Consider the following 134,899-nt stretch of genomic DNA (forward strand, 5'->3'; position numbering starts at 1 on the left):
CGGGGGATGCTGCCGGAGCCTGCCCCGCCGCTGCGTGAGTAGCCCCGCCGCTGATCCGAGACGCCAACACGTGTTTGCAGCGCCTTTTCTTTTTTGTCTTTTTGGGGTTTTTTTCTTTTTTTTCTTTTTTTTTTTTTTTTTTTTTTAATTTCCTCTCCCTCCTAACCTGTTTGGTAACGCTCCAGCGCGGTGCCGGGGAACGGGGCCGCGGGGCTGCGGGACCGCCGCCGGCTGCGCCTCGGGCCTCCTCCCAACCACGGCAGCCGAGGGTGAGGGCTCCCCGGCCGCGCTCCCCGGCGGGCCGGAGCCCGGCCCTGCCCCGCCGCCCGGCCCGTACTCACCCGCCGCGCCGTGCGCTGCCGGCGGCACCGCTCGCCCACCGGGGCCGCCATCACGGTCACTGGCAAGCGGGACGCCCCGGCTGCGGGGGACCCGCGGGGGCGCTTCGGGGCGGCCGCAAGAAGCGGCTGCCTGGTTGGTGCGGGCCCGCGCGACCGCCCGCACGCCGCGCGCTGATTGGCTCGGGGCGGGTGGCGCGCGAAGCCGAGCGCCCGCCCTGGCGGCGGGTCGGGGCGAGCAGTGAGGGGAGCGCGGGCGGGACGGGCGGCAGCGCTGAGGGGGCGGCGGGCGGGGCGGTGACCCCGGGCAAGGGGCACCCTGAGGCGGCCCGGGGGAGGTCAGGGGACGGTGCTCAGGGGCAACGAAGTGACTCTGGGATGGGGACGCGGGAGGGCATGGGGAGAGAGCCCCAGAGCGGGTCGTGGCCCGAGGCTCTGTCCCCTTGGCGAGGGCGGGCCGCGGTGGGTGCCCCACGGAAGGGGGTGAGGGAGAAGGGGCATCCCTTCGGCGGGGCTGTGCCGCCGCAGGAGGAGGTGACACCCGCAAGAGGAGGGTGACACCTGCAGATCTCCCTCTGAAAAGCCACTTTTGCCGTCGAGAAGCAGCAGACTGGCGGTCTGGGGAGCCGTGAGGTGCAAGGACCGCGCCGGGTGCCAGGGGCACAGTAAACCTTGGCATGAGCGAGCACGCAAACCTACCGAGCCGATAATCTGTCATGAAATCTAAGCCTCTGCAGGACCTGGAAAGGAAGCCAGAGGCGTGAGGCAGAGATGTCCCAGTGCTGTGCCTCTGCATGCAGAGAGTTGGGGTTCTCTTCTTTGACTGGGTAAACTTAAACAGATGAGTTCCCCTCAGCTTTAACTCCTTCCCTGTTCCTGTACTTCATCGTGGAGCTTCTATTTATTATCCCAGGTTGTGATGTGACAGTTCCATGTGAGATATCTTGTTAAAAAAACTCATTAGCAGGCTAAACTACAGATGCTAAAGCCTGGTGCAATTGTCTGCAGTTTTATGGCAATCAGTTGTACAAAGAGCTTACGCTCTGTGCTGCTTTCCCTGCAGATGCAATTTAGAAGAAGAATGTAGCATTTTGGGAGTGAACTCTGCACTCCTTTAGGACAGTTTGCTTTAACAGTGTCTGGATACAGTGTAGGATTCTACAGGTGTGATTTCAGCTCTTTTAAGGGCAGTCTAAATTTTGGTGAGAATGAAGGCCATGGAATTCCTGTTTTTCCCGAGCTTGTTACCCAGAACAATTCCCTAGAATCAGTTAAAAAAAAAAACTACAACACTTGAGTGACACTGAAAGGGTTTTTGGTGTCTTAGAAGGAAATAAAATTACAGGTCTGGGAAATTTATGGTGTAGTTTAGAGACAGTGCAGGGAAAGGGAAGGAGATAAATGTGCAACTGGAATTGTAATAACATAAAATCATGAGTTTTGCTTAGTTTGCACAAGCATCTCCATAGTTCCTCTTTAGATTGTTCCACCCCACTAAAATCTACTGAGTTACTAGAAGGTTTTAAATAAAAGCTCAGAGTAAAGATACATTTGGAACAGAGCTCTGGAGTCTGGATTTTCTTGCCTCTGCCACTGACTCCCTGCGGGTCTTAAACAAGCCCCTAATAGACCCTGTTTTCACTCACAGGTGCACTGTGTATAGAATTTCTGTCAATGAAATGTGCAGTTACAGGGGCTGACGGGCTGGACCTTTAACCTGTTTGCTGGACCTTTAACAAACAGGTTAAATTTACAGATTTTAACCTGTAAATCTGACCTAACTGCTCACCTCAGTGCTTCAGGGACTTTGTGCTTGCAGGGCATTTTGGGATTAAGTGAAATGCACTATCACAGGGGTGGTTGGAGGGGCAGAAACACCCTTGGATTGGACAGTGTTGCTACAGATTCAGAAATAAGACAGGTACCCAGAGAGCATTTCCCCCGTGTATTCTAATACTGGATGGCAAAGGGCAAACTCAAAAAGGCAGATGAAGTACTCAAGAGGCACTAAACTTCTAGGATTTTTGGATCTGAGAGCTTTGCTGTAAAGACCTGTTCCATAAAACTCTGTCTTATGTTAAGTCATCATCCTCTCTATTTTTTAATATTACAGAACTGTGAATGAATGGTCTAAAGGTAAACGAGGCGATGTTAATTTGCAGCCGCTGCAGAGCTGAGCGGACGGTCTGACAGAGCTCCCTTTCCTGCTCCCCAGGACTCAGCGCAGGGACCCGCCGGCTCCTCCTGGGGCCACGACAGATGGGCAGGGACGGGCTGGCTTCGCCGTGAGCTTCCGCCTCGGAGCGCCCCGACGGATCCAGCGGAACTATTTGACCTCCCTGCATGTGCCTTTCAGTCAGCCCTTCGTCAGCGTGGCTGCTGCGGGTAGAGCAGACATGAACGTCTCAGTAGGACCGCTTTAAAGCAGGTATTGTACCCCAAAAAACCCCACCAAAATCTTTCTTTGCCTCTTTCTTTCTTTCTTTCTTTTTTTTCTTTTTTTTTTTTTTTTTTTTTTAATATTTGAGGAGTAGCATTTCTGAATAGTAGTGTAAATTAATACAATTAAATCAGTGAGAAAATCCTGTGTTGTTTAGAACAGGCAGGTGCTGTTTGTCTGATTCTCCCACCCCTTTGCACATTTTTGACAGATGCTAAGAAATTACCATATTTCTAATGTATGTAATGATAAGAGGAATTAAAAGGGGAAGACTGATATAAAAGCTGTCTGAGTCTTGAAAATTAAAAGCAGTAGCTGAGTTGACCAACACCGTTACCAAAGCTGAAGGGAAGGTAGCATTTCATTTTAGCTAAATTTTATTACTTCCCAGCTCCTGTGTATTGCTTTATAAATAATGGAGATGCATGTAATTCAAGGTCTAATTATAAGAAATGAGATATTCCTCAAAAGAGAAAGATTCTGCCTTTTAATAATAAACAGCATCTGCTTTGTTTTTCTCCAAACTGAAAGGTAATTGAACTGACAATTCCAAGCTGTCCTGAAAATGACAGAGCACTGAACTGGGAGTAGGAAGAAAGCAGAAGCCCTTTTGTACTAAAGAAAGGGCAGATGACACGCTACAGTTGGATCTGCTTCTCTTTTACAGATTTCTTTCAGAGCTTAAGCAGCTCTGGATGACTCCAGCCAACGGATTTTATTGTTTAATTTCTTAATGTCAGCAATGGCTGTTGCAGGTCCCAGGTAGAGCAGCTTCTCCTACATAGTCATTTTTTTACTAATTTTGTCTTTTCTTCTTTGTGTCCATAGAAACACATGTGGTATGGAAAGGAATCTGCTTTTATTACCGAGCTTTAGTGTAAGACTCATGGGTGGATTTGGTTTGGACCTTTGTTCTGCTGGTTTTCAGGCTAAGTTAAATTTTCTTGTCTCCTGGTCTACAAAAGCCAGAACAGCCCCTGTTTGTCACATGGTGATTAAGCTGCTTCACAAGTGCTCTTGAGATCTGCAAGGAGTAAAACTGTGAGGCTGTTTTGGCAGATCAGCTGCTCTGTCTGGGTCACAAGCACCAACACTTATTTACTGCGCTGGGGCAGATTCACAGAGACAGTTGTGATAACAGTTCAGTGTGTGTGACAAGTCAGGGCAGAGCACTGGAAGGGTTTCAGCTGCCTGATGGTTACAGCAAGGCTCAGAAGGCAAAAGCTGTTAATTCTCTTCCAGTGCTGTGTCACTAGTTATTGTATGGCTTTGGGCAAGCCCTCTGTGCCTCTGATTCCCTGTTTGCAGAACATGGATATTTGTATGTTTTATGTGTATAAATCTGTTCTCTGTTGTTACACATCTACCCCTTTGATATTGTTGCCTTTAGTGCCAACATAAAGTTGCAAATCAAAATGAAATTAAATAGCCAATATACAACAGTTACCCAATCCCTTCACAATCCTGCTCTCTGAAGAACAGACACAGAAAACACATTTGGACAGGTTTTTTTTTTCCTTAGCTTTGCTGTCTGATTCCCTAATTAGTCCTGTCACACAGCATTCCAAATACGGACATGTGGGGAAATCCTACAGATCAGAAACCTAGCTCTTGAATTAAGGTTTTAGAGGAACATCAGTAATACCAGTTAAGTCTTGTAGACTCCCTCAAAAGCCCTCTCGTGCCCATTTCAATACACAGTGACAAAGGAAGTGAATTTGTTGCCCATTCTGTAAGTGGCACGTGCAGCTCTGTTCCATGTGGTCTGACTTTAGAACACCACTGTTAGGTTTTTTTCAGGGTATTTAGCATCTTCCTAGAGCAGGTCATATTTGTTGCTCTTTGGTTGCATCAGGCATGTTTGGTGAAGCAACTTCCACTCCAAGACAGACCCAAATATCTAGTACGTGGCATACTTTGGGATTTTATGGATAATGTCCCTGCTTTGATTATTACACTGAGGCCAACATGGGTTGATCTGAGAGGAAAAAAGGCACAAAGGTAATTCTCATGCAACAAATATCAACAGCCCCATCCCCTCCTTGCTGTGCCTGCATTCCTGGCATTCCCCCCTTTGCCGAACCCACTGTATTCCCCAGCATCCCAGACAGAGGTGCAGAGCCAGGCAGTCCCCCCCACCAGCTGTCAGAACAGCCTGGTGGCTGTAAATTTTCAGCTTGGAGGAAAACTGATCAGGGCCTGTCTACACCTCTCCTACATTCCCCATGGCCGGTTGTCCGAATTGTTTTCCACGGGAGGAAGCTTTGTGTCCTGGTTCGTGTCCAGGCTGCTTAGAGACAACTTACACACAACACACACGGTGCTGTGGTATCTGAACTGGGGCAGGACGATGCACAACCACAACAGGAAAGTTTGAGCATCTTCAGAGAGGCTGAGCCAGGCAGGAGTTTGCTTTAAAAAAAAAAGGCACTGCAGTTCTTTGAGAGCAGGAAATGCGTCAGAGGAAGAAAGGTGCACATTAGCCATGGATTTTATTACAATTATTGTGCCAGATGCTGTTCAAAAAAAACCACTGCAACACAAAGTTCCTTAAATTGTCAGTAGTGTATTGTAGTTTATGATGATCACAGATCCTCATGTCTGAGGAAAAAAGGGCTTAGGAACATAGTATGAATATTCCAAGCAGCAGTTTTAAACCTTGAGTGGCTGCTCACTACATTTTAACAAATATTCCTCTGATCTATTTGATAGCAAACCCCATGCATTTATTTCCCCAGAGTGCTCTGAGAAGTTTAAAAAGGTATGCAAAAGAAATGTCAGACACCAAGATACTTCTTAGCTTCTTAAAATACTCAGAGCTAATCTCGGATTATATTTTATCACCATGAGCTGTCGTAGAAAATTCAAGCTATTCTTAGACTACAACAAGAAAAACTTTGAAATTGATCCTTTAGCAAAACAATGTCCCTGTTGCCTTTTTCACCCTTGCTCCCAGCTATGTCAGGATTTTGGCTGTTGCTGCAGTAAAGCTGCACAGGTTGTGCACGGTAAATTGTGTATTTTTCTAAAGCACTGTTTGCAAGCTGGGAGGACGATCTACATGAACTGGTTTGCAAGCCGCTCCTCGGTCAGGAATATCTTTCTGCGACACTGATCTCTGCTATCTCTGAAATTTGGTGCTTGTTGGATTTTCTAGGACTGCCCTTTTACAGCCAGGCAGCTGCAGCCCCATAAAGGAGCTGTCATTCAACTGGCAGCTGTTGGCCATAGCTGGCTTTGCAACTCCAGCTAAAAGTAGCACCTCTAACTTTTCTGTAAGTTAAATAACATCTCAGAAGGCTTACAGAGAACTTCTGAATCCCCATTTTGAGGTCATACATGAAACCAGAGATTCTGTAGGGCTGTTCTGGGAACAAGTACCGGGGACTTGAGGGATCTTGGAATCTAGCTCGGATTTCATCAGTCTTTGTGTCACCTTTCTGCATCCTCAGAAAGAATGTCTGAAATATTTGTAACATCCTCAACTCCTAAAGCTCCTTTTCTCCACCCTTTCCAATTTTTGAATGAAGTATTGGGAGAATTCACACCTTCCCCCAGTACCCAAATCTGGGAATAAGTTAAATCCCTGTAAGTCCAATGCCATGAGGATGAGAAAACGGTCTCGCTAAGCGTTTAAGCCATACATTTCATCCTAAAATAACCTCTCAGGAATCTTTCTCAAGCTGCTTAAGCATTTAGAATGGGAATGTTAGGGGGGAATGTTTGCAGAACATGGTTTGTAAGCCAAATGGCATGAGGTTGTGGTATGTTTTCTGATCTTTAGTCCCGGTGTGGATGTAATTACCTTTGGTCTCTAGAGCCACAGTAAAGCTTTTTTTATTCAGTGGCTTTATCAAGGGATTGAGGCCTGATGTTTACCTGAGACACTGCTTTACTGCACGTTGTAATTAAGAGTATTTTCAAGCCAAAAGAATGTCAGGAGGGTCATCCAGGCAAACCCTGGCATTAGTCACCTGTGCAATGTGAATTTTGCCCTCTGTGCACCTTGTAATTGCAGTGTGTGATCACAGTGTTTATTCCTGCAGCACGGGCGCTGTAATCATCGCTCGTGAGGGGTGACAGGTGGCAAATAATGGCTCTACGGGGTGTGTTCTTTGCTCTGAGCTCGGGGAGCAGCTCCACACCCTTCAGTGCCAGCTGGACAAGCTCGGCTGTACTGTTGGAATGGAGTATTCCCAGGTAGTTCCAGGAGCTTCTAAGCTGGTTTGTCCTTGCTGGCTCCGTGGTGTGGTAGGTGCCCTGTCTGACAGACAAGTGGAGATACAGAGAAACTGGGCAAATATTTTGCACAAAGGTGGAGTGGTTCCACCTCTGGAGACCCGTGCTCGTGGCCTCCTCTCTGGGCTGTTAACAGAGAATCACAGAATCAGTTAACTTGGAAAACACCTCTGAGAGCACCGCGTCCAGCCTATGATCTAACACTACCTTGTCATACAGACCACCATACACAATGCCACGTCCAGTCTGTCTTTAAACACCTCCAGGGACGGGGACTCCACCACCTCCCCGGGCAGCCCCTTCCAATGTCTAACCACCCCTTCTGTGAAGAAATTCCTCCTCGTGTCCAGCCTAACCCTCCCCAGGCGCAGCTCAAGCCCGTGTCCTCCCGTCCTGCCGCTGGGTGCCTGGGAGGAGAGCCCGGCCGCTGCCCGGCTACCACCTCTTTTCGGGGCTATTGCACGGCCCGCGTTGCTCAGATGCTACATCTCCTCGGCGCCGGCTCCGCCGGCACTCCCGCAATTCCCGGTCATTCCCGGTGCCTCCCGCAATTCCCGGTCATTCCCGGTGCCTCCCGCGGCTGGGGCGGGGCAGCGGGACACGCGCATGCGCGGGGCGGGGCGGGGGCGCTGCCAGCGCTGCTCTCGCGAGATCTCCAGCGGGGCGGGCGGCGCTGGAGCGGCGGGCGGGGGGCCGGGCCGGGCCGGGCAGGAGCGGCTGGAGCGGCGGCCGGGCCGGGCCGCGCGGGGCCGGGGCCGGGCAGGCGGCGGGAGCGCCCAGCACTGCGCGGTGAGTGCGGCGGGCCGGGCGCGCAGCCCTGCGAGCCCTCGGTGTTTGGGTGGGGAGGGGCGGCGTGGGGGGGCGCGCACACGCTGAGCCCCCGGTGCCGCGGCCTGCGCTCCGCGCTGGGAGCCGCCTCAGCGGCCCCGGGCCTCTGCTACCCCCGGGGGTGGAGTAAGGTCTGGGCTGTAGAGGCGTTGTGTGCTCGGCGGGAGCCCCAGCTCAATTACCGCTCCGGGCTGGGCACCCCCGGGCCGGGGCTCATTTTGGGGCTTTTTCCTCTGCTGTGGAGTGTGCTCTGCTCGAGGTTCTTGGGGCTTATCTTTACTATTCCCTAAAAAGCACTCCATAACTTTGCGCTGCTCCCAGAGGTTAACAAGCTGAGCACCCTGTAGGCAGGATAACACCCCTACCTTTGTGTCTCCAAACGCCTTTCGGGTCGTGCTTCAGACGTGAGTTTCTGTGATGGAGAAGGACGTGTTTCTCGGAGCCTCTTCCTTCTTTTCTGAGCTTCCTGCCTGACGTTCAGTGTTGGTTTTGTGGGGGTAAGGTTCGACTTGCCAATATAGTTTCAAATGATCTCTGAAGACAGTGATGCAGTCTTGTTAACTCCCACAACATCTGACTCAGACATCTCTTTTATAACCTAAAGAGAAAACTGTTCTGTAGCACAGCTAATAATTGCGAGAGCATTCATAGATACCGTGCTTAGGGAAGTAAATTCCTTGTTTTAAAAATTATTAAATGCCTGAGGTCAAGGGACAAAATCTGAAGGATCACAGATGGTTATCCTTCTTCAAACATGGTGCTGTTTGTAATCCACTTCTGTGCAAACTTTGGATACTGAGAATTTGTACCAAAAAAAGACCTTTCAGTTATTATCATCTCTTATGTTGATTAAGTCACTGAGTGTTTTGAGTATTTCATAAAGCCAGCCAAGCTCGTGATGCTGAAAGCTGCTTTATGCAGTTTAAAATAAGAAAAAAAAAAAAGTGCTATCAAATAAGTTTTGGCAAAGGTTAAGTTTTTTGTTACCTGATAAAATGTTTTGATCTGATAAGTATTCTCTGTGCTTTGTGCTGTAGCTTAATTTTGTAAGTGATATTTGGAGTTGTCGTGGTGTGTTCCTTAAGGAAGCTGAATGGTTTTAAGCTGGTTGATCATGAGTATCATTTGTGATGCTGAATATTCTGGGGTTTATATGTTGAGAATCGAATTTATATTTTACCTCATTCCTTTATTATGTTATACTTCCTTATTTGGCTAATTTGAATTAATGTTCTGCCCGTATAATTTCTGCTTTCTATTCTTTTGTCTGGAGCCTGACACTTCCATTTCTGCATGTCTTCCAGATGATGTATCCACACATTTTTCTCTCCGCCACCCTTAGTAATGTTTTTGTCCTAGAACAGCTGATAAAGCTTAGGATCTGATTCTTTCCAAAATCTCCCACTGATTGTATCTTCTTCCTTCCCTTGCTTTGGCTTTTCTAAACTGCCTGTTGTTCTATTCCTGCCTGTATCACTTTCCAGAAGAGCAGTAAAACACTGGAAAAGGAACAATGAGAAAGCTCTCTCTTGTTTAAAAACCACGCTGTTAGTAGGAGCAATGTAAAAAGCCCACCTTTGCCTGCATGGCTTTTGAAATATGTTGAAAAGTACATGAGAATTGTTTCCTGTTGGCCACACCACAGAGTTTTGTATTTATAATTACTTATATTCCATCCTGAACTGCAGCATTACTGCTGATGAGCATTTATTGCCTTTTCATCCTCTCCCTCCTATTTTTTTTTTTAAGAGCAAAGGAAGTGTCTTGCTTTAAGTCACAGTAAGTGAAGTAGTATTGATATTCTGAGAAATCTTAGTCAGCAAGATCACCTGATAATTTTTCTAACATGTAATCGTTGCATTCGTCTATTTATTGCCTGTTACTCATTCATACCAGTCTTATTCCATGTGCAGTCTGCTGGGGCTCACTACAGTAATGTGTCCTGCTGTCTGCATGGAGCAGGTACAGCGGTGCTCTCAGTGGGCACAGACCTACCCCAGGAAGCTCATTTTTCCCCTCCAGCAGTTGGTTTGTTCATATTTTAATAACTGTGTGCCTGACTGTGTGTAAGAACTTCTTTAATAAGATTGTGAGCAGCAAATGCTTTCTAAGTGACTTTAAGGGAATTATGTTCTGAGTTTACCTTCCCTGACATTTGCTGTGTAAGTGTCTTGGTTGAATATTTCCACAACTTTTCCCTGTTTTACGTGGAACTTTGTTGCCTAAACTTCGGCTGCGCTTTTGCCCGAAGTCAGGATGGTTAGTTTTGTTCTGGCTGCAGCTGCTGTTAACATTGTACCCTGGAAACATCACTGCTCTATATGCTGACAATATATGTGATGGTGGTGGTAATCCAATGCATGTTTAAAGAAAATTGCATGATGAATCTCTTTCATCTTGAATTGTGCTGGAAAATTTCCCGATATTGTGCTGCTGCTAAGCTCAGGGAAATGCCAGTGGAGTTCTTGGAAATGCTGCATCAGTTTCTCTAAGGTAGTTGTTTGTTAACTCCTTCAGTTAAAAAAAAAAGAGTAATTCTTAGCTGGTAATGCAGTCCTGGGTAACAATACTTGTGTACCCCAAAGAAAGGAACGTTTACCAGCTGAAGTTTCTTTCTTTAGGTGTGCCTGAACCTCTTAATTTGTGCAACTTGCTGTTACATTCTTAGATTTGGAACTTAGGGTTTTCAAGCTGAAAGGTGTTTGTGTGCCCATATAATCACACACATCTTCCCATGTGGTGCAGTGCTGTTAGAAACACGTAAAGGTTGCTGCCAGTGATATTTGTCACTTAAGGAGCAATAGAAGGAGCTGCTGCTCACCATAACAGGTACAGGACAGTGTAAGTGCAAGCGTTGAGCAAGCGTTTGCATTTTCCATTGCTTCCTACATGGTCATTCACGTTGCTCCTTGATGTTGCAATAAGGGCAGAAAATTATCAATACCATCAGTAAAAAACCCCAAGAGGCCAGGCTGGAAAGATGAGGAGATGGTGAACACAACACAATAGAGGCGGCAAAGGGAAAATACTTCTGGTGAAGGAAACTTATTGTTGCTGTTTGTAGCGGTGTGCTGGTGTGGTGTGGAAGATACATCAGAAAGGTGCCTTTTCATCACCTTTGAAATTAAACTTAACTCTTTTAGAATTACCAATGCAGTTAGGATGATACACTGTATGATTTTAATTATGTGAGCTTGGATACAATGTATTTATTTCCACCAGTCACTGCAGCACAAGCAGGTTGCTCTCTTGGGATCTTCCTGGCTCACGACAGCCTTGTCAGTCTTGCTGATGTTTCAGTATCGCTGTGTGGGAGGACCAGAGAAATCCCAGAGCTCTGTCCCCGTGGGGACTCTGCTAAGCTGGTCTTTTTTCTTTCTTTTTTTTTGATCAGGGTAAATCCTGTACATACCTCTTCTCATTTGGCCAGATTCCTGTGATAGAGTCACAGTTTGGTATTTGCCCTGAGCTTCGTTATCCTTTACGAGGAGCTCGAGGTTGGACAAACATGGGACTCGTGGAATATAAAAGCGTGTTAATTGATGAGCTGCATTTATGTAAGGCATGTTTTTCTCCGAAATGAGAAACTACTGTTGCCATCTGCTGCCTTTGCATGCAGCAGGGCTCTTTCTGGGCTGCAACCACAGAGCCTGAATTAGCAGGTGCGTGGGTTCACCAGTGTTTGTCAGATCTCTCCTGTCTTGAATTGTCACTGACAAGTACCAGCTCTCTGCTTGTTCTTCGGGAGGATATTTGTGATGGTTTTTACCTTGTAAACTGTCTTTATTTTTTTACAGATCGTTTACCTTCTCTGCTATCGAGTGTAGCTGGAGTTACATTAAATCCTTCCTATTATAACCTGAGATTTAAGCCTTTTCAGTGGTTTCAGTGTGTATATGTGCCTTGCCTGGTTTGATGTAATTTCTTCTCTGGGCCCATAAGAGACACACAAACCTTCTGTCTGTCACACTGTGCTTATGAATATTTTTTAACATGCTCTGCTGCTCAAAACCCTGGAATTTCAGGGTGGTTGTTTTTATATTCGAGTGAGCCCAAACTTTTGTCTCTGTGTAATGTTATCTGAGGACACTTTTTGATAGGCATTTCCATTCCAAGAACCCAGCGGCACTCTCTGCTTTGTCTAACTCGCTGTATGTGGTTAAATCTGCCCGAGCTGTATCAATGGAAGAAATCCATGGATCCCAAACCATGGGTGCAAGCTGCGTCTCCACACGGGTCTTTTCCAGGGCAGCATGTGGGGGGAGCCGAGCGCATCCCCACGGGTTGTGGCGGTGGGGGCGGCTCGGCCGAGCCCCGGGGCTCTGCCCCCGTTCCATCTCCGCGATCACCGGGGCGAGGAGCGGGAGGATTCCCGTGAGAGGCGGGAGCGGGGCGGACCCGCCCGGCGCGGCTCCCCCGCGGGCATCGGAGCTCCCTGAGCCCCGGGGCGCGGGTCGGGGCCGGGCGGGTTGGTCACTGGTCGCGGGCCGCGTCACTCGGGGCGGGCCCGGCCCGGGCGAGCAGCGGCGGGAGGAAGCGGCGGCCGCGCCGCGCCGGGCGGAGGGAGCGGCGCTGGGCGCGGCCCCGGCCATCGATCCGTGCCACTTCCCCTGATGGCCCGTCTCTTCCTCCTCCTCCCCCTCCCCTAGGGCGGATCGTCCCCCGGCCTCCCTGTATGTGAGAGACGGGGCCGGTGCCTCGCACGGAGCCGGGAGCCGCCGCGGGAGCAGCGGAGGCTTCGGGGAGCGCTTCCTGCCCACCGCCCGCACCGCCGGGCGCGGCAGCCCCAGCATGGAAGCCATCGCCAAGTACGACTTCAAAGCCACGGCGGATGACGAGCTGAGCTTCAAGCGGGGGGATATCCTTAAGGTAAGTGGAGGGTGAGGGCTCGGGAGCTTCCTCTTTACCCCTGGGCTCTTCGGCTGCTCTCTGAGTGTCTTCCTGTCCGTCAGACCTGACGCTCTTATGGGTCCCCGGGGAACGCCATCTCCTTTTAATAGGGAGCCTCAAGATCTCCGAAATCTCAGTCACGCCTCTCTAAGAGCAGGAGAAGCCGTTTTATTTCAGTGTTAAGCATGCATCCCAGTCTCTCAATACTCTCTTCTGAGACTGGAATATTTGAAAACTTAGTCATAAACACGACACCAAATAAGCAGAAGACAATCTCTGTGCTGAATTCCCCTTTATGAGAGGAAGACCCATAAAATAATCAAGATCAATTTGGTATTCCTCTTCTTTGCCTCCTGCCAAGGATCCTAATATCAAAGAACAGTGATTGGATTATTTCTCAGTAGATAATCTTTCAGCATCAGGCTGTCAAATATTGAAGCTGAGTTTTATCTTCAGTCCTGATGAACTCGAGTGATAAGCTTGTGGCTGAATATTTAATGGATCTGTGCAGATGTAAGTGAATGTTGGAGTGCATTAGGGGAATTTTGGTCTGTAGTTCTTTCAATATATCAAAGGCTTTTAAGGCTTCATCTTGACTATATTGCTGGAATTTGAAAAATGCTTGAATTTCTAAAATTTTAATAAAACTGGACACATAGAACAGGCCTAAAATTTTATTTTTTGGGGGGGAGGAGTAAATGTAAAAATCCCTAGTGATTTGGCCTCAGTGAAGCATAGCTCAGGGCTTTGTTGCTTCCAAGGAACAAGACCATATTGCAGAATGTTTTAATGGAGTTCATTCAGCGTCACTGTTCTCCATAAACATTGGTCTTTACCTTCTTTGTGTGATGTATTTAATATTAAAGTATTTTTAAGCTGCTTTTTTCTAAAATGCTTTGAGTCAAAGCTGTCTTGAGAGGTGCCTTTCTGCAGATGTAACTGTGTGTATGCTGACAAATCAAGTCCTGCAGACCTCAGTGGGATTACTCATCTGCTCAAATTTTTTTACCAAGGAAGGGCTTGATTTTTAACTACTATTTTAAGATAAGTTGGGAAAAAATAACCTCCATATATAAACTTAATATATGTCTCTTATAGCTGATATTTCAGTAACGTAACTTTGGCTTTGTGAGATTGTTAACTTATAAAATAATTGCATCTATAAACATGCCTGGCCCACAATTGGCCTAAAAGCTCCTCTTAGACTTGTACACCTCAATACCAGTGTGTGTGTAAATTATCAGAATATTTCCTTTGGTTGTTTTAAACATTTGAGACTGTCAGAATTTCACAAGCCTTCTGTGATAACCTTGCAATTATTTTTCTAACCTGAGCTGTATTCTTCTATTTTGGGTTACTACTAATTGCCCTCGACTTTTATAGTGTATTTAAAGTAGAGCACAGCTGAAGTCAGCTTGTAGAAAATGCTGAACAGGAAGGAAAAAATAAGTATAATGAAATAAAGTTTATTTTACAGTGTATTCTCAACTATTTTAATCTAGTTTGGCATGGAAGTTCACAGTTTTAATGTCTTATAAAAATCGCATTTGCTTAGAAATATGTTCTTATCTAAGAATTAAAGGAAATATAACTTTTGTTTAGACTTTTCAAAGTTCAGTCTGTGATAAAAGTCTTGTATCTGTGCACATTGGCTGATAGTAAGATGTTCTGGAGTCCAATCCACTTGATGTTCTTCCACAGATACAAATTTTGTCACACAGATAGACACAAGGTGGTATGTATGCTGTTACCCTGCATTTATAACTGTCTTTTTCTAGAATACAGAGGGATTTTCCTACTTTACCCAATATATAGGCCAAACACTTCTTCACAGCATCAATGAACCATTCTTTATTCTGTATTTCCTTTCCTTTCAGCTCATATTCTGAAAGTGTTTACAAATTTTACATGTTTATTTTATGTATAAACTGAGTCACGGAAATGGTAAATTCCTAAAGGTTATCCATAAAGTCAGTGCAAACTGCAGGAGTTTCAGGAATCCTTCAGCCCATAGCTGAGCTGAGTTCTGGGCAGCGTGGTAAGAGTCGCGGTGTAAAGCTGGCAGATTGCAGACAAATAAATTAAAACAAGTCAGAATTGTTACAGTTCAGTGGCATTTTGTAATTTTGAAAAGCCTCTTTCGCTTCAAATGGGTTTGAGGTTGTGGAAATTTATTTCCATCCAACATTACAGATGTGTTTGTTGGAGCTCTGCTCATGACTGAGAAGTCTCAGGGTACCCCAGTCATGTGGCCCGTGTGATCTCTCTCATTAACCAGGCCAATCCTGTCCCTGAATGAAATGGAGAGAGAAATCAGCTTGTAACCTGTTAAATGCACCTGCCCCCTTTGCTCCTGAGGTGTCCCTTGGCGTGCAGGGAAGACTTGAACTGTGAGACACCTGTCATGATGCGCCCCCAGACAACCACCTGGGGCTGATGGGATACCTGAGGATGGCCAGAGGGTGTTTTGTAGCTTTGGCCACGCTAAGGAAAGAGCAAAATCTGTAACAGTGTAATTGCCACTCCTTGCCAGTTCCCGTTTCACGCTGGGGGGAGCAAAGGCAGAGGTGCCCAGTGTGCCTGCTCTGACCTCAGCAGATAACTTGCCTATGATGTCATGTGCCATTACTGCTGCCTACCCACAGATTTGGGACCTGATTGAATAGCACTTGAACTGTAGCCATTAAGCTGGTTGTTAGTAATCTTGTGGCTGGTTTCCAGAAGTGAATGAAGATAGTTGACCTTTGCCTTGCAATTGTAAAACAGCTGAGTGAAGAGGAAAAGTGCTTGGCCTTTTTTTTCTTTCTGTGGGCACTGCGTGGTAAAAGCTGCTCCTGTGATTCCTGTGGCTCTGGCCCCACAGTGGGTCCCTCACCCTTCTGTCCATGGCTCTGTAGCAGTGTGTGGTACTGCCATTCAGGAGGTGCTCACTGACAGCTTTCTCTAAACCTTAAAGACTCTGAACACTTCTTGCTGAGCCTTTTCCACAGGAAGGTGAGATTGCTGCTTCCTTCTGTGTCTTCTGAGTGCAGCTCAGTGCTGTAGCCCTCCAGCTTTCTTCTTTTCCTGTGCTGGAGGTTGCTTCACAGGAACTTGATGACTGGCACCCTGTGGGGGGTTGTGGGGTGTGAAGGTGGCCTGTCCTGTTGTTTAAAAAGGTAAAATAAGGAAACTGAGATATTTCTACTTTAAATTTTGATTTTCGAGCAGCTGATGGTTGCCCTGATGCTTTTCCACTTCTGCTGTATCTGTTGAAGTTGGGAGTAGTTAACTTCAGTCTCCATGTTTGTTATTCAGGTTTTATGTTCCCCAAAACTATTGGCCTTTGTGTAAGTGGCAAAGATCCAGATATAAGGTGTGCTGGTGGTTTGGCAGCACCCAGAGGGGGAAAAGGAAAGAAAAATCACTGTTCTTTGTCATCTCATCGCCATTTCTTTTCTTTACTCCTCTTAAAACTAATCAGATGTGTACAGTTAATGCCATGGTGCTGTGAGAACCATTTCTTTATGATTAATACAGAATTAAATGTATTAATTAGTATCACAAATACTAGAATAGTTTTGGTTTGTTTTTAAAACTGTAAACCACTGCTCATTTCCTCTTTCTCCCTCTGTCATGGGGCTGGGACATAACTGGAAAGTGATCTTCTCAAGAACTGAATAAGTTCCTGTTCCCAGCAGCTGTCAGCATAATTAATTCAGCTTAGAAATTGTTTTTATGAGTAAAATTACTCAGGTGGTGTTTGGAGTAGAAGGCCATCATCTTGAATTTTGAGGTTTTCACTTTTGTGTGACACACAGACCAGTTTCCCTATATGCTAAAAGAAAGATTTCCTGGAGAGGATTTTGATCACTTGACAACTTTGTTCAGCAAAGTCAGAATTGTTTTTCCTACTCTGACCATACACTTGACAGTCACCACAGGTTCTGTCCACATGGGTGTTTGTCACCACACTTATTTTCTTTCTCAGCCTTTAAGAGGATTGAGTGTTTGCAAACAGTTGATGCTGAGATGGCATTTTCAGTTCCTGCATGAAAACCTTTTTTGTGTGTCAGGATAGAATGGAGCAGTTTCAGATGGAGGAGGGTGATAAATGAGGGGAGCAGTGTGTCCCTTCTGCTCCTTCTCACCCCTTCTCTGTGACCTCACCCACACTGGCTGTTCTGTTCTGTCTGTGCTAGAGGACAGAAATTCATGGCTTGCTGAAGAGTAATGAAGTTTTTCCTGTTTTGGGTGGAATTGTCTTCACTCCTTCTCTCCCTTCCTTACACACTCCTCCATCTTTCCCCATTTTTTGTGAGGGGATGGACTCAGTGTGGTCATGTTGATTTTAATAAGTGACAAACAGTTTTCTGTCTGACTCAGACACATTGCAAGCACTGTGAGCTTTGCAGTGAAATAGGTCAGATATTAGAACAGGTTGCCCAGAAAAGTTGTGGAATCCCCATCCTTGGAGATGCCCAGGCAGCTCCCTGAGCACTCTGATCTAATTAGACTTCCTTTGAGCAGGAGGGGGGATTGGGTGACTTCCAGAGGCCCTTCCAACCTCCATTATTCTGACTGAGCTGCAAGTGGCAGCTCTGCTGCATGTGATGCTTGATTTGTAAAGGTGTTCTTAGGACACATTCCCTGGCTGCCAGCCTTGAATTAGGATGATATTTGTCATCAATATGTGATCAATATTGCGGTCTAAGAAGGCAGAATTGTCAGAACATTACGAAGAATCATAAACCCAAGTACAGTTATCTTAAATGCAGCTGATTTTGCGTGCTGGCAGTAGAAGATCTGTGTGACAAAGAGATGCTGCTGTAAGAGGCTGCAAAAAAGAAAACACTCCTGTTCTGTAAGAGCTTGGACCTGCTTAGAGCAAGGTTGTGATGTTAAAGGTGTGCAGAAAACATAAATATGGAGCATTTCACACTGAAGATGTAAAGTGGTCTTTGCAAGGGAGGAGTAAACACACTCCTGCTTCAAAACAGCATGTTTGTTTTTATTTAGAGGCTTTACCTGATGATGATTATTTAACCATGTCACTGAAAGCAGAGAAAGATGAGCACTCATGAGCTACCTGAGGCTGCTGGAGTCAAACAAAGCTGATTAAAGCTGGTGGTCAGCTCAGCTGGTTTTGTTCTATTGCCTTGACATGTGTTGTGTTCTCTGATAACCAGGGAGATGGTGCTAATTTGAAGCTCTGCTGCCTTTTGCCGGTTTAATGCAAGTGCTGTTACAGCCTCTCTGCGAGGTCCAGCTTGTGATACGCTGGGTGTGACAGACTCCTGACAAGTGTCAGCACAGGCAGAGCAGCAAATCACACTTTGGCTTGATAAATTATTTATCTGCTTTGTTCAACCTGCGTGTCAAACTGTGACCAGTGTCATGTGCTCTTGTTTTTATTTACTGGCCACACAAAAATGTCACCTCCCCTCTTCGGTGCAGTGACTCTTCTCTCCTGTTAACTGTTGTGATTAGGAATTGGCTGAGGATTTCAGATCAATATAAGCTGTTATTCTGGGACATCCTCGGTGTTAATGAACCACCTTTGATTTATTTTTTTTAAAATTATGATGGTAAAAGCTTGATCACAGTTGGAGGAAGAAAAGAGGGGTTATGACTCTTAGTGACACATATAAAAGATTGGGAATAGCTTTCCAGTTCCTGTGCAGGGCCCTGCTAACTGGGGGAGGAGGAATCCTGTTTCTAGTGACACTCAGACTTTCCTGATTTCTCTCTATAATCAACAAGGATCCAGCTAAGCAAGGGAAGGTAGGAAATCCCGTTTTTCTGTGTAGAGCTCAGCCTGACATAAGCAGTGAACTATATGACCCCTTGATAAAATTCCTTGTGCTTTAAAGATGCCAGTGGTTGTACACCAGAAATCAGTAACTGAAGCCTAAACTTCAGGGGAAAACTGGACAAAACTAATTCTGTTTCTTTGAAAATTAAAGAAAATTAGCCATTAGTGCCCTCACAACACTGGAGCCAATAAATCTTATGATCTCACACTGAGCAAAAAGGGAATGTCATTTACTAAACCTGATTAATTTTACAGTAGAAATCTAAACCAGAAGAACTGCTAAAGATACATTTGGACATTTTCACAAGTGCTGTGAGACTGAATTAATGTAAGCTATTATGCCGATGATGGCAGATTTCCATACTTAACTTGCTGTTTATCCCTGAATTAAAACCTTTGCTACATTTTTAATAAATTTTATTTATGCATGGCTTGCAAGGTTTGAAAAATGAGAGCTGGTTTTAGAATAACAACCATAAACAACTTCAAAAAAATCCAACAAACACCCCTACACACACACCCCTACACTCTCAATAAAAGCACATTTTAAGCCATTCACACAGTGAACATCAGCAAAGGATTTGACAACACACATGAGCTGGCTTTTGTTTGAGCTTTCTTCTGTGTGACTGTGTTATGTGGCATCACCTTTCTTCTGGTCTGTGGGGTTGAACTGCAGAATGTGCTCTGCACAGAGGTTTGTGGGAGTGCCTGCACTGCAGAGTCAGAAGATGGGACTGGATCTTCTGTAGCTACAGCCAAGCTGACTCTCAGGTAGCTGCAGTGGTGGTAACCGCATGATGGGATTCCTGTGATGTGCAGAACTCCCAGGGGACGCTGGATGAGCATGTCTGAGTTAGTTACTGTCTGAGCAGCTACTCGGGAGGTCTTAATTAGCACGATCTGTAGCAAAGGATAAGCCTATTTCCCTTCTTCCTCCCTGCCCTCACTTGCTTCTTTTGGTGCTGGTGGGATGGGTTTTAGCCAGGGGGATGGAGCTGTGGCTTGTGAATGGAATATTTATATAGAAAAGTGTCCAAGCAAATGCATTCATTCTTTCTCTGGTGCCCAGTCTTACAGACTTAGAAGTGCAGTTATCTGTTTCACTGGGGCACTAGTGAAAAGAGGCACTAGGTCTCAGTGGTGTTTTTTTTTTTTTTGACTAGCTTTATTTATCTTTTTTTTTTTTTTTAGGAAAGCTGCCTTTGATCTCTATCATTTCCAGTTTTCTCCAATTCTGTTAAATTCAAAATGCAGATGAGTAGGTGGCTTGTATGTGTTCTGCATTTCGAGGCAGATCAGCACACTGATACTGCAGCAGTTTGATACACAAGGTCTTATCTGCAGCTTTATCCCCCAGCTGTTCTTGCTCTTTCATTTCCCTTGCTGGCCCTGCAGTGGCAGTTAATGTTATCTCCAGGCTGGGCAAACACCAGTGACTGGAAGGGACACAGGGAAGTAAATGTGTTTTTTAGATGCTTTGGCCCTTGGGAGGGAAAATAAGACAGGAGAACACTTTCTGTGATCTTTGGGGTGGGTTGTTTGGTTTGGTTTTTTTTTTTTTTTGCATTATGTACGTTTGGAAATGCTGTAGAAAGTCATTCCTGTCTCTCAAACAGCCAAACCTCTTCAGACAGACCAGCAGCATTGTCCATCTCGATCTGTCCAGCCTGGGGCTGTCCCTGTTTGTCACATTTGAGGCTCCTGCCCTGTTGCTGAGTATTTAAAGCTCTGTGTGAGTGACACATGCCTTCAACTTTGAAGACATCTTGTAACACCTCCTGAGAGTAGGTGTTCAAATGGAACAGAAACTGTTGTGAGGCAGAATGTCTGCGGTGCAGCCTGAACTTGTTCCCATGGCTTGTGTGCATGATTGGTGCCACCATCTGACAACTCAAGTGAGAATTGCTGTAACAAACTTAAGAACGTGGGGTTTTTTCATGGTGACATGTGCTAAACACATGGGGTTGTACAGCTGAGCTCTAATGGAGCAAAAAGTGAGCTGACAGTCTCCAAAACTGCTCGTGAAAATTATTTTTAGGATATTTATTATAGTCCTGAATCCCAGATGCTGTTCTACAATACTTCCTGATTAGTTATGAGATGTATCTGAAATTTGCATTTTAAATGGTTGTGTTCATAATTTTCCTCAGCCTGTATTTCTCTCTTTACAAAAAGAATAGTGTTTTTCTCTAGATACTGAATAAAAGCCCATTTTAAAAATGTCTTAAATGTCTTGAGGAGCCTAAGAGGCTTTTTATCCCCTTAAGGAATAATTGCTCACTTGAATTTCTCTACCTGCTCTTGGATCCTTTTGTCTCCGACAGTCTGAGGTTGTGAAAACAAACAGACAGTCCTGGTATTGAAGATCCACCCAATCAGGTGGTTTTTGATCCCGTGGTGGCAGGTCAGGACGGTGACTGCAACAAGGCAAAAATCAGGAGCAGCTCTTTCTGTCCAGGAAGTAGATTATCAGCCTCTGTAGAGTAATTAATTTAGAATTGTGAGGTTCAAACGTTGCTGCCCTTTATAAATAAAATATAAGAAGAGAATACTTAACAGAGTGGATTTATTCTGTTTGTACCTGCTGGGCTGAGCTGCTCTGTGTGTGTTCATGTCAGCCTGCACGCCTTGTTGGGAGCTGCCTGTTGGCTCCACTGCAGCTGGACCTCATGCAGAGAGCAGAAAGCAGGGGGGGTGTTTTTTTATTTTTCAGTTCAGCTGAACTGTAATTATACTGTTAGTCTCTAAAACCTCTTATTTAAATAATTTGTCTCTGGAATTCATGCTTTCTGCGTCGAGCCAACCTACTTCTTGCTCTAACTTGTACTAAAACTCTACAGGTTTACATGTGGAAGGGGGGGGGAAAAAAAAGTGCTGCTGTTATGCAAAATTGGTTCCCTTGGGAGGAAAGGGGGGAATTCTTCATGAGTTATGTATGAGCCAGCAGGTTCCACTAATCATAGCAGCTCTGCTAGTGCAGAAGACTTGTGGTCTAAGCTATTCAGCCCTCTGGTTTGTGAGAAATTGGCACAAAATTTTAAATTCTTGCAACTCTTGCTCAGCTTGAGTAGGTTTTTCCATTATAAGTCCTTATGTGCAGTCAAATTCTGAGTATTCTTTTGTTACCTACACTTTAGCGTAAGTATGAAAATGATATTGTAACCATTTGATCTGGCTTTTGCTTTCTGCTGTTAAAAGTAGATTATGGTCTGCTTGGGAAGAGCTGTGCTTAGATCCCTGGTCTAAGTGAATTTACTTCAGAATAAATAGGATTTTAAGCTGCAGAAGTGTGTATCTATTGTGAGTTCCTCTGGAAAATCTGCCACTTCTACTTAAGAGGTGTTTTCCTGAGCTCCTGTGCAGTTCAGGTCTTGTGCTCTGATCTCTACTACTACTGCAGGCATAACTTATCAGGGAAAACACCCCAATTCTTGGGAGGGGGGAGCCAAACAAGGGTTCAAAGTGTGTCCCTGCAGTTGCAGAAGAAGGGAAGAACCAAATGCAAGGAGAAAAGTGAGGAGGAAGTGACAGCCATGATGGAGACAAGGACTGCAAAAACCTACAGAGGTGAAATTTGGCATTTAAAATGCTGTTTTTCCCAAGCTGCCTTCAACTAATGCTTGATGTTTGGTGACATGAACATCAGCTTGACAAACATGCCTTGGCCAGGTGATATCAGAACAGCATAAATTGTTGTGCATAAATTCCCCAGCTGAATTTTTAGTGTCTGTAACAATTTTCATGCCCTCAAAGACTCCTTTACCAAGACGTGTCCTTAACCCTGGAAGTGATAAAGTGTGGGCTGCAATTCAGCTCTGCTGACCACTGCAGTGGAGGAAGCAGAAGTTGCTTTTGCTTCCTCCTTGCCTTCACTTCTGTCCTTATTTCTTAAAATACATCTTGCACCAACGCCTCTGCCCTCCCTCTCATGAAACTACAGTTTGTCCAGAACTGGGTGGATTTGTCTGCTTTGGCTGTTTGGATCAGGGTGTTTAAACTTCCAGCATCAAGCTGTTTCAACTATTCCTTATTCCCTACTAGAAAGGGATACGTTCCTCTTTTTTTTTTTTTTCCCCCCTGAAAATTGCCCATTAGGTTGAGTGTCACTTGCTCCCTGCCAGGATGGACTCGCCCTAAAATCATGGAATCGTATAGGTTGGAAAAGACCTCTAAGATTATCAAGTGCAACCTTCCTGCTTAGGAAAACTCAGAGTGAAACCACCAACTTTCTCTCCAGGGTCACAAAAAATAAAGATAACCAAAGTGATTATAGTTGATCCACATTTCCTGGCTTCCACCCCTTCCCTTCCCTTCCCAGCTTGTTATGTCTGGAAATCTTGCAAGCTGTTACCTTTGCTGTCTTTAGGTAAGGTGAAAAGGAAGAGCCTAAGTAAAAAGGAGCTTCCAATGTTTCTGTAAACTCTGTTGAGCTTTCTTTTCTTTGAAAAGTTTGTGTTTCAGTCCACCTGTCTCTGTTTGGGTTACAAACACCTGCATGATGTCGCGGTGAGATTGGAGACGCTGGGGATGCTATTTGCATGATGAGTAATAAGTTCCCCCTATAAAGCTCCTCTGTTGGGAAGAAAAATTATTTTTAACTTGCAAAAAAGGCTGAAGTCATTAAACACAGGGCAGTATTCAGATAAAAGAGCTGCTCTGCAGTCTGGTCAGCTACTGAAAACTGCCCGTGGGTGACTGATTTGAGCTGCAGGTTCACATTTGTGGAGGTGTCTGAGCTACGCCCCAGGGTATCAATCTGAACCCTTTGGGGCTCCCTGGTTTAAAATTCCCACAAAGCAAATACAGTTATACCATTTTCTTAGTTTGCTTTGGGTCTAACAGGATTTAGTTGTTCCTGGTCAGGATTGCAGTCCAGAATGAGAAGTTTGGCCATATCTAATCAAAATCTTCTAAAAGCACGTTTTTCCCTCTCAGTCCTGGTTCCCAAAATTCCTAATTTTACTAGCTGTAGTGGAGAGGGCATCATGCAAATAGGTGAAAACAAGCTCTCCTGTCCTAATGGCAGGGATCAGATAACACTGCTGGGGTGTGCTTGGTTTTGCAAGGTTTTTGAGCACCCAGACAGACTTGACTGACCTTTCACAGGGCCCTTGGACTGTGCTGCCAGTCACCTGCATTAGTCAGCTTTCTCCCACCCACTGTCCATTGCCACAGATCATATTCAGTTTATTGTGCCTCTGGAATGGATTGTGCTGTAACCTTCCTGCTTTGGAGGGTAATTCTCCCCTTCCCAGTGTTGAAATGCTGTCCTGTATCGTTCTGGGAGCAGCTCCCACCTGAAGTGAACGGTGCCATTTTCACAGTTAAAACTGATGAAGAACTCTGTACACACGAACTGTTCCTCTGGGTATCTGTACAATTTACCACTCTGGCCTGGGTTAGATGGACCCCTGCAGTGCTGGCTGTGTTGGTGAGACGTTTAGCCCTGGACATCTCTTGCTCCTTGTGTAAGGTCTGGGTTTCCTGCAGTGGAGCTGCAGTGACTCACTCAGCTGGAGGCTGGCTGGGCTATTGTGTTGCAGCAGCTCCGATGGCCACACCTTCTCTGCATCTTTCTAACCCCATTTTGAGTCCATCTGTACCTTACAGCATGAAACCCCCTAATGTAAACATGTACTGTGTGCAAGAAAGTTACTTTTTTTGAGTTCATTTTAGTATTTTTTGAGGTGGGTTGAATGCAGGTATTCAGAGTATTCAGGGGCTGACACAGAACAGATTTACAGTATCAAAATACTTGTTTTGTTTCTTAACAGAATGTTAGGTAATGTTTCTAATTTACTTTCATATTACTGCCCCCTTGATTGTTATATTTGCTGAGGAGTAATAGTTTAAAGCAACTTCATATAGTTACAGTTCTTTAGGGTTTTTGGTTGTGTTTTTCTCTCATGTTATTTTGCATATTGTATTTAATCTGGCATTTGTCCCTTGGTCTTTTAGTATTAAAAGTTTTCAGTGCAACTGGTGAATTTTAAGGTTTCTGTACACTTGTCACTGCCCTGATGAACTTTGTCACTTCAGCCCTGTGTCCCCTTCCTGGATCAGTCCTGAAGCTGCAGCCAGTCCTGGATCCTGCAGTGCTACCCCTTTGGTTTCCGTGTTAACCTCATGTCAAGCCACCAAGGGCAGGATTCTGGTGTTGTTAATGAGCACATTCGTGGGGATGAGCAGCCAAAAGCATGAGTTGTTGTTTTTTTTAACTGTGAAGCAGCCCACATAAAACTTCGAAAAGCCTTGCAACTATTCTAGTTTGTATCAATGAGTGATTCATCTGTCCTCTATATGGAGTTATATTTTTGTTCTGTCTTGCCACTGATTAAGTGGAGGTCTGAGGTGAAGATTGCTCTTTGCTTTTATAGCTCTGCCAGAAGAGCCCAGCCTCCAAACAGCTGCCTGGGAGTCAACTTAATTGGATACTCCCTGTGTTTCCAGGCAGGCTTTATGGCTGTGGACTGGCAATATTGCTGCAAACCAGCTGGGACCAACCAGCATCTGTCCTGCTGCAGGATATGCATGTTAGTATTTTTAGATAGGGCCTGATCCTGCTTGGGGAGTACATCACTTCCACATATTGAGGTCTGCCCAGAACGCCACTTTTAGGGAGGTTTGTGAATGTGTCCACACTAATGCATGGTCTGAAAATCCTATTTCGTTGTGTAGGAACGATTGACCCCTTGTCAAGGCCCTGGGGGAGTTTTTTGTTGTCAAGGCATTGATCTCCTGATTGGAATCTCCCAGCGAGGGAGGGGTTTAGTGCCTTAGCTTTTACCGAGGCTCACAATGGAGATACTGTACTACTACAATTTACTTGGGAGCTTAAAATTAGCCTGTGGTCAAAGAATATACCCTGGGGTGTCAGTGACCTGTATTGTGAGATCCCTTCCAGGTTATTGCAATGGAGCCATTACGAGTTCTATTCTTGTTTTAATTTGTTCTTGACCTGGAACAGTTCTTCTAATTTGAGACACTAATTAGGAGATGGTTTTAGTTATCTCTGATCTTTTCCGTGAAGAATCTTTTGCCTCAGCTGTCTTGACTTAAAGATTCTGGAGCAAGTTACTGCTTTTGGCATTTACTATCTGCATTTCTGCATTATTCATAGAAGGGGACTCTTTGATTTTTCCTTTTTGCCCATAAGCCAAGAGAGCAGCAATAGACATTTCTTGTAGAGATTGCTGGTGTTTCTAATGGTGCGTTACATTAAAGAAAAAGGCAGCATTTATCAGTTCCATATATCTCTGTTCCTCTCAAATATTGCAATTAGTGCCTCTTTTTAAATTAAAAAAAATCATTCCTGTATTAGGATACTGGTTTTCTTCCTGACCCTGAGTAACTATTGACTAGTGTTTCTTATCCCCATCCATGTGATAGTGATCTGCAGGTACTGTTGTAGGCTCAGTCTGTTAAAGATACAAAGTTCTACTCTTGGTATGAGTAAGTTCAATTTAAATACTTTATTTTCCTTTTATGGAGAGAATTGGACATGAACAAATACTGGTTTATTGGCTCTGAAGTGAAAGAGGAACTTCATTACACAAGGGGAATTTTTTTCAGAATCACTTTGACGTGCAGATGTTACCCCCCCTGTTTTATTCTTTTTGTGCTCCCTGTTTTCCCCTCTCTCCTTCCCTCCAGTGTGTAATTCAGAAGTTTACTGTGAGTAAGCCCCCACAGCTGTAACTTTGGACTTTTCCTGAGGTAGAATGAAAGTTAAATTTGCTTTGGAGTTCTTGGGCTCTGCACTTGCCCAGCTGAAGTCAGAGTGGGACTGGTGTTTTGGCACTGGAGTGAGCGGATGTCACGGGCCATCAGCAGCTCTCTGGCACACGTGTGGTCCTTTCTCTACAAGTGGCATCTTTGCCCCTCCTTTCTTTTCTCTTGGGAAGGGCAATTTTTCCTATTTGACCAGAAGCTGTTGGGCTTTTTATGGTTAAATTGAAGCCACTGTGATTCCAAAGTTTATTATTCCAACTTTATGAGCACAGAATTGTGGGTGTTTCATTCTGTATCCTGTTGGTTCCCCACTAATTGAAAGTTAATTTAATGATGAGTTAGGAGAAAAAAGAAAAATGGATTAGTGTTGGAATGAGTCAGCACTTTTAACTAAGGCCTGTTGTGACCCAAAAATAGCCTAAACTTAAATGTCATTAAAAAATTTCTGGGCTATAATAGTTCATTATCCCATAGCAGCCTGAAAACAATCATACATTTCTTGTGCAAGTTATCATGGATTAAAGATCAATGGGAGACACGAGTACACCACCCCCACTGTGTGTTTGTAGGGAATTTGGTGTGTTTGCCCTGTTGGGGTTTGCACATGCTAAAGGCACCAGCGCTGGGAAAGCACTGAGGGAGCTTTGTGCAGGGAGAGCTGGAATATCAACACTTGGGTGGGAGCTGGGATTGACGGGGGTAAATGTATCGCCCGAGTCTTCCTCGTAAATGGACAGGGGATACAATGTTAGGAATAGTGACACACAAGTTGTATCCCTCGTGATCAAAGAGCCGAGGAAACCTGGAAAGGAAGGATTTATAACTGAAACAAATTGTTTGGGGAACTTTGCAGATTTTGAAAGACGAATGTGCGTAACCAGTTGGTGCAGTTTCGTTTTACTGGCGTTTAAAATTGTTGAAATCACTTCTCACACCAACCTGCGAAGGAAAGTTGTGATTAAACATGTTTTCACAAATGTTATTTAGCTGCAAAAAATCCACAGAAATCCATTTTTTCTGTGTGTGGGTTTTTTTGTTTGTGATTTTTTGTTTTTATTTTTTGGTTGGTTGGATTTTTTTAAATGTAATGTCTTAATGTCTTTGTCTTGTTGACTGGTTTGTGCATTTTTTTCAAACTTGTTTGCTTCTTAGAGGCCCAGAAGTTTGGGTTAGAAGTGCACCTCATACCTTTGCAAACAAAAGTCTCTTAGTACATTTGTGATTTGAAATCTTTTCCTCTTAGCACAGCCTGGCCAGGTAGAAATGACCAGAGTTCCATCTCAGCAATTTCCAGTGATGGCTTGAACAACCTGTAAGAATGGACTGATTGAACTGTCTTTGATCTTTGGGTTGTAAGTGCTACACCAGCACAGTCCTGCTTGGGTTTTTTGGTTGTTTTTAAACCAACCAGCTTGGGGGGGTTGTTATTGGTGGTTGTTGATTTTTGGTGCTTTTTGAAGTATGACTGATGACTGTTGGAACAGGGGTGCAAAGTGCCATCTCAGGCCTTTAAAAGCAAGTCTCCCCCCAGTTTTTTTTCCATTAAAGGGCCTCTTTATTATCCTTTGTTTCCTGCCTCAGTCTCGTGTTACGTGGGCAGGAACCACTGGTGCCAGTGTAACGTTGTACAGTGGAGCTGCATCTCATTTCTTGTTTGGTTCTGTTTGAGATTGAGATGTTGTGTGAAGTGTTTGTGTGTTTAATGTTGCAGAGCCACTGCCCTCAGCGTGCCCGCTCTGCTGTCCCCTCAGAGGGGTTTGCAGGCTCTTGGGGTGCTTTGCATTATGTAAATGTGACAGGACTGAGTCAGATGATATTCGACCTTCAGATGAGAAACCATTTGCAAGTGTCTTCCTCTCGTGTGTTCGTGTCCCGCTGGTGAGGAAGTTGGAGCAGCTTTGCAGTTACTGGAAAACAAGATGAGTTCCCATTTCTCTTAAATATTCTCACTCTGGAGATCAGCCAGACTGAGCTACCTGTACGTTTCCTCTTCAAGATGTTAGATATAAATCAGTAAAAACAGATAAAATAAACTATATCAGTCAAAAATACAGTCACTCTGCAGCTGGGCAAATCTCTGATAAATACCATTGCAGCTCCTTGGTGGTAAATTAGTGGTTTATGTGCCTTAAATGGTGTTTTTTGTACTGAAAACTGAGCTCTTGTGTCACTCTGAGCCAAAAAGTTGTTAGCTGTATGCACTGAAATTGCTTTGGTTTGTACAGGGAAAGATTAGCTTCATTAATCTCTTTTTATTTTTGTCAGTGCTGCTTTATAACTGATTTTCCAATCTAGTTTGGAAACTCTTGTTTTAAGCAAGGGTTTGTTTTACATGCAGTTGGGTTAAGATGCTGGTAGCAAAAAACATCCCTGCCAGGAGGGTGAAGTTGTGCTGTTGTTGGTGCTGCTGTTCCTTTTGTGGAGATGGGATTGTTGGAGCAGAACTAATGGGATGGGGTCTCCTCTCCTGGCTGTCCTCAATGAACCATCCCAAAATGAGATGGGTGAGAAGGTGCCTTTGGCAGCTCTGGTGTCTCCCCACAAAGGAGAGTTCGATTTAACATTTTAACATCTGACAGATCAGAGGTGGGGCAGCGAGTTCTTCCTATGTACAAACAGGGCTGAGGCAACAGAAAGGGCTTTGTGTGGAGCCCAAGCAAGGCAATAATTGTGGTGTGTCTGTACAACCCAGCACAAAATCACGGGGGCTCTGAGTGCGAACAGGCTTTTTGTGGGCTGAATTAAGACATGTTGTGAAATTATTGGCCAAGAGCAGATGGATGAGAGCTGTGCTCTGAGTTATGGGAGTAATTAGTTTGAACTGACAGGTGAACCTGCTCGGTAAGAGATTGGATCTTGTGCTGCTTTTTTTTTTGGCCTTTTTTTGCCTTTCTCAGGTCCTTGTGTAACTGTCTAACAGCACTGCTAAACTTCGCATCCAGCCTCAAAGGTCTCATGTTGCAGGCTTTGATTTAGAGACACTGAGGCTTTTGCTGTTCTTCAGTGTAGGGCTTTCTTTTCTGGGAAAAAGTTAGGAGCTGCTAGCAGCTTGAAAAACAGATTTCCATTTATCTTACAGCCACCAGTCTGTTTTTAATTCCTCGGATGTTTTCTTGCTTACTTCTGTTTCCCATAACAGTGTTACTTAATCTCCAGGCATCACCTTGATCCTGTTTAGTGCTGAAATACAGCATGCTTTTTTTTTTTTTTTAATTTTATTTTCTCAAGTTTCCCCGTTGCTGAGTCTTGGCCAGGTTCCACTGAGGTAGCAGGACAGTGGCCACCATAATCACTCCCTTGTATAGCTGAGGCTGTTTCAGCGCTTCCCTCTCTCCCCTGCCAATATTCATATCCTGCAGAAAGAAGAATTAAGGGCATTCCACGCTCCATCTCTTTAATGTGCTTAAAGCAAAATTAAAACTGTCCCTTTCTGCAACTGCTTTGTGTCAAACTGATCACAAATTGCTGCTTTAAATGTTTATCCACCTTATAGTAAAAATCAATGAGAAGTCTCTGGTCATGTGCAGGTTTGAGATCTTTGTTTTTCAAGTGATTGGCTCTTTACTCACTGCATTCCCAGTTAAGGCATCTGGGAATGGTATTGGCTGGAGTCTCAATAAATTAGTCTCTTAGTCTTTAATATTCTGCCATATATTAAAGTTGCAGTGATGTATTAGTTACTGTTTATGTAGTGTGGATTTAGAGATGCCTGATTCTCCCTTCCCATATGTTACATTAGAATTGGTTAAATAGGTACAAATCTAGCAAAATATTGACTTACAGCTACGGTGAACCTTGCAGAGCTGCTGATTCTAGGAAATTGGCCTCCTGTTATCTCTGATTTCATGCTTTTTCCATCTGTCTCAAAATGAGGAGATTAGGGCTGATCCCAGCTATGTGTGTGAGGCAGATTATGGTAATCTTATTATTCTGATCTCATTACACTTAATCTCTAGATTTGAGAATGTCCTGGGTTTAACCCTTTCTTCAACAACTACAAAAAAATGTAGTGGAAAAGGTAGCTGAGATGTGTTCTGCAAACTTCAGATTAAATGTTTGTTGTCCTGAGTTAGTCAAACATTCAAAGACTTCCCTACTTAGATACTTAAGGGGCAATAGTTTGTTGCTTGTTTTTTTTTTTGGAGAGTGTTGAGGGTTTTGTTTGTTTGCTTGTTTTTGTCTAAACAGACTGTCTAAAATGATGAGGAAATCAACTCATTTGAGTTACAAAGGATGAAATTCACATAACAAAGTAGTAATGGTTTTAAAGAATTCTATTTTCAGTTTAATACTTAGGGAAATCTAAAATAAGAGCACCTTCTGGAGACCTTTAGTTCATGCTAGGTCAGAATTATTTTATTTATTAGCTTTCCTGAAAATAAATAAGAGTTTTGTCCCAATATTTGATGCACAGAAAAAATATAAAACTTAATGGAATGTTTCCTCATCTTATTACAAGAACACAGAAGTTAATACCAGATGCTGGAAAATACATGGCCATGCATTTTAAATGCAGAAGGGACAGCTGAATTAGAGCACAGAATTCCCTGGCTTTTCCAACTCTACAGCTTGATGCTCGTTACTGGGAGATCATTTAACTGATTGCAGAGGGTTAACTTTATGAAGTGTTCTGGAGAAGACTCTTCAGCACCGGGCTGAGGTTTTGCTGAGGACAGCGATGCAAGCACTGTCAGGTGGACTTTGAGAATTACAAAAGCTCTTTGTCTCAGACTTGAGGAGGAAGATCCATCCTCTCTGCTCGGTTTTGGGCATCCATTGTGAAACAAGTGGTATTGTTTCTTCAGGCCTGGAAATTAAAAGGAAGCAAAAGACAGCTGCTGATTGTGGGAGTTAAAACGCAAATGTGATTCTCTTGCCTTTGAGATTTATATTTTATTGTAACTCTTCTTGGAACAGATTCATAAGATAAATGAGATTTTATTGTACTACACTGATGGAGTTCTAAATTAGATACTTAGGGGACTCTTTTAAAAGCATCTAAATATTGCTTGGCTGTCCTGCTGGTCACCTTTGAACATGGAACATATTTGCCAGTTCCCCTCCTGAAGCTGCGTTTGGACAACAGGGAAGAAGACTGGAAAAAAGGGGGAAAGATGTGTTAGTGCCTCAGAGCTGGGATAGGAGGAAGTTCCTTCTCCTTCGGTGTTTGGTCTGTCGTTTTTATAGATCATCTAAACTGCACCTCTCTGTGTAATATTTTACACCTGGTTTTGAGGGAATGATACAGTGCAGGAACGTCACTAAAGTTACTGCCCCAACTGCCTGGAGTGTCTGACTCCTAATGAGGCTTCCCTGTTTCTGTAGCACAGGGACCACTTGAGCTTTTGAGCTGCTGATTCCTGAGCTCTGTGGATGTGGAATTCACCCGGGTGACTGAGCTCCACTGGGACTGAGCAAGTCAGCAAAGGCTGAGCCCTTGAAAATTGGGGTGTTTTTCCTTTCACTTTGTTCTGTCTTGACCAACTTCTCAAACACTTGGGCCAGCACAGCTGGGGGTGGAGAGTGAGAGGTGGGAATGAATGGCCAGAGGGAATGGTTGGGAGAAGCTGAACGAGGGCTCTGTTAGGAACTGCCCTCATGGAATCACTGCCTTGGGAACGTCTGTGTGTTGTGTGTCACTGCTGGTGTGGTGGATGTGGTGCAGACACTGGTGGAGTTGCACTGTGAGCAGAGCAGTGGACAGGGGTTTGCTGAGGGTTTTGTTGGGGTTTTTTTGTGTGCGTTTGGTGGCTTTTTTGTTTTGGTTTGGGGTTTTGGTGTTGTTGGGGGGATTATATACATATATAGATAGTATTTATTATTTTAGCTCAGGCTGTCTTTGGTTTGCTATAAGGTAGCTGTGCTGGCTGCACTGGGAGGGCACCGGCTTTGCTGGGAGCTGGATCGGTGCACCCCAAGCTGACGCTGCTCTCAGATTGCAGTCTCCATTCCTGCCCTCGGGCTGTGCATTCGGCTGAGTCTCATGATGGCAGAGCAGCCTTCTCTTGGCGATTATAGAGCAGCCCTTTCTTTTTTGTAGCTTGAATTATTTTTCTTGCCTTTCTCAAGAACTCCTGAAAAATTTGCCTTAGCAAAAATGCTGCTCCTATTGTGCGTTCCCACTGGGTGGTGATGGTTGTTTTGCTTTAAGTGCTGAGTTGCTGGCAATGCTTTAATATATTTTTAGATAACAGTGAAGTATTTGTTTTTCAAATGAGAGGTAGGAAATTGCAAAGAATAAAGAATTGCATGAGCTGGCTCAGTGATAGCGTGGCTGTTCCATTTGGGGTAGTGGAGGAGGAAGGGGGAATAGGTGGTGATGTAAGAGCTGTTGCTGTGACACTCCCCCAGTAATAATTTCTGTGAGGAGCTGTCAAGGGTGGAAGGAAAAATAAAGATGTTGAGAATTTGTTGACTTGGATGCTTGATATGAGTCACATCTCTGCTGTAAGGGGGGGATAACTCCAACGAGCACAGTGAGCCATTCCTGTGGCAAACACAAAACTTTTCTTCTTTTCTCCCCTGAACTTGGTTCTTGACAAAGCAGAGGAGAGATTACAGTCCCTCTGGGACCAGGATTGGCTCCATAAACAAGATCCATAAGAATCTTGCATTAAAATTGAGCAAACAGGGCTGTGGAAGCTCTGCATGGGTGAGGCAAAGTCTTTAATTTGCAGAGTCTGTTGGCCTGGAGGTTGGAAGATGATTTTTCATAACGTAGTAGAAGGTGCTGGGATTTTTATGTTCTATTTTCTGGACTAATTAATGCTAGTTAATCTTTTCCGTTTTGCTGGTGTGTGAAGTGTGCTTAAAAATCTGTGTCTTTCTGTCCCACAAGCACTTACATTGTTTTGCTCTCCATAAGAATACCTGGTAAATTTTATGGCCAAAGCTAAATTATGCTTTGCCAAAGGTGCAGGTGCAACTGCTGTTTCCTGTCCAAACAACAATAGGAAATATATATTTGATATAATTATATATTATGTATATTCCTTATTAATATATTGTATTGAAATATATGTATTTTATGTGTTTCTATTTCAATAGGCTTCTTTACACAGACTGACAGTACTTTGGGGAGAGATTCTCAGATCTGTCCAGGATCTGTTGGCACTCTTGCTTTGCAGCAATTGCTCATAAAAAAATTCCTGTGTGGTCCTTTTAAAAGTAATTTTCATTTTTCATCTCAAACGAAGATTTCCACACCATTTATTTCACTCTCTTCAGTAGGGTGGGGGTTGAAATGCGTGTGTGGGGAGTTCCAGGTGTATTTTGAGGTTGGGGAAAATGCCATTCAAATAGGTTGTGATAATACTATTCTTAGATCACTAAGGCTGTAAAACCTTTTTGGTGCTAAGAGGAAATGGCAACTTGAGCTTCACTGGCCACACTGATCAGCGGGGTCTGACCTGAGTGCTGATGACATTTGTGGCAGCTGCCTCAGGGTAGCGTAACTGGGCTTTTCCTTCTTCTGTACTTTCAAATGCAAATTGCAGAGGATGCTCCAGGGACTGGCAGAAAAGTCCATGTGTGTCTTAGGTGTGCAAGAAATTAGTAAATACTGATTGTTCGTAGAAATACTGCTTGTTCAGTTGCTGCAGAGAGGTTAGTGCAGTTACCACTCACTTGGCATTCTGTGTCTGAAAGGTTTGAGCTTTGTGCCCTGGTATTAACACATTTCAGACACCAAAGCTCCACTTTCTCCCGTGTTTGGCTTCACAGTGTGCAGTGGCGTGGAAGGGGTGACTTTGCTCTAGGTGTTGGTAATGTAACCTGTAAAGAATTAAACTTGTCAGGAGGACCAGCAGCTGTCACAGTTGAAGGTGTGGAGCACAAAAAGACTTGATGGGTGAGCCCACCTGTATTGAGTGTCCCTGAATCGAGAGCTGTTCCCTGCAAAGTCCAAGTTGTTTCTGTCTGTGCTGCACAAACCTCCAGGTGTCTCGTGCCAGGATCAGTGTGAAGCTTGGCTTAACCTGCCTGACCTGACCCTGCTTTCCACCCTGGCCATTGAAGGGCCCAGCTTCAATTTTTATACAGCTCGAAAAACCCACAGTCTTAACACTTGCCCAAATAAGCCTATCATCAGAAAACACAAATAACCTCAGCTGAGGCTTAGTCCCTCACTCCTGCTTCCCCATTTCCCTTCCTCCCACTTGCAGTCAGTAAGTCCTGGGTTTTTGTTGCCCCAGTGCAGGACAACCCACGTGCTGCTTCTTGACCTCTTGTCCCCCTCTTCCCATAACCTGCTGTGTTTAACTCTGCCCAGATGAAACTATGAGCAAGTGGAACTGCTCTTGCAAGTGTAAGTTTTGGGGTGGGTTGTTGCAGGAATTGTGGAGCAGGCCTTTTGTGTCCTTTGAAACTGGAATGAAGGGTGTTTCCTTCTTGGCAGTGCCGCTCAAGGAGTCCTGCCCTATTCCTTTCCTTTCCATCTGCTCTGTTGCTTCACTTCCAGAGCTGTCTCCTGCACTTGCTGTGGAGCCAACCAGTCAGGTGAGAAACACCTCCCCCTAAGCTGTTGTGCACATCAGTTCTCCAGGCTGTGAACCAGACAGGTGCCTGTTCCCACTCGGGGAGTGTGGGTGGGAGGGGGCAGCCTCTGCAGGAACCAACTCAGAGCTGCTGCAAAGCAGGAGTGCAGCCCCTGGGTTTGCAGCTGGGCAGCAATTCATGCTCAGAAGTCGGAATTACCGAGTAAGGTGGTTAATTCCGAGGTCAAGATGTGTGCAATGTCAGTATTAACAGTTTCATTGCTGACTGTTCTGAGAGGTGCCTGCAAATATCCTTTTTCCTGAAGGCAGGCTTAAATCATCTGGATTTTAGCTCTGTGTTTAGTTGAATAAGTGTTCTGCCTTTCAAGGCATGACTTAACAACTGTGGGTTTTGAGGACTTGTCAATAAGAGATGTACAAAAGTTCAGCAGTATCAGAATAACTCAAGTGTTGCATAGCTACTTCAAATATATTTTTTAATATGTCATTATCAGGTGTAATTAACCTAGGGTACTTTGTCCTACAGGTAATTAGTTGTCAATATTATTCCTGATATCTTTTTGGCAAAGAGCTGAGTAAGACTGTTTCACATTCTGTAAAATTTACAACGCTACAATATATTGAACAATCAATATTAAACTCAAGAATCTATTCTAGTAGAATCCTAAGGCTTTTAAATTTTAAAACCAGATGAAGCAAAGTTAAGGTTTTTATTGCTCTGTTAACTTGTCTGCACTGTAAAATGAATGTGCAATAAATACTATAATAAAACAGTTTAAACAAACTGTGCATTTAGAGAAAAAAAAATTGAAAGTTATCTGTATTGTAAATATATGCCAAATGTGTTGAAAGCCTTTTTTGACCTCCCCTTACTTACATTACTGCCACTAATAGCAGGAATTTACTTCTTATCTTGATCTTTGGAAGCATGTTGGACCCCTTTGCTCCTGTGTTTGCAATAGCTTTTTCACTGGAAAAACCAGATCAAGCAGCTGCAGCTCAAGTTAATTTTCTTCTTTTAGAAGCAAAAATGAAAGTCAGTATTTTGAACTCCTGAAAGTTTTCTTTAAGGCCTTTATGGGTTGTATCTTTTCTTAGTGTGATAATGTTCCTAACTGTATTTCCCACGGAAATGCAGTTGGGTTTTAGTAGTGGTTTTTGGACAACCCTGACATTTTTCCCTGCTGGCTTGTTTTGTAGCAGGCAGTCAGTGCTGGTGTCTGTCTTGCTCTTGACCAAATAGTCTGGCTGTCAGTGCAAGGCATGTACATTTTGTCTTTAAACTTTTTTTCAGGTTTTCAAAGTACATCAAGACTCCAGTTTCCCTGATGGCTTCAGACATGTGGTTAGTCACTCAAAGTCCCCAGTGTATCCTGGACTGTCAAGCCCAGGAGTCACAGAATCATAGAATACCCTGAGTTGGAAGGGACCCACCAAGGTTAAGTCCATCTCCTTGACCTCTGTCCACTGTCAGCCTGTTTTGCATTTAGGTGACACCTCCTACCACGATGGTTTGAAGAAATGTAAAAACAGGGAGATGTTCAGTGAGGATTAGTGAACAGTCATAGTCAGAAAGAATCAACTGCACCAAGACAGGATGGGGAGTAATTCAGCAGTTATCAGTTCCTCTGAAAATACCCCATATGTTTCGGTGAAAAATTGGTTGAAATAAAGGTGATGTCACATTCTTAAGACAAGCAAAGCTCATAATGAGCTGCACAGACAGTGCTGTAATACCTCCCCAGCATGCAAAGAACTCTGTGCATGTGAGATGCCAAACTGTAGCTTAAAGTCCACAGGACTGCTGTGAAACTGCCCTCTGGTCACATCCTCTAAATTTCTGTTCAAAGATGAAGTCCAGATTGTCCTACCTGTCATCTTTCCTCCCCCCCAGCTTTTCCAGCCCTGGGCTAGAGGTGCCTTACCTGGTGTGGTATTTTTGCAGGATGCTGAGTGAGCTGAGCAATGTCCAGCCCTGGTGGCTGCAGTCCCTCAGCTTCCTTGGAGGTTTGCATTGCACAGCTGTTCATAACCTGTTTGTCTCCCTAAACACGTCCTTTTGGACTTTAACCTGCAGTTATTAGTGTAACATCACAGCAGCTCTGCTGTGTACGAGCATAAATGGTTGTAACAGAGAACCTCTGTCATGGAGCAGTTTCTTGGTGTCACTCCACAAATATCTGTTCCTACCCGGTTAATAGTGACAGGTAAATTGCTGAGTTTATGTGCTAGGAAAAGCAGTAATTAAGAGTGAAAGTGCAGGAGTGGAGTGTTGGGTTTGGTGCTTTCTTGGGCAGTGAAATCTAGCAGATATAATGGTCACACATCATCCATTTGGAACAGAAAGGACAACACTAAATATCAGCATTTCTTATCTTTCACTCTGATGGAGGAGTGTTGGAGGATTTTATATCTGTAGAGGTTTGAGGTACCAAGCATGAGGTGATCCAGGGCTGGTTGTTACTGTTGCACTGTCCTGGCCTTCAGTGAAAAGCAAACCTTCCCCTGTCCCCTGGGGAATGTTTTGGTCATTGACTGCTGGGGTGAGTTTAGAGGCAGCCTGAGGGACAGTCAGCCAGCAACTCTGCCTCGTGGTATTGGCTCTGCTGTAAAATCACAGAGGAGTTGTCCTGTGTCTGGGAAAGGTGTTTCTGCTTCCTCAGAGATGGCGAGAAACATGTTCTGCAGAGGTGGATTTTGGTGAGAGATAGTAGGACAAAGTAGGGCACATGCAAATAGAAGTAGGAACTGTAAGGTATTCAAGTAAAATTGTTATGCAAAGCAGGTTACAAATGGATTGCACAAGCTGTGAATCTCTGAGTATGGACTGTCAGGGACAAGTATTTCCTCAGGGTATTTTCACTTTTACTGTATGTGACCAGCTTCATTTATATTGTAAAGCTCTAAAAGGACAAGAACATGCTGTGATTGCTTGTTGTTCATTACCTTTTGCAGTTTTTGTTTGATACACACCATCAAGTCCTGGTTTACAACAGACACAGCACAATGAGAAGAGCTTTTAAATTGAGAAATACATCATTTTGATATTCTTGCAAACTGCCACAAGGCCACTGCTGCTGTTTCTCCTGTATTTCTCTAAGCTCGAAAGCACCTCTGAAACACTTATTGACATGTTTGATAGCTTTTATTATCATTTTCTGCTAGAGTGACTTTTGACCTTCATCCCTCAAAGCTTGTGCCAAGAGCTCTTACAAAAGCCTCACAATTTCATTAAAGGCTTGAAGGGTTGGTTGTACTCGGATAAATAGTCCAGGGCATATGATAACAGATGTTTTATGCTTGGTGTCCATCTTGCTAAACTTGAAGTTACAGCTCAAAACAGCCCTTCTTGTAAGATGGCCTGGAATTTATGGCACTGGTGTTTGCAGCAGATACAGGAATAGAAACCAGGAGACCTTACTCTGACCACAGGGTAAAAGGAGTTCTTTCAAAATCTTTCTTCTCAAAATCGAGGGTTTATTTAGATGCTTAAGGCAATGTGTACTCTGTTTGTTCTGTAACACATGTGCATATGTGCATTGGGGTTATTTTGGGGTGTGGTTTTGGATTTTGAACCCTTCCCAAATAGAGCAGGTGTGTACTCAGGATTCAAGGTTTTCTTCTTTCCATAGTGAAAAAGAGGGAGGATGGCATAGAGTTCTCACAGAGCTTGACCTGTTCCTCAGTTTGTGAACTTCACCCATGGGGGTTCTTCTGGAACCCTGCTCAAGCCTAAATTAAGCAGTGCTAAATAAAACCTCAGTGAGGAAAGACACTTGCAAGCAAGTGCCCATCCCCACTGGTACCTGAGTGAACTCATCCACACTTCACAACAGAAAACCAAATGCTGGGCCCTTCAGAGCTTCCAAATCCAGTGTGGATGGGCTTGGAGATCAAGGAAGGATGTTTTGTCTTCTGTTTCCGTGATAACATCCTGAGCACTGCAGCTCCTTACCAAAGGCTGGGCCTGGGCTGTAGTCACTGTGAACTAACCCTTGGTGTGTTAGGGAAAAACAACACTCCCCTTCCTCTTTTTAAGAAACTGTTCTGGTGAATCCTTTGGCATTCTGCTGTCCACATGTGCAGGCTGAGCTGTGGAGCTTGGGCTGTGATAAACGAGCTTCTTGCTTATTTTTCAGTCCATTTTGATCAGGCACTGAAGTGAGGCTGTGCCTTCCTCGCAGCATCAAATGTTGAAGTCATCCTTACATTATGAAGTGTGTCAGAATTAGTGTTCACTTAAGCACCATAAAAGTTGCTGAACATAAAATGAATCTCACTTCTGGGAATCCCTGCTGTTTCAGAAACACTTGGGGGGCTTTTAGATGTGTGAAGCCTAATTAGAACATGAGCTGTAGCTACTTCTGGCTCTGTAAAGCTATTTTTGTTTGGGTTTTAAAATCATTAATACTGATTTTTTTGCTGCAGGCTGCCATGCTTTCTATTTGGGAAATTTTGCATCAGCCTTCTTGAAAATATGCAATTTATGATACCTACAGCTTAACCTTTACACAAGTGCTAATAGTGGGAGGACTAATTTGGGGGGAATTCTGTACTCACTGGGGCTGACATCTTGCCATCCATCACAAGCAGCCAAGGCAGGACTGCTGAATTTGTTATCATTTTGCCTCTGTGTTTGTACCAGTGCAAACCTTACACATAGAAGGAAACCTTGCTGGAGGCAAGACCTGTGGCAAAGGTTGTTGGGTTTTGTTGACCCCTCCTTTAGACATTTTGGAGCTCCCTGCAATATACCTTAAAATACCTGGGTTTTTCCTCCCATCTTTGTGCCACATGAACCAAAAAAAGGTGAGCCATAGGGAAAGAGAATTGATGTCTAGATTGTGCTTTATTTACTTCTCTTTCTCCTATTATCTTAAGCAAATAAGTCTTCACAACTGAGGACTTTTGCTGGAGGGGACCTGGTAGTCCAAGACTTGCAAGGCCTGAGAGGCAGGGTGAGTGAGTCTCTGCTGAGTTCTGTCCTTGTGGCTAGACTTGATTGTGCCTCAGCTAACTTGAAGTTGCTTCAAGTATTCTTGTGTTACCTACACACTCACAAAAAAAAAAAAAAAGTTAAAGGTGGTTTTGAAAAGGTTTGAGTCCTCATTCCTTGCTTTGTTCCGTTCTGTGGATTTTGCCTTGTCACAGTAGACCTTGCTGTGCTTGCCAGGCAGTGCTCCTGTGGATTTGAGCATGGTGAAATATTGCACGGAATTATAACGACAACTCACCTTTATTTCGTGCAGTTGAAAGTAATTAACGTCATTTCCTGTAATCTTACCCAGCTACTTCTTCCCATCAACCCTGTCTGAAGGTCAGGGGAATCCTGACTTTGTCTGTAAATGTTTATATTACCCAAACCTCCAGTGATGGGTAGCTTTGTGCAATAGACTGGGAGGACATTTTTATACAGATTTTGGAAAGAGGAGCTTAGACCCAAGAGTGGCCTGTGACTCTCATTGTTGGTGTTGCTTTGTTGTCTCTCAACTTGGTCGTGTATTTTACTTTGAACTGGTTCACAGGCCCCTTCGAGATGAATGGAAATAACTTAGACATAATTTCTTCTCAAAGAAAACTGAAGGCAGCAGTGTGTAACCCAGACACCAACCTTTATCTTTGAACAACTTCAGAATCTGCTCTCCTGCCTCCTTGCAGCTGCTGGGCTGTTGTGGGAAAGGCTCTGGGTGTGCAGAGTTTGGGGTGAAGCAGCAGTGGTCACTTCAGATAAGACTCCTCACAAAAGCCCTGCTGAGGAGTGGGGAAGAAAGGCCCCTGTACTTTGTGTTTGTCGTGGTGGGAAGACTTTCTGGAGTGATTTTCTTTCGAGTTTGTATTTTGTGCTCTTCTGTGCTTTTAAAAGAATATGGGTGGAAGAAGTATTTCCATAGTGATAATGGGAATTGGGGTGAGAGAGAATGAAAACCTGTAACCATAACACATTACTGCATTACAGTATAATCTACATCCATTATTAGGCTATTACCTTATAACACTTGATAGGTGAGTGCAATTTAAGGAATAGTCTTTCTCTGGCTCTTTTCAGTAACATTTGCTTGGCGGTTATTAAGTATTTTCACAGCTTTTATATCTACTTAGAGTGCGACTATGCACCATCTTAGAGCATGTCCCAGTGTGGTGCTTCAGGTTTTGATCTGAAAAATGTGGGTATTTTGCATTCCTTGTGTGTTGTTATGATAAACTGAATTGAAGGAAAAGCCTAAAATACTTTAGCAGTTATGTGTTTTTGAATCACCTTAATTGTCTCATGTATCTTTTCACACTGAAAGTTTGCAGTTAAAATTAACTGTGCTGTGTGTCACGAGTAAATCAAGAAAAGAAAAACTGATTTGGCATGGCCTGAATCACAGTGCCATTTTGATGTGCAGCTTCCTCCAGGTTTCCTTAAGATGCCATTCCTGCTGCACAGCCACCCTGTGATGTGACAGGCAGCCAGAGGGAGGAGGAGTCATTTGTTCAACACCAGGATCAGACAGGGAGCTGCAGGTGACCAGGCTGTGTCTTGGGCTGTCTTTGCAAAACCCTGAAGTGATGAATTTGAATATCCTGTGGTGCCATTTACAGTAAATTTGCAGGGAACAAAAATGCTCCAGAATGGACTGTGGTGACCTTGCTCTGCTGAATCCAGGCATAGCTTGCCTTGAAGCAGATTTTACTTGCTGGTTTGTGTCTAGTTTGTAACTCTTCTTAGAACAGAAAATGAGCCATTTTCTCTGAAATGAGAAGCTGTATTAAAGCACCTCTCTGAGGGTGACAACCCTCCTCCCAGGGGCCATTCCACCCCGGGACAAGGAATTCCTGGGCTTAGAAGTTCAGTTGTAGAATTGCTGCCTTTTAAACATTTATTCACTTTATCAGTTTTAATTCCTGCCCTAGTTTGGGTGTCATGAGCAGTTTCCTGAGACTTTGGGAATGTTTTTAATAAACTGCTTTATTTTCTTTGTGGCTTTGTCGGTGCAACTTTGTGGAGGAGGAAAACCACACTGGCAGCTCACAGGTGGTGCTGCAGCAGTTGGGTTACTTTCTGTTTCAGTAGGCGCAGCAAGAATCCTAAAAACTTGAAGTTCAGGAAAAAGAGGAGGTTCAGCCAACACTCAGACCCCTCTCTTAGTAAGTTTTTTGGGTTTTGTCTCTCCAAACCTCAAGAATGATTAATACTTTGGCTAAACTCACAAGCACGGAACGTTCGAGGCATTATGTTTGCATCTGGGTGTCAGCTTGAGAGCTGAGCCAGATCTGCTTGCTGTGTTCCAGTTTAATGCCTGTGTGTTCCTGGAAGTTGTTTTGAGGCTTTGAGATGCTCGGTCTGGTGTACAACAATTCCCAAGGGTGGAAAAGCTGCGCTTGGAAATATTCGCTAGGTGTGGAATTGAACGTGGCCGGGAATGTTTGTTGTGTGTGAGCTGTTCTAACTAAAACTTGGGAACTGCCTCGCTGGGTGACTCTTCCCTGCTGCCTCCTCTCCATTTCCATGGGAACAGATGGGCTTTTGTCGATAAGAGACCTGTTATCAAACTGCCCTGCAGCAGTTGAGCCCCTCTCCCTGTAAAGCAGGGGCCGACTGCAGACTGGGGACATCACATGGCAGCTTCAAATGCAGGGGCTAAAAATATCCTTCCTCCTTCCTCCTCTCAGGCACAGATGCCCCAGTGTGAAAGGAAGAGTCGCTCTGGCATGGAGTGATTAGATCTATGGCAGCCTTAGGGACTGCATGCAAAGGAATGCTTTATGTTTTGACCCATCCAAAGAGCAGCACTTTTGAATGGTTGAGACAGATGGTTTAGATGTTTCGCAGATTTTGAAGGCTGTCCGGTTTGGAGCAGTGAATCTTTAATTTTGCTACTTTAATTTTATTTATTTGTACTTGGGGAAATTTTCGAAGCAAAATTCAGTGATGCACATGGTACTTAGGTAAAATTTTGAAATCTTACTGTTGTTCAGGTCAGAATAGTTATTTTTCTTAAAGTCTGTGTTTTAAGTATCCAGATGATAAATTTTAATTTAAATTATTATCTGGAAATCACTTGGAGGCCAGTATGGGATAGATGGATTTACTGGATGGTTTTCTTAAAAGATTTTGCAGAAAAAATGGTTTAGTTACTTAATGTGAGTTCTTTCATTTTGGTGGTTTAATGACTTGAGAGAGCAATGCCAGATGTAAACATCAGAGGCAGATACACCAGTGCACAGGTTTCCTATGTGTGTTCCTGACTTACTTTTTACTTTGTGTTTCACTAATGGCATATTAGTGAATATTAGTGGCATAAGATTTTTTAAAAAACCGAAATTTTACAGGACTGTTCTTCAGTTGTCGTGATAATAACTACATAACTTCACAGCAGCCACTAGAATTCCAGCCCTGTGCACGTGACTGCAAAGTTGTCCCGAATTCGAGGCACTTCAGCACAAGTCAGTTCTGCTTGGCTAAGCATTGGGAGCAGCTCCAGCGGTGTCTGACACTGTCAGAAAAAAGGATTTTGTAGATCTGTGTTGGGGAGGTGACTCCTCTTGAAATGATACGGGAACATGGAGCTTTGGAAAGAAAACAGCCTGTCCTGTTGCCTCTGGAGGAGTCAGAACAGGGAAAAACAGGGGTGTTTCCAGGGCTGACTGTGTGTGTGTGTGGGAGCTCTCTGGTCCATAACACAGGGCACGGAGGGTTGGATGTCTGCCAGGGTGTGAATGGAGCTGTGACAGCTCGTTAAAATGATCCTAGAAAGGACAACGGGCCGTGCAGATAACGCAGTCTGGGTGTGAAGCAGGAAAAAGTCCTGGGAGCAAACAAAGGCACTGAGGGGGGAGCTGAGGAGGGTTCACCACTGCAGCACAAGTCCCCTGAACAGGTTGTACGTGTGGATGTGCAGGCACTTCACCTCACTCTGCCTTTTATCCCGCTGTTTTTTCACTCTGGTCAGAAAGCTCAGTGCATCCCTCAGCACTGCTTTGGCTTCAGGCCAGGCATTAATGAGTACCCCAAGCCCGATGTGATTTGGCTCCTCCAAATCTATTAGCATATCTTCAGAGCAAGATAAAACTCATTAAAGTCATTTACATTTGGGCATTAGAATTTCTGATAATTTTTAATACCTACTGCCAAAAGCACAAAAATGTGGTAATGCCCTTCAGATGAAACTACAATTTACCCGTTCTTTTTGGGAAAACAGGCTACCATGTGCCTTAACTGCTCTCTGATGGTAGTGGAACCAGTCTGTAGTACATGATCTTACCAAAGGTTTGATGGTGATAATGCACAGTGCTGTGTAAGATTTGGCTTATGGGAAATCACATCAAAATGTGTCATGTTTGTGTTGTATTGTAAATGACTCTGGTGAAAGCAGCTGAGGTACAGAACAGCCAAACTTGCTGGGCCTTCAAGCCATGTACCAAAATATTGACTGAATTATAAGTCTAGGCTTCAGCTTGTGCCCTCCCTGGTCTCTCTGCAATTCACTTTTTTACACACCTATTTTTGATCTCTGTCATCCCTGTTCAGTGTCCCAGAGCTCCTGCTGATGTCACCCACCTTTGTTCCATGTTGTGGAGGAATCAGGGCAGAGGGTGGGACGTTTGTTTACTGGCTCCAAGGCAGCCCAGCAAACATCAGCTGAGCCGTGTCAGCTCTCCCCGTGTGAGCTCTTACCTCAGAGCCTGTAACAGAGCCACGCTTGAACTGCTCGTGACCTGTGCTCAGCTTATCCCTCCTCAGTGACTGAACTCCGCTGTGCTCGCTGCAACAGAGCTTGTCAATAAATACAGGGAAGCCCAAAGCAGTAACTGCACCAGTGATAGCCTGAATGTTTCCATCCATGTGAAAATATGGGGGATCTTTTAAGTTTTAAAGTCTCTTCAGCTGAAAATATCCTGAAATGGGCCGTAAAGGTGCAGATCTTTGCTCACCTAAAGCTCTGTAGATGTATCGCTGCCACTGTGCTAGTTCCCCTGTGGAGGTGCTGGCACCTGGGGAAAGCACATCCTATCACCCTCTTGGGTTGGGAATTATGGAGCATCCAGGTAACTATTGCCATTGTCATTCACTGGGGAGATGCACATTTTGCTCTCTTTGTCCCTTACCACGTTTCATTTCAGTAGGTGTTGAGGGTTTTCTCTGTCATACCTATCAATCAGCAGCCAGGAAGATTCAGGGTGTTGATGTGTCACATGTTTTTGAAAGGCAGCAAGCACTGATCTTTAGAGTTTAATTTTCTGAAGCACTCCCGATGAACTGTAAGAATAAGACCTGCCCTTGCAAAATTCTTGTCTGCTTTTACTTTCTCTTTTTTTTTTAATTCCTCTCATCGTCCTTCAAATAAACAAACATAGTGACATAGCAAAAGAGTTAGTTTGGGGTTTTTCAGGATATCTTCATTATAACTGCATGTGAATGTAGTGTGGGATCTCTGGATCTGTGTTCATGTTGTCTTTCTCTTTGCATTTCCTCATCTTCCTGCACTCAGGCAATGCTAATCATGTGATACTTCTGTGACTTGAGGCTTTAAGTTTCTATTTTTTAACTCAAATCTAAGTCTTCTGTTGGCCACTGTTGCAAAGTTAAAGATCCTCCTGAGAAAGCTGAGAAGGAATGAAAGTGCTCGAGCAAAACCTTTGCTGGGGTCCTTAATTTTAAAGAGAAGGGGGCAGGTTTTCTGGGGTGTTTACCTCCAACACCAAATAAAATCAAGGAGAGGAAGTTTCAAACTATAGCAGGGCTTTATTTACAGAACATAGAACTATACTGGAAAGACTGCTTTGAGTCAGTGTACCAGCCTTGCCTATTGACAGAAATTAAAGGAAAAATAAAGCACCAAAGTACTGAGGGCAACTTTGCTTTGAGGTATCAATTTGTGCTTTTTAAAGCTACCTTTTCATGTGGCTCCTCTCTTGTGACTCGTGATCTTTTATTCATTAAAATTACACTAAGAAAAATATCTCCTAAAAAAAATAAAAAGAAGAAACTTTTTTCATCTGTATTTGCCATTTGACTGTGTTTATCTTTTTTAATGTAAAATGTGCTCAACAGACAGATCTGATTTAAGCTGGTTTTAACTTGCATTGGCGAAACCAGCTGAAACTGCCCATTGTATCCAGCTTGGGCCTCTGCTGGTGTTTGTTCCTGACAGTTCTGAACGCTCCTGAGGTGCAGTGGAACAGACACCACCACCATTTTTACAGGTTCATCTCACAGGAGCAGTTTTGAAACAAGGATGGGAAGAATAACCTGGTGCCTTCATCAGTTTTGCTGTATCTTGAACTGTGCTAAAGCTTAATCTTTCTTTGCTTGCTCCAGGTTTTGAATGAAGAATGTGATCAGAATTGGTACAAGGCAGAACTCAACGGCAAGGACGGCTTCATTCCCAAGAACTACATAGAAATGAAACCACATCCGTAAGTAGAGCTCTGGGGAGAGGCTCCCTTGGTCTGACTTGGCACATCCTCTCCAACAGAAGGAAGTTTTCTGCTAAAATGTAGCTCACAGCTCTGCCCAAATGTGTGTGCAGGTAAAGGATGGCTGGTGAGTTGTCTCTGGCTGTAGTGTTTGTGTAACTCCTTTCACAGCAGCTGCAGAGCAGGGTATTTTGGGAAGCTTTTCTGGTGTTTTCTAGTGTCAGACAGTGACCTTGGGGTTATCAGGCATAAACCAGCAGAAAACTCTTCAGTAAAAGAGAGTTGTCACCACCACTGCCCCAGAAAAAGAGTAGTTTGTGTTTTTGTCACGATTTTCTATTTTACCCACTGAGCAGCTAAGAGTAAAAATCATGGCATTCACAGCTCACCAGAAAAGTATTTAAGGATATTTGGGGCTGAACTTGTGGTATGTCTGTCACATCCTCAGTATAGAATCACAGAGTTGTTTAGGTTGGATAGGACTTCTAACAGTCATCTGATCCAGCACCTTCCTCACAAAGCAGGCCAACCTCAAAGCCTCCGTGCTGTCACACGAGTGTCCTTGCATTGATTTGCTGCTCCAGGGAGCTGCCCTTGAGTAACTGCTGGCAACATCTCTTGGATATAATGAACCCAGCACATGAAAACAGTAGCATTTCATGACTGGCTGTTTTCTTTGTGTCAGTTCATGTATTTCTGCTGTCTTCTACTGAACTCTGGTTCTGCCAACCTTTGAGATCCTGCAACATCTGAACAACAAAACAGCAAGCTCTGGGTAACACATTCAAAGGGGAGAAAAGGTTTAGGAGGGAGCAGCAAAACCTGTAATCAAGGTTTCTACAAGGAGCTGTAGCGTTTCGTTTGCTCACAAAAACTGATGATTGATTTAAGTGTTGAATGTCATTATATAATGAAGATACTGCAGTTAAATGCAATCAAGAATTATTTTTCCAAGGGCTGTTTTGAAATAGCAGAAGGAAGCTTCTGAGGGATTGTACCCCAAGAAGGGAGAAGAGATGTAATACTTTAGTGCAGCCAAGTGGGAAGTGAAGCAAGGACACACAAGAAAATTCTGAATTTGTTTAAAGCCTTGTTTTCTGCAGGAACATGCCTTGTTTACCCTGATTGTGCCACTGGGGATCACAAATTCACATTGCAATTTCTCTCCAATTGATTTGATGGTTGCATCTTCTCACAACGGTTTTGCAGGCATTTGAGCTGTACTGTGGTGTTGTCTCCTGTGATGATCAGTTTACTCTGTCATCATCCATGGTATTTTGTTTTAGAGGGATAGAGCTGTCAGTTTTTCACTTTTTTTTTTTTTTTTTTTGGTATCAAAAGGGAATGAACAATATCTGAGCCTGCAAGTGGGTGAATTTGGACGTGGGTTTTAAGCAGAGTTAATTTGATCTTATCTGAAGATGTTTAAACTGCTGATGGCATCTGGATGGAGTCAGCTCCATGTGTCAGCAGTGCTGGGAGTCTTAACTAGTGCGTTAACAACCCTGGGAAATTATGCAGAAGTTTTTATAGCATAATGTTGGCTTAGCTGTAATGCAGAGCTCTCTCTAGTCACACAGGTCATAGAAAAAGCAAACTGCAGGCAGCTGGCCAGTCACAAAGAGAATGTTCCTTTTCTCAGACTTCTGTCAAATCATTTTCAAGAGGTTTTGGGAAGAAAGCGACTGAAAATGACTTTAAAGCCTGTCCAAGGATCCAAGGCTGAAATCCTCCAACCACACAGCTGGTATTAAACGCAGTGCTTCCTCTTGCATTTTGCAAATCTCACAGCTTGCTTCGTTAACTACCAGAAAACGAAGCTGAAAGGAAAACGGGGCACCTGTGGGTCACCCCTGGGCTCTGAAGGGTTAATCTGAATTGCCACCTCAGTTAACAAAGCAAAGATTTGAGCAGAGATAGACGGGACACTGGAGAGGAGCTGCAGGAAGCGCTGGGCAGGGAGGTTCCTGTGAAGGCACAGCAGAGTTCAGTGGCAGGACACCTTTCTCTTGAGGGGGGCAGGGGAAGAATTTGCTGTGTATGAAAGCCCAGGAGTCCGATCCAGGCTATCTCAGGTGTTTGTGTTCCTAACCAGCATGGCCTGGGGATATTGCTGAGGTCTCACTTTGCAGCACTGTGATTTCTGTGGAGGAAATGGGCCAAGTGAAACGGTTGTGAGAAGTGAAGCCAAAAGAATTGCCAAACTACCGATGGAAAGGAGGCTGGGAGCAATGAGAACCTGGGTTGTACCAATCAGTGTATCTCCCTCTGGCTCTGCAGCATCAGCAGGAATGCCTGGATTTGGTTCTGCAGTGCTGACTGGCTGAGTTTCACCTCCACTGCAGAGCTCGTTGGAGGCAAGTGTTATTAGCCTTGGCCCTTCAGCAGGGAAGCTCTGGGAACATCGTGGTCACTTTGCCTAATTCTCCACGTGGGATTTTTGACATGCTGTGATTTTTATTCATTTTCCCAGACATTTTGTAGCAAAGAGTCATATGGGCACAGCACTTCTGCTGCTTTACAAGTGTGTTCTAAAGCAGACATTAGTCCTGCAAAGTAACTTCCTTTGTTTCTTTCTCCTGTGGGACTTCTTTTCATCTTTCTAGTTCTTTTTCTCTTACTCAATGGGGTAGTGAAGCCATAAAACTGCAAGGGAGCTCAAGAATTGGGAAAGATTTTTAGTCTCTCTGTTTCAAGTGCCTTAGAAGCAGCTGGCAGAAAACTTCAAGAGTTTGATATTGTCACTTTGGAAGTGTTAATTCTTTTAATCAGATAGTACAGTTCTACTTTGTAGTGATTCAGTAAAATTTAGGGGGAAAATAGGAGGTGCACTGCTGAGCCTTCAGGAAGGATTCTGTTCAGCTCTTTCAGGCTTTCCGCTTTTCCAGACATGGGTGAGGTGGTTTTCTCTTTGTGTTTTTCTAAGATGAGGCTTTCACTTTCAAGTCATATGTGACTGATTGAGAATTATTTGAGAACTAAACAGGATTAAGACATTTTGTAAACAAGAAATATGGCAAGAGATATCTAAAGTCATTATATAAAGCTTGCTTTATGTAACATTTGGCAGAGGCAAAATTCAATACTTCCTTGTCTTTGTGTCAATAGTGCCAAAAGCTCAGGAAAAAATACATTACCTTTGAATTCTGAGGGAGTTTCACATAATGGGTTCTCTTGGTTGATTTATGAAGGCAGCAGAGTGCAGCGAGGGGCAGCTCTGCTACCACTTCAGGTACCCAGAAGCAGCACTGGTGCTAAACTGGCTAGAAAGTACAAAATGCCATGTCATTCTTCATCACTGGAAATAGGATGGTTGAGGGAGAAAGATTTTCCTTTCCATTCTGTTAAAAACTACACAACAAGAGTTTCAAGCAAGTTAAATGTGTCTGTTAATCAAGAAATCAGTCCTCCTTCACCCCTAGAGATAATTTCCTCTTAGACAGAAACATCTGGTGACTTTGTGACTTCATGAAAACCTCGACTTCTCTTAAGAGCAGCTGTTGTGGGAAGGATTCTGCAACTCAGGTCTTGTTGCTGCAGCAGCAAACCCCTCACTGCAGACAGTGTGAGTAGAGCTCTTCTGAAATGCTCTCCTCTAAGGTCAGTCCTGTGTGTGGCTGTGGGCTGTGGTAAGTGCTGCCGTCCTGTGTGATGTGTTACCCAGAACTGAAAGCTCCACTTTTTAGTTGTGAAGATGGTTCTGCTTTTCTCATGCCATGTGACAAGGCCACTGAGCCCTTGTTTGGCTTTAATCTTGGTTTGGTCTGGACATGCAGATGTAGGTGTGGGTGAGGATCCTGTGACCGGGGCTGTTGGTCAGTGCTGACGATGGGGTGGCCTGAGGGAGGTTCAACCTCGGTGTCATGGTTGGCCTGTGGCTGGTGAGAGTTTTGGATGTGGCTTCCACGAGGCAGCTACTTCATGTGACCCCTTCTGTGAAAACTTCTGGATTGTCCTGCCTGTAGGAAAAAGCAAGAAAAGAGGCTTCTGAAACAAGTATCCACCAGCATCATTCCTGTAACAGAACTGCATGCCTGGCTCAGACTCCTCTGCAGTGAAGCAGAGACCTTGAAGGAATTTTCTCACTCGGTCTGTGTGTAACTGCTCTCTTGGCACCTGCCTCAGCTTTCTGATGGATGATACTTGTCTTGGACCACAGTACTCTGGTAGGACTCAGAAGGATTGGACTGAGCTGCAGGAGCAAACAGGTGCTGGATGAAGATGTTGATTCTCTCAGTTGAAGCAATTGTGTCTTATAACCTGATCTAAAAAGACTAGAAATTGATTTTGATACAAAATGCACTTTCCACTTGTGCAGGATGGGTCGGTGCATAGACATGATCTTTCTACAGCTGGGATGTTTCTGGTTCTTCCATGAAACGATTAAAGTTCTTAACTTTTCCTGTTGTTTTCCTTTCCTCCCTACACAGGTGGTTTTTTGGAAAGATTCCCCGAGCGAAGGCTGAGGAGATGTTGGGCAAACAGAGACACGATGGTGCCTTCCTCATCAGGGAGAGTGAGAGTGCTCCCGGGGACTTCTCCCTCTCAGTCAAGTAAGTCACGCCCAGAGGCAATTCTGTGCTAATCAGGGATCTGCTGCTCCCCTGGACTGGGGAGCAAAGAGCAGGTAATTGTCAATGCTGAGAAGCAGGAATAATTTTCCAGATGCCTGCCCCACAGCATTTCTCTTCTCCTAGTGATGTTTATTCCCTGTCTAATAGAACAGATGGCTGTGCTCTGGTTTGCAGTGATCCCACAGGACTGACCTGGTGGCACGTGGCTCATGTAGTCCCAGGCACTGCCTGTTGGCTTGTTTGTGGGTTCCATTCCTCTCTCTCACAGCCACAAAGTGCCCACTGTGGACATGTTTTCTCCCATCCTCCTCTGCAGTACAAGTTATTACTTTATCTTCCCTCTGTGTAGCACCTTTGTAAATATGTTTTTCTCTGCTTGGCACGTGCTTTGGAGATATTCCTGTTGTCAGGCACCAGGGCACGGAGCTGTGAGCCCAGAGGCCCCTTCAATCTCACAACTGCATTTCACATGGGTAGAGAAACTCAGTGTAGTTACAGGCAGGTGAAGAGGAGCAGTTCTTATCCTTGAATAACCTTACTACAAGTAAGAGCTGTTAACCAGCAGGAGAGTTACCTGTGGCCCACAATACACTGCTACCTGACTTACCAATCTCCTGTTGAGACAGGCTGAGAGATTTGGGGCTTTTCAACTTGGAGAAGAAAAGGCTCTGGGGTGACCTTAGAGCCCTTCCAGTGCCTAAAGAAGCTACAGAAGAGCTGGAGAGGGACTTTGGACAAGGGCCTGGAGTGACAGGACAAGGGGAATGGCCTTATGCTGAAAAAGGGGAGATTTAGATTAGATGTTAGGAAGAAATTCTTCTCTGTGAGGGTGGTGAGGCCCTGGCACTGGTTGCTCAGAGAGGCTGTGGCTGCCCCATCCCTGGAATGCCAGGTTGGAGCAACCTGGTCTAGTGGAAGATGTCCCTGCCCATGGCAGGGGGTTGAAATCAGGTGATCTTTAAGGTCCCTCCCAAGCCAAACCATTCTGTGAATTTATGATTTGAAGTCACTGAATAACAGAGGCATTAGGAACTTGAAAGGGCATGTGATGTAATTTAACGTGGGATGGGGGTGAGAGGGAGTTTGTTGACTTTGGCTTTTTTTTTTATTATTATTATTTTCTGTAATCTTTCCCTTTCCTACCATAAACAAACAAAATTTTCTTTAGAATCCTAACAACACTTTTTGTTATTCATACGCAATTCCTGGTTGGCTGTATTTTCTGTGGCTATCAGTGATCTGTCTCGACAAGCTTTGTTTGTTTTTCTGGTCATCTTTGGTCTGTAACCAAATTTTTGTTCCTCCTGCACAGCAGCACTGAGTCATGCCAACAAACTGGATTAAAACCCCTGATTTTAGAGATGTTTATATTTCTGTCTTGGTTACAGTCATCTGAGCTGGAATATTAGATATGAATGGAAGCTTCACTTCCAGAAAGTGCATTCCTTTAAGAAACAGAAAGTTACGATGGCACAGCTCTGCCTGCCTGTTCAGCTGAGTGTTGCCATCTGGTGGCAATGTCTCAGTTGTGGGGTTTTTTTTTCTGTTTGTATAATTTAGAGAAGTCCTTTTCCTAAATGGTGATCTGTGGGATTTTAAATGGTGAGAAGCTCCCAGGCTGAGGAAGGCAGAGCAGAGGCAGCTCTCACAAGTTGTTCCCTGTCACCTTTCTGGATGGATTTTGGCAGTTTTGGGCTTGTTGTTTTTTCTTTTTTAAGGACCAGAGAGATCTCTTTTTTCCCCCACAGGACAGTTCTTTGCACAAATCCACCCTGGCTGCCAAGAGAGACAATTCTCCCCTACCCATGGCAATGTTTCCCCAGGAATTTGCCTATAATGGGACTGGTGTTCATGCATTGCATTGTTGCACGTACCCAGTGGTGCTGTGGGAGGGAGGGACTGGGACTGGGACGAGCACAGGACCGTGGCAGGAGTTACACAAATTGAAACTGGCTCGAGTCAGTTGTGAAATTGCTGGGTGTGAAGAGCTGAACTGAATTGCTTGTGCTGTTTGACTTGAAAATTGTGTATTTAGGGGTGTGAAGTGGAAGGTACCAGGGTGCAACTGTGTTAATGTGACCTTGCAAAGTCCACGGCATTTGTCCTTGGGATTTTCTGCACCATCTTCAGGGACACAGGTGACTGCACACACACCATACATCAAGAATGACGTGTGCTGGATGCCAGCTGTGGGGTTGTATCTATGTTATCAACGTCACTGACAGTTTTCACTGTGCCCTGAAGGACCTTTTCTTTCCAAGCTCTGTGCTGATGACCTCAAAAGAAGAGTGCTTGGTGACTAATAATGTGCTTTTCTATGTGTTTCATTCTTTCCACACAGATTTGGAAATGATGTGCAGCACTTCAAGGTGCTTAGAGATGGGGCTGGCAAGTATTTCCTCTGGGTGGTGAAGTTCAATTCTTTGAACGAGCTGGTAGATTATCACAGATCCACATCTGTCTCCAGGAACCAGCAGATATTTCTCCGGGACATTGAACAGGTGCCACAGGTAAGAGAAGTGTCCTTGTAGAGTGTGCTGTTTGGGCTGTTACTTCCACAGTTTGATGTGGGATTGCATTTTAGTGTAAATGGATAGGGATGGAAAGAAGCTGACTGAGATCTTTCCTGTCTGTGGAAGTGTATCTTCAGATCCCGCGGTCAGAATTATACTGGTAAATAAGTTGCATTCTTGTGCAAAGCCCACCTGCACTCCCAGGTCTCCCTTGAACTCTGGCAAAGTGTTATTGTTGCTGCTTGAACATTTGGCTTGCTGTAATGTTTATGGATTCTGTTGCAGGAACATCATCTGATTCCTTTGAATTGATTTACTCTTGTTATAGGAGACAGTAAGAAAGGATAGGGAAGTGCTGGGGTAATGGTTGGACTCAGTGATCTTAAAGGTCTTCTCCAACCTAAACAATTCTGTGATTCTCTTCTGCTTTACACTGGTTCATAGCCAGAACTGCACCCCTCAACATCCAGCGAGAATTTGGTGCTGGCCTTTCCTGAAGAGGTGGTTACAGCATCTGGAACATCCCTGCTCTGGTTTGGATATAGCCATTGTTAAGGAAAACCAAAAACTACTATGAAGTGCCAGCAGAGCAGTTTGTGTATATCCAGCTCTCTGTTCTGTTTCATTTCCCGGGTCAATCAGAGGGTTATATTGCATGTAACTGCATGTTTTGTCAATTTTGGATAAATCCTTTTGCCTTCTGCGTGCAGCATTCTGGTTCTGGCTTGAAGAAAAGGGTGAGGAATTCATCTGCTCTCCAGGTGCTGTTGGCACCCTGTGCCACAGTCTGTCTGAATTAACTTGTGGCTCTACACTGCTGGGTCAGGGATAAACAGGATGAGAAAACACCTGGCTGGAAAGGATAACCATGAAGAGACCTTCATGATTTCAAGATTGCAAATGCATTTTAAATGAACTGTTAGCAAACAAATGGAAGTATTTGCTGGCAAAATCTTCTGTGACAGAAGAGAGTTTTAAGGAAAACGTGTAAAATGCCAACATCCAGATTTTAGGGGGAACTTTGTGTATCACAGCAATATTTGTGCTGCCAGGTGAAAACAGGACAAATAAGCAGCAAGAGGATTGTATTGCAATAGAGCACAGATCTCCAGTGGATCACAAAGACTGAAAAGGACTGGAGAAACATCAGAATTATTTGCTCTCTTTATTTCAGCTCTTTCCCAGAAACCTGACTTTTTCCTAAGGTTTTCTGTAGCCTGTGCTTTCCTGTTTCAGCACCTTCTTGCAGATGTTGGAAGCTGGGAAACGAAACAGCCTGAAATGTTTGTTGTTCAGCTGGGGTGGAAGTGCAGCTCCTGCCCCAGGGAGCAGCTGTCTGCAGTGCCAAGGGTGATTCTCACTCTGTGTATGTTTTTCTTTCCCCTTTCAGCAACCAACATACGTTCAGGCCCTGTTTGATTTTGATCCCCAAGAGGAAGGAGAGCTGGGCTTCCATCGTGGAGACTTTATCCAAGTCCTTGACAATTCTGACCCCAACTGGTGGAAGGGAGCCTGCCGCGGACAGACGGGCATGTTTCCACGCAACTACGTGACCCCAGTGAACCGGAACATCTAGAGATAAATATTAGAGATTATTTAAGGAAACCAGAGAAACAGTAAATACACATACAGAGCCTAACTGCAGCCAGTGACCTAAAATCACACGGCGATAAAACCAGAGTCACCTCTCACCGGGAGGTGATCTGCCTTCCCTCAGTACGGAACTTCAGGGGCAGGGGGGGAAGAGTTCAACTTACACACCAAAACTTATCTTAAAGGAAAAAAAAAAAAAGAAAAAAAAAAAAAAAAAGGAGAGAGAGAGAAAAATGAAAAATAACAAATTTCCTCAGCTGCTCCTGGGTTATCCCCTTTTATTCACTCTTGTCGCGAATGAGTGTTTTAAGGTCACTTAAGGTCGCACCACCACAACTCTTCTTGTTTCCCCCTCCTCCTCTGTCCATCAGTGCATGAAGTTTTAATGCCATATAAAGTCCTAGCCATGCAGTTAAAGGAAAAGGGAGAAACTCTGCTGGTATTTTCTCTCTCTGCAAACGGTCTTCATCTGACATGAAGGGACATGAGAGAAGAACCAAATCCACAGTCCTGCCTTTAAAAAAAAACAAAAATCATCAGTCTCTGCTTTTGCCTTCAACATTCAGCTCTTCTTGCCTGGGAAAGATGAGGTGTTAATCTAATTTTTATTGTCTCTTCTCCTTTGGCACTTTCTTCTGAAGCTCAGCAGCTTCCAAGCAGAGGAAGGGAGAAGAGTTGTGTGGCTTTTTGTTCTGTTTTTTTTCTTTTGAGTCACAGAGCTGCTTTGAGAAACTCCAATGTACAACTGAAGTCTGTTAATGCTGTGCTGACAGCTTTTTTGTTTTTTCTTAAAGGTGTACGGTTGAGCACATTCTGTAATTTTTCCATAGTGCCTTTCCCTTATTTTCTTTTTTATTATTTTTTAAGTTAAAAGGACAGTCCAGAGCTTTTCAGAGGGTTTTTTTTTCTGCCTACATGTAAATAAATACTCTGGGGAAAGGGGGTAAAAGAGGGTGGTTTTATCAATGGACACTTGAGAAAAATCTACAAACAGAGATGGAGCTTTAATCTTCAGATTTGTCTTACTGTTCAACTTCCCTTATTCCGAGGAAAATAAAATCAAGGCATTCAAGTGGCAACTTAGGCTGCTCAGAGGTGGAGAGCTGCAACCAGGAGCCTCAAAAGAAGTAAGAGAAAGGGGAAAGTTATGACCAGGGAAAATGAGGAAGAATATTTTGGGGGAGGGAGGGTTAAGGGGGGAATTTGAGGAATAATAGCCCTGACGTGTCCTATAAAATGTACATTCCTTTGATGGAAAACTTTATAACGCAGAGAAACCTCAAGAAATAGTGCTTGAAAAACCTTTCCGCTCTTAGTGAATGTCTCTACGTGATGCATGTGATCAGCCTGTCTCCTCGGCCTGGGCAGGGAACACGTGCAGTCGTGTTGCCCTTGGGAAGTGGAGTTGGCCATCCCTGTTCTGCAGTCTCTCCTCCCTCCTCAGGTCAGTGTTACTGTTGGAGTAGCTCCCGTTCACAGCAGGCTGTGTGTGACTGTGACTGTTCTCCCCACCCGCGCCCCGGGGGCGGCTCTGTTGGCCCTTTGCTCCTGCCCGGGGCGGTTTGCCGTTGAGTTGGACGGAAGGAAGGCAATCAATCCGCACCGCGCTCTGTGCCAATCTTCAGTTGCGTTCTTTTTCCTTTGGTGGCCGTTTGGCTGGATCCCTTCACCCCACCAACGAATCCAAACCCGCAGCGGAGATCTCCTCCCGCCCTGCCTGAGCACGGGCAATCTTTTGTTGGAGGGTGCCTTTTTTTGTACTAAGTGTTACAAGTGTTTTACTCCTGAGATGGACTCTGCCTTACACTTTAATTTTCCAGCAAATGAAAGAGAGAGCTATCCTGTAGAGTATTACTTTCTCCCCCTCTCCTTGCTAGCTGTCAACTCACTTTCTTCCCTCTTTGTAAAGTGATTGGAAAAGGAATCTATGGCATTCTACACCTGGACCATTTGATTGTTTCCTTATTTTGGAATTGGTGTATATCATGCAGCCTTGCAGACATATGTCTTGTGTGTGTATATATATTAAAAAAAAAAATCAGTGTTTAAATAAAAAAAGGCCTATGTACTTAATCCTTTAACTCTGCAGCAGCATTTGGTAGATAGTAATTAACTGTGAATAATAAATATACATTGAATTCTTCACTTGAGCATCTGTCTGTTATTTCAGTGAACTGACCAAAATATGACTGAGATAATTTGTATGATATTAAATTGCTGTGGGAAGGAAAAGCTGCAAGAAATTTGATCAGAAAATGCTCAGACTCTTGAGTGTTATTGTTCAGACACTTGTGGAGTGTGTGAAGGAAGGTGGGTGTATGGCTGGTGTGAGCACAGCTGGGGCTCAGGCTGTTGTGGCTTTGGCTCTGCTCCATCAGTGCCCTGCAGATTTTCGCTTCTGATGCCTAAAGAGCTGCCCCGTTGTGCTCACAGGGGTGTGCAGGCAGGCTGCGAGGTCACCTGTCAGGAGCTGCCGGTCCATGGGCTCTGCAGCTTCTCCCCAGCCTTTGCTTAAGGTCAGAAAATGCCTGTGAATAATGTGAATGTTCCAGTCAGTTGTAATACGTGTCAGGAAAAGGCCCACAGGAGAGTTTGGGTGCTTTTTTAACAGTTGCTCTTAGCTGTTATGTTCAAATGATGATGTCAGGGTGGTTACTCAGAAATGCCTGGATTTTCCTATGATTTGATCTTTATTTGTGCCAGAAGTTATTATAGAAAATTTGCAGTGTGTTTCGGAGCTCTTGGCTTTTTTTTGGTAATGCCACAAGAGAACATGTTGATTGAAGTGATGTGCTACTGTACCTGGGGTAGCTTAGAAACCCTGCTTCCCCTGGGCCCTGTAGAGCCAAGAAAGCGTTTGTAGCTGCCATGGTTGTGTAAGTTGACCTTCCCCTCTCCTGGCTCTGGCTCGTGGTACCGTGCAGGGCTGTGTTGCTCTTCTTGTGTCCAGAGAAGGGAACGGAGCTGGAGAAAGGTCTGGAGCACCAGGAAGTGGCAGGGGAGGCTCAGCCTGGAGAAAAGGAGGGTCAGGGGGGACCTTCTCACTCTGCACCTCCCTGACAGGAGGGAGGAGCCAGGGGCGGTCGGGCTCTGCTCCCAGGGAACAAGGGACAGGACAAGAAGTAATAGGCTCAAGCTGTGCCAGGGGAGGTTGGACAGGAGGAGGAATTCCTTCACAGAAAGGGTGATTAGACATTAGACATTGGAACGGGCTGTGCAGGAAGTGCTGGAATCCCCGTCCCTGGAGGTGTTTGGCACCCTGGTGGTGCCGTGGTCTGGCTGAGATGTTGATGTTCGGCCATAGGTTGGACTCGCTGATCCCAGAGGTGTTTTCCAGCCTCACCGGCCCCGCGGCTCCGCCAACGCCCCATCCCGCACACGCTGCGGGCGCCGTTCCCGGGACTACATCTCCCAGCGGCCCCTGCGCGGCGCAGGCGCAGTGCGGAGCCGGCGGCGGCGGGTGAGGCGGCACGGCGGGACCCGGCCCAGGGCCGCGACACCCCCGGTGCCAACCGCGCCGGTCCTGCCTCGGTGCGGGGCGGCTGGGGGGCGGGGGGGTGCCAGTGGGGCCGGTCTGTGCGGCCCGCGGGGTGAGGAGGGGGCTGTGGGGTGGAGGGTCCGTGTGGGGGGCGAGGCTGCGGACTCGGTGCGGGACGGAGCCGCGTGTGAGGGGAGGGCTCACAGCCCCTTCCCCCGCCCAGGACACCCGTGTGAGGGGAGGGCTCACAGCCCCTTCCCCCGCCCAGGACACCCGTGTGAGGGGAGGGCTCACAGCCCCTTCCCCCGCCCAGGACACCCGTGTGAGGGGAGGGCTCACAGCCCCTTCCCCCGCCCAGGACACCCGGCGGGCATGGTGGGCTACGACCCCGAGGCCAAGTGCGTGTCCACGGTGGAAGCGGCCGCAGCAGGGTCGGCGTCCGGCTTGGTCACTCGGGTGCTGATCAGCCCCTTGGATGTCGTCAAGATCCGCTTTCAGGTACCTGGCTCGCGGCGTGCTCGGGGGCAGCGGGTGGGGGAGCCTGTCAGGGAGCAGAGCTGGTCCTGTCCTGGGTGAACGGGTCACTTGTGCAGCCAGAAAGCACTAAAGGTGCTTGTCAGCGCTCGCCGACGGTGTGTACAGGTTACACGAGGTCACAGGGCTGTCTTGTGACCAACGGTTCTACTTACATAACTTAACTTGTGTGGGAGTGGGATCCCTTTGAATGGGATCACGTGTTTTTCATGGTTTGTTCTCTTTCTCTGCTTTTGTGATTGGTTTCCACTACCTGACTGAATTTCACCCCCATCCCTACTGCTTACCTTCGTGTTCATGCATGTTTTTACTCTTTTAGAGCCCCACATCAATAACATCCCGGTCAGATCTGGGTGTGGTTCTGTGGGATGGCAGAATGTCATATCTTAGCACTGGCTGGCTGACAGCGTTGTGGATTCCTGAATTGGGCGCTTGAACCTTCTTGAAGTGTGAAATGGAAAATATTTTCTCCCTTCTCCTCCAGCTCCAGATCGAGCAGCTCTCCTCCAGAAACCCCGCAGCCAAGTATCACGGCATCCTGCAAGCCATGCAGCGCATCTTCCGGGAGGAGGGCCTGGGAGCCTTCTGGAAGGGCCATGTTCCCGCTCAGTTCCTCTCAGTTGGCTACGGAGCTGTTCAGGTGAGGTGGCCTGACATCACCTGGGCCAAGTGTGAGCACACATGGCACTGCTCTGCTCCCTTCCCTGCGTGGGCAGTGTGGGAGGCCCAGCCTTACATTGCACTGACACAAACCAGTGCCAGTCTCGAGGATGTGTAGCTGTATAGAGCTGGTGCATAATTCCTAAGTTAATATTCCTGAGCTTGCTGAGCAGCCTGAAGCACAACAAGAGCAAACTGAGCTCTGGCTGTATCTGGTGTCACAGGCAAGCCCTGTTTACTCCTGACACTATAGTTTTTTACTTTTGTTCATGCTGTCACCATAAGGGCTTGTTAGAATAAAATCAGTGAAGCTGATGAGGGTGTTTTACACAGCATGTTTCTTGTGAATTTGTAAATATTAACAATAGGTTTTTGAGCAGTGGTTGAAAGGGTAACGGATAGTGTATCTGTAACACAGCAAATGCTCTTCAGGGTACACAGAGCATTAAAGTGAGTATTTCATGATTCTAAATGCAAGAATTAGCAGAAGTGTCAGAGACCAGAATATCCCAAGCATTCCCTGGGCTGCTTAGCGACTTCTACACGTTGCAAGTTGGGGAGGACTTTTGAAGGGCAGACGGAGAAGGTGGTTACAAGCAGGGGGGAGGAGCTCTTGGTGAAATAAGAGAGGAGTGGGAGATCCGTGCGAGTCGGGAGGATCGACTTCCTGACCTGTGTCCGTTTGTTTCTGGAAGTTCATGGCATTTGAGAGCCTGACAGAGCTGGTGCACAACGTCACCTCGTACAGCGCCCGCGGCTCCTTCGTGCACCTGGTCTGCGGGGGCCTGGCTGCCTGCACAGCCACCGTGGCAGTGCAGCCTGTGGACACCCTGCGCACCCGCTTCGCTGCTCAGGGCGAGCCCAAGGTGAGCCTGAGGGGGCAGGGTTTGGGACTGTCACCCGTAGCTCTAACGATATTCCATGTGTCTGAACAATGAGGGAGCGGGTGCTGTGATGGGCAGTGTTTGCACCGTTGCCAGGCTACCTCTGTGCTGTTGACACAGCTTTCTTAATTATGTTTTGCTGCTCCTGATTGTGTTTGACTCCTGACAGATGATCCAAAAAGGAGAAACTGTCCTTAACAGGATAACTCGGTGTTTACTTCATCTGTTGGCCATTCATAGAGCCCCTTCCTCAGGCTGTTGAACATTGTGGTTTTGAAACCTTCCACTTACACAGAGTCATGTTTAAGTAATGACAGGGATGATATTTGAAACCAGTTACCTTTCACCTGTGTTTCATGTTCTTATTTACACAAGAATTGGTTTCCATGCAAATTAGGTCTGTAATACCCACAGGTAGATAGATCTGTATCAGAACCATTTTTGGGTTTTTACTTAGCCTGCAGTAGAATCACAATATGTATGATATGGATTCTGTTACAGGAGTTAAGAGCTGATAAGAGGAAAATAAATATGTCTGTGATGCAAGTGGTCTCAGGACTCAGCTCTGTGCTTTGTTTCTTCTGAGTCACAAGGGCTTAGCAGGGAATACTGTGTGAGGGTGTGCAAAATCACCTTGCTCATCACTTTGTGCTGAAAACAGTCAGCTGTTTTTTGGGCAGTGGGAAGTTCCTACCCCCGTTCCTGGGAAATGATCTGACCTTTGGTTTGCTCTTCCTCGTCCAGATCTATCCCAACCTTCGCCATGCAGTGGTGACCATGTACCAGACGGAAGGGCCTCGGACTTTCTACAGAGGTTTGACCCCCACACTCGTTGCTATCTTCCCATATGCTGGTCTCCAGTTCTTCTTCTACAACGTCCTGCAGCAGTTCTCGGAATGGGTGGTTCCTGCTGAAGGAAAGAAAGGAGGTAAGCACTTTGGGGCAGTGATGTCTGCAGTCAGGAGAGAAGGAGGAGGAATGTTCATCTGGGTGGCTGATGTAAGCTCAGTTCTCAGTCCTTTCACCCTTTTTGATGCAACATCTGAAAAGTATCTCTGTTTCCCACCTCTCATTCTTACCCCTGCACAGATTTTTTTACCTACCTCTTATGATCTTTAATCACAACCCCTTTTTTTCCCTGCCTGCTCTCCTCTTCCCCTTCTGCTTCTCAGGCAACATTAAAAACCTTGTCTGTGGCAGCTGTGCTGGGATCATCAGCAAAACCCTCACATACCCCTTGGACGTGGTCAAAAAGCGACTGCAAGTGGGTGGCTTTGAGCACGCTCGGGCAGCCTTTGGGCAGGTGAGAAGTGTTGGAAGTGATGGATTTTCATGACTATGGAGCCAGTCCAGTGCACTGGAATTTGAATTCTTAACTGATTGCACTCGATGCTTTTTCTCTTCTTTGCAAGGTGCAGAATTTGTTCTTAGCACTGACGTGTCACAGGATGTTAAAACTGCACAGTGTGACACGATGACATGCAGACAGCTAACCTGGAAACTTTGAAGTCCTGTAGATGTGTTTTCTTTCTGTCAAAAAACTCGTAAGTTGTCCCTTCTTAAAGAGGGAAAGGGACGGAAAACAGTACCAGCACAATGTGAAATAATGACTTCACAAGCTTGTAAATTTTTGCCATAAATGTTAAAGTCATGCTGTTGTTGCCCAGAGATTTTACAGTTAGAATGATCTGCATAAGCCATTGCTGCTGCTAAATGTGTACCTTCCCTCCATCCTACTCTCTCTAAACTGCCTCTCTGAGACTTTCACTTAGTTATAATAGTACCAGAAAAGCATTTCCAGGCTGCACGCTGAGATGATGCTTCTGTGGTATAGTTTGAGGATCTCTGTGTTGCCTTCCAGTTGTCCTGGAGTTTTCTTGTTTAACCTCGTTGCCGTTTCTCTCCCAGGTACAGACGTACGGGGGTTTCCTGGACTGCATGAGGCAGATCATGCGGGAGGAGGGCTCAGGTGGATTCTTTAAGGGCCTCTCCCCCAGTCTGCTGAAGGCTGCCTTGTCCACTGGCCTCGTCTTCTTCTGGTATGAGCTGTTCTGCAGCCTCCTGTGCGCCCTGAAGAGCCCCGACAGCACTGGGAGGAAGGAAGGCTGACAGGGATGTGTGTGGCTGCCTCTTCTCCTCAGGAGGGGAGACCGATGGCTTTGCTCTGTCACGAGCGTGTTGGAAAGGCCAGAGCTCCCAGAGCTCCTCCAGCCTGTGGGGAATCACCTCCTGGGACCAAGCGGAAGGAGAAGGCGACTGCAGTTCTGCTGGAGACACTGAACTGCTTTGCTGGAGGCTGTTCAACTGAGCACTTTTTTTTCCTCTGTCTCCTCTCATAAGCACTCATTTCATGGAGAGAAGGGAACCAACAGACCACTCCCTAGCAGCACCTGTGCTCTGGAAAGGCACCCAGTAAAGTGGGTGAATTTCTGAGCTCGCCCTGGATCCCAGAGAGGGATCCTGACCCAGCCTAGTGCAGCTTAACCAACCCCACACCCCTTCCTAGCGCTGCATCCACACAGCTTTGTTCCCTTGCTCTAGGCCTGCTGTTTGCACCAAATCCTTGTCTGGGTGTTGCACAGGTCACTCTGTCCTGCTGGAGTGAAGTCAGGTAAAACCACTTGAGTGCACAGACCCTCGGTTTTCCTTTCCTTTGCTGCCACCTGATTCTGCTTGGTCACCCCTTGCTGGCTGTGCATTCTCAGCCACCTTAAACACAGAGTCTTCTCTGATAACAGACCCAGACTTGCTCTTCCTTTAACTCCAGTGAGCTTGATTGTATCCTGAGTTCCCATTTCTCTTCCTGGGTCTGTTTGGCCGTGCATCTCTTAGGGGTTTGCATTGCCTCACTCACACTTCTCACAAGCAAACTTGCAGATTAAGAGCCCTGCTCTGAGGGGATTCAACGCACAAGCCCAGTTCTTACTTCAGGGTTCTTTGCTTCAGTGCAGTGAGTAAACAAATGCTGTATGGAGTTAAGAAATATTTAGTCTAAGTTGGAATAATGAAGGGAAAGTCCTGTGGAAACTAGTAAATTTTTATTATTAATATTATTATTTATTTAATAATAATTCAAACACGTTTGAATGTTTCTAGCAAGTATTTCTGTAGTGGCCTCAAAACATTTCTGAACCTCAGTCCTACACTGGTGCTAACTGATGAAAATGTTTTGACAAGATTAGCTGAAGTGAAAGGAATGAACATCAAATGGGAATTGTTTGGCTGGGCCTGGTGGTGTTTCACAAGAGAAGGATGATTGAATTAGAGCTGGAAAAGTGTTTTTCTGGAGTTTCAAAGGTTTTAGGAGCCGTTAAAAAAGCCAACAAAACAACGAACCAACAACTCTGATTTATGTAACAGTGGAAAAGAGGAAAATTACTTTCTTCCTCCTCTTTTATTCTGTGTGTTTTCAAGCTGGGCAGGGTGTGGTTGGGCTGTGCGGAAGAGTTCCGAGGAAGAGCCCTGCCATGCAAACTTTAGTCATCTGGGAAGGGTGGGTAGGGCAGAGTGCTGGGTTATTTGGAGGATGCTTTCATGGTTCTTCTCTTAACACAGAGCTTTTCCCAGCTCTTTTGCAGTATTCAGGGTGTTAATCCCAAATGGTCTGGCCAAATTCCAGCGTGACCGATTCCATTCTGTTGACGCAACTTCTCCTGGCGATTTTGAGCATATCAGCATTGCTCACTTATCCTGAGCTATTGTGAGAGGCTGTTTTTAAAAAGCAGCTGTTTCACTGGTGGCTGAGGTATCTGGAGAGATTCCTTGCAAGTCCAGGCCAAATAACTTTGTGTCTGCTGTGGTTTGAGATCTTGGAGTGCAAAGTGGCTGTTTCACTGCAGGTGACTGAGCTGTGTAAAATAAAATCCCCTGAGCAGCGTCAGTGTCAGGCAGGAGGCCGATATGTGACCCTCAAAGAGGGGCTGTGAGCTGCATGTACTCTAAAAATGGCAGTTTTGTTCAGAGGAGAAAATGCGAAGAATGTGGAATGAAATTTCTCAAAGTGCCTCAATCCTATTGGCATCTTCCCGTGTTATTTAGGCTCCTCTGAGATTGCTCAAAATCTTAACAATGTCTTGGCTTTGTTTATTGTTCACCTGTTTTTCTTGGAAAGACATCATAAGCAGTAATGAACTCACCTCCTGACATCCTTCTGAGAGAGAGAAATGTCTCATTTCAAAGCAGACACAAACAGGTTGGGTTTGTTATTGTCTTTTGGCTGCTGGTGAGAGCAATGCTCTCATGGTTAGCAGGGACAGGCCACAGCAGAGAATGCTCAGTGCTGACCTAGGCTTCCTTAGGAAATGGGACTCATCCGTCCTGTCTGAACATTGCAAGACTTGTTTTCCATTTTATGTCAAAGACCTGCTGTTAAACTGCACAAAATGTGGGAACTGGTTGGGAACTCAGCAGTGCTCTGCTCAGATGATGTTTCTGTGGGTTGCTGTGGATGATGCAGGCATGTGCAGCTTGGCTGTCCCTCAGAGAGGGCAGCACTGGGGAGTATGGAGCAGCTTTTCCTCTTGGGATAGTTTTCTCCTCCACTCTGCATTAACTGAGCTTGCCTCCACCCAACAGATGGCCAAGTCAGAGTTTAAGTTGTGCCAGTCTGGCCCAGGCTGTGGAAGAGACACTCCCTGGTCGGAGGGCTTTGGCACAGGACCTTTTGGACTGTGAGTCACAAATGTTACAGGCCCATAAAGGCACCCGGGCTGCCAGTGAGAGAGGGAGAAAGACATGACCACCTCAACTAGACAATATTGGGAGTTGCATCCAACAGTCACTTGTCTCTGGTCAGCAGCATCTGTCCCTCATAGATTTCTCATCTGCACTTTGCTGGAGGAAACAACTGTGACAGGAGTGTTGTTTTCTCTTTGGAAATGAGGCTGAATGAACCAGTAGGAGGACAAGGTCTTATTTCTGCTGCAACACACCCTGTTAGCAGCTAAATTCCTAGAATTAGAGGAGCAGAGATCTGTAGTCACCTTGTTCTCCCATATGCTGGGACAGATTTGCTTTTGGAAGCTGCTGCTCCCGTTCAGTGGGAAGTGACTCAATGAGGCTCAGTGTAAAGTGACTCAATGCAGCGACCGTGCCCGATATTGGCCATTGGGATTTCTCTCCAAGGTAATCCTATCACTGGGGATTTGCCTGCAGTTCACCTCACAAGCTGCTCAGCAGTTGCATTTGTTTTCTTCTAGTGCCTTTTACCATCAGAACAGTCCAAAAGCTCCTCAGCAGGCAGAACATTGGAGAGGAGTTGTGCCGTGGTTGTTCCCGGCTCCATCACGACGCTGAGCCGGCCTCGGACGGGTGAACACACAAGGTCTGTGATGGACATGCTGCTTCCTGCAGTGCTGGCTGGCTCCTCGAGTTCCTAGGACAGTCCTGCTCTCGGGATGCTCATCCAGAGCTACACAGCATCATTTTTGACAGGAAATGGATGTTTTATGGTCAGGATTGGACTAGGTCATGTTTGATTCTGGTTAAAGTATCTCTTGTGATGTAGAACTGTAACTCTGTGATGTTTTGCTGTGTTGCCTGAGCGGATCTTTCGCAGCTGCTGTTTTCAGAAAGCGTCTGAGCATAACGTGTGCCTACCTTTGAGACAAGGTACATTAAATATTTTGTTATGCACGTGTCTGGCTACAGTGGGTTTATTTCTTTCTTCTTGATGCATATTTCTGGACCCCACAGGAACACTGTGGCCCAAAAGGGAAGGATAATCAGGGCACAGAGTGTGAGATGGCAGGAGCCATCTGTTTTTCCCATCGCTGGCTCCTGGGTGCTCTTTAGCAGCAGGCAGAACTGTGCCCTCTGCACTGGGAATCACAGTTGGGAACCTCACCAAAAGGGATCAGCCAAGGGGGATTTGTGCAGCCTGATCCCATAGCTGTGTCCAAGAGGGGCTGTCAGAGCCACAGCAGCCAATCCTGAGCCACCCACCCTCGGTGGGTGAGTTGAGGCTTTGTCTCCAACTAGGCCACACAGCACTGCAGAAAATGTTCCCAAAGTGCTCTTTCTGTGTTTCCTGAGCCATTCCCTGGTTTCAGCAGCCTGGCTGCTCTGCTGAAAGGCTTCACCCCCTGGGGGCTCTTCCCATGTGGAACGGTTGGGAGTTTAGAGGAAAAACGTGAAGTGTGTTATGCCATACTCAGCTCTTGTTGCAGTGCGTTGGTTTAGCACATCTCCCCTTTCCTGACGTTTTCTTTTCCCTATTGATTTTTTTATGCCACTCTGCTACAGCCTGCCCTGGCCTGGAGGGGAGAGCGGAATAAACGCCGTTTTCACGCCGGGAGAGCCCCGCGGGAGGTGAGGACAGAGGGGTAAGTGCTGCCCGCGACTCTCCAGCGGGGGTGCCCGGGGGAACGGCGAAGGCAGCCGGCCGTGCCTGCGAGGGTGGCCCGGAGTTCCGCGGGAGGCTCCCAGGGAGGCAGCTCGGCCGTGCCTGGGAAGTGCCGGGAAGTTTCCCGGGGGAGCAGCCCGGCCGTGCCTGGGAAGTGCCGGGAAGTTTCCCGGGGGAGCAGCCCGGCCGTGCCCCATCGCTCGCAGGCGGTGGCGCTGCCGCCGGCGCTCTCCCGGCCCGGCCCGGCCCGGCCCTCCCCCGGCTCGGGCGAGGAAATGACCTAAGAGGAAACCTGGGCTGTGCCGGGAGGGCGCGGGGCGCGGGAGGCGCCGGTGATGTCCCGGCGGCCGGAGAAGCCAGCGGGGGCGGCTGGCAGGTCGGTGGGGCTGTGCCCGGCTCCCCATGCCCTGCCCGGGGCAGCAGCGGGGCTGCTTTCCCTGGGATCCGCCGCTCCCTCCGTCCGGGGGCTCTCGGGCTTGTGGCAGCCGCGGGGCTGGAGCGGCGGGAGGCAGCGGCGGGTTCCGGGAGGCTGCGGTGGCGCAGGTGCCCTGGTCTCGGTGCGGGGCGTTCCCCCTGCGGCTCGGCGGGGCCGGACGGGCGTCCTGGGGGCTGGTGGTGCCCCTCGGGCAGGTTCTCAAGGGCAGCACAGGGGACTCGCTGCGCTTCTGCCTCTCTCCTTGCAGTAGCCGGGGTTTGTCCAGCCGGTCCTGCCAGGTGTGTGCCCGCAGGGTACGGCCCTGGCACCCGGGCTGGTGGGTCACCGGCAGATTGAGGGCGCTGACCCCAACCGTGTCAGTCCCAGGGACACTCGTTTAGTGGGGATCACTGGCAGAGGAGCAGTTGGTACCCACGGGCAGTGCTGTGCCCGGTGTCACCCACTGCCACCAGCCCTTCAGACAAGGTGGTCCTGGCAGCAGAGGCTCTAGAGCAGGCGAGGCCTGGCTGGTTTGGTGTTGACACGCTGTGGTTTGCTCTGGGCAGGGTTATTTGGCACGGCAGTTCAAAGCGGCCGTGCCCGTCCCGGGGAGCCATGGGGATGGATGCTCCGGGAGAGGGGCTGGGCGGCGGCGGCTGCAGAGACGCTGCCAGACGGGCTCGGGCACTTCCTGCCTCGCTGTGTGCGGTGCTGAGCTCTTGCCAGGTTCCTTCTGCGTGGTGATGCTGCTGGTGGGACACGGGGCTGTTGAAGAGCTCGGGCTGCTCCACTGGCAGTGCAGCAGGAGAGAGTGAGTGCAGGTGCAGAGGGAGAGAGACAGTGCAGAAGGAGGAGAGGTCGGCTGGGAAGGTGGTTGCCAACCAGCCATGGCACGGAGGGCACCCAGCTGCTTGTGAATCTACCTGGGAAAGACACCTGTGCAGGTCCCGGGCCAGGTGAGAGCTTTGGCTGTGGGAGCAGTGTCAGCAGGTCGTCACCCCCATGGGGCTGCTCTCTGCTCTGGGTTTCTACCTGTTGTGCCACAGCTTCCTGGCAAGTGCTGTGTCCGAGGGGTTGCCCACTGTACTGCCCGTGCCCCTAAAGGGCGATGGGTTCTGGGCTTTGATCCGGTGTTTGCAGAGAGGGTGAGTAATGGCCGAGGAATTTCGACGAGCTGGCAAAACTCATTTGGCCGATTGCCTTGTCCTGTTTGTGCTGCGGGTCTGGCAGCCCAGCAGTTCAATCCAGCAGATCATCTTGTGTGCATGTCAAAGCCCTTCCTCTCTGTGCTGTGGGTACCCTCTTGCTTTCTTTTCTTTATCATGGAGCAGAAGAAAATCAATCTAGAGACTATTTAGGTGCTCTGCTGGTGCCACAGAGCTGTGCTTGACTGCAGGGGGATGAGACAGGAGCTGTTGGTGTTGGGGATTTGGCTGTGGAGCTTGCTGTGACTCGCTGGGAGCCGAGGGAGCCTGGCTTTGGGGTAGGAGAGGTGCTCAGGTGAGTGTGTGTTGGATGCTTTCGTGCTGGCTTTGGTTCTTCCCAGGTTTGTGTGAAACCAGCTAAATTGGTTTTTCAAAGGCACAAGGGAGCGGCATGTGCTTACCTGTGATACAGCCATTGTGAAGCCTTCTGAGGCACGGTTGATATATTCTGGGTCTGCTTTGTCTGTAACATGTTTTTCATATCAGAAGAATGTAAAGGCTCTGAAGATGAAGTTCTGTCATAGGCTGGTAGGAAACAAGGCTTAAAAAGATGTAGGAGTGAGGGTATGTTTGGATCTAGGGCTGGAATTGGTGCCCTAATAACAGAGGAGTTTCCTCGGGGTGGGGAGCTGTCAGGATAACAGCTCCAGCACTAGATGGGATTTGCTGCATGGGGTGTGAAGATTTGCCTCTCTGTCCAACTAAGCTCTGTGTGCTCTTTCCCCAGGGACTGGCACTAGCCCATCTGTTGCTCTGACTCTGGCCCTTGGAGCAATCCAGTCATGGGGGAAACAGGCAAAGAAGAGTACAAAATACAGTCGTTTGACTCTGAGACTCAGAAGCTGCTGAAAACAGCCCTCAAAGGTCAGCAAGTTTCTCTGGGCTCCCCTGCCATGCTCAGCTTCGATGTGGCTGTACCAGGCCATGCACTGACCTGGGTTGCTTTCCAGACCCCACAAAGCAATCAGGGCCCAAAGAGGGCTGGGTCCTGACAGTGTTTCTCCTCTCTGCAGACCCCAGCAATGTGGACCTGGAGAAAGTGGCCAATATTATTGTGGACCAGTCCCTCAAAGACTGTGTGTTCAGCAAGGAGGCAGGGCGGATCTGCTACACCATCATCCAGGTGAGAGCTCCTGTCTGGACTGCCAAACATTTGGGATATGTTGTGTGGGTTGTCCCCCAGCTGGACCAGGAGAGGCTTTGCCCCAGCCCCATGCTCTGACCCCTTGGCCACTTTTCCTCTCCTGCTGCTTGCCCCGTGCAGTAGCAGCATCCAGAGCAGTGGGTGAGCACAGGCAGTGAGTTGCAGCATTCCTGCCTGGGAATCACAGGAGGGTATCTGCATCCCCCAGCATCCTCCTGCTCCTCCCACACCCCTGTTTCATCCCTCCATCCTGCTTTTGTGGGATTGTAGGCAGAGAGCAAACAAGTTGGCCAGAGCATCTTCCGGAGGAGCCTGTTGAACCGGCTGCAGCAGGAGTACAAGGACAGGGAGGAGCTGCGCACCCGCTCACTCCAGGCCTGGATCTGCTATGTCACCTTCATCTGCAACATCTTCGACTACCTGAGGGTGAGGAGCTGCTGCTGCCTGGGGTGCCAGAAGGGCCTGGGCATCCCAAGATACCAGGGGTGTTGGGTGGGAGCCCCAGGGCTGTGGGGGCCAGAGCTGGTTCTCAGCACGAGGATGTTGCCAGGGCTGGTGCTCCCCACAGGCCTGGAGAGGCAGAGTCTCCACAAACACGAAGTCTCAGCTTCCTCATTTTGTACCTGGTGTTTGAAATCTCCTGATTTGCCTGCTCCCAGATGTTCCAGACTGGACTGGTTTAGTTGCTGTGGGGTCCTGGGGGGACGTGCTGATGGAGTTTGTCTGCAGGCCTTTGTGCAGTGTGTGAACTCGGATTCCTGCTTTGGGTAGATGTAAAAATGATGCAAGTAGAGCTGTAAGAAGGAGAAATGCTGTTGTAACAAGCGTATTTCCCAAGATTATCTGCTTGAATTTAAAAATAGATGTTTTTTACATCATTTGTTCAGCTTCTCTGGTTCCTGGAGACTCAAATGTAAATCCCACCAATATGACATTTCGCAGCACAGCTAAATCCTACTTCCACCTCCTTTGGAGAGCAGCAAGGGAACAACTATTTGAAATAGCTGCAGACTCCTCCCTCTGTGGCCCCAAGCTGACCTGGCTCCTGCCTCCTTGCAGGTGAACAACATGCCCATGATGGCTCTGGTGAACCCCGTCTATGACTGTCTGTTCCGGCTGGCACAGCCCGACAGCCTGCAGAAGGAGGAAGAGGTGAGTGCAGGGGAGAGCTGCTGGTGTGCCCCTTGTCCTGCCAAGGACCTGCACAAAGCACAGCCCGGGGGGTGCAGAGGAGCTCTCCACTGCTTTGAGCTCAGCCGTCTGCTCTTCCTTCTGAAGGTGGACTGCTTGGTCCTGCAGCTCCACCGCATCGGCGAGCAGCTGGAGAAGATGAATTCCCAGCGGATGGATGAGCTCTTCTCCCTCCTCCGAGATGGCTTCCTCCTGCAGGAGGGGCTCAGCTCCCTGTCCCAGCTCCTGCTGCTGGAGATCATCGAGTTCCGTGCTGCCGACTGGAAGATGACGGACGCTGCCCAGAAATATTATTACAGCGAGGTGACGGATTAACCTCCCGCAGCACAGGAGGGCAGTCCCCAGCACTTTCACCAGCAAGCTTCGTACCGAGTTGGAATCTCTTTTCACCTTAATTTTCTAGCACTTCCTGTAAATAGGATTTATACTGGCTAGAGCCCCTGGGCATCTACAGTCAGGCTGCAGCTGGTGCTGGCCTGACTTCGGAGGTTTGGAGCGGGGGGAAGGGCACGTTTCTCCCAGGAAGTTCCCCCACTGATACTGTCTTAATATTGGGCTGCTGCCAGCAAAGGGCTCCTAAGGCTTCTAGCTCACACCAGCGTTTTCTATGAGTGGTAATGAAAGCACAGTTTAGGCTGAGAACATTTTGCTTCACCCCAAAGCCAGCAGAGCTGTGGGAGGCAGCAGGGAAATCTCACAGCTCAGGTTGTACCTGGATATCTGGGACAGGTCACAGAACACACTGTGGCCTCACAAATAGCTCAACCAAGTGCTTTGTTTTCCCAGACTCCTTCCAGCATGCTGGCTGCACCTGCAAGCACACAGCCTCTCCCACAGCCGGGAATACCTGCCAGGAGAGGTCCCTGAGCACATGTAGGAATAGGTTTTATAAGTTTTATACAATAACTGTCAGGTTTTTTTCAGAATTTTAGCGAGTGTCAGCCATGGGATGTTTGTTACAAGAATGGGAGAGGAAGAAAGGAAGCAAAATAGTCTATTGAAGGAATTTTTTTTCTAATAAAAGTTTTCCACTAACACGTGCCCTGCTTTTTCTCTGTGCAGCTGCTGAGCTTTGACCAATGCTTAAGGGTTGCTCCTGACTGAAGCCTTAAGGCTGTGATACTGTTCCTGCTCCAGTGTAGGGCGTCAGCCTGGCTGTCCAGAACCAGGGCAGCTGGAAAGTGCAGTGTGAGATTCAAGCAACACAGACCAAGGTTTGGAATTGAGAAACCTTCCCCATAAAACTGGTTTTATTTTTTGTTACCATTCCCATCAAATCTGTGCAGACAATGTTGCCGATGACCGGAAGCAAAAATCAAAAAGGGCCTTTTATTGCCTGTTGTTCCATTCCTGCTAAGGCTGGTTATGGTATGGAAAAAATCCAGCTCTGCTCTTAGCTGTGCAGCCAGAAATGTTGCTGATTTCAGGAGCAGAGAGACTTCCAAGTCCCCAGGAAACAGGTAAGTGAAAGATGACATTGCTCTAAGAAAAACATCTAAGGATTGTCTTCCCAGGAAAGTGATTCTGAAAGAACTGGAGCATCCCTGCTGGGGTTGGTAACTCAGATTCCCCCCTTCCCCCATCCAAACAAGCACAAAGGAAATGAGCCTCAATGGCATCGTGTGAGCTCTCCCTGGGGTTGATCAGCAGCAGTCTGGAAGGGTGTTCCACCCTTGCCTCCTCTATCCAGCCTCTCCCAGGCAGGCAGCCCTGGGGCTCTGCTCTCCAGGCTGTGGCACCGTGTCCCTGTGAGTCCCTACCACCAGCGGAAATGGGCGTAGGCCCTGTTGGCCTCTGCCATCTTGTGCAGGACGTGCTTCTTCTTGATGACGGGCCCTTCATTTTTGAAGGCCAGGAGCAGCTCCTGGGAGAGCTTCTCGGGCATCATCGTCCGGCGGTGCTTGTTCTCCCTGCACTCCGTGATCAGCCACTTCATGGCCAGGAAGCGCTTCCGATTGTCCTTCAGCGGGACGGGCACCTGGGGAAGGTTCAAAGCACAGCGGTTCCCACCTGCTCCTCTCCAGCAGCCACACAGGACCAGCTGGCACCTGCAGAGGTGAACTGTGCTGCTCTCTGCAGCCAGACCCGCTCCTGACAGCTGATCCAGGCCAATTCCCCTCCTCTGGCCATAGGAGCTGGCCACTGCTGCCAAAATAGAAATTCTGATCAGCCATGGGTACTGGCACTGGCCTCTGAATGGACTTCTGGCCTAAATGGGAGCTGGATACAGGCTGCTTTGTGCTGGCAGAGATGGGAGAGGCCACCCCATCCCTGCACTGAATACAGAGAAATCACAGAATGGTTTGAGTTAAAAGTAACCTTAAGGGTCATGTAATTCCAACCTCCATCACCCAGTTCCAAATGCCTCATCTCATCTCTCCATCAGGTCCTGAGGGTTGCAGAGCCCGTACTCAGAAAATGGTTCTGCTCGTGTTTTAAACATCACACTGGATCTAACTGACCTTTGCTGCCACCTTGACCTGCCCCAGGGCTTTGGGACCTCTCCACAAGCAACACGATGCTGAGAGGATGGGATTGGTGGTCCCAGGACTGCCAATTCTTTTGCTGCTGGTTTCTGTCTCCTTGGAAAGCACTTGCTGTGCATTTCTCCTCATACTCAGTCAGAGAACCAGAGACTGCTGCTGCTTAATGCTGGACTCTGGGAGCTTAGAGGTCTTTCCCAACCTTAGTGATCCTGACAGGGGAATTATCACGCTCACAGGTGGGAGTCCTGATCTTGGACAGAGATTTTAGGTGCTGTTTTAATCCTGATTGCCAAGTGGCTCTTTCCAAGGAGAGAAAATCTTTAGCTGAAAAGGTAGAAACCAGTTCATCTGCCTCCCTTGCTATAATTCTCTCCTCACCTGGTAGGTTTTGCCTCCTTTGGTGATGTTGCTGAGCCCAATGATGGGCTGGCAGTTCTTCAGAGCCTGGTGGAAAATGACGTAGGGGTTGCATTCAATTGTCTCCTTCTCATTTTCTGGAGCTTTGTGGTATTTCTCCAGCTGCTTCCTCTTAATGGTCTCTAAAGTCTTGGGACAAAGGCAGGAAATAAGACATGCAGAGCAGATGGATTATCCCACTCCATGAGGTTACATCGCTTTTACAGACACCCCTTTTTCACCTGAGATGGTTTTCCAGCCCCATAAGCAACAGGCCCATTGGGGTTTCTTTAACTCAAGTTTTATTCTACCCAATTCCATCTCTTCAGTCTCTTTATCAGCCATTGCAGGGGTCAAAGCTTTGTCATGCAGGTGACACATTTGTGGGACTTCATGGGCAAGTTATGCAGGAGGTAAAGCATGACAGAGAGCTGGAAAGGAGATCTTTTGAGCAAATTATGCTTTTAAGGGTATTCTCTGAGTTTATGCAGTACAGAAGGTCCCAGGGATACTGAAGAGTGCAAAGAGGAGGTTCTCCATTAGGCTGTCACCTGGTCTGTGAGCTAATGAGGCTGGGGCTGGTACATCTTATCAGAGAAATCAGGGTTTATCAGATAAATCATGGTGAGAGTAGTGTGTTTGCAGAGGGAAAGGCATCAGGACCACAGAGATGACCTGAGTTCTGGTAATTCCCAATTCCAGTGGGTTTGATGTCCCAGCCTTCCATTTTATCTTGCTTTAACATAGCAGTGAGAAGAAACATGAGTTCTCACCTGAGTCATGAGGCTTCTGGCCAGCACTTTATTTCCATCCTTCATCATCATATTGATGAATTTACTGAAAACACAGAGTCAAATGGGATCCGAGTTGAATTCTGATTTTATCACCCACAGAAATAAGCTCCCCCCCCAACCCTTTGTGTTGTTCCCGTGATTAAGTCTGGGTGCTTCTAGATCTGTAATTATCTCTAATCACTGTAGGACAATGGACTGGCTGATGGGAAAAGATTAACCTGGAATAAAGGGCCTGTGCTGTAACAGGAGGCAACGTGCAGCCAGGAGCGAAGGCTGAGGAGGGCAGCACAGCTCCCAAGGATTTTGGCTCCTGTGAGAGAGGAGGAGCTGCTGCTTTCTCTGACCTGATCATGGGGTCGCTGAACACAGAGCTGGAGAGAGTGGGAGGAGCAGCTTTGATGGGTCGAACAGCCTTGAGCTCCATTTGTTCCCTCTCCTCCTCAGTCAGCTCCTCCACAGGTTTCTCGTACAATTCCTTGCTCACTTCTGGCTCCAGGTAACTGGGGTTGTAGCGGCTCCATCTCACCTGCATCAGCCTGGAGGGACAGAAAGGGGGGCTGTCACCCCACACACACCGTGACAGGGATGTGCACAGATGTGGACAGATGTGAACACGTCTCAGAGGGACACGTTAGATGTGAGAGGCATCTCTGCCTTCCCCTCCATCGCTGCAGCAGAGCCCGAGGCACAAACCAACACCGCGAGCCCAGGAGGGAACATCATCCTCGTGAGAGGTCTAGAAAACATGGCTTGTGAGGAACGGCTGAGGGAGCTGGGGTGGTTTAATCTCAGGAAGAAAAGGCTCAAGGGTGACCTCACTGCTCTCCACAACCACCAGAAAGGTTGTAGTGAGGTAGGGGTCGGTTTCCTGCAAAGCCTGCAGTGAGAGGACCAGAGGAAATAGCCTTAAGATGAGCCAGGGGAGATTCAGATTAGATATTACAAAAATATTCACTGTTGGGGTGGTCAGGCACTGGAACGGGTTGCCCAGGCCGGTGGTGCAGTCACCATCCCTGAACGTGTTCCGGAGGCGTCTGGCGCTGGGTAATGTGGTTCAGTGGTTACAACGGACAGTTGGACTGAATAATCTTAAAGGTCTTTTCTAACCTTGATGCTTTTATAATTAATTCTGTCACTGCTCGAGCCCCGCAACCAGCAGTCGGGCGCTCCCTGTGCGGCGCACGGCCCTCCACCTCCCGCGTGCTCCTGCTGAGCCGGCACCCGGCCTCCCCCCGTGCCCCGGGTGCCGCCCAGCACCCCGAGCCCCCCCCCCACGTTCCCCGCCGGGTCCCCTCACGCTGCTCACCGGGGCACCCAGGCCCGCAGCCGCCGGCCCAGCCCCGCCGCGCTGGGCGCCGCCATCTTCCCTGCGCGCGCCGCCGCGGGAGGGGGGCGGGGCCGGCGCAGACCCCGCCTCCTCGTGCGGGTCTCGCGCAGGGTGGGCGGGGCCTGGGCTCGCGCCGGCAACATGGCGGAGGCTGAGGGGGAGAGCCTGGAGTCGTGGCTGAGTGAGTACCGAGGGGCTGAGGGCACCGCCCGGCCACCACCGGCGCCGGGGCGGCCTGCCGGGGGCCCGCCGGCCCTCCTGGCATTGGGAGACCCCACCCCGGCCCCTCCGCGCCGGCTCTTCCTATCGCCCACCCGCCCGGCGCCGCCGCCCCCTCAGCCGGGCGGGCCCCCCGGGCGGGGTGTCATTGCGCTGGGGACGGGCTGGCACAGCACCCCGGGGACGGGGGGGGTCAGCACCGCGGGGATGGGACGCGGGGCAGGGCCAGGGCCGCCCCGCCCGGGGGTGCCCGCGGTGAGGGTGAGGGGGGGCCGGTAATCGGCTCCTTGGTGGGAGATGTGAGGGACGGGCAGGTTTGTAGCTCGCCTCGCTCAGCTGGTGCTGGTTTTTGACCATAAAGGCTCGTGGTCGCTCTCTGTCACTGCTGTCCCTTCCTTTACCTGGGTTTTGGCCAGCCCAGTGTACAGCTGGAGTGCTGTCTGTGAGGGTCAGAGCTGTCTGGTTTCCCAAATAAATTGCATTCGTGTGTTACACAACCGTGGTTTTCCAGCAGGCAGATTCTGCTCTGTGCCTGGTTGCAGTTTCAGGGTAGCTGTGGACATCCATTCCATACAGGCTGGAATGAATCAAAACCCTTTGTCCACATAAGTTATGTTTTATCACACAGTCGTAAAGATTAGAGACAGGGGACAAACCCCCGTGGCCTGTTGATCCCCAGCTCCTGCTGAGTGTCTCTTATCTCTGTGTCTCTCTGTGCTGCCCGTGGCCTTTGGGCTCTGGCCGTGCAGAGTTTGGGATCCCAGCCCAGCGCCGCCGGATCAGGATGTGATTCCTGAATGAATCAGTCATAACCGTAATTGTTTTTCATACATTCATACATTCATACACTCACAGGAGCTCCTGCTGCTGTCCCTGGGTGGCCATCCTGCACATCATAGCTTGTTGCCTAGATTTTCTTCTTTTTTTAATAGTTATTTGTTTGCTTATGGCAGTGAGTGAAGCTTCAAGTAGTCAGGCACTGGGCAAACAGCAGAAGATGGTCACTACCCTAAATACTTCAGAGTGTAAAACCTGTTACCCTTGGAGTTATCCTTCCATAAGCGAGATTAGATAATTCTCCTTCTTCTTTGGTGTTTTTACATAAAACTCAAACATGTACATTCCATCATCATCTGTTATACGAGTTACTGACTAAAAGATGTTTTCAGCTCTTCCTCCTCATTTTAGCTCAGTCCCTTCTGTCCCTTCACGGGTTTTGCTCCTCCTCTGAACTCCCACAGTTTGTCAATATCTTCTATTGTAGCCAGTGAGGCACAAGGAGGAACACCCACATCCCTTCCTTTCCATCTCTCTGAGGAGAGCTGACTCACCCAGTTCAGTTTGGATGTGAAAATATCTCGAGTAGGAAGGATATTTTAGGTTGTGTAGCCTGGAAAGCTGCCTGCCTGCTTGTTTTGTGGGGATATTTCTTTTAATTGAGGAAGTTAGGACAGAGGTGATCAGTGCTTGGCTGAAGAGTCAGATATTCTGAACGTGGGCTAAAGGGAAGAGTTCCAAAGGCCTTACTCACTGTGAAAAACATGGCAGGGCCTGACTGCAGGGGGGCACACGTTTCTCAAGGCTCGAGTGCTGCTCTCTCATTTAGGAGGATGCTTTTCTGCCAGGTCACTGCTGTAGTGATTGTGCTGGTGTGGTTGAGTCGCTCCTCCCATCACAGAGCCTTCCCTGTCAGGGAATTACTGGAGAAATCTCAGGCCGGGCAGGCAGAGCTGGTGCAGCTCAGGGCTGTCACCGGGGCCTCCCGGGGGCTTTTGTCTCATCATCACAAAAGCTGTGGCTGTGCTAACCTTGAGGGTGTGCCCTGCTCTGCCCTTCCTGAAGGGAATGGCTCAGCAGCACAGCCAACTTCCCAGCCACAGGAAGATGGGAAATGCCTTGCTGCCAATGATTTTCTCCTCTGGTGCTGTGCAGCCTCCTGCTGCCCTGTCTCTGGCATCAGGTGGAGTCACAGAGCCATGAAGTAACATCATCCTCGTGTCCTCCCGCTGCAGCAGGAGCTGCGCCTCAGCCAGCCGTGAGCTGGCATCTGCGTGTCCTGCCTCCTCCAGGCAGCTGTGATGGGAGAAGGTGATCCTTGCTGACCCTCCTGGCTGGCAGGCTCTGCTCCTGCACTGAGCTGAAACAGGAGAAGGTTGGAAAATAATGTCAGTTGTGCAAACACAGCTGGAGCCTTTGACTCCAGCGCTGCCTGTTCTGCTGCATCCAGAAGGAAGCTTGTTGTATCCTACTCCTGTCAGGCTCAGGCAATGCCCAGCTATGGAATAGATACAGACGGATAAAATATAATGACTGTCTTAGTTTATTTATTCCCTTGGTTTGTCATTGGGTCAGCATTCTTTTCTGCCCAGGGATACAAACAGAATCTGACTGTCAGACTCAACATGCCTGGGCTGGGCATTCTCAGTTCATATGCTGAGCCTGACCTGGGGAAACCCTTTGTTGGGGTGGCTTTTGTCTCATTTCAGGAGATAACTGAACCCAGGAAAACATGGGCATTCATTATCAATCAGTCATTGGTCTGTGGTTCTCTGCGTTCCAGCGTCTCTAGAGGAAACCAGCACCTTTATTTCATATCCAATTATCCATCTGTATGTTGCCTCGTGAGTGTTTTGGGGCCTGGCAGAGCCCCTGAGGGCTGAGTGGCTCTGCAACGGGGTCTGAAAGCTGGGCCAGACGTGGTGGAAGGACTGGGGTGGTGCCCAGACTCCTGTCCCCACGTTGCTAATCCAGATTCACTTGGTTGCCAATGTGAAATGGGATTTTCAGGATGGGACCTGACGGACAAGTGTCTCTGAAAGCAAATAACTGGTACCAAATGGGCCTTTGGTTGGCAGTTTCATTAGAGGAGCCAAGGACTTGATATTCCAGAGCACCAAACTCTCCATCCTGGAGTGAATCCTTTCACATAAGGGTTGATTCCATTTATAAAGCAGTACAGAGGAGCTCTTTGCCCACATTTTAAGCATTCTGCATAAAAAGAAAGGATTTTAAGTTATGCCTTGGCACACATGACATGGTTTCCTGTAGGACTGTCCCAAAAAGGTGAAGGGAGGTGATTCTGCTCCACTGGGCCATGTGTGTGTCTCTGTGCTGAGGCTGGGAATCCACGTGCCCTGGTGGGTTGTGTCGTGCAAGCACATCCATCTCCAGAGCTGGGGCAGGACCTCTGATCAAGCTCATTAACTTTTATGAACCAGGACTTCACGGCGAGGTTTTATGGATGTTGGAAGCAGGGATTTTCTTCATGTGGAGCAGCACTTCCCTTCAACAGTCACTCTCTCCTTCTGAGACTTCACTGTCTGCACAAGAGCTTTTGGTGCAAAAACTTAGATGAGTCTGGACCCAATCTGATGAGAGCATGAAATAATCCAGTGTCATTGTGAGAAATCTGTGGAGATGTTCAGAACAGCTTTAAAATCAACACTTGGAGGATAGAAACGTCAGTTACATTTTCCTGTTTGTACTTTTTTGGTTATATTTTTCCTAATTTCAGGATGTGCAACCAACAGAGTCTGTTTGGTTGTGTGTCCTTAGGTGTTTGTGCCCTTCCTCTGTTTTTTTAAATAAACTTCCTTAACTCCAGCCAAGAACTGAGTGTTTTTCATCTGGGCCTGCCGAGCACCAGAGGTGCTTTGGAGCACCAAACCACCACGGCGTTGTTTGACTTGCATGAAGAGGCTTTAGACTGTTGTAAATCCGTGGTTTCGTGATATTTTCAGGGCGTTCAGCAATTGGGAATGTGTTAATAAGGTTTAGGGGCCCCGTGTTTGGAACAATTGTGTTTTAAACTGAGCCTCCTTTGAATCTTGAGTTCAAAACTAGCCTGGTAGCTCAGCGAGTTGCACAGGATGTGATCCTGCAGTTAATCCTCCCTGGCTGTGGCTTGCTCATCTAGGATCCCATGGAAGTTAGCAGTGAGCACATCCCTGTGGAACGTTTTACAGATGCAACCATGGAAAAATTTCCTTGCTTTACAAGCTCCATTCAGTGAGGAGGGAAATGAAGCAAACCTTGTAGGATGGGCGCAGTAGGACTGGGGTGTGGAGTAGATGTCTGACAGCTGGTTTTAGCTGCCTCTGGAAAGGTAAAAGGATATGTTTTAATTATGATAAAAAATGACACTTTGTAGTGCAGCACGTGTTTGGTTTGTTACTCTCCCCTCTGAGATGAAGGTACAGGGATGTGTGCTGGGTTTTTTCCTGTCCTTCACCTCCTGCTTTATGCTGTCTGACTAAGCAATATTTTATTTCCTAAACCTCTTTCCGTTGTATTGAAGTTTTGAGAAAGGCTTCTTAAATGCCAGCCCTTAGATACATAGCTACAGCTACAGCCCCTTGTTTCTTCCCTTACAAGAAAGAAAAAACATCTTGTCCAGTCAGCTTGGCTGAAAAATTAGGTTAAAGCAGGAATCTTTTCTACTGTAAAATCAGTGTTGCATCAGAGTTAAGCAGAATACATGGAGAAGGTGCATTCCTAACAAAAAAGATGCTGATAGCCTCACTATTGTGCAATCAGTACAGTCAGCAAGGTACCAGTCCCCAAGGGAGGATCCTTCAGGAGCCTGGAATAGCCCCGGCAGAAGAGCATCGATCTCTGGGCCTCAGCATGTAGGATTTGAGTTCCTGATCAGGTACAGGCTGTGGTGTTTATTACTTGCAAGAAGAACCCAATTTATAGTAATAAATTTCGCTTCATAATTCCCAGGAGAAATGCTGAGGCATCTATCAAATCAGCTGGCACTCCAAAAACAAGTGTTAATGCTAAATGACTTATATTAGACATCTGATGTTCCAGCTCTTGCTTCTGCAAAGCTCCCAGGGAATACAGAAATAATTTCCCATGTAGAAAATGTGAGGGTTTAACCTTTAAGGAGTTTAATGTTACAGCCAAATAGAAGGAGACAGCGTTTCAGGCAGAGGAAACGGTGAGCTGAAATATTTTATCCTGTGCTCTCATTTAGAGTATGGGAGGAGCCTGTTTCTAAGTACTTGAGATTTGGCACCTGCTTTCTTTGGAAAGCAGCGATTCTTGCTGGATATTTGGATGGCTCAGCTTGGACACACCCTTTTCCCTGAACAGAAATACCGTATGTGAACTTCTTTCTCCTTTTGTGTAGTTGGCAAAGGACGTCAAATGGTTTTCTCTAGGAAATGTGTGACTTTTTATACTGTTTCTGTTGTTGATTGGTAACGTGTTCTCTTTCCCTTGCCAAAGATAAAGCCACCAACCCATCTAACAGGCAAGAAGACTGGGAATACATCATTGGATTCTGTGACCAGATCAACAAAGAACTTGAAGGGTGGGTGTCCCAAACTGCTCTAGACTTCATAAATTAACACTCACAGTTTAAAATGTGTCATTTCATCATCAAGCATTCACTTTTCCTTTATATATACTGATGTCACAAGGGAGATCTGGCTACAGCAGAGACAAGATGCTGTGAAGTGTTTCTGTTCTGTGAAAGGCAGAGTGGCTCAGTCAGCACTGGGAAACTGGGAATTCTGAACCTGCCTCTAATTTCAGCTTCTGTGGCTCCAGGGTTCTCCTCTGGCCAAAACTACTCTGTTTGCCAGCCTGCAAATGGGGTTGTCACTGACAGTGCTGGTGGGGCTTCACATCTTTAAAATCTTCACTGGGCTTAGCTGAGGAAACCCCCTGGCTCTCAGCATTCCTGAGAGCTAAGGAAGAAGTGTTTTGTTCTGGAAAAAGGAAACAAATGCAAGAGAAATGAAGTGATTTCCTGGGCTGGGAACTGTACTGGTAGTTGTTTGGCCCCTCCCAAGGAGGAATCTGGAATTGCTGGCCCAATTACCAGCCCTCACTCCCTTGCATGTGAAGACACTCAGGCTTACAAAGATGCCCTGAGACTTTCTTGTTAGCCTTTGTGGTAGAAAGATAAAAAGTACTTAGTGGCATTTCCTTTTAATTATGTGGAAGACGTTTCATTTAAAAAGCGGGATGTGTGGAAGTCTGAAAATCCTCCATCGTGTTTGCCTGCTTGGTGTGTAACAGAGCTCTGCTCTGTTCCAGGCCACAGATTGCTGTGAGACTCCTGGCTCATAAAATCCAATCTCCACAGGAATGGGAGGCAGTCCAAGCCTTGACAGTAGGTAGTCCTTACCCCTCCTCTTAAACCCAGTCATGTATCCTATTGCATCATCTTAGGGGAGCACAGGGAGTGTCCGTGGGGTCAGCTGGGGGCTGAGCACCCTGATTCTCATCCCTGGGAGGGAGCACAGTTCCATCCCTGAAGTGTCCAGCCTGCCCACCAGCCACAGAGCAGCCAGAGATAACTCTGGGTTAGTTTGAGCTGCTTTTGTTTGTTATCTTCAGCAAGGTTTGTGTTCATTGTTGGGAGACCTAATGGTGATAAAACAGACCCAGAGACTCTTGGGTGAGGGTGGGACACCAGGTCCTGATATGTCACTGCTGAAGATGGGAGATCGATGCCTGTATGGAGCAGGAATACGTGTCCCACTGACATGGGCCCTTCACCTTCCCTATAAACAGAACACACACTGTTATTGTAGGGTTTTGGTGCTCATTTCAGCCCCTGGTTTTGTTCCTTGAATGCAGGTGCTGGAAGCTTGCATGAAGAACTGTGGGAGAAGATTTCATAATGAAGTTGGGAAGTTCCGCTTTTTAAACGAGTTAATAAAAGTTGTGTCTCCAAAGGTCAGTCCCCGAGTCTGTGGCTGTAGATACTTTTTGTTTGACATCCATAAGCTACAGGCAACATCCAAAATGTTTGCAGTGTTCTGTCTGGCTCATTGCATTTATTAGCCTATACTCAAGAGCATTTGTTAACTAAATTTTTGTTGTCTGGGGGTTTTTATGCTCTGCTTAGTATTTTCCTCATTAGGATGTACTTATTAACCATCGGTATATCGTCTCTGTGCTGTTCTCATCCTTCCTGTGACTCAAGGGCTTCTAAAACTCGGGCTGTGTTGTTTTAAAAAACAAAACTCCAGTGGTAGTGGAAGAGAAATGTGATGCAGAGGTTAAAACAGGAGACTTGGCAACACACCATGGACTTCTAGTCCTCACTCTGCTGCTGACTTGCTGTGTAAAGAGTGCCTGGCTACGTCCCTGGACATTCATGATCAGTTTAACATGGTGAAAATCATCCCCATGGCATGATTGATGCAGCAAAGTATTCCCAGACTCTCTCCCATAAGGCAGGGGAGGGGGTGGTTATCTGACTGCTGTAATTTTAAATAGCAAAATCCTGAAGCCAACAGAACAGCTGCTTTTTCTTTTTTTCTGAAGATAATCACAAAGCTGCTCTTCACTGTTATTTCAAATCTATTAGAGGAGCATTTTTTCCTCTTAATAAGGTCTATCTTAGATCATCTTGGAACTTGGTTCATACACCTTTTAATGTATATCACTGAGCTTCTGGCTTTGAGCTCTGTTTTTAAAGAGAAATTAAGAACAGGGGGAATTTATGTCTTTTTTTCCACTCTCAGTACCTGGGAGACCGAGTCTCAGAGAAGGTGAAGTCCAAAGTAATTGAATTGCTGTACAGCTGGACAGTGGCACTGCCAGAGGAATCCAAAATCAAGGATGCCTATTACATGCTGAAGAGACAAGGTAGGAAGTCAGCTGCTCGTTCATGCATTTTCTGGAGCTGTGCTTTAAGCAGGAGTGTCACAAAATATAGAGCTTCTAATTAAATGGGGTCAAGGCAAGCTCTGAGGGGAGATGGAACAAGGGAGAAATTCTCTGAAAAGCTTTTTATTATGTTTAAGTGCCTTGGGCTGGATTAGGTTGGGCTTTTTAGCTGAATTAGTTAAATATCTTGCAAATACTTTAGTTTTGGTTTGGAGGACCTTTTTTAAGTTGTTTGTTTTGTTTTGTTTTTTTTGTGGTGGAACTAGTTATTAAATGATTTGAACAAATCTAATTTAAAGTGAAACAAAAGCCTCCAAGTAGCCTTTTGTGTTCTTCTACCAAGATGGCTTTGGAGCTGTACCTTTGGTTCAGCTGATGCACATTTCTTGTGCAGGCACAGTGAAAAAAGCTCAGAAGCTTCAACACAGGAGACAATTCTTGTCTGGAAACCATCCTGTCCTGTTAGGACACACAGATTACAGGTCATAACTGTCCCCTGTAGCACTGGGGATGGATAAATTAGAGGCTGAACGGGGCAGAAAATGGTTCCTCCCCTTCAGAGGAAGAGTTTTAGCTCTTGTTGAGGGTCTGGGGGAACATGAAGGTAAAAATCAGCTGGTGTGCTCAGGGATTGGGATCTATGTTGTTCACTGGGACAGCAGGGCAGTGGCAGTGGCCAAGGTGTGTGCTGGCTCTGGCAGCAGCCTGGGAATAGCTGGGAGCACTGCCTGGTGTGAGTGTGCCAACCCACAGGGGTTCCCTTTCTGCTTCCAGGGATTGTCATGTTTGATCCCGTGATTCCTGCAGACAGAACCCTGATTCCTTCTCCACCACCTCGTCCCAAAAACCCTGTGTTTGATGATGAGGAGAAATCCAAGGTACAGTGAAGATTTGTATCATAATCCCTAATGAAAAGTGATTAATCACTGCATATTTAGAGTAAGGAAGCAAAGGACAATAATGTGGCTTTTATTTTGGGGGAGTGGTGTGTACTTTTGCAAAATTCACTGCTTTTCCCACCTAATTAACCCAAAGTTCCCATTAAGGCCTTGTCTGTGTTACCATTACGGGGTTATTCCTGGTGCAAGTGCCATCCTGCTGTAACCCTACAAGGCAGAGAATGTTTCACACACAGGCCCCAGAATGATCCCTGGGAGGAATAACTGTCTAGTGCCAGAAGTCTCTGAGATTTCACAGTCCTGTGTAGAAGCAGGAATGCAGCAACTCATATAAGATAATAAACCATAAATGATTCCTGCTGAAGTCCTTGTATCTGTGAAAGATGTGTAAGCTTTGTAATAATATCCCTTTTCCCCTGAATTGTTCACTTAGATTCCTTTTCCTTTGCCAAAGGGTCTTTATTTGTTTCCTGAATATCCTCTTCTTGTCTTACAGCTTCTAGCCAAACTGTTGAAAAGCAAAAACCCAGATGATTTACAAGAGGCCAACAAGCTTATAAAATCCATGGTAAAAGAGGTAAGAAATTCCTGTAGGATTGGTCCAGGTCAGCAATCTGCCTTCCAGGTTTTAAGCAATTTGACTTCAAGATGGTGGAGCGCTTAGGATTTGTGCTCCCAACACCTGGGGGACGTTTGTGTCATAGAAATGTCCACAGTTGGTGTCTCTGGTGGAGGACAGGGCAAGAATTGAGTGTCCCTCGTTGTAATTAAGTACATTCTGATCACTCAAAGTGGTATTTCATGGCATGATTTGGGGGGAGCACCGAGGTACCACCCCTGGGTAGTGAGGGCTGAGTCATTGCACGGGGTCTGCTCACAAACAGGGTTCGTGGAGTCACCCTCCTGCTTGTAGAGCTGTGATGCATCCACCCAGGGCAGGCATTCCAAACTCTGGAGTCCAGGAAATGACTCACTGGGATTCTGGAAAAAAAAAAAAAAGGATAGCTTCTAGACTGGGAAGGATGTATAGGTTGTTGAAATGTTTCCATTCAAGCTCCTCTTGTCCCCAGGGCAGACTCTCCTTCATCTTTCGTTGGAATCTTAAATCAGAGATGGGTGAACATTTTCCTCCAGGGAGTGCTACTTGCTCCTAGTAAATGTGTTACTTCAAACACATCTATTTTGTTAAAAAGCATAAAGTGAACAAAAAAACCCCCCAAAACCAAAACAAATAAAAAATATCTGAAAAGGAACTTCCCAAAAGAACTTCTGGGAACTTTTCTATTTTTAAGTGATATAATCATACATTCAAGTCTTTTTCATGAGACTTTTTGGAAGTGTAGGGTAAATAGACATTACCTGACATGTTCACAGATAATACCTGTGGCTGTGACACCTGGCCCTTGACAGGGAAACTCACCTTCTCTGTGTGTGCTTTACACCCTGAAGGACGAGGCTCGGATTCAGAAGGTGACGAAGCGCATGCACACCCTGGAGGAGGTGAACAACAACGTGAAGCTGCTGAATGAGATGTTGGTTCATTACAGCAAAGAGGACTCGTCAGAGGCCGACAGGGAGCTCATGAAGGTGGGTCTGAGCTGCTCCTTCTTCCCAGAAATCCTTTCTTCTTGCAGACTTGAATTTTGCAGAGGAAAAACTCCGAGGGAGTTTTCCTCTGGAGGGAGGACTGAGAGATGGTGTGTTGGGAATGCAGGTTGTGTTTAGATCCCCGAGCTCAGCTCTGAACAGGGCAGGGAGGGGGGGCCTGGCTGTCCTGCCACGCTAGCACAGTCAGCACAGCAGGAATGGGCTCTGTTCTGGGCTCCCAGTGCACAGCTGGGGGAGTCCTTCTGTGCTGACTGGTGCTGCTGGCAGTGGCTTCTGGCTGATGAAACCCTTTGTCCCAATCTGTCTTCCAGGAGCTCTACGAAAGGTGTGAAACCAAAAGGCGGACGCTGTTCAAGCTGGCCAGTGAGACAGAGGACAATGACAGCAGTTTGGGTAAGCTGAGCTACACTTGTCTTCTTTTAATTGCTTTTGTGACCTGTGCCTGTGCAAGGGACCAGCTGTAAAGACACCTCAGCACTGTTCCTTTGAGCAAGCAGGTAAAGGACAATCCTTGCCTCTTTATCATCTCAGTTCAAGCAAGGACTGGGCAGTACAGCTGGTGGTTCAGGAGGCTGGGGGCAATGATGGGGGACAACTGCTTTGGGAGGGAAGGGGATTTGCTGCAGGGAACAGCCTTGAACTCATTTTTTCCTTGTCACTGCAATTTGCTTGGAGCTAGAAGGGTCAGGATATTGCTTAGAGAAGTGTGGCACAGACAGGATAATGGAGCTCATAGCCAAATATTTATGGGTTTTCTTGGATTATTCAGTTGATAACTGAGCACTCTTGGCATTAGTGGGAACAAAGTGACTGAAACCTTGGAGGTCATTTTTGTCTCTCTTGCATTTAGGGGATATTCTGCAGGCCAGTGACAATTTATCCCGTGTGATAAATTCCTATAAAAAAATAATAGAGGGGCAAGTGATCAATGGTGAAGTGGATCTGCCTGGGATGTCTGCAGTGGAAGGTGAGTTCTTGGGAAGCCAGCTGTGTGACTTTTGAATCCTGCAATTGTAGGTCTTTTGAACAGTGTTTCCTGTTAATTGTGGTGAAGGGGCTTTTGATGGTTCTTTGTGGCCAACAGCTGGTGAATCAGAGGGGGACAAAATGCCTCCTAAGTGGTTGCAGAAGGTTTTCATATAGGAATTTTTGAGGTATCTGTGTTGGTTTACGTGGCCTGAGGACAGCAAATACCTGTTCTCTGTTACAAAGAGCCATAAGCCACGATCAGAGGAGGATCTGTGATATCTAAACCACTCTGTTAGTTTCTTCTGTGCACGGGGTTTGCTCTGAGCCTTTTGCCTTCTTTCCTAGTAGTGCTCTTCTCCTGTCCGCTGCAGGGAGTAACTCCACAAACAATCTCAACACCCTCATCGACCTCGCTGGACTGGACGTCAGCAGCACCCCGGCACCTCCAATGCCTCCCAGCACCCTGAGTGCAGCCCCCAGCACAGCCCCAGCCCCGGCTGAAATCCCCATCCTCCCCCCTCCTCCCCAGACGCTGGCACCGCTGCGGAGCAGCTCCTCCAGCCACGTGGAAGCAGCGCCCGCTCAGCAGGGCAGCACAGCCAACTCCCTCTCCTTGCTGGATGAGGAGCTCCTGTGCTTGGGTAAGACACTGAGAGGCCTGGAAAAGGCCTGTTCTATCCATCCTGGCAAAGGCTGCTTCTGTGCAGGTTGGCTGTGCTGTGTCAGCTTTGAAAGGAGTGTGAGATGCCTTTGGAGTCCAGAGAACACTCCCTGGCATCTTCCTGAATATTAGACCTGGTCAGTGAGTCGGTATCAAAAACTCTTCCCAGAGTCGGCTGCAAGGAAATAACTACTGAGTGCAATTGCAGTCTGATCTCTGGAGGGGCTTGGACATGCTGGATGTGCAGGCTGCACAGATTCAGCCCTGTGCAGATTTTTGTCACAGATTCAGCCCTGATTTTGGGGCTGTGCTAAAGAGAAGGTGCCTCAGAGGGGCTGTGCATAGGAGCCTGCAGGATGCCTGCCTGTGGAGCCCAGATGTGAACAGCAGGAGGCAGTGCAAGTCAGGAAGGGTTAGAAGGGCTGAAGGATTCAGCTGCAGCATTAGAAGGGCTGTGTGCAGGGGGTGACTGTCAGCTGCTGGTGCTGTCAGTCTCTGTTTCTCATCACAGACTCGCAGCCCATCTCAGCGTTTCATCGGAGCTGAATCAAATAGTTTGATGGTACTGAAACAGCAGCCAAGGGAACTCTTTCTCCTCCAGTCCCCCTCCAGTCACCTGCTTTCTATTTTCCCTTCCAGGCCTGAATGACCCAGCCCCTGCAGCAGGGAAGGACACCTTGGAAAACAACCAGTGGAGTATGTTTGAGGTACAAAGGAGGGTCTCAGGGGAAGGGAGGGGTGATCATTGTGGGAGGTGTCAGGACACACTGTCACCTTGGAGAAGCACGTGATCATACATACAGGCTGAGGGGCACTCTGGCTTAGCCCTAAAATCTGGGATAGCTGTTTTTAAACATAGTAGATGCCCCTGAACCTGGCTTTCTCAGTTTCCCAGCTGTCCCCGTGATGTTGGCCCTTCCTTTGCTTAAATTACAGATCAGATGTAGCCCTGACATAGGCCACAGACTTTGCTGTTTGCCACCCAGCACCTGTGTTTATGGTAAACCTCTTTCCCTCTGTAACAGAACTGTGCCATCTCTGCATCAGGGGGAGCAGCCATTTAGAGCATCTGCTTGTCCTCTCTTTCAGAATGACCAGCTGGACCTGGATTTCTTCAATCCGAAGGCGGTGACTGTTGCTTGCAACCCTGCAGGGAACCCCCTTCTCCACCACACACCACAGACCACGTGTGGGACATCAGCCACGCTGCCTTCTGCTTTCCCAGCCTCCCAGCCTGCTCCCAGCATCCCAGCACCCAACTCAGCACCATTTGTGTTCTCTGCTGGACCAGCTGCCCCTGCCGGGCCTCCCAAGACTATTCCAGCTGCTCCTGGGTACTTCAGCTCCTCTGTGGGCAGCAGTATGTCACACAAGATGGATGCACTGGGACAACTCCTTGATGAAGCCAAAGGGTAACCAAAAGTCCTGGACTTTGCTTTGGCTCTGCGTTCGGAAAGCCCAGTTTGCTGCAGCACCAGGTTCTCAGGGTGGCTTGCAACTCTCTAGTTCGGCAGAAATGTGGGATTGGGATTTTTCTTGTCAGAGATTTCAGTTTAGAAATGAGTATGAAGGTCCCACCCCCAGGAGGGAAAGGCAGGCAGAGCACACAGCTGTACTGTTGCCTGGGAAGTGGAACAGGCTGTAAAGGTACAGACACCTTTGCCCACCCTTGCCAAGGTGGGGCTGTGCGTTTCCTTCCTGACTTACAGAAGTGACCCCAACCCTACCACCACCACCACTACTGTCCCTGTAGCTCTCCTCACGTGAGACCCTATGGAGTCACAGATTCCAGGCTGTCTCCAAGCTGCTGCTTTGTCCTCATGATCTGCTGTTCTCTCTGGGTGTTGGTGAAACAGCTGCTTCACTTCCAGCTCCATTCCCCGTGTCTTTTCTGTCTCTCTTGCAGGACTGCCACCCAAGGCATGGCGACACCTTCAGTGTTCCCAGGGGTTACTTTGCCAACCACTGTCACCTCTGCCCCGTTAGCAGCACCGGCAGGGCTGCCAGCCACTGCCCCTGGAGCCCCTCCAGCTCCCTTTCCAAGCAGCTGCACTGCTGGATCAGGAAGTCCTCTCTTCCAGCCGGCATCGTTCCAGCAGCAAGGCAGTCCCATGAAAGCGCCTGAAATTTCTTTGGCCAATGTCCACGTTCCCTTGGAATCCATTAAACCCAGTAAGTATCTCAGGCTTTTCACCTTGCTCTGCATATCTTTTAAAGGCAAGGTAGAAGCAGGGAGAGGGGATGAGCAGCCCCAGCTGCCCATGTGTGCCCCAACACACCCGGATGTGTTCGGCCCAGCTGAGCACCCCGATCTCCTGACGCTGCCTCAGATCCTCTGCTGCTCCCTGAACGCGGATCCTCTCCCCTCCCTCAGGCAGTGCCCTGCCGGTGACAGCCTACGACAAGAACGGGTTCCGGATCCTCCTGCACTTTGCCAGGGAGTGCCCCCCGGGCCGGTCGGACGTGCTGGTGGTGGTGGTGTCGATGCTGAACACGGCCCCACTCCCCGTCAAGAACATCGTGCTGCAGGCAGCTGTGCCCAAGGTGGGGACAGGGGGTGTGAGAGGCTGGGGGTGTGAGACTGCATTTGGGAAGGCCTGGGCATGGACTGGGGGACCTGGGGCAGCCTGGGCCTACCTTTCCACAGGCTGTGCCCTGCCTGTTCCAGAACACAAAGGTTCCTGTCAGAGGCAGGAAACACTGAACAGGGTAAGACAAGAACTGCAGGTGTTCTGTTTTTCTTGCTATCCAAGATCAACCCAGCTGTGTCCTTTGCACAGGTGGAGGTACCCTTGAGGTCTTCAGAACCAGCATGTCTAACAGACATCCTAAATCTGACCACTCTAGTCTCACTGCACCTAGATAATTTTGGATGTGTTTGTGTTTTGAACATGGCCCAGTCTCAGCTGTGATCTGTCTGTGTCATGAAGGTTTTCACATCAAAACATCTGACAGGAGCATTCAGATAGGGAAGTCCTAGTGGTGTTCATTGACCAGTTTCTGCTCTGGGCTGCCTGCTCCTGTCCTTGCTGCACAAGCTGGGCTGGCTCTGTTCCCTCATCCTCACTTGTAGATTGATCCTCCTCCATTTGGATGGGTGCTGTTGTCCCCCCAGCCTGTACATGCATCTTTCACTGTTCCCCACAGTAAGAGAGAATCCCTGAGGTTCTGCTTTCTTTTTCTGCAGTCCATGAAAGTGAAGCTACAGCCACCCTCTGGCACTGAGCTGTCTCCATTCAATCCCATCCAGCCACCTGCTGCCATCACCCAGGTCATGCTTCTGGCAAATCCTGCAAAGGTGAGAGGGACAATGGGATTTATCCTGACATTGTCAGACACATTTGATCCCAGCTGAACTCTGTGGAGGGGTGGGACCAACTGCTGGCCATGTCTATGCTGACTGGTTAGAGGTTATTAATGTTTGTCTCCTCCTGCTCCACATTAAGCAGTAGAACTTTTGTAGAATAACAAATGAATAAGGTTTGTAAAGAGCTGAACTCCTCCACGAATTTACCCTGGTCCCTCCTCGCCCTGCGCTGTACAACAGAAGTAGTGTGCTTTCTGTAGAGCTGTAACAGTGAAGTGTTTCGTTTGTGGCTGTTGAGCTGGCTCTGTTCTCATGTTGCTTTTGGGCTTTGTCTTTCCTGCAGGAGAAGGTGAGGCTGAGGTACAGACTGACCTTCACCCTGGGGGACCAGCCCAGCACAGAAGTGGGCGAAGTGGATCAGTTTCCCCCGGTAGAGCAGTGGGGGAATCTATGACCTCAGGACACTGCCAGAGACTGTGACAGGACCAGGGCAGGATCCCACAGGACTGGAACGGATGTGCCGTGGGGAGGGACACACATGCTATCCACTGGTGATGTTCAGCTTTGTTTACATGTCCTGACCACTCTGCTTGTAGCTTTAGTCCAGAATGTCGTGCCCCACCTTGAAGGGGCCCTGGAACATTTATGCCAAGCATGAACTGAGCGGCAGCTGGCGACGGGCAGTGCTGGCTGCTTTTATCATGACCTCTGGGTGAATCTGGTTCTATCTTCCACTCTATTAAACTTGAAGTTATCGTAATTTGAGGGGAGACCTGTCAGCAGAAGGGGATTTAGTTGGCTTGTTCCTGCACTGCTGTCAGAGATCCTGACGGGCCGGTGGGGCGATGATGCCGCCGTGAGCTCAGTGCAGAGCCCTGACACGAGCCCTCCCTCGGACTGTGACCAGCCCCGTGAGCATGCTAAGCAATAATGCTGCTCCGTGAGGGAATGCTTCTTTTTTTACACTGAAATGGCACTTGGCTCCCTCCCCCCACACTCCTGCTGCATTCCCAGGGGCCTGTGTAAGTGTGTGCCACACTGCTGTACCTTTATTGTTCTATTTATTTTATACTGCTGGCTGCCGCCCCGCTGCCTCCCTTTCGGGCAGCTGGGGCTGAGTTTTGTCTGCAAATGGTTACACTGGTTATTTTTCTGCCTCCATTTTATTCCATAGTGTGGGGAAAAGAGGAAATGTGTAGTGAGAAGGTAGGAGGGCTGGAAAGTATCAGTCAGTATTAGTGAGGGACAGCACCTGGAGCGCAGAACTGTCTTTACAATCACCACTCAAGGGCAGTGACTGAATCCAGGGATAAGCAGAGATGCCTCTTGTGTCCCCTCATGCAGGAAGTATTATTAGTGTAGTTGAATACTGTGTTTTATTGAGCTGAGTACAATGACCTACAAGATGTAAATAGAAGAGCTGTAGGGTATCAAAACAGAACAAGCAGGCAAAGAAAGGAAGAGGCTCCCCAGGGCTGTGACAGGGCATGTGCTGGGTTAATGCCCTGTTTTCTTTGTTCCCTGTATTAAGTGGCAAAGTGCAATTGTTCCCACAAAGGGGAAAGCAGTTTTGCTGGATATCAGTGTTCTGTGCTATCAGGGCAGGAGAACTGACCCCTTAGCTACAATCTCCCAGAAACCAGGTTTAAATCTCCAAAACCTGGTTCCTCTGGCCCCTTCCTTCTCCCTCCCTGTTTCCAATCTCAAGCAGTGCCTCAACGAGCTCTGAGACAGACTGTTGTAAATGGATGGGAGGTTTTAACATCCATTAACACAAGCAACAGGCAGGTGCTTGGACAGTCCTTGGACACCCAGCTCTGCACTTCCAGCAGCGCTGTCAAGCAACAGCTCTTCTCAAACTGGGAACAGGAGCAGCATGGGGAAAAGTAGTAAACAAGGAGGAGACTCCTGCCTCTGGTAGGAAAACTCAAGAGTAGAAGATGCTGCTGGAATGAACGGTGGCTGTAAAAACCCATTGCTGCAAACACAGTTTGGAGTTATTTGTAGTTATTTTTACTGTGCTGCAGAGTGAAAATCCCTAGAGGTGACAAGGCCTGAGGCCTCATCAGAGTAGAAGCCCCTGAAGGTGGAATCCAAGCTCATGGAGAGCTCAGCCTTGTCAGCTCCCTGACATAGAAGGCAGGTGAGAGGGATGGGTGTGTTGTTTGGATCCTAAAGAAAGCAGTTTTAAATTCATGGACTGGGATAAAGGACAAGGAGGGAATTCTCTCTGTCTCAGGCACGTTCTTGCCAGCACTTTAGACAGAGCAGTTCCACTGCTTTCACTGCCTGCAGGTGGATCTCACTGTGACCTGGAGGGAGGCAGGAGAGCTCAGGTGCTTCCTGCAGAACGGCTCCATTCCCAGTGTTAGTGTTCCCAGCACAGCCAGACAGGAACACCGTGGTGCTGCTGCCTGGAATGCACTGTGGAAAGCTTTGGAAATTACACCATGAATGTTCCTTGTGTGTAGGGGGAGGTTTCTGCTTCATCCCCAACAGCCCTACCTGTACAGACCTCTCCCCTGCGTTTGTGCTGCTGCATGTTGAATAAATCATTTTCCCTACCTGGCTCTGGGCTGGCCCTTTCTCATCACGGCTCTTGGAGGGCGCTGCTGGTTCTGGAAAGCCTCAAACCCAACCCGTGGACTCAAGGCCATCCAAACTAAACAAAAATGGCAAAGTTGCTGTTTCTAAAACCCCAGTGGTGTAAGAGGTGGCCTTCATTTCAGTGCTGGGTGTTGAGAGGTAAAGAAACCAAGAAATGCAAGGAAAAGCTGCACTGAGGCTCATTTCACCAGGGGAGGGCTGCCAGGCCAAGCTGGAACAAGCAACTGTTAACATTTTGATGCAGCTCCTTCCTAAAAGTTAAAAATCATATCCATGTAAGGTCTGTTTATGGAAGACAAGAACAAATGATCAAGCAATCTGCAAAACAAGACATTTATTCTTTAGAAAAGTCAGTTTATGTACAGTGAGCCCCAGAGGAAGAGGAAGATCACATCCTGCCATCCTCAGGACCCTTCCACGGTGCCTTCTTTGACAATGACTCGTGCAAGATTCCGTGCCAGAGCAAGTCTCAGCATTTCCACTTTGGTGGTCTCGACATCATCCTCCTGGAAGGGAGCAGAGCTTGGGTGAGAGGACTGCACACAGTAATGAGCTGGAACAGAGTCTCTCTCTGGGTTTGGAAAGTAAGGATGCAGGTCATTAAGAGGGAGAGTCCCTGTGTATTTACCTGTTACAGGGACTCCCAAAACCAGCAAGAGCTACATTTCCTACTTTACAGCTCAACCCAGGACAGCAGTGCCAAGCCTTTTCATTCCCTGGCAGCTGCAGGGGTTTGCATGTGCAGCAAATGGCTCCCTGTTCCCTGCCTGGAACGCACAGAGCTGGAGCTGCTGGATGGCAGCACCTCAGCTTTTCACTGCCTGTGGAATTTGCAATTATTTATCTTGGAAAAGCATCACAGTCTAATCCAAACCGACAGAACAGAGGAGTGGGAGCTCTCCTGCACTGGGTTTGAGAATACTTCTGGCCTGATGTCTTGATGATGCCTCATTTGGCTGCCCTTGAACACCCTGTGCCAGCCTGTCCCTCTCTTCTGCCCTCATGTAGGAATAGAAACGCAGAGCTTTCCTGACACTCCCCACAGCCCCCCACTTCATTATCCAGTTGTCCTCAAAACAAAATTCCTACCTGGAATTTCTGCTTATCCGGATTTCCTGCAGTCAGGTCTTCCAGGCATCGCATCAACTCGTAAGTCTGTTCTGCTGAAAATATGATCTGTGGAAATGAAAGTATTTACTGAGAATGATCAAGCTGAAGGACATCACGCAGTCTGAGAAAATGCATTTTGAGCAAGAGAATGCTTTCACACTCCCACAGATCCATTCTGACCCTTTCAGTCACAGGATCAAAGGATAATTTGGGCCGGATGTGACTTTGGGAGGTCTCTAGTGCCATCTCCTGCACCAAGCAGGGTCAGCTACAAGGTCAGAGTGGCTGCTCTGGGCCTGTAATTGCTGAATGGTCCTTTTCTTGATGGATCTTAAAGTAAAAATTGGATTAGAAGAGGAAAGCACACTAGAACAATCTTCAAGCCAAATACCCAATGGAGCTGGATGCAGCGTGTGCTAAAATTACCAGCACAGATCAATCCCACTGCTGTTCTAAAAGCGGGGAACAGAGGTAAGAATTGATTATCCCATCCCTGTGTCCCGTGGTGGGACACATGGAGCTGCCACGGACAGTTCCTGCACTGGAAATGCAAGTCCTGGGGCAGGAAAGGGGTCACCACTTTGAGATCCCTTTCCAGGAGGAAAGAAGGGATGGCAGGGGGCTCTGGTGTGTGCTCACGTCCTTCTGCTCCAGCAGCGGCAGCGCGTCGGTGAGCAGGGTCATCCAGAAGGAGCAGGGTGCGATGTGAGCCGTCATCAGCGTCAGCAGCAGCCGCGCCGCCTCCGAGAACCGCTTCTCGCCGTACAGCCGGTGGAACTCCCGGTACTTCCCTGCACAACACGTCGGGGGGGGGTGAGGGGACAGAGGGGCAGGGACTGATGGGCCTTTGCAGAACCACCCCCAACTGAGATATCTGAGCCCAAGGCAGCCGGATCTGGGGGAATGGGGATGTGGTGTGTGGAGAAGGGTGACAGCAGGGCCTGCCTGAAAGGGCACCAGAACCTGCTGCTGTGCTGGGTGAGGTTCAGGGTTTGCACCAGCCTGTTCAGTGGCTGCTGCTGCCTCGTGCTGAGTGCCTGCAGGGGAGCAATGCTCCAATGGCTTAGAGAGCACAGGGAATGTTCTTTTGGATACTGCAGAATATCAGGTCTGAAAGGCTGCGCTGTCCTCCTGGGTGCTTAACTGGCAAGGGGCATCTTTGCTAATAGGGAAAGCTCTGCTTTTGCTAAGAATTAGTGGGATCAATATCCAGCACGTGAGAGGTGGCTGAGGATGAAAGTGGGGTTCATTCTGCAGCTTTGTTTGTAGACACTAAACTGTCAAGCTCCTGGAAGTTCATGATTGCTGTTCAGATTCACCTCTGACTAAAGCTTGAGCTCAAGGCAGAGACATGGGAAAGCTGTCAAGCAAAGGTACACCTAATGCTTCTAAAATTCCAAAGGGAAAACAGGCAAAAGTATTTTCAGTTCTTTCAGGATTGTTTATAAAGAGCAGAAAGGGAAATCGTTTCTCTGGGGCTGACATGAGGGTCACGGGCTGACGTTGGGCATGCAGAGATGAGGGATTACCAGTTTGCTAAGTCATGTTTACCTTGTAGGCCTAATTTAGGATAAGGTTTAAATGAAGAAAATTCAGTTCCAGTCTTGCAAGCTGGGACCAAGTGGGAACAGACCAAACTCAGGATCACCCTCCCTGTAATGCTGGCATCAGGCAGAGGGGAGTCAATCCAATGCCAACAGCTATTCCGAATTCCTATTAAATTCTGGCCCCAGTAACTGGGCTTGTTAACTGCCACAGCACCAGAGAAGGGGGCGTTTTAGCTCAGTTTCCTGTTCTGGCCCATGAATCAGAGGCCACAGAGCAGCTGCAGGCAGAGGGGCAGGTCAGCACACTGCACTGTGCCAGGCAGAGGAGGAAGCTGCGGGATGGGAGGGAACCGAGCTGGGGCTCCTCACTGTCACTGGGCACAGCAGCTGCAGTGGGAGCGCAGGGAGGGCTCTTGTTCCAGGGAGCTTGAGACTGGCACAGGGAACTCACATTGTGGAGGTTCGGGAGAACTTAGTAAAATTCTCCCATTGTCAATGTAACTGAAAGCAGTGGTTTACTCTCCCAAGGAACACTCTAGGGTATCCCAGGTATTTCAGAGCCTCCCTCAGTAGTGATAAAGCCTGGAAAATGACTAAGGAAGGGAAGTTAGGAGTGTCAGGATTTGGGGCTGTCCTGCTGGGAGGACAGTGGTCAAGATGCATCCCAAATCACATTCCCCATTTGCCTGCCCCTCATTACTAAACCAGGATACAGCCAGATGGAGGAAAGGATAAATCCAAATAATTCCATGGAGTTCACTATGTTCTAAATAACAGACCAGTATGAAAACTGTAGGCAGGTCTCACCAAGGAATGTCAGCCTGTCACTGAGCAGCATGGACGGTCCCAAATTGTCAATGAGGTCCAAATCGGAGAAACACCCCCTTTCACAATAGTCCTTAAGGAATCTGGGGAGAAAGTGGAACACAGTGAAAGCTTAGAGGGGAGAACATCATCCACATCCATTCTATATCTCCTAATCCCTTCCCAGAAAACCTGATTGTACTTGACTGAGTTCCACCTTAACCAACCTCCTGTGAGGGTTTCTGAAGTCATCAAAGACTCCCTGGAAGCAGCCAATGAACTGGTGTAACGTGCATTTAACAGACACCCCATTTATTCTGCATTTTTGTGGTAGCTGAGATCTGTTCTTTAAAAAGAGCAACTGAAGGAAGGCACTCAGGAAGCTGAGGCTGGTGGATGCATAAATAACACTCCCAGATCATAACAAAAGCTCTATTTTTCTGCTGTGTGAAAAAGTTGATAAGCAGCAGGAACAAAAACAATGCTAAAAGCTTTTCATCTGTTTTGTCACAGCCTTCATTATGCTGCTTTTTGCAGAGCTGCTTCCTGTGACCGTTTTTTTTTCTCTCCTTCTGTTGAAGGAAATGTAACGATTCCCACTCCCTCAAAGGACAAATGGAAAAAAAAAAGCCCAAACCAAAGCTCAGAGCAGCAATCTCTTACCACTCCCTTTTCCACTGCTGAAGACACAGTGTTGCCTGGCCACCTACCCAGGGTGTCATTTCAAAATTATGCTCTATCAGTGAAGAGATTCGTACCTGCCTATTTCCAATCAGGAAAACCCACATGACATGGGTTGCTGGAGATTAAAAAGCATTAACAGAGTTGCCAGAGCTTTTGTTGAGGCCTGAGTTAAGTGTCAGCCTCCTCCTTGCTTTCACAAACCCCTTCCCAGCCTGGCAAGGTCAGGAATTGTGACAAGCTCATGCAGAACCAGGGAAACAATAAAACTTGCCTCCTTGCTACAAATTTGTAATTGTGGGGTGAGATTTTTAGCAGAAATGGTATTTTAAGTGACTCCCAACTGCCTTGTTTGGAGGTTGTGTGGTGAACTTGACAGGTTACAAATAATCTGCTCAATAAAGCACAGATGGGGATTATCCTCCACCCAAATCAGTCCCCTGGGTCACTGTCCAGCCCATCAAACAGCTCTATCAGAGCAAGTGAAGGGCAGTACAGAAGACAGAAATCACTGAAAGGAATGACTATCAAAGCAAGGTCTAAGAGGGTTGAATTCTTGGTTTATAAATGAAGATTGCTGCTCTGTCTCCAGCTGCCAGGAAGGAAAACAGCGTAGAGGACAGGCTGGGTACAGCAGAGGAGAGCTCTGAGGATGTGTTCCAGTCCACACACAGGTGCCTGCCCTGAGGGAGAGCTCAGCCCCACCTGCCAGCAGCAGCTTTCCTGGCCCTGGCAGAGCGGCTGCCTGCCCCGTCCCCCACCCTATTGTGGCAGCACCCTGGGGGTGCTGTCCCAGCTCACCGGTCCGAGATGAGCGTGGCAAATGCCGCGTCCTTGGCCCGGATGCTCCAGGACAGGGCCGAGCCCAGGCGGTTGTTCCGCAGAGCCTTCATGGCCATGATCTTGCAGATGCTGCGGACTGGGGAGGAGATGCGGGACGGGAGGGGGAGGATTAATTTTCAGTAGTTTCACTCGTATCCCTGCGAACAGCGAGACTGAAAAGCCCCCACCTTGCTCGTGCATCTGCCTCTGCTCACAGATCCGCAGCACCTTGAGGGCCTTCTGCTCCGTGTTGAGGGGGATGCGCTCGATGTGCAGCTCCAGGTACACCCGCCCGAACTCCGGGCAGTGGTCGAAGTAATCGACTCCCAACTGCCACAGGCTGGGAGAGGGGGGAAATGAACCACCATTCCAATCACATAAACCTTCAGTGAGCACGACAGTGAAGGAGTATCCCAGTCTGCATTAATAACTGGTAGCTCTGATTAACCTGGTGTTCAGACCTGAAATGGCTTTTCCTTTCTGCCAAGTGCCAGCTGCCTGTAATTTAACTTTGGAATACCACAGCTTTGGAAGGCCTGCAGCTCTTAAGTGTTTCAGTGCAAGTCACTCTGCACAGTGCAGGAGTGACTCTGCCCTGGTCATTACGTGTGATGGGCTCCCACAGACAGCTTTTGTCTTTCATTCAGGAAAGGAAATGTGCCGGTTTTGCATGATCCCTTAGGGATACCTCTGCTGAAATTCTAACAGTGACTTCTCCTTGCCTTTTTTACTTCATGAACACGCAGTTATCTGGTTTGGCTGCCCTGGTGTTAGTCTGTCCTATGAGTAATAAAACAGGAGCTGGTACCTGTGATGGGAGAAGAGTCCCGAGGCGTATTCCAGCAGGAGGAACTCACGCATGTTTGAACCAAAACTGGGGGAAAGAGAGAAAATAAACAGACATTGTTATTTGCATCTCATTGGGAAAACCTGCTGACATTACTTCACAAGTACTTTTAATTTCTGCAGCATGTTTTCTCGGGGGCTGCCTTAACCAGCTTAATCCAAATCATCAGTGCAAAGAAATACTTACTAGAGATTGTGAGACTGCAGGAGTTTGCAGTGGTCCAGCAGGTCAGTCAGGTGAGCCACGAACCACCAGTTGCTGAGGACAATGCTGTGTTTGAAGCAAAAGAAAGAAAAAACTAAGCCTACCACTGCCAGGGATTGTGTCAGGTTTTCCACAGGCATTTCTTACCAATACCCAGCTTTGTTACAGTGCAGTGTCTGGCTGCAATGTCCCAGACCTAATGGAATACTTTTAACTGCTGCCAGCTTCACATACTCCTGCTAAATTCTTTGCAAGGATGATCAGGTGGGCTGTACCCATATCCCCCCCCCCCAAATAACACAGAAACAATACTGCAGAACTAGAGAATCAAAAACCCTAAAACTCAACCTGCATTCCTTGATCACTTGATGCATCTCGAACTCAAAGGCTGCCATTAAAATCATGTCTAGAGGCTCGGGGCTGCTCTCTCCACCCAGGAACAGGTCCATACTAGACTGTGGAACAAGATGACAAGACATGATAAATTCAGAAGTTGTGAGATGGTAAAAGCAAGATTTGTTTGGATGTAGCAGCCTAGTTTAAGTTATTTTATGGGAAATAACAGGTTATAGAGACTGAACACGTTATTTTAGCATAAGAAAACTAGAAAACAATTTGCAGGAACATGACTGGTGACATTAGACACTGAAAAGTCCTCTTACAAACCCCAGGCAACATCTTACAGAAATGTCCTTGCTGTAAGATTTCAACCCTCCCAAAGATCTTCACTCAGTGCACGAAACTGGAGAATATAAAGATAATTCCATTTCCCACCTGTGCATAGAAGCGCAGCTCCATCGGCTTCACAGTGGGATGGGAATACAAGAGCCGGGTAACCAGAAAGTGGTACCATGTGGTCATGAGCTCCTTCTTCTCCAGGATGGCATCCTCATCTCCCACCAGGATCTAATGGGATAAAAACACAGGGGTCATTCTGCAGATTCAGTGATGTACACAGATGCACTATAACTCCTGCTTTGCAAAGGTGAGGATTTAATCAAAACCAAATAACAAAGATCCTTCTCTGGGCCCAGTTTCCTCATCAGCCTTATGGCCTTGGACAGGAGGAGAAACGGATCTGCCCAGGCTTGCAAAGGCTGTTGCAAACCAGGAACACAGGACAGGAGACTGGCCTGAAATCTGATTTAATGAACGCATCATCCAGCATAATAAAGTTACTTATGGCTACACTGAGCTCCTGCAATCCACAAGGATGGATTCAATACCTGTCCACAGCTTCCTTCCTTCCTTCCCAGCAAACACACACCTTGCAGATGGACTCCATGTGGGGATTGGAAGCGAAAGTCCCATCCTGTAGAAACCGCTGACATTCCTCGTGCCAGTGCTGCCATTTCAGCTCCAGCTCAGTCAGTGTCTGGGTGTTGCCAAGCTGAACAGAGGGTAAGAAACACGGACTAAAGGAAACACCAAGGCAAATCACAACAGGCACTTGGGCTGAACTCACAGTGGTCCCTGATACAAAGCTAAACATGGGGCTGCCTGTGATCCCTCTATATTGGTTTGTCACCTAACAGGCTTTCACCTGGATTGTTGGGTGTTTGGGCAACTCAAGAATACAAATACTGTTATTGTAAAGGAACAAGAGTGAGATGTTCTATTGGGGAATAATTTCTTACAGGGGACACACCAGAGGTGGCTCTTTTTCCAATGAAGGGCATGAAAAAATGCACTTTGTACATACTGTGGGCATGGGCATCTTCTTCATCAAGTCATCCAAGATTTTGTACATGTTCATTGAGGTGGGATTGGCAGTGACTTCCTTGGAGAGCAAGTGTCGTGCTTCGTCCATCCGGCCTTGGAGCACAAAGACATCCACCTGCAAAATCCACCCATCCATGAGCACCCGGGAAGGGCATCGGAGGGGAACTCTAACTTGTGATTCAGGCAAGTGCAGTGGACTTAAAATGCTTAAAACTGCTCATTCAGATACACAGTGTAAGTCTTGGCCTCCATGGGTGGTGAAAGTGGAAGGACCAGGATGGGAATGAGGATGATCTTTAGAATGGCTTCACCTTTAAACCTACACAGGCAGAGAGCAGCAGCATCCCAGTTCTGAGGTGTGGTCAAGCAGGGAAGAGGAAGGAAAGCAGAAAGGCACGAATACTCTTTGTTTAAGAATCTTGCAGGTGATGGCACTCACCACGTTCCAGAAGAGCTTGTGTTTGGATGGGTTCTCACTGCTCAGAACTTCCCGGACCATGCTGTCTACATCACACACGTGGAGCCGCACCCAGTCCAGGAGGCGAAGCAGGAGGGGACCGGCTGTGTGCACACAAGGTTTCCCTCTTAGTTCCCACCTCTTTGTTCCCAAAATGCTCTCTCAACAAAGCTTAAAGGTTTGACATCATTAGATGAGGTTCACTGGTTGGATTTCTACCTCCCACACTCAAGTTACAGAGCTCCCTAAGCTGTGGGAGCACCCGCTGCTGACAGGTTTCCCTGTGGCAGATTTTACACAGAGCAGCAATAAGGTCCAGCAGAAAACCCAAACCAGTTACTTGGAGAAATAACAGGGGACTCAGCTCATAAATCTTGCAATGCCAAAAAAATATTCCTGTTTATTTTAACATCGATTCATTACTATTAACTGAATATGAGGAAGAAATTTGGCATTAGGTGATTACCTTTTCTTCACATTGATGGCGCATTGACACTCAGCATATCTCTAAAACATATTAAACTATGACATAATGGATGCTATATACATTTTAAACAAATAAATATGCAAAGAAAAAAAAAAAAAAACCCTTCGGTCTTAACACCAGGATAGTTCACTGCTCACCTGCAGCTGCTTCAACAAACAGTATCTCACAGAGGTTCCAGATCAGCTCCATTGCAGAGAGAATGGAAACCTGAGGAAAAGCAGGGCCCGGTTTCAGAGTTAGTAATTATTCCAGTTGGGTTTTGTAACCATACAAAGGCATCTGCTGTCCACAGCAATCAGTTAAACTCAGTTTGTACAGAAAAATGTCATACTGACATTTCAGAGATGGAAATTAAAGGCCATGTCTTCTCGCCACACATTCAGCTCAGAAAGTATTGATGCTGTTTGTGTTCTGAAATGCAGCAATAATCAGTCACCAGTGGGCAATACCAACCAGTGCTATTGCCAGCCTTTGGCACTTGTAAGATTAATAACACAGAGAAGGAAGCAAGGCCAAAGGAGCAACATCACTGCAGCTAACAGGACAAAACTGCTGTGAGCACTCTGCTCGTCCCAGAACACTCCTGTGGTGTCTGACAGCCCACAGTGGACACCCAGAGCTTGCTGTGAGGCTCAGGTGCAGCTGGTTGGAATCTGAGTGTTGGAGAGGTAAAGACTCAGACAGGCAAGTCTGAAACTCTTCTGGTCAGTCAGCTTTGAGATGCCAAGAAAACATCACCCCTACAACACTAAATATATAAGACACGGCAGTGAAATGAGGTGTTGGACATCTTTAGAAGGAGGGGAACTAACTATTTATTTCCTTTTACTCTTGGCCATGAACTGCACCTCCTGTACTAAGACAGAGTTAAATCTGAAGTGCTTTATGTCACAGTGGTGGCCTGGTGAATTCACCAGCCAGAGATCCCTGTTCAGCTGTGAGTGGGTGACGTGAATGCAGGTTACCTGGGTGCTGTACTGGCCTTGCAGGGCAGGGTCCCGAGTTGAAACTGAGGGAACAAGAAAAGTCAAAGAGCAACACATTTACCTTTGACAGCCCCTTCTAGGCTCACAAATAAGACAGTAATACCTGATTACTCATCAAGCACAGACCTAAATGAGCTTTGTAAATTTGTTTTATAAATCCTGTGCAAAACTGGGTACGGCTACAGGGCACAGATGAGTAACATTTCCCCACTTTCTGGGGAAGCAAGCTATTAAACTGGATTCAGTTTCTTGTAAAACTGGAGCCAAAGATATGAAAAGGCTTAAGAGTCCCCCAGAAATCAGTTAAAATACTGTGGGGAAAAAATAATCTCTGACCAGATTTACAAACTAACTTGGAAATCTGTGGCATGAAAGTGGAGTCCTGAGAATTACTGAAACCTACCCATGCTATAGCACAGTAGTTGCAGTAACTTACCATCAAAATGCTACTTTTATAATCACAATTAGCGTTTCCTTTTCTTGCAGCAGGAAAACAAACCAACTTACCAGCTGCCTGGTGCATGTCCTCCATGCAGGCTCTTATCACCGACCGGTAGTTTTTACTCACTTGAACCAACCTGCCAGACACAAAAAGGCTTTGGTTGGAGAGAGCTGGTGGAGTTTTAGTCACATGCCTACTGCCCTTGCAAGTCTCTCTCAGGAGCAGCAGATGCTCCCAGCACTTGGGTGGCTCCAGCTGGAATCAGCGAGGCTGTGCCACACCATACATTGGCACAGGCTTGTCAGCGTGGTTATTGGAAAGATCGGAGCCTTGTTTTGTAACATCACTCCAAAACGATCATTCTTTCTGCTCTGCTGCTGATTGCAGAGCTGGTCAAAGCAGCCTGGCCAGTGGCGCATCCCTCACTGGAGGCGCCGGCCCGGCTGGGAAAGGGGCAGACGTGCCCCCCACTCTCCCGCGCCCCAAAACACTCACTGCGCTTTCCGAGACTTCCCCGCCAGCTCCTCCTCGCTGCGCTGCAGCCCCATGAAGATCCCGTGCGACTCGTTGAAGAGTTTCCGTAGGGTCTGGATGTAGATGTCCTGATCCCTGCGCACCACGAACACGCGGGACGAGCCGGGCGATCCCTCCCCGGTGTCTGCAACAGAGCCCGTCGGTGCCCAGGACCTGGGCCGGGATAGGGACCGGGGATGGGGACCGGGATGGGGATCGGGGATGGGGACCGGGGATGGGGACCGGGATGGGGATCGGGACCGGGACCCACCTGCGCGGCCGAAGCGGGTCTCGCACACCAGCACCTCGGCGGGGCCCCAGGCGAAGCAGAGCTGCCGGGCCGACGGGTCCGCGCCCGGCACCACCTGTGTGGGGACAGTGACCCGTCAGCGGCGCCCCCGGCCCCGAACCCGCCCCGCCCGGCCCGCCCGCCCCGCACCACGAGCGGCGGCTCCGTGTCCGCCTCCTCCATGGCCGCTCCCGCTCCCGCCGAGGCTCCGCAGGCCCCTCCGGGCTGCCCGCACCGCCGCCTGCCCGCCCCGAGCCCCGCGGGCCGGCCCGGCCCCCGCCCCGGCCCCGCCGCCGCCGCCCCGGCGGAGCCGCCCGCGGACCGGGAGGGAGCGGGAACGGCCCCGGGTCGGGACAGGCACCACCGCTCGCCCCGGAAGCGCCGCCCGCTGCCGAGGCCCCGCCGGGGCGGGACGGGCCCCGCTCCGCCCCCAGCCCGAGCTCTATACCGCCGGAGCCGCGTCCCCGGAACGGGCTGGGGCTGCCCCGGCGGGGCTCTGAGAGTCCGCGTGGGGAGCGGGGGAATGGGGCGTGTGGAGGGATGCAGGGATGGAGGGAGGGATGCAGGGATGGATGGATGCAGGGATGGATGGATGGAGGGAGGGAGGGATGCAGGGATGGATGGATGCAGGGATGGATGCAGGGATGGGTGGATGGATGGATGGAGGGAGGGATGCAGGGATGGATGGATGCAAGGATGGATGCAGGGATGGATGGATGCAAGGATGGACGGACGGATGGATGGAGGGAGGGAGGCCGCCCCATCTCGCTCTACCTCATTTCCCTCTTAGGAGGGATTCAGTGCACTGTGGGTGCGGGGCTGGCCCCCAGTGATCAGCTGGTCAATCAGTGTTCAAGAATTGCAGGATGGGTCAGGTTGGAGGGGACATCTGGTCAGTGGGGTCATCTGTTCCCACCTCCCTGCTCCAGCAGGGTCATCCCAGAGCACACGGCACAGGACTGCACCCACACGGTTCTGGAATATCTCCAGTGACAGTTCTGGGAGACTCCACAGCCTCTCTGGACAATCTGGGCCTGTGCTCAGTCACTGCACAGCGTTGTCTTTGTGCTCACTTCACTGACTGCCGTGTAATAACCAGTTTCTCATTTCTATGAACACAAAAAAACACATGCAGGTACGTGAGCCTGCAGGATGTTGAAGGTGACACTCTCTGGAGCTCTCAGGTGACCTCACTGATAAAGCTGACTAATCAAATTACGTGCCCTGTGACTTCAGTGGATTGGGGAAGGACTCACAATGGAGCAGGATCCCAGCAGGAAGAACTCCTGCTGTGCCTTATTCAATTACTCAGGGTCCGGGTGAAGGTCGGTACCCCCTGGGCAGAGGTGGCTGCTGGAAGCTGTGTCATCAGCTTTCTGCTGATGCTGGGAGCTCACATGCCATGGGAGTCAACTTGAGTATCCCTTGATACCTTGGTGTGATAAAACACTAACTGCATCCTGCTCCTCCCATCCTGCTCTCCTTCCCACCTCTGTGCACTCCTCACTTTTTGCCTGTGCCTCCCAATAACCAAGTTGTCCAATGCTACACTTTTTAAGACAAATATTAGCAGTGCTGTCTTGCTGACCTCACAGCTGGAACCAGTCCCTCTCAGGCTGGTGCTTTTCAGAGACGCTCACTTAAAAATTAATTTTTCAAGATAGCGTAAATCATCCGCTGTCCTCGTATGACAAATGCTGCAACACTCCACGGCTAAATTGCCCTTTTTTACTTATCAGCTGCTGCATCCATCATTTCCAATAAAAATAAAGCCAGCAGTTATCTCTGGCAAAGTGCATGTCGTCTCACCAGCTGTATTGAGAAAGGAAGTGGTGTCTGCTCAGGTCAGCAGGATTGGCTTGTTGCAGGGTAGGAGAACTTAAATGCTCAGAAAGCTGCTTGAGAAACGGACTCATCAGTTTTAAATACCTCACTTTTTATTGTGTGTAAGGGTCCTGGGTTTTGTTACTGGGGATGTGCATATATTTCTAATCTCTGTTGTACAAAATCAAACTCAGCTCTTGTCTTACAAAATGGAGCTGCTCTGTGCTGGTGACTTCTGAGGATGTTAGTGGGGATGCCTAGATCTAAAATGGCTCCAGACACAAATGAAAACTGGATGAAAACCCAGCAGTAAGAGGCCTCCTGCCTCCACTCCTCAAGGGTAAGGTGCTGCTTCTACAACTGCGTAAGTTTCTTATGACTGGCAGAATATAGATGGAATATACCCTGTGTAGGGAACACGGCCCTGCCTGCAGCCCAAAGGCAGGTGACCAACCTTCACCACCTGTATTGCAAGGCCTGATGACCCCAGAGAGTGCCTGTCCCTCACTGGTGTTTTTTTTTCTTCCTCAGCACGGAGAGAGAAGTGTTGATGGCTGAGGTGGTGGATCTTCTGCAGTGTCCTCTTCTGCTCCAACAGTTTTACTGTAAAATCCTAACATTTCTTAGTCCTCTTTTGAACCCTGGAGCTCTGCACATATCTATTCCTGCTCCCTGTCCCAAAAAGGCTTATGTGCCTGTCCAGTCCAGGTAATTAAGCAAAATTGGGATTGACTGTGTCACTGTGGAACTTCATATTGCTCAGAAAGGCTTTGGAGCACAGGCTCTGGGTCCAGCAAGGAAGGCAAAAGCAGAGAGAAACTGCATTGCTGTCTTACAGCCAGGAGAATAAGGAAAAGCAATAATAAAAACAAAAAGGTCTGATGAGGATAGGAGTTAGTAAGTTGTGAAACAGGAGGATTGGAAGCTATTTGGGGAACTGGGGAAATGATCAGCATCGTGAACAGCAAAGGCACAGCACAGGCAGGGCCCCGGGCAAAAGGCAATTTCTATTCCCAGGGCTAAGCCAGAATTTACGAAGAGCAAAGCCTGAGTAAAGCACTCAGACCTGCAGGGTCGGGGCTGAGCTCGATGCGCTCATTTACGCCTCCAAATTACTGTTTGCTTTCTGTCCTTGCCTTGGACTCAGTGCAAAGTAACACACAGTTCTGGAGGGGCTGGAGTTGTTTTGTAGGCTTATGCTTGCTGATGGGCAGGAGCACACACCTTCTGCCTGTAGCTGCCTTAATATCTTAAAAATCTTAATGATTTAAAATCTCGGTGTGAAGGGAATGCAGGTGGAATGCCTGTATTCCCTACCCTGTTCACTAGAGGCTGGTGAATTAAGCCAAAGAGCTCTGCAAGATACACCAAATTTCTTCCTTACAAAACTGCTGTACAAAAATTAAACAAAGCATGGAAATATTTTAAGACACAACACGTGGACCTCTTTCTTTTTTTTTTTTCCCCCGCCAGAGTTGGAATGTCTCAGGAATTCTCACTGGGATGCTTCCCTATTCACTTGCCTTCAGCTCCTTGCATTGAAGAGGAGGAGCTGAGAGGGACAAAAAGCTTTGCTTTGCTCCCCTCTGCTGCAGCCCCGGCCCTGCAGGACTGGCCTTTGTTGTTCCCAGTGTGGCTTCTCCCCCGCCGCTCGCTCCGAGTGCTGCCGGTCCCTTTGCAGGTTTTAGCACTGCTTATTGTCAGCTCCACCGAGCCTCTGCTTTCTCAGAGTTCCCTCTGTTGCTATGTAAAAAGAAAAGCCACATAGAGATGAGGTTTGTAGAAACCTGCTCTGTGATTTGGGATCTGTGTAATTGGCGGTGAGGCCAATGCTGGTACAGCTGAAACAGTTTGCAGCCTTTTTGAGCACATCTAACTCCTGCAGTGGCAGCGCAATCCCATATGTCCTCATAAAATCTAGAGTATTTTCCTGTCTTTTTTAGCACATTTGTTCTATTTGTGATGCTGCCTTAATGTGTGTCTCTCTTGAAGCCATTCCTGCCTTCAGTTCTCTCATGCCGTGCTCAGGCCTCAGGCAGTTTCATCCCACCTCCCAAAGAAGCACAGGGATCCTCAAGGAGGGAGGGGCAAGAAATGACAACAGCAAAATAAAAACAGGACGGTCGGTCGTGCAACATCAGCCTTGTGATGCCTTTCCTCACATTTCTCTGAGATGTTGCATCATTTCTAAAAATAGAACTTAAGGTCCACTGGGAACTGGCACTTGGCCTTTGTTCTCTGAACTACCCTGTGGGTTTGGAGTCTTGCTTAAAAATGCCATGGATGAGGTAGAAGAATAGAGAGGGGATTAAGGTGCTTTATTTCCTTGTCATGTAGTTCTGCTGCTTAGTGATGATGATGGACTTTAGAAGGTCCAAAGGGCTTGCCCATTGCTCTTCAGAGCTCAAATAAAAGGAGGCTGATCAACCATCACATATGTGAGGGGGATTTGGGCAGAAGCACATTGTCTTCTCTAGCCACAGGTGCTTCTCAGCTCCCTGTGACTGAAATAAATAGAAAAATAATAGCATGAGTAATTAAAGTCAGAGAAAACAGGCAGGATCAAGTGATTGGAACAGTCTTTTGATGATAAATCAAGGCAAATGACACAGGTAGGAGTGGAAGCACAGCTCAAAGGAGTGTCTGAGTCTCAGTCACAATTTGAAACAGCATCTGTTGCCTTCTTGGGTCAGACTGAGTGCTTCCAGTGCTTGGGATTTTTCCAGAACTGACTCAAGAAGACTCTTCAGAAGGAGTAAAATACCAAAAGTGAGAGGTTCTATGAAATTTTAGATTAAATTCGATCTTTCAGAGTACTGAAGCAGAGGGAAAGTTCTACAATATATGGGAGCCTGGACCACAAGGAGATGGTAAAAGGCTTCACAGCAGCATTTTGTGGAAGTTCAGCTGCCTGCCTGCCTGCCTGAGGTAGGGCTGTGCCTGTGTTATTTTCTCAACTGTGGACTCGGATAAAGGTTTGGCTTTAACTTCCTCTGCTCAGTGAGTGTTACTGTTCTTCAGTTTCCAGAAAAAAAAAACAATCCCTGTGTCTGTACTCGGAAGGAGCTGGAACGTAAAATAACACAGGCAGAGGAGGGGGATCAGAGCTGACAGTGAAAAGGGAGCCTGGCAGCCTGGGCTCTGCCTGTAAGCAGAGTTTCTCTTCACTCGATATTTTGCTATTTCAGTAGTTCATTATGGACAAGGAACATCTCCAAAGTGGCGCAGGAAGTTTTTTCATGCTGGGAGCAGAGGGTGTGTGTGACCACATGGCCACCTCTGTGCTGTGACCCAGACTGTGTGACCACGTGGAGCGGCATCCGTGTGGAATGATGCCCACCTGGAAAATCCATCCTTGAGGTATTGACAGGGGTCATTTTTGTGGTGTTTCTTTTCCATCTATGTGATGCAGAGGAACAAATGATTGCGGTGGGTGTAATGCTGAAGAAAAAAGGCACCAAAACAATTTTGTGGGAACCTATGAAATCCCTGGAGTTGCTGAAAATTTCCTCTTCCCTTCCACTGGAATGAACTTGAAGAAATCACATCGTTGTTGGCATATCCTGTGATGTAATTTTTGGGGTGCTGCATCATGCCCTCAGCTTGCTGAAGAACACACATAAACTTTGACCGAATTTAGTTCAACTGAAGGTGCATTTTTGGGATGTAGCCGGGACTCTGCTCCCTCAGCAGGCACTGAACCTCTCCCTCACTGGGGCAGCCCAGGGGGTTTGGAGGGCACCGTGTGGGTGCCAGACCCCAGAGCCTCCATCAGTGTCATCCATAACACAGCAAGGGACACGAGTCGGGGGGGAAGATTTGAGGAGGCCCAGGATGAGGCTGAGAGAAGAGGGATCACAGAATCAACTGGGTTGGAAAAGACCTCTGAGATCATCGAGTGCAACCTTTGATCCAACACCACGTCAACCAGAGCAGGGAACTGAGCGCCATGTCCAGCCTTTCCTTGAACACCTCCAGGGATGGGGACTCCACCAGCTCCCTGGCAGCCCCTTCAGTCGGGCCGGGGATGGCCAGGGGAAGGTGTGTGTGCAGAGAACACTGTGTGGGGCACTGAGGCGGCTCTGAGGGGGCACTGCTGGGCGGCCGGGCAGCTCTGAGATTTAAAATATGAGGAGGCCCAAGATGAGGCTGAGACAAGAAGGATCCTCAGGGGAGGGTGTGTGTGTGGGGAGAGCAGCATGAGGTGCTGAGGGGACACTGATAGGGCTGTGGCGAGTCGGCTTTGGGGAGATTCAGTATCTGAGGAGGTCATTACACGAGGGGGATCGCCAGGGCAGGGCGTGTTGGCGGAGGGCGCGAGGAGGCCGTGAGGGCGGCCCGGCGGCCATTTTGCGGAGGACAATGCCCGCCGCGCGGGGCGGGGCGGGGGCGCGCGCACGCAGCGCGCGGGCAGCGCGGGCCCGGGGGCGCGCGCGCGCCCCTCCCCTCCCGCCGCCGCCGCGTTATGTAACGGCCACGGGGCGCGCGCGCGCTCCCTCCCCCGGCCCCTTCCCCCCCCCCCCTTCCCGCTCCCCCCGCCTCGGCCTGGCCCCGCCCCCTCCCCGCGCGCCGGGGCCCAATGGGCGGCGGGGACGCGCTCGGAAGGGGGGGGGAGAGCGCGGCGGGTGCGCGCACGCACGGGGGCAAGGCGCGGCCCCGCGGCTGTGCGTGCGCGCTCCCGGGCCCCCCCGCCTTCCCCTCTCTCTGTCCCTCTCTCTCCCTCTCTCCGCCGCGCTCGGCCGGCTCTGCCCCCCCTTTGTGCGCGCTCCGAGCCGCCCCCGCATCGCCGACTCGCCATGGCCGACGAGAAGCCCAAGGTGAGGCCGGCGCGCTCCGCCGCTCCCGCCGCCGCGCTCGGCCCCTCAGGCGGCGGCCCCGGCCCGCGGCCCCCGCGCCGCCTTTGCGCGCCATTTTCCTGCGCGGTCTGGGGGGGGGCCGCGGCCGCGGCTCCCGAGGCGGGCGGGGGATCCCCGGGGAGGGGGGGGCGAGCCCGGGCCGCCTTCCCGCCCTCCGCGGGGAGAGAGGCAGGTCTGGAGGCGGTTGTTGCTGCCTTCCTCCTCCTCCTCCTCCTCCTCCTGCTGCCGCCGCTCGGCCGCAGCATCCCCGTGGCCGCCCCGGCCGCCGCTGCCCACACGGTCCCCGCTCGGCTCCGGCCCCTTTGTGCCGCCTCCGGCCCCGCTCCGGGCCGGGGGGGGGCGCGGGGGCCCCGCTCCCCACCGCGGGAATCAACAGGGACACGGACGAGGGGATGGATGGTTTGAAGCTTTTTTTTTTTTCTCCTTTTTAAATTTTTTTTTTTCCTTTTTCTCCCCCCACAATTTTTAACGCGAGTTCGAAGTGGCGGAGGGCGCGGAGCGGACACATGGCGGGTCCCGGCGCGCAGGGACGAGGGAAAACAAAGCTGGGCTGTGGGCTGTGGGATGTGGGTTCGGGGCAGCCCCCGAGCGGGACGGGCTGGATCCCCTTCCCCTGCCCCCACAACACGAGGGGCCCAGCTAGAAGTTGCTCCTCCGCGGTTTTCCCCTCCCAGCGGGAGCGGGAGGGTCGGGCTGCGTGTTAGGGGAGGTGTTCTTAAACCTCTTCTGAAGGGGAGGCTTTGGGTCGCTTCAGGTTTTGTCGCCCTTTCAAATACAGGCCTTCAAAGTATCTCGAAAGTTTTCTTCACAAGTACCTCAACCGGTAGGAAAAAGTTTGAGATGCTGCGAGAAAGAGCCTTGCTGCTGGTTGGGATCGCAGTTATAACACAAAACAGAGTTATAACAGATCGTTGTTATAACACGGATAACTTCATCCCTTTCATTGGCAACGTTGATGTTGCATATTATTGTGCCCTTGATAGAAATAACTTTTTTTTTTTTTTTAAATCTGTTAAACCCCTGGCCTAGTAACTCTTCATTGCTACTTTGCCAGTCTCCAGAATGACAGCTAATATTAGTAGGATTTGGGGTTGGGGGTTTTTTTGTACATGGCTTTTTTTCTTTAAATTTGCAAATAAAAACTCCTGTCCTTTATTTCCTATTCAAGGTTTCAAGTCAGTAAACAGCTGTAGTATCTTTATTTCCTCCTTTTCTTTAATGACCTGTTGCACTTTGGTAAAATGTTAACTTCTTGTTTCATACCTTTTTTAAAAAAAAAGTGTTGGTTATTTTTTTTTTCTTTCCTTTTATTTCCTCCACAGGAAGGAGTGAAGACTGAAAACAATGACCACATTAATCTGAAGGTGGCAGGGCAAGATGGGTCTGTGGTGCAGTTTAAGATTAAGAGGCACACACCACTTAGTAAACTAATGAAAGCCTATTGTGAACGACAGGTATGATCTCAGGAGAAACGGTGTCTGGGGGACAGTGATCTCCACGGGGACAGATGAAGACACTTGCAGTCTTAAAGCTGTGCAAATATGCAAAATGGTAGAGGTTTAACTGAAACTAATTGTGTTGTGCAAAGTGTATTGTCCTGAGGGTCTGTTGCAGGGGGGACTGAGAGGGTTGTGACAGGAAATGGGTGAAATAAAGATGGGTTGTTATCTGTAAAATCTGCTCTTGGGAGGCAACTGCTGCTCTGCTGCTCAGAAATATCAGCCTGGAAAGGGTGGGTTTGGTATGAACTTAGGAGAGAGGGTTGAGTGATAATCAGGGATTTTTATAGCTCTGAGTAACTTCTTGGTCTGGTCACTGACTTGTGATTTGTTATCTTAGTATTACTGTATTGACATGAGAGGATATTTAGTTTGAGAAGGAGCTTCTACATTTAATGATGACCTTGGTTTTTCTCTTGTGGCCTAGTTGACAAATTATTCCTCTGAGGGACAAAAATCATGTATATTGCTGGAGTGGTGGCAGCTGCAGGCAGCTACTACAAGTTTTAAAAACACCTGTTGGAGTATTGCTATGGAACATTTTCTTCTGAAGCTTTTGATAAGGAAAATTTTGTCTCTGCTGTCCATGATTTTTTTTTTTTTTAATGACTGTATACCTTTAAAAAGTTCCAGCTCTTCAAAAGCGTTCAGAATTTGGAAAATGTTGGGTTTTTGAAACAAAACAGAAATATTCAGTGATAGTATTAAATAAAAGTAAAGTCAGAATAAAATATTTAATCACCAAGAAAAACAAACTGCAATTCACCCATAGAGTGGTAAGACCCCTTTGGCTTACCCTGTGCCACAATAGGATATGAATAAAGAGAGGAAAAAATCAGCTCTTACTGAACATGTGAATATGTTCTTGTGTGAGTGTTCTGGGGATAAATCAGTGAATGCCTGAACTTGTGAGCTCGTTTTTCCTACCTCAGTCATACAGACTCTTGTTATGTTTTGCAAATCACCCTGTGTTGCTTTTTCCAGTCGTAAAGTCCAGTTGTATCTGTCTTTTTGGGATTTTGAGGAGTGGTTATTTGTCTGTAAAGTCTTGGGAAATAAGAAGTAACCATTCATATTTCAGTTACTTTGAAATGAGCAAAAGTAAGATTGTACAACTGCCCAAAAAGTCTATTCTACTTAAAAAAAAACCCAACCAAACAAAACCAAACCCAAAAACAAAACTAGCAGAAAAAACCTCAGGTGTCAATTGGAGGAAAAGAAATTAGTAAATCTTGATAGTGGGAGAGATTTGTTCTGATTTTAGTTTTATCCAGTAGATATCCAAAGAATATTTCTGTGGAGATGGAGCTGTCTTTACATTTTGTTTCTTAGGTGCTTCTCAGACTTTGTTTAAAAGCGTTTGTTCTGCACGTCTCTAAAAGTTAGGTTTTATTCATGTATTTTTTTTTACCTAACCAGGTACTCTCAGGCTTAAAATCCTTCAGCTGTGGACTTTAGATTTCACTTTGGAGAGGTGGTCTAGTAGAGGATTTGGCAGCTTTAAAGAATGAAAATCGTTTAGTGTGTGTAGGAGACCTAAAATGGAAGTAACTAACCCTTGAATGATCTGTTTAGAAGATGAAGACTACTCGTGATTATTTTAAGTGGTGAAAAAATCATCCATGGAACATAAGCTCGGTGTTCTGTGGACACTAATCCCACCAAAGTAGAGCTTTTCAGTATGTTTTCAGCTAACATTTATTTAGCATGTAAAGCTGTCAGGAACCTGCAATGAACAACACTTTTGGGAAGAGGAAATGTGTATTTTAAGCAACGTAATGTCAGAGAAAAGGGCTCCAACCAAATGTTGCTGTGCAGAAACACGTTGCTGCCACGACACTGAGCCACAGGGTTTTCTCAGACCAGAGGATGCTCTGAGTGAACACTGCAGAGTCTCAGTCCTGCCAGAGAAGGCCTTTTGCTATGAAATATTAAGTTAATAAGAAAAGTTTACTTGTATTTATTAAAATATGTTTCCCTGACAAATCTGCTCCTCAGAAATAATTACTACATTGTTTTCCTTTGTGTGTTACATCCGCTCTTGCAAAGCTAAGTGAAGGCTTCTGTTCTAACTCAGAGATGCCAAAGCACGACCCTGCAATCCACTGGATTGGTTTCAAAACCCAACGAGGCTTCTTGGATATTTAGATACTCCAGAGGGAATAGACAGAACTGGGAAGGAAGCAGAGCCCAAGGCTCTGGTTGTATCCCTAAATGTCATTCACCTTCTCCTGCAGAATGTGATGTAAAACACCTTTGCAAACTCACCAGTGATTTTGGAGCTGATGTTATTAGTTGTTGCTCCCAAGTTACGTTTTTCAATCTGTTGGCTCAGGGGAGAATGAGAAGTATTACAGGGATGGAAGAGGTCAGCAAAATGAGTGTTATGTGGTAGAAATGCTCATTCAAAATACCACTCAATAATTTCTGGCAGTAGAACATTCCTTTATTTTATTTGGAAGTTCCTTCTGTGCATGGAAAAACATTGATTTCTTGATAGTAGGAGTTCGACATAAAAAGTTCCCATTTCTTACTCTTTGTTGCTGAAGATTAATATTGTTGTTTCATTTCTGGGCAAAATATTTTAAGAATGCCTTTTGTTTTGGGGGCAGATCAGAAAGGAGTATTGAATATCACTGCTTGACATTTGTTACCTGGAGTGTTGCATCTGTTTTTTTCAGTGAATTATTCAAAAGCACAATGAACCTCCTGGCCTTTGGAGCGTACCAGGAATGGCTTTATTTTAACTCGCAGTCAGTGGGGGCACTGTTGCTTCTCTGAGTTGTTGGACACAATGCAATGTTTAATACAAAACAGATTGCAGGGATTTGGAGTGAAATGCCGAAAAGTCAGGGCATGAGGGGAGGACAAAAACTCTGTCCTGCATTAGGGTGGCTTTTAATGATTGTGCTGCAATTCAGTGACAAGCTCAAGAGCAAACCAGTGAGTACTTCTACACCAGCCTTAACGTCCCTTTGTGTTGCTTCTCTTTGTCCAGGGGTTGTCAATGAGGCAAATCAGATTCCGGTTCGATGGGCAGCCAATTAATGAAACAGACACACCTGCACAGGTAAACAGCAAAAGCAAGGCTAAAGAACTGCAAAAACACCCTGCAAGTTTGCTACAGGAGTTGATGCTTCTGCCTTCCTATAAAATACTTGTGTAAATGTATCTATTAGTGATAGAACTGGATTTTTCTTTACCGTTACTTTGGTGTAACTAGTTTAGAATTATTAGAAATAGATTCCAGGACTTTCTCTAGTGTTTTGAGTAATGAGTCTCTGTCATTGTAATAAGAAAATTAAGTGCAGTGTACAGATGGTGGGTCCTGTGAAACTGTCACTTGATTGAGTCATGGCTCTGAGGTAAGGATGGTAATTTAAGAACTGAGTTCTTCTTGAAGCAACGGCTTTATTTTTTTACATAAAAGCTTGTCAGGATGTTGTCAGAGATCCTGTTTGCAAGCTTGCAAAATGCAATATATAACACAAAGGTAATTTTCTGTTGTTTATAATTTGAAGCTGTTTCAGCAGCATAAAATTAATGAACATGGAGAAGTTTGGGTTGTTTCTAAGTGGCTGAACAAAGAACATTCCGAGAACAGAATGGTTCACTGTGACTCTTGAGCATTTTTCTGTACTGCTCTCCGGAGCTGTGTTTAATCAGCCTGTCCAAGTGATACAGTTTTAACTGCTGTTCAGAACCACTTGTTATGAAATAAGAGACTCTTGTTTTTAGGTCTGAGTTTTCGAAGCTGTTGCTTCAAAGAATGTGCCTCTTATGGCCACAGTCTGTGCAACTTTTTAACTTGGAATACTGGTAATCGAGGCAACAGGGTGCTTTTCTCTCCATCCCTGTATTGCTGAAGCTTGGGATCAGTCTATTTATAGCTGTGGTAAATGCCATGGACCAGTTTGATTTCCTGAACAGCAATTGGGACTGTTTAGAAATAAAACTTGCATTAGTTATGGCAGCTCCTTCAGTCTTCGTAGAGATTTTGTCAGTAGGGGCCGTAAACATCCCAGGAATATCAACTGTAAAAATCACAGCAAGAAAAGAGAATTCTCTCAATGAAGTATTGCTGTTCCTCACTGGCAGTTTGTTACATGGCTACATGTAAAGGGTTTTCAGGGTTTTTTGTGCTTGCTGATCCTTTGTTTCACTGCCTGCTTGGGAAGAGGCCTTAATTCCAGGCTGCTCTTTCGGTGCTGTAGCCATTTTGCACGTTGGAACAGCAGCAGCCAAGGGGAACTGTGGCAATGTTCTAAGGTAAACTGAGGGAGTAAATAAGAGAACAAAGGTGCAGTGGCAAAGCAGGCAACAGAAGTAAAATACTGGGAGTCTTTTCTATAGGAGCCATGCAGTGCACTCTGAAGTTAACATCAGAATTCATTCCAGGACAACAGTTATGAGCTGGCTTTTCTTTTTATGCAGTTTCTTTGCTTTGGAGTTAGTGAGGTTAAATGTGCAAAGGGGTGAGGGTGGAGGGGAGTGGGGCTGGTCTGGTTAAAAAGTAAACACAAAGATAGGAACCGTAAGAACAACCCAGCCCTGTGGCAGAGATCTGAGAAGAGCTGAAAGCCTTTTTTCTCTTTTCTGCTATAGTTGGAAATGGAGGATGAAGATACAATTGATGTGTTCCAGCAGCAAACAGGAGGAGTTTACTAAAACAAACACACAAAAAAGAACCTGCTACTTTCCTCTCCAGAACTGTGCTCCCGCAGGCAACACTTCACAATTAGAAAAATGAGACTTGGTTCAGCCACATCCTGACTACTGCAGTATAGTTTTCTCTCTTCTCTCTTGATTTTTTTCCTATTCCTTCTATTGTACATAAAGTAACTGGTGACGTGCACAGACATAATGCATATTTTTTTTAACTAAATGGCCAATGGTATGTTTTGATCAACATTTAATGGAGATGGGGTGGGAAAACAAACTGGTTCTGTGAAAATGCCCCTCTCTCCGTTAGTGGCATGCTCCTTCTACTTTTATCTTTATATTCCAGTAAGTTATTTTGCTCTCACTGTTTAAAAACAAAAACCTTGCATACCTTGTTTGATTGGATAATTTCAATGTTTTTCTTTTATCATTGTAAAACCAAGGGCAATTTTATAACTTTTTTGTACGTAGCTGTTACATGTAGAGCAATCTCTGTCTAAGTAGGGGTAAATTACTCTTTAAAAAAAAAAAGGAAAAAAAATCCTAGATAGTTTTCCCTTCAAGTAAAGCGTCTTGTTGTTTAAATAAACTTCTTGTTTAAAATAACCAGTTTTCTTTTCTTTTTCTGTGGAGTAATACTACTCAGCACCTGTATTTCTTTCTCTGCAGCACTTTATGCTTCTCAAATCTCAGCTTTCTCTGTGGTAAGTAAACATAATCCCCCTAGCGTAGTCAGAAGATTGTTGGAAAATCAAAGGCTGCCTTGAGACCTGTCAGTCAGCAGTTGAACTGGAAATAGAAGTCAGTTTTATTTTGATTTCTTTCTTTTGTGAATGTTCTGCTAAGCCAAAATTGTTTGATTAGGCAAACTGCAAAATACTGAACTACTTAGCAATGCCTTGGATTGAGCTCTTTTTGTCAGTCTTTATTAGAAGCATCAATATTGTTGTTGCAGTAGTTTACTTAAGACTCTGTATTTGAATGCTTTTTGATGTAAACATTGAGTTAAAAAGAGCAAATAATTTCGTTGACCATTCAGTTTACCATGGTATCAAATGGGAGATGCTTGGAAATGTAAAGCAAAAATAAAAAATTGAGTTCTGGTTTTGGGTGTATTTAGCTGTGGTGGTGGAGATTCCAAGCTCTGCTTTACCCCCACTGTGCTGTTCCTGCCTGGAAGGGGTAAAGGCTGGAGGTACTGAAGGGAGCTAGTGATGGTGATGATTTTCACGAGTCTTTTCCACAAAGTTATTCTTGGGAAACTTCTTGGGGGAGTTCAGAGGTTGCAGTGAAATCCATGGCTGTTCATGAGAGCCTGTACACCTGTCAACCCCACAGTCCCCCAGCATTCCCTGATGTCCCAGCAATGTTCCACTGGTTTGCAGTGTTTGCAGTAAGCTCTTTTAGCCATTAAGTTGTTACAAGAAGTCACTTTTTGGTGGTAGTTTTTGTAATAGTTAATTCACTAAGTGATTATTATATGTGAGGCCTGTGCCTGCCCGGTCTGGAAATCCTTTGGGGCAGAATGGTGGCTCTGTGCATTTACCTGGTGAACTGTGACCCGTTTGACTCGTGCCAGGATTTAATACATTTGATGCTACATCAGTTACATCTGAAGGAAAAATAGGATCTGTTTTTGCAGTTGCTTTTGACTCTGTAGCTGAAGAATTGAACCTGCTGTGTGCCTTTGTTTTAATTCTAGGAAATGCTACTGCTAAGCAGAGTATTTCTTACTCTGGTGTGTATCTTGTAGACTTCTGTGGTGTGGTACAAGGTTGAAATTCCCTCTTGTGAACAAATGTTTTCATATCCAAACTCACAAAGGCCTGGAAAAAAGTACTTTGAACTAAAAAAGAGGATGGTGGGGGAATACATTTCAGCACCCTTCCTGAGTTACACGTGGAATACATTGCTCTTTGGCTTTAGAGTCTCTGGCTTTTAAGCTGGCTAAACTTCTGATATTAGTGTATAAAATTCTTTCAACTTGATGTCCTGCCAAGACTTTTCCCAGGAGAAAGCTGTCTTTATCTTGTTTGGCCAAAAAAGGTGTTTGGACTTGCTTTAGTTTCTGAAGAAAGGGTGAGGTCTCCTTAAATACAATTTTTTTTTCAGCTCAACTTAAGACTGTGAAGCTCAAAGCTCCCTGTTGTATCTTGCCTAGTGTGTTTTTTTTTTATTTCCTGAGGCAACAGAAGTCAAGTGACAGGTACTGAAGAGCTTTTAAAAACAATGTCTTCATTTCCTGAATTAGTGGAGTGTTACTTCATCTGTCATGAACTTATGTGCGGGATTCACCTACATTTGTCCATGTCTTACTGCTGTTACCTGGGTTTGTTCCTCATACTTCTGAAATGATTCCCTTAACAGTTCTGAATGGTGTTATGTAAGGTGGTGGCTGCAGTCAAAAACTGGTAAAATGGTCTTGTTTGAGATGTTTGTTTGATTAAACAACCAAGAAACTGTCTCAAAGAACTTCAGTGACTTAGTGCCTCAAACATTGCATTTCCTTTAGTCTGGCAAACTGAAGCGGGCTGAATTCTGGTTCTCATACATAACACATTTAACAGTAAGGAGAAATACTGAACATTTCTTAAAAAAAAAAAAAAAAAGGCAACCAAAAAACCCCATTTTTTTAGAACTCTCCTCCATGGTCTTGCAAATACTCTCATGTGAGAGAACTTGTTGCTTGTCCATGGTGCTCCTCTGGTGCTGGATTTACCTGTGGATTCCTGATTGCTGGAACCTCAGTGGTTTTGCTGTGACTGTCTCCTACTGCCAGGGATGATGATTTGGAAGTGATATGAAGTACAGGGATATGAAAAATTTGGATTGTTTGGAGTTCACTTTGCTTGATTTGTGGCAGTACTCATGTTTGCACTTGGTAGCCACATGGACTGCTAGAAGTCCTTGTGCTGGAGGAGAAAGAGAAACTGGGCAAAGAGGTCCTGTCAGGCTGGTTGGGAGGTAAGTTCTTCATGTTTATTAAACAGCTGGGATCTTTCAAGAGCCCGGGCAAATTATATTATTACCCACTATTTTCAAATCATGTGTTCTGAAGTGATTGCTGTGCAATTTAGTTAATATTCCCCCCATGGTTTTAAAGAGAGAAAGAATGGAGTTAGTCCTAATTGGATGCAATCCCCTGGGGACTGCTGTGGGTGGTAAGACCCTGCCTTGAGGGCATGGTGGGGCTCCAGTCCCTCACAGTTTCAGCTTTTTAAAGGTGGAGCCAAAGTTGTGTTTTTCAGCTACCTTTCACGTGCAGGGCCCATAATGACAGGTGTTAACCCCTGAAAATCAGGGTGAAAATCTGGGGATCACACCCATCCAGAGGGGGCTCTTGTGAAGGGTCAGTGTTGAGTGCCCTGAAGTGCTGGTTCAGAAAGGGGTTCTGGGAGTGCAAGGCTGCTCTGGAATGGAATCTGCCAAACTGCCAACAGTGTAAGGAAACACTCCAAGTGGTAACACGAGACGGATGCCTGTCCTGGCATAGGGAGGTGTCCTCAACAAAAGAAAAATCTCTGAAGTAACACTTAAAGTAATTGCTGCTCCAAGATAACTGCAGCGTCAGAGCAAGTACAGCATCTCTGCAAGGGTTAAGGTCGGAGTGAGATTATTTTGTAGCGGGAATATTCCTCTCCAGTACCTTCACTTCATCACTTCCAAGTCAGTGTAACATAAGTGCTGTTGTTTGCCTGTTGGATACTGGTTCTATTGTGTCTGTTACTGCAACATTAATGAAAAGGCATAATGTGACTGCCTCCAAGAGAGGAGACTTCCAGGCTTCAGCCATTTGGAAATAACTGGATTTCTAAGGAATAGCAAGTTTTCAAGGCTGAAGATGAAAAATGAGATGCTTCCTTGATCACCATCTATTAAATTAAAAATGAACAATAAATTGAAGTATTTTTCTTAGAATTTTAGATAGTGGCCTCTTCTGAGTAGAGCGTGTGAGCTGCTATGATGGACTGTTGTGGAGTACTAAAAGACAATCTGAAAGCAAATAACTTGGATCATTCTTAATTATATTACCATGCTAATGAATACATTTCATTCTCTGGATTATTGAGGTTTGTTCATTCTGGCTGTAACCAGTTGCCAAACTAAATGTGTTCTGATAGGCAATAATTTAATCCCGTAATTTGTCTTGCTCTTTTGTGCTTAGTGTCAGAATGAATTGGTGGCACAGCACTTCCCCTGGGTGTTCAGGATGTAGGAGCGTGAGGATAAATGAAAGATGGAATTTTCATCCCTCTTTTCAGTTTCTGGTTGACCCTCAAGATGCTTAATTCCAGGGTTTTCCTAGTTCCTTCCCTAACACCATGGCATAGTGGTCTTACTGTGACATGGGAGCCCCTGCTGGTGTTTATGGAGTGGTTGGAGTCCCTTTGAGGGAAGAGTTTTTCCCTTATCCCTGAAGAATTTCAGTTTGCGTGGGAGGGGTGAGGTGTGGCTGGTGGTGCTGGAAAAGGAATGGCTGAGTGTCAGCAGAGATCCCAGAAGGGAAGGGGCAGCAGGTGCTGGAGGAGGGCAAGGGATGAGTTGGTGAGGAGCTGCAGTGGGAATGGGGACTGTGGGAAGAGCTGTAGGTTTAAACAATCCCAATATGAGGATGACTTTGGAGGAAAAGACTAAGGTTGTTAAAATGTACATATAGTAAATAGTGTTTCTTCCTTAGAAAGGAATATTCCTCAGGGAGACTTGGATTCAAAGGACACCCTTTGTGGTGAATTTTGTGCTGGTTTTGGTGATTTAGATCTCCCCCCTTCCAGCATCCAGTCCGTGGATCCCAGCAAAGTACATCTGATGCCCTGCAAGGGCTCTCGAAGGATCACTTGACTAAGAAAACTTCCTTGAGTTTAAGCAAACTCAAGCAAGACAAAAATTGGAATGAAAGCACTTTGGGCCACTGTCTTACCCTTTCAGAGATGCCTCTTTTTCCACTCAAGAGCAGCACTTCAGGGGACAGTGAGTGTGCTGGATGCCCAGACAAGAACAGCAGCATGAGGAAAGAAAACGGAGTCAAAACCTCTTTTTTTGATCTTTTTTTTGTACCATGGTCTTGGAATAAAGCAGGAATGCTCTCTGTGACTGCCATGAAGAAACCCTGGGTCATGGGAGGATGACCAAGCTGAGGCTTTTCTCAAACCAGTGGCATCTCTCCTTGCCTAACCCTTACACTTCCCAGAGTCTTGTTTAGACTTCCAGATGCTTTTTGCATTCCTTGCCGGTGGAATTTCAACAACAGGTGGAATTGTTTGGTGCCTGAGCCTTTCAAACAGCTGCTGAGAATTGTTCTGGTCAAATGTCATCATCCTGAGATGGATCCTAAGCCCAGTTTCTGTAACCATCTTCATAAATCCCGTCATGTTGTTATGGATGAATAATCAGCAAAGCAGCTTTTATTTAAAGGCCACCCTGCAGCCTGGACTGTGAGAGGTCAGTGCAGCCCCTTGAAAAAAACACTGAAGGTTTAGAATTTTTAAGCTGTGTGTTAAAACTGGCTTTGTCAGAGGGAACAGGTTTTTCTTCATCTTGACTTAAAAAAAAAAAAAAAAAAAGGCTCTTTGTGTCTCAGGGGTACAAATTTAAGAGTCAAATCCTGTGGGTTTGCATAAAAAGCATTTAGATGACAAAATACTTCTGCAAGTTCCCGAGAGAGCAGATGCTCTACCTGTGTGCAGGTAGGTGTCATTTGACTACTTAATGCCCAAGCCTAAGGGATAATAGAATTAAAACAACTGTGTCATGTTACTTAAAATTTCCCTTTAATCTACCTCTAGAAAGATGTGACACAACAGAGGATTCCCTGGGGATCTAAATAGTGGCTGGAGCTTTTTTTTTTTTTTTTTTTTTTTGGGGGGGGGGGGAATATTTTTTAAATGGATTCTAGACTAGAAGAAATAAAACACTGTGGTCCTGTGTGTACTTCTAGCAGTTCAGCTCGCTGGTGTTTGTGGGAGATACAGGACACGAAACCTGCAGCCTCGTGCCAGGTGAGCAGCGTTGCTGGGCTTTGTATTCCTGCTGCCATCCATGTGCTGTGGAACTCGATTTTCACGCCGTAATCCACTGCTGCAAAATAATACATCGATACTGCAAGTTGTTTTATTGCACCACGTTTTCTGAGGTGTGTTCCCTGCCCAGCCCTGTGTCCTTGCTATGTCTCTGCCCTCGCTGTTGGCAGCCTTGTGCCAACACCTCCAGCAGCACGATGGCCTTGGTTGGGCCTTTTAAGAAAAAAAAAAAAACAAAAACCAAGATTAAAAAAAAAAAATTTAATAGATCTTAGAGTAGAAAAAACAAAACACTGTGGTCCTGTGTGTAGTTTTAGCAGTTCAGCTCTGCCCTGTGGTAATATTAAGGCTGGTGATGATTCTCAAGCAGCTCATCCCTGCACCTTGGAGCTGCTCCACGACACCTCCTGAGGCACATGCAGGGCTGGCACGGCCGTGAGTGCGAGGGACCGGGCCCTGCGTGGCCGAGGGGGTGCCAGGGAGGGGCGTTGGCGGCCCGAGGGTGTGTCCCCGGCGGTGTCTGTGGGGACCGCGGGGCAGGAGGGGCCGGGGGGATCCCCCGATGGACCCCCCCACACACTGCCCAGAGCCCCCAGCGGGGGCAGCGCCGCGGGCACTTTTGTCTCGCCTCAGGCGCGGCTGAGCCAATCACAGCGCGCGCCAGGGGTGAGTGACAGCCCTCCCGCCAATCCCCGGCGCAGGGCGGTGCCGCCCACCCGCGGCCAATGGGCGCGGAGCAGACGTATTGCTGCACCAATGGGCTCCCGCCGGGGAGGCGAGGCGCCCCGGGATAGACGGCGGGGCGGGGCGAAGGGAAGAGTGGCAGGGTGCGGTCCAATGGGAGACAGCGACTGCATTTGAACAGTCCAATGAGAAGGCCGCATGTGGGCGGGGCTTAAGGTGAGTATAAAATGGCCGGTGCGGGCGGCGGCCGCAGTTGTCACCGGCAGCGTTAGGGCCGGGCGGTAGGAGCAGCTCCGTCCGCGGCACCGCCACTGCACAGAGCCCCCTTCTCTCGCTCCGGCTCCCCCGGCCGCTCCGCCATGACCACCACGGCCACGTTCTCGGGCATGGACCCCAATGGCAGGAACAGCTCCAGGTCCGCGGGGGCGCTCGGGGCACCGCTGGCACCCACATGGCGGCGGGACCGGGGCTCCTAGGGGTGGGCTCCTGGGGGGGGGTTGCTGTCCGGCGCGGCCCTGGGGCAGTGCTGGGGCGCGGTGCTGCGGTGGGCACGCCGGGGCCGGCGGCGTGCGGTTCCCCCCGGGGCGGTGGGGGGTTGGTCGGCTGTAGGCGGGGGGTGGCCGCGCCCACCCGGGAGGCTGCGGGGGGCGCCGTGCCCGGTGCGGGGGGCGGCGCGGGGGTTGCCGAGACCCGCCCGGTGCGCGAGTGCGGCCCCGGCGCCGCCGCCGAACAAAGAAGGGAGGCGACTCCCCGCCTTCAGCGCGGGGGCGGGGGGCACCGCGCCCCTCCGGGCCTTCCCCGCCGCCATCCCCGCGGCCGCTCCGACCCCTCGGTGGGGCCGCCGCGGGCTGGGTGGGGCCGGGCGGGTTCCATTGTCCGCGCCGCCCCGCCCGGGGGGACCCGCTCGGGGCGGGAGGGGACGGTACCCGGGGTCGCCCCTTCGCCGCTCCCGGGGCTGGGAGGGGCGGGTGTGGAAGCGGAGCCTGTCTGGAAACAAAGAAAAACTTGGCAGGTTGGCTGGAGGAGGAGATGCACGGCGTGTGTCGGGCACCCGCGTTCTCCGGAGGCGCAGCTGGAGAGGACCGTGTCGTTTTTACAGGCTGTCGTGTGGTTTTTTTTTTTTTTTCCCTGTCAGGTTCTGGCCTGACAAAGCGGATGCTTCCTGTTTCCTTTTAGCTTTTTGGGGTGCGTTTTAAAGCGAAAAATACCCTTTGCAAAGCGTGTTTCCAGAGCGCTTCCCGGCTGGAGCTGTGGGTGGATTTTCAGTGGACATCACTGGGGATCAGGTGGAATTTTTAAGAGCAGTTCATTGCTTCAAGTGTTTAACATGGCTTTCATAAAACACAGCATCTCCAGGCTGTGAGAGGCTTCTAATGAAACCCACCAGCCTTTAGCTGAGGTTGGTAACAAGGGATTATTCCTTTTTAACAGTTTGAGTGATGGCTTTTTTTTTCCCTTCAGTTGCCTCTTCTGTTAATGTCATTAAAGACTGTCAGTGGAAACTGTCGTGTCCTTAAGAGAGTACTGATTTCACTGCTCTGGTAAAATAGAGGTGATCTGTGGTGTGGGAACAAGCCCTGCTTTGAACAGACTGTTCTTCAGATTAACTGCAACAGATGTAACTAAGAAAATAAGCCTTCTAAATGGAGACATTTTCTCGGCATGAAAAAGATAAAGGAGTGATTCAGGACCATTACACCATATCTTTTAACTCAGAAAGGAGACAAAACAAATCATAATAAAACATACTGTCCAGTCTCCTGGGGTCCTTCCATTAGCAGCTGAGCATTAGTAATTAGAACTTTGGAGAAGAATTTTTTTAAGGAAAAGTGGTTTGCTGGTTAAATAACATTACCCATCCATGCTGCACACCTTTGGGAATTTCCCTTGCCGTTGTTGTGTTTGAGCTCTGTAGGCTGGAGAAGCTTTTTTTGTGCTGCATCTGGAGTTTAACAAGTACAAAGTGTCCAAATATCTGAATGCTTTACCCATGGTGATGACACTGTACAGTCAGACACACTCACTGTGTTGAATTCCCAGGTTTGGAGCATCAACAAGCTGTGTGCTGTTCCCTTTTGTGAGGTTCTAACTTTGATGTATTTGTAGAGAAAAGGAAGGGTACCCCATCCTTAATTTGTCCTGGTGTTCATTTCAGAGCATTGGATGCCTTGAAAGCCCAAGAAACCCCAAATTCTGATGGTGTACTCAGATCTCTCTGGGGGTTGTGGCAGTCCTCACATTGACACTTTCATTCTCCTGGCTTCTCCAGCTAACACAAGACCTCATGCTTAAGAAAATAAGACCAGGAGGAGCCTACATTTAATGATGTATTTTGCTGCTGCTGTTAATTTTGGTTGATTTCTGCAGGTTGGAAAGCAGACCAACAATAAAGCTCATGAAGAACTGAGCAGGCTCCTTTTGTGTCTGTCTAACAGCAGATTGTTAGATTTAGGTTACATATCTGGAGCTTTGTACACGTGTCTCTCCTAATAATAGTCAACTTAAAGCTGTTTGATTGCACCTTTTGCCTCCAGACCAGAATCACGCTGCAGACTTGTTTTTTTTTCTGAGGAAACAAATCTAAATAAAGGCTGCAGCCATCAGTGGTGCAACCAGTCCTTTGGCTCATACTCCAGACTTCAGCCTTTGCTGTGCTGCCAGTTGGAGGATTGATGTTCACCTTCCCAGAGTTCTCTTTAAAAAGCCTGAATTTGACGAGCCCACGTTCTTATTTTTCATTTGGCTCGGGTTGAGGGCTGGTGGCAGCAGCCCCTGGTGACGCTGATTGAAGCCAAGGGCACGAGTTGGGAGCGTTTTATTTTTGTAAGTGTTGCTAAAGTGAAGAGTAGTGGAGACACAGTGCCAGGGTGGAATTCTGGCAGGAGCTTACCTGGCTGGTTCAGAGGATGCACTGGAGCCGTGGCAGCCCCTGATTTATGGGCTGGAGAGCAGCTTTCAGCAGCAGTTCAGGTTGTAAAGCTGCCCCTCTCTCTGCAGAGTCCTGCGCCCTCCTGGAGGAGGATCCAACTTCTCCCTGGGGTTTGATGAGCCCAAAGAGCAGCCCGTGCGGAGGAACAAAATGGCATCCAGCATCTTTGGGACTCCTGAAGAGAACCCTCCTTCCTGGGCTAAAGCATCGGGTAAGACCCTCCTGCTTTGTTTCCACGTGTGCTGAGCTGCATGAGTGCATTTTGTGCCTCAGCCTGAAGCTGGTGGTGGCTTTATGGGAACCAAAGCTTTGCTTCCTGCTTGGTACTTTTGGGCTCTAAATGATGTCTGCTGGCAGGGGATTGTTTATTTCTCTGGATTTATACCAGAAGGGTTTTTTTTTTATGCAAGTCTTGGACATGTTGCAAGCAGAAAATTGTATTTTGGAAGAATTTCTCCAAGGTAATCAAGTCACAGTGCAGTGAACTTGTGTCTCAATATTTGGAGTAGCACTGACTGGTCTTGATTATTCAGAGGAAGTTTAGCTTTGTGTTGTTCTCACAGCTGAGATTAAGCTTCCATTTCTGCAGAGTATGGGTGGCCTTGGGACCCTAAATCTCATTTGTTTAAATGACACCCTCGCTGCATGAGAGGCTGCTGTAAGACAATAATTTGTGAGTTGTTATCTGAATAATACCAGGATTTTTTAGAATGGTCAGACTTTGATTTAAAAAAACAAAACAACCAAGGACCCAAACCTGTGACCGTTTATGATCTGCTTTCCTGGTAAGTTTATCTTGCAACCTGACTGGAATCAATCTCTGCTTGTAGGGGCTAAGCCAGGTGAAATCAGAGACAACTGTGAATCATCTGGACCACAAAGAACAAACTCAACTGAGGCAAACTGTGGAGACTTTGTGGATCCCAAGGTCAGTATTTGACTACAAAGAGCCTGATAATGGACAATTCACCCCCTGGGTGGTGTTGCCTTACAAGTGATGTTCACACAGTTGGGAACATTGTAGGATTTGAAGCCTTGCCTCAATCTGTTTTTTTCCTGAAGGCTCCACCTGATGCTCTTAAATGTTGATGAAGGGCTGGATTTTTCGTAGGGACCACTTTCCAGAGCTCTTAACTCGTCTTATTGCTGAGACAGTAATGACGTGCTGTGAGATCTAATTTCAGCTCTGTGTGTGATTGTGGGTTTAAACCTTTTATAAACAATAGTTACCTACAGCAAACTCTGCGTGGGTCTGACAAAACTTGGTTTCACATCTCAACAAGCTCTTGCCTCGGTGGCATCAATGCTTGTTTTATTTGTTACTGGTGTTAATAATACCATCAGGTGTGTTATTTTCCATATAAACTGTTCACTTGGTAGCAAGACGGAGCACGATTTGGAGTGTTAATAGTGATAATTAAGTGACATTTGCTGGATGTGTGATGGCATTTGATGTATGATTACATTAAATGGGAAAAATAGGATTTCTCTGAACAACGATTCAGTAAAAAACCTGTAATTCCTTTGAACTTAACACAAGAACACAGGGTAGCACTTGCATGAACAAATTTTAGGGGGAAAAAGAAGTCTTGTTGTTTAAAACTCCAGCTTAAGGTTTTCTGAAAAGAGCTGGGTAAGTAAATAGTCGATCTCAAATGTTGTAGCAGACAAAACACCTTTTGTCTAATGTTTTATTTTGGTAATTCACATCAAGCATCACAACCCATTTTTGTTATTAATAGGAACTTTGAGTCTCAAAACTGTTCTTTATTACAGAAAATGTCTTTATTACAGAAAATGTCTTGTTTCAATTTAGCAAATATAAGTTAATTGAATTTATAGCTGCTACCACAGAAAACAAACTGTGTAGTTTAATTGTATTTTCTACTAAATTGTGTTAAACACTGTGGTTCTCAGCTTTGCAAACAGATTCTTCCCATGTGGAATACTTTACTTTTATGCAGCAGTTCAGCTGCAAACAGCAGAAGCTGGAGCTGGTGAACTTGTAGCCCAGCCTGAGATTTAAGGTGGTAAATTTGTGTCAATTGCTGTGCTTTTTTATCCCAATTTCTGCAGTTTCACTGTGTAATTAGCAATGCTAAATCTATGAAAGCTGATAAAACCTCATGCCATTGAGGAGCCTTGGCTGCTGCTGGGAGACTCTGTATCTTTGTGTCAAACTGCAGCCTGTGAGCAGACTCAGAATGTAAAGAATGTTTAACTGTTTATGTAGTGAAGGAAACTCTATCAGTGACATTGCAAAGAAGCTGATCTGCGTTTCACAAGTGAAATTAAATATCCTGGATAGAACAAATGCTCTTGGCCTTGTTAACAGGTTAAGTGTTTGGTCAGTAGAAAGGAGAGGACACTGAACTCGTGGCTCTCAGTGTAATTCCCGCTCTGCAGGGAGGGTGTTCTGGTTCCTGTCAGTGCTGCCTGATTTAGGATGCTGTGCACAATAACCCATGTCTGGGTTATTGTGAGATAAGTCACACCTGTGAGATGTGAGATATAACATGTTTCTCTCTCTTTTCCAGGGAGGAGATGTTGGTGGTGAAATTTCTGGTGAGTAACTCCTTCGGACTCCTCTAGTGAAGGCCTTGTGCAATACAAGAGGATGTAGGATTTATAAATGGTCATGTATCAGGATTTATAAATGGTCATGTATCAGGATAGAGGCAGATTTGGGGTTGTTCTGGAATCCATCAGATCAATAAAGTGACTCGGCTGCTTCAGTGGAGTGCGGGTATGGAGAGAAATGGTGGAGTGTCTGTGAGTCATCAGGTTAAAAAGGAGAACAGTCCTCATTTCTTTTGCCATCAGCTGTTGGTGTAAAGATTTGTCTGAGTACTAGAAGGCAAGGTGGAGACCGACTTGCAGAGATCTCAATCACACTGCTGTTTTAGTAGCTTGTCACTAAATAGGACAGTCAATTGATTTTAGTTTAAAATTTCCTTCTTTCCTATTGTCTTCTCATACAGCAAACTCTACACTCACAGAAATAATCACACCCAGCTACTGCATCTGGAAGTGTCTGCATTAACCAGCTTTTAACTTCCTGGTGCCTTTAAAATGCTGGTTTTTGCCCAGGAAGTTGATCTGCATACTGCCAATGCCCTGTAAACAGAGACATTTCCCCTAGCAGCACGAGTGCCAGCCTTCAACTGTTTTTTCTAGCTCTGAGGCTGGAAATCTCTCCTTTGTAAGATTCACCTTAGGAATAGCTTACTTCCTGATGGCAGGAATGTGTGTGTTGACTGCTGCTCTCCCAAGTGCTACTTTCAACACCTAAGAGTGGTGGGAAATCACTGAGGCCATTAACAGCTCCCTGCCCTGAAAAGACCTGCTGGGATGGGGAGAGCTTTCCCAGAACGTTTCAGCTACCTTTTAAATGGTATCTGTGCCCAAAATAAGTGTTGTCTCTATAGCAGGCAGCTTCTAATCCAACTGTATACAGGATTTAGGATTTCTTTCCCATGTCTGGCTGATCTTAATTAGCACTGCAGGCACCTGGAGTTTATGCCTGGAGTAGGAGGATGTGGTTTGCTAATAGAAGTAAACTGCTCTAAGGGCCCTGCTGCTTTTCCTGGTGCTTGTTTAAACCAGCTCCCCACGGGGCAGAGGAGATCCCACAAGCAGCAGTGAGGTGAGAAGGGAGAAAACAGAAACAAGAGCTGCCTGGGATCAGGACAGCTGAAACTTGGAGTGCAAAGTGATATTCCTGACTTAATTTAAGAGTTCACATTTTTCACAGGTGGTGTGTTTGTATTTATGTTGTTTCTGGGGAGTGACAGGGAAGGAAGTTCTTATCAAGGACCAAGTAAATGTATTGCTGGGAGGTGGTTAAAAAAAAAAGTGTTACTGGAAAGTAACTGGGGTTGTTTCCTGTTGTGGCCATGAGTAAAAATTAAATTTTTGGAGATGGCCAAGATGAAATTAAAATGACAGGCAAAGGTTTGAGTGTTAAACTTTCACTGATGATACTTAGGAAGGAGTAGGAATTTAATGCTTCCTGGAAATGGTGTCTTTGGCAGATCCCTGGGCACCCTGATGGATTGTTAAATTAACTTCTACCATTGATAGCTTTGGGTATTGTAGATGAATGGAGCCCAGTCTCATTGAGCTGTGCCACTCCTCCCCTTGATATTCCTGCTGGGCTGGTGAACATCCCACCTGGCACACCTGTGACTTGGTGCTGCATTTGCAGAGCTGGTTGCAGGGTTTGAAGAGGGCTGAATAAATCCACCTCCAAGCAAAAACTGTCTGCTTACGAGTTCACAGCACAACCAGAATCTTAATAGCTTCCCATCGTTTAAAAATGTTTATTCTTTTGAATGTGGAAATCATTTTCTGTATGTAGCTGATTATAAAACCCTGAGTAGGTGTCAGGTGGGGCGTGCATATTTATTAATCACACCTGTCTAGGGGAAGAAAATGTTCCTTTTGCAGCAGTTTTCTTGCTTCCCATTTGTGAGCTGTGGTTCCTTTCTGTGCATCAGAGTTCCAAGGGTTTGGCAGTGCACTCAGCAGGGAGCTGTTCCAGGGATTAGACCCCTTTTGGGGTGGGAAGAGCTTCAACATTTGAGCTGATCCCGTTGCATTTACTTTCGTCATTAGGTTGGCAAATAGATCTATGCCTTGATAATGTGGGAAGTGCTGATGTGTGATCAGCTGGCTGAGCAAGCTACACAAACTTCCCCCAAAGTCTCCTGTGGCCTTAATTCATGTTTCTTTTGTGAGTCAGTGGCACTGTGAGCTGAATGAGGGTGAGTAGCTGAGGAGAAGTAGACAGTCCATGCCACATAGAGGGGAAGGTGGAGTCTGGCATTAGGGACAGATGATCTCCATGGGTGCTTGTGCTGAGTCAGCAGGCATTGGGACACAGCAGCTACAGAGGCTGCAAGCTTAAAATGTGGTATTAACTGTTCAGTTCAGCTGTGCTGGTGTGTTAATGAGCACAGCAGAGAGTCTAGAGTGTAGATTATTCCTGATTGCATGGGGACTGTGCTAAGCTGCTGGAGTTCCTTGAGATTATTATAAGCATGGATACAGGGGGGTCAGTGGACAGAAGTGGGATTTTGGTGTTTCTGATAAATCCTGCATCAAGTATTATGTAAAAGAGATGAGCTGAGTTGCCACAGAATTGGAGGAAAGCTGCTCCTGGGGGTAGGAAAGTAGCTACAAAACAGGAGGCAAAGGGTAGAGCTTTGTAATTGCCTTTCAAATTGGAAAAACGAGCCATGGGAAGTGATGTGGGTGTGTCTTTATTCAGTGCCTTCATCCATGGCCTGGAAAGGGTAATGAACAGTGAAGTCTCCAATTTTGTTGGTGATATGAGCTCTTTCGAGTAGTCAAATTGTGCTGATGCAAGAAAATCTCACTGTCAGAAGGACTCAGCTGAATGAGGTAGGCAGGTAAAAAATGTGGCAGGATAACCTTTGTGTAAGTAAGTGTGAACTAATGAATCCTGGGGGTAAAAAACCCAACACCTAAACCGTGTCAGCCTTGTGTTCAGCTCTGTGCTGTGGTGCTCCCAGGATCTGCCTTGAGTCTTGGCACTGAGTGTTCTCTGAGATGTGTGGAAGTGCTGGCAAAATGCTGAGTGTCATCAGGGAGAAAATGGAGAATTACATCATTTTGTCTGTAAACAATGTTACACCCACCTCCCCAATCGTGTGTGCAGTCCTTGACACGGAAAGAGCAGGAGGTTGTGGAGGGGAGCAGGGAAGGTGAAGGGGTGCAGTGGCTGCCCTGGGAGGTGGAACTGAAATAGTTGTGTCTCTGCACTTTGAGGAGGAGGCTGGGGGAGGGAATTTAATCAAGATTTACCAAACATGAAGCTTAAGGTGAAGGTGCAGCTGTTGTCTGAATCCTCCAAACCCAGAACTAGCGTTCATCAGATTAAACTAAGGGGCCTGTTGAAAACAGGTGAGGTGTATCTTGACAGAGCTGATGGTGAAGCTTTGCTCCCCTCACTTCCCCAGTATCCAGGGGGCTGCTTGGTGCTGATTTGGGCCTTTGGCTCAGAACTGATTGTGTTGGTCCATAAAAATGTGAGGTGCTGATGTACTTGCTGTACTCAGCTGTCAGCAAAGCAGATCCATTAGTTATTTGCTACAGTATCTAAAGTGCTTCCTGTGAAGAATTCCCTCTGTGTCCTGTCTTCACTTGTGGTTGTCCAGAAGGACTTAAAATAAACTATCATGTGCTTCCCAGGGAGTGTCCACTCAGAGCCTCCCCATGCATGGCTGTTCCCTGGTCTGTTCTGTGTTGAAGCCTCAGAAGTGTGTCAGATCCTCTTCCCTCCAGTTACGGAATTGGGAATGTAGTTTGAGCTCTTGCTGGTGCTTCTGTGACTTGGCTTCCAGCACCTGCTCAGACTTGAGTCGCTCTTGCCAGAGTCACACGCTGACTGATTATATGTACGAGTCTTAAGCCTTAAGCTGCTTGTCATTAAGAAAAATGAATTGCTGGTGTCCCCTAATTCGCAGCTGAGTGAATGTGGCTCTTGATGACTGCCTGAAAGCGAGCTGGAAGGCAGAGCCCATCTGAGAAACACTTCTGAGGGCTGAGTCTGCCCTGCCCTCGGGTTGCAGCAGCACCTGAGCGTGTCTGTGCACCGGGAGAGGACTGACAGGAGCCAGCGGGACATCTGGCTCTCCTCATCCACATCAAACACCTTAAAAGCTTCTTTTCTTCTAGAAAACATTGAGGCTGATGTAGAAGCTGCCCCAGGTCAGAGTGAAGAAAAATCCCTGCCTGCTGCACCTGTTCCTAGCCCAGTAGCACCAGCACCTGCACCGTCCAGGAGAAATCCACCCGGTGGCAAGTCCAGCCTAGTCCTCGGTTAAACCTTTCCCTTCCTGACTGTTTTGAACTCGTGTCTGTTTTCTTTCCCCCATGCTTGTGAACTGCACAACTTGAGCCTGACTGTACATCTCAAATTTCTTTCATTAAAAAGAAGCACTTTATGTACTCCATCTTCTTTTGAAATCAAGGGTTTTTTCCACTTCTGTCCTGTGTTTCCCCCAGATCTACTGGAAGTGACATGAGTGTTTTCTAGTGATAGACTTGAGGGAAAGCTTTATGAAGTATTGTAATGTAATTCAAAGGAGAGTAGCTTGGTTCTAAGTGTGCTTAGAGGGTTTTTGTACTGAGGTTTGTTTTTTTTTAGAACCCCTTAGCTTTACAAGGGTCTAGAATCCTGGTTAACCAGGCCAGCAAACAATCAGCAAGAGCAGTCCCTTCCCTCCTCATGTGGGATTTAGGGATCTAAAAGGCGTCATTGACTGCATGTGGTAAATGCCTTGAGCCCTGCTGTGCCATATAAATCATTGAGTGGTTAATGTACACCATGCTGCCTTTAAAAACAAAATAAATCTTGATACTGGACTACTATGACGCAGGGTCTGTGCCAAATAGAGGGCTGATGACCAGAGCCACCTGGCCTAGTGCTGGGAAGGGGCTGATTCAGACTTTTATTCAGTAAAGGTGGAGTGGATCATATAAATAAGAATTACAGGGCATTTTTTTTTACAACTGACTCAATGCTGTGCATGATCATGCTGGTGCTTGACCATGAGGTGAAAATCTCATCCTTTAAAAGTGTGTGTTGTAATTTCACGGAGCTGGATTGTTGCTTAAAAGTAAATAATATAGAAATTTTGAAGCCGTGTTTCCTGTGTGGGTTTTATTTCGTGGGTTTGGTCTTGCCTTAATTCTCAGTTGTCCTTGTCTCAGCCAACCTGCCCTACTCTAACTGAGATGGGATGCAGCAGAGGAGGAGCGTTCTTGCACTTGGTTAAGGCCACCATCATATGCCATCTTCCCCTGAAGGGATTGTCTGACTTCTCTCTTAATTTTTGTCTTCTAGAGCGCAGAAATTTTGAATATGGCTTGATATATGTAATCTGG

General features: G+C 47.0%; 9 protein-coding genes across 16 annotated transcripts in view; 6 read left to right on the forward strand and 3 right to left on the reverse strand.

Annotated features, from left to right (window-relative positions):
* Positions 1-400, reverse strand: part of TMEM94 (transmembrane protein 94) — a 50,675-nt gene extending 50,275 nt beyond the window's left edge. The window contains exon 1 of the mRNA XM_027895594.1: positions 342-400. The gene's annotated coding sequence lies outside the window, so the exon portion shown is untranslated. The remainder of the gene's footprint in view (positions 1-341) is intronic.
* Positions 401-7,656: 7,256 nt separating this feature from the next.
* Positions 7,657-56,986, forward strand: GRB2 (growth factor receptor bound protein 2). The gene is made up of 6 exons (XM_027895606.1): positions 7,657-7,806; positions 12,495-12,714; positions 46,064-46,161; positions 50,592-50,714; positions 53,077-53,245; positions 54,639-56,986. The coding sequence occupies exons 2-6, from the start codon at positions 12,637-12,639 to the stop codon at positions 54,822-54,824; spliced, it is 654 nt and encodes a 217-aa protein (XP_027751407.1). The 5' UTR covers positions 7,657-7,806; positions 12,495-12,636; the 3' UTR covers positions 54,825-56,986.
* SLC25A19 (solute carrier family 25 member 19) lies at positions 40,598-64,804 on the forward strand. Of its 2 annotated transcripts, none has more exons than XM_027895600.1 (7): positions 40,598-40,608; positions 58,678-58,817; positions 59,338-59,493; positions 60,209-60,379; positions 61,142-61,325; positions 61,570-61,700; positions 62,306-64,804. In XM_027895600.1, exons 2-7 carry the CDS (start codon positions 58,692-58,694, stop codon positions 62,504-62,506), a joined length of 969 nt encoding a protein of 322 aa, XP_027751401.1. In that variant the 5' UTR covers positions 40,598-40,608; positions 58,678-58,691; the 3' UTR covers positions 62,507-64,804. The 2 variants fall into 2 exon arrangements, with proteins under 2 accessions (XP_027751401.1, XP_027751400.1); XM_027895599.1 differs by lacking the exon at positions 40,598-40,608 and adding an exon at positions 58,442-58,532 and having other exon boundaries at positions 58,667-58,817.
* Positions 64,805-66,641: 1,837 nt separating this feature from the next.
* MIF4GD (MIF4G domain containing) lies at positions 66,642-71,732 on the forward strand. 3 transcript variants are annotated; one of them, XM_027895604.1, is made up of 6 exons: positions 66,642-66,720; positions 69,088-69,224; positions 69,374-69,483; positions 69,775-69,930; positions 70,564-70,656; positions 70,783-71,732. In XM_027895604.1, exons 2-6 carry the CDS (start codon positions 69,143-69,145, stop codon positions 71,008-71,010), a joined length of 669 nt encoding a protein of 222 aa, XP_027751405.1. In that variant the 5' UTR covers positions 66,642-66,720; positions 69,088-69,142; the 3' UTR covers positions 71,011-71,732. The 3 variants fall into 3 exon arrangements, with proteins under 3 accessions (XP_027751405.1, XP_027751404.1, XP_027751406.1); XM_027895603.1 differs by lacking the exon at positions 66,642-66,720 and adding an exon at positions 67,028-67,116; XM_027895605.1 differs by lacking the exon at positions 66,642-66,720 and adding an exon at positions 67,471-67,492.
* Positions 71,733-71,910: 178 nt separating this feature from the next.
* MRPS7 (mitochondrial ribosomal protein S7) lies at positions 71,911-75,749 on the reverse strand. The gene is made up of 5 exons (XM_027895602.1): positions 75,678-75,749; positions 74,716-74,907; positions 74,351-74,414; positions 73,560-73,727; positions 71,911-72,673 (listed from the first exon to the last, which is right to left on the reverse strand). Exons 1-5 carry the CDS (start codon positions 75,731-75,733, stop codon positions 72,452-72,454), a joined length of 702 nt encoding a protein of 233 aa, XP_027751403.1. The 5' UTR covers positions 75,734-75,749; the 3' UTR covers positions 71,911-72,451.
* Positions 75,750-75,780: 31 nt separating this feature from the next.
* On the forward strand, positions 75,781-91,756 carry GGA3 (golgi associated, gamma adaptin ear containing, ARF binding protein 3). 2 transcript variants are annotated; one of them, XM_027895595.1, is made up of 17 exons: positions 75,781-75,879; positions 81,153-81,237; positions 81,969-82,044; positions 82,515-82,613; positions 83,408-83,531; positions 84,327-84,430; positions 84,948-85,028; positions 85,901-86,038; positions 86,371-86,452; positions 86,910-87,026; positions 87,400-87,669; positions 88,329-88,396; positions 88,779-89,101; positions 89,596-89,861; positions 90,064-90,233; positions 90,877-90,987; positions 91,340-91,756. In XM_027895595.1, the coding sequence occupies exons 1-17, from the start codon at positions 75,840-75,842 to the stop codon at positions 91,448-91,450; spliced, it is 2,265 nt and encodes a 754-aa protein (XP_027751396.1). In that variant the 5' UTR covers positions 75,781-75,839; the 3' UTR covers positions 91,451-91,756. The 2 variants fall into 2 exon arrangements, with proteins under 2 accessions (XP_027751396.1, XP_027751397.1); XM_027895596.1 differs by lacking the exons at positions 75,781-75,879; positions 81,153-81,237 and having other exon boundaries at positions 81,969-82,048.
* Positions 91,757-93,922: 2,166 nt separating this feature from the next.
* Positions 93,923-104,731, reverse strand: NUP85 (nucleoporin 85). Of its 2 annotated transcripts, XM_027895598.1 has the most exons (19): positions 104,665-104,731; positions 104,497-104,590; positions 104,208-104,370; positions 103,778-103,848; positions 103,250-103,293; positions 102,422-102,491; positions 101,780-101,901; positions 101,321-101,455; positions 100,886-101,008; positions 100,393-100,524; positions 99,967-100,073; positions 99,601-99,684; positions 99,376-99,441; positions 98,756-98,907; positions 98,547-98,664; positions 97,068-97,168; positions 95,353-95,504; positions 94,693-94,779; positions 93,923-94,109 (listed from the first exon to the last, which is right to left on the reverse strand). In XM_027895598.1, exons 1-19 carry the CDS (start codon positions 104,695-104,697, stop codon positions 94,008-94,010), a joined length of 1,956 nt encoding a protein of 651 aa, XP_027751399.1. In that variant the 5' UTR covers positions 104,698-104,731; the 3' UTR covers positions 93,923-94,007. The 2 variants fall into 2 exon arrangements, with proteins under 2 accessions (XP_027751399.1, XP_027751398.1); XM_027895597.1 differs by having other exon boundaries at positions 104,208-104,590.
* Positions 104,732-110,962: 6,231 nt separating this feature from the next.
* On the forward strand, positions 110,963-118,457 carry SUMO2 (small ubiquitin-like modifier 2). 2 transcript variants are annotated; one of them, XM_027895607.1, is made up of 4 exons: positions 110,963-111,155; positions 112,517-112,648; positions 115,692-115,763; positions 117,299-118,457. In XM_027895607.1, exons 1-4 carry the CDS (start codon positions 111,135-111,137, stop codon positions 117,359-117,361), a joined length of 288 nt encoding a protein of 95 aa, XP_027751408.1. In that variant the 5' UTR covers positions 110,963-111,134; the 3' UTR covers positions 117,362-118,457. The 2 variants fall into 2 exon arrangements, with proteins under 2 accessions (XP_027751408.1, XP_027751409.1); XM_027895608.1 differs by lacking the exon at positions 110,963-111,155 and adding an exon at positions 111,686-111,721.
* A 5,848-nt stretch (positions 118,458-124,305) lies between these two features.
* On the forward strand, positions 124,306-134,659 carry JPT1 (Jupiter microtubule associated homolog 1). Of its 2 annotated transcripts, none has more exons than XM_027895613.1 (5): positions 124,306-124,471; positions 127,054-127,196; positions 127,816-127,913; positions 129,523-129,550; positions 133,688-134,659. In XM_027895613.1, the coding sequence occupies exons 1-5, from the start codon at positions 124,416-124,418 to the stop codon at positions 133,834-133,836; spliced, it is 474 nt and encodes a 157-aa protein (XP_027751414.1). In that variant the 5' UTR covers positions 124,306-124,415; the 3' UTR covers positions 133,837-134,659. The 2 variants fall into 2 exon arrangements, with proteins under 2 accessions (XP_027751414.1, XP_027751415.1); XM_027895614.1 differs by having other exon boundaries at positions 129,526-129,550.
* The last annotated feature ends 240 nt before the right edge of the window (positions 134,660-134,899 follow it).

The sequence above is a fragment of the Empidonax traillii genome, unplaced genomic scaffold (genome assembly GCF_003031625.1).
Source record: "Empidonax traillii isolate 1590-97213 ecotype Southwest subspecies unplaced genomic scaffold, ASM303162v1 scaffold462:size771534, whole genome shotgun sequence".
Taxonomy (NCBI): Eukaryota; Metazoa; Chordata; class Aves; order Passeriformes; family Tyrannidae; genus Empidonax; species Empidonax traillii.

What these genes read in the sequence shown, in the direction of transcription:
- MIF4GD (XM_027895604.1), top strand. Translation starts at nt 69,143, where the DNA reads ATGGGGGAAACAGGCAAAGAAGAGTACAAAATACAGTCGTTTGACTCT. An exon ending in GCTGAAAACAGCCCTCAAAG is followed by an intron (nt 69,225 to 69,373) that starts GTCAGCAAGTTT and finishes TCCTCTCTGCAG; the next exon opens with ACCCCAGCAATGTGGACCTG. An exon ending in ACATCTTCGACTACCTGAGG is followed by an intron (nt 69,931 to 70,563) that starts GTGAGGAGCTGC and finishes GCCTCCTTGCAG; the next exon opens with GTGAACAACATGCCCATGAT.
- JPT1 (XM_027895613.1), top strand. Translation starts at nt 124,416, where the DNA reads ATGACCACCACGGCCACGTTCTCGGGCATGGACCCCAATGGCAGGAAC. An exon ending in AATGGCAGGAACAGCTCCAG is followed by an intron (nt 124,472 to 127,053) that starts GTCCGCGGGGGC and finishes CTCTCTCTGCAG; the next exon opens with AGTCCTGCGCCCTCCTGGAG. An exon ending in GAGACTTTGTGGATCCCAAG is followed by an intron (nt 127,914 to 129,522) that starts GTCAGTATTTGA and finishes TCTCTTTTCCAG; the next exon opens with GGAGGAGATGTTGGTGGTGA.
- SLC25A19 (XM_027895600.1), top strand. Translation starts at nt 58,692, where the DNA reads ATGGTGGGCTACGACCCCGAGGCCAAGTGCGTGTCCACGGTGGAAGCG. An exon ending in TTGGCTACGGAGCTGTTCAG is followed by an intron (nt 59,494 to 60,208) that starts GTGAGGTGGCCT and finishes TGTTTCTGGAAG; the next exon opens with TTCATGGCATTTGAGAGCCT. An exon ending in CTGCTCAGGGCGAGCCCAAG is followed by an intron (nt 60,380 to 61,141) that starts GTGAGCCTGAGG and finishes TTCCTCGTCCAG; the next exon opens with ATCTATCCCAACCTTCGCCA.
- NUP85 (XM_027895597.1), bottom strand. Translation starts at nt 104,697, where the DNA reads ATGGAGGAGGCGGACACGGAGCCGCCGCTCGTG. An exon ending in CAAGTGATCAAGGAATGCAG is followed by an intron (nt 99,685 to 99,966) that starts GTTGAGTTTTAG and finishes CTTCAAACACAG; the next exon opens with CATTGTCCTCAGCAACTGGT. An exon ending in GGACTCTTCTCCCATCACAG is followed by an intron (nt 98,908 to 99,375) that starts GTACCAGCTCCT and finishes CCCCTCTCCCAG; the next exon opens with CCTGTGGCAGTTGGGAGTCG.
- GRB2 (XM_027895606.1), top strand. Translation starts at nt 12,637, where the DNA reads ATGGAAGCCATCGCCAAGTACGACTTCAAAGCCACGGCGGATGACGAG. An exon ending in AGCGGGGGGATATCCTTAAG is followed by an intron (nt 12,715 to 46,063) that starts GTAAGTGGAGGG and finishes TGCTTGCTCCAG; the next exon opens with GTTTTGAATGAAGAATGTGA. An exon ending in ATAGAAATGAAACCACATCC is followed by an intron (nt 46,162 to 50,591) that starts GTAAGTAGAGCT and finishes CTCCCTACACAG; the next exon opens with GTGGTTTTTTGGAAAGATTC.
- GGA3 (XM_027895595.1), top strand. Translation starts at nt 75,840, where the DNA reads ATGGCGGAGGCTGAGGGGGAGAGCCTGGAGTCGTGGCTGA. An exon ending in GAGCCTGGAGTCGTGGCTGA is followed by an intron (nt 75,880 to 81,152) that starts GTGAGTACCGAG and finishes CCCTTGCCAAAG; the next exon opens with ATAAAGCCACCAACCCATCT. An exon ending in TAAAAGTTGTGTCTCCAAAG is followed by an intron (nt 82,614 to 83,407) that starts GTCAGTCCCCGA and finishes TTCCACTCTCAG; the next exon opens with TACCTGGGAGACCGAGTCTC.
- MRPS7 (XM_027895602.1), bottom strand. Translation starts at nt 75,733, where the DNA reads ATGGCGGCGCCCAGCGCGGCGGGGCTGGGCCGGCGGCTGCGGGCCTGG. An exon ending in CCAGAAGCCTCATGACTCAG is followed by an intron (nt 73,728 to 74,350) that starts GTGAGAACTCAT and finishes CTTTGTCCCAAG; the next exon opens with ACTTTAGAGACCATTAAGAG. An exon ending in AAGGAGGCAAAACCTACCAG is followed by an intron (nt 72,674 to 73,559) that starts GTGAGGAGAGAA and finishes AACCTTCCCCAG; the next exon opens with GTGCCCGTCCCGCTGAAGGA.
- SUMO2 (XM_027895607.1), top strand. Translation starts at nt 111,135, where the DNA reads ATGGCCGACGAGAAGCCCAAG. An exon ending in TGGCCGACGAGAAGCCCAAG is followed by an intron (nt 111,156 to 112,516) that starts GTGAGGCCGGCG and finishes TTTCCTCCACAG; the next exon opens with GAAGGAGTGAAGACTGAAAA. An exon ending in AAACAGACACACCTGCACAG is followed by an intron (nt 115,764 to 117,298) that starts GTAAACAGCAAA and finishes TTTCTGCTATAG; the next exon opens with TTGGAAATGGAGGATGAAGA.